We start from the raw sequence: 141,154 nt of genomic DNA, 5'->3' as shown, positions 1-141,154 counted from the left end.
GGTTCAGTTCCCAGCACCCAATATCGTCTTCCAAGCCTGCTAAGACTGATCCTTGAACATAGAGCCAGAGGTAAGCCCCCAAACAAAGTCTCAAATTGACATTAAAATGAATTGAGAGATTGGGGAGATGGCTCAAAGGGCCGTCATGCATGCTTCCCATTCATTCTCCAGTACTGCATGGACCCCCTGAGCCTGGCTAGTTGTGACTCCCTCAAGAAAAAATAAAGGGCAACTTTGAATCTTATAATGTGGTACTGGTTATATACTCACAATCACAATGGTGAACATTTGAGCTGCAGAACTCACCTATCCTTTAGTTCAACGTTTGCATCCTAAAATATTTCCTCAGTGCTTTCCCCATTCTCCCCACTAACTACCACCCTACTTTCTTCTGGCAGGTGGTCACATTTTTGCCTCCACCTGGAAGTACTTCCCTCTCTGTCTGCCCTCACGGCCAGATGCCATCCACAAGGTCCTCATTGTCCTGTGGCAAGGACTTCTCTTTCTCCACCTGTGACGGGGCTGTGCCCAAAGAAATCCAGTGGAAGTTGACAAGGACTGTACGTTGGATAGACAGGCGAAAGCTCTGACTGCCTCCTGCATCTGAAGAGAGAGTCTCTCTGGGTTCCCCCGCTTTCCCCCACCCCCTGCCGAATGTGGGTCCCTTGCAGTGAGTGGGGAACTTCCGTGTGTCTGAGCCACTCCTTTTTAATCCATTCATCAGTTGACAGACGCCTTTGCCACGTCTTGGGTATTGTGAAACTATTGTGAAATTTGGTACAATAAGAAATGGAGTGCAGATAAAAGACCACCCCCAAAACAGTACTGTACACAAAGTAAGTCCTCTTTCTTGATTTTCTTGGATTGGATTTCTTAAAATTTCAGGGTTTTCTTCTTTGTCTGTTTAATACTTGGCACAATACCATGTTGGGATATTCAAATGCTGTTTTATGAATAACATTTGAAATATTTATTATATATTAATGTCATTCAAGGGAACTAAAGATAATACACTTTCCTGACAAAATGTTTAACTTTATTAACACAGAAGAAATATAAATTAAAATAATGGGATACTATCTTTATCCTTTTAATTTGCAAATAGTCTTAAATGAGAGTATAAGCATGGGTTATTTTTATATTCAGAAGGAAAAAAGGTGATTTCCATTTCTAAAGTGTTTCATAATACCTGCTTGACAAAGGGTTGGAGAAATAGGTTCTGCCTGTATACTGCTAATAAGATTGTCAACTGGGGGCTAGCGACCTTTCTTTGCATGCAGGAGGTCTGGGTATCTTTCTGAAAAAGCATTTTCCCTGACACTGCCAAGAAAGGCCTCTGAACATAGCCATGTATGGCCCAAACCTCTAAATAATAGGGAGAGGGGATAAATTGGGGGGGGGGGGGGGAAGTCCATGGAAAATTTAAATAAATACTCAAAACTTTGAAAAACATAATAGCCCTATGATATGACTTCTCCACTTGCAGAAATGCATACTGAGAAAACAGTACTGCCGGGCCCCAAAGATGGTGCAAAGAGCTGTAGCACCGTGCTGTACATGCCAGGCCCTGAGTTTGTCTCATGGCCTCTTCTCAGCACTACCAGACTGGCCTGGCTGACCACTAGCATTTTGGGGCCAGAGTAAAGTAAAAGTCAAAACTGGGGCCAGAGCAATAGCAAACTGGGGCCTTGTAAGTGGCCAACCCAAGTTCAATTCCCAGCATCCAACATGGTTCCCCAAGCACCTCCAGGAGTGCAGAGCCAGGAGTAAGCCCTGAGCATCGCTGGGTGTGACCCAAAAAGAAAAATAAAAGGTAAAGGTAAAGGCCCTCCCGTTGATCGTCGATTTGCTCGAGCGGGCCCAGTAACGTCTCCATTGGAGACTTAGTTGTTACTGTGTCTGGCATATCGAATACTCTCGGTAGCTTGCCGGGCTCTCTGAGAGGGGCGGAGGAATCGAACTCGGGTCGGCCATGTTGGCCGCGTGTAAGGCGAACGCCCTACCCGCTGTGCTATCGCTCCAGCCCCAAAAGAAAAATAAATAAATAAAAAGTCAAAAATTCTAATTTTGTTGGGTCCAAGCATTGGCCTGTCTGGCCACTAGTGGCATTGGCCACTAGTTGTGGCTGCCAGAACTAGAACACTGCTCCTGTTGCTGGTGCTTCACTGTCGGTTCCCATCTTCTTTCTCTCACTCTGCCAAATTCATTTTTTTTTTCTTTTTGGGTCACACCCGGCTTTTTGCAGAGGTTACTCCTGGCTCATGCACTCAGGAATTACTCCCGGCAGTGCTCAGGGGACATTATGGGATACTGGGAATTGAACCTGGGTCAGCCCTGTGCAAGGCAAACGCCCTACCTGCTGTGCTATTGCTCCAGCCCCTCTGCCAAATTCTTGAACTAATTCCAGTCAGGCTTTGGTTGCCCATAAACTCAATAAAAAACTGATCTTGTTGAAGCCTTTCACATTGCTAAAATCCCTAGCCAAAACCCCATTTTTGGGCCAGAGATATAGTGTAGCGAGTACGGAATTTGCCTTGTACACTGTGAACCCAAGTTTGAGCCCCAGCACCCCATAGGGTCCCCCAAGCCTGCCAGGAGTGGTCCCTAAGTGCAGAATCAGGACTTAGTCCTGAGCACTGCTGGGTGTGGTCCCAAAACAAAGAAAAATAACCAAAAAAAAAAAACCTCTTTTGTTTGTTTGTTTGGGGCTACACATTGTGGTGCTTAGGGAACACTCTTAAGTACCTGGCTCTGCATTCAGGGATCACCCTTGGTTGGGCTCCTATGAGGTGCCAGTGATCGAACCAGAGTGGTCCACATGCAAGGCAAGTGCCCTCCCCTCCCCACTGTAACTATCACTCCAACCCCTTCTTTCATTTTATTTGACCTGGCAGCAGTTTGACGGCTGATCTCCTCTTGTTCCTTCCGGTGCTTCCTTACTTTGTCTTCAGGACACTGCATTCTCCTGACCCTAGCTCTCTTCCTGCCACATGTTTCTTCACCATATTCTTTACTGGAGCCACAGACCGGTTCTTGGATGCTTGTCCTTGGCTCTACTCAACTCAGCTCCTCAGAGATCTCACCCACTCTCAGGCTTCTCAGTAACCACCTGTGTGCTGGTCGCTCTCCGATGTCAGTCTCCAGGCCAGCTCTGCTCCACACACTTCTGTAATACACTGCCAGACTTCAGTCTCCGTGTGACAGTCAAGGCAGCTTCTTAAAGAGTCTGTACAAAATAGCTCCTGATTTCCCCCTTATAACTGATTTTTTCCATTACTCCTCATCATTCCAGTTGCTCAGACTAAAAACCATAATGGTGTCATTGACTTCTATCTCTGTCTCTGTCTCTGTCTCTGTCTCTCTCTCTCTCTCTCTTTCTCTCTCTCGCCATTTTTGGGCCCCACCTGGTGATGCTCAGAGGTTGCTCCTGGCTCTGCACTCAGGAATCATTCCTAGCAGTGCGGAGGGCACTATATGGAATGCCAGAGATGAAACCCGGGCTGGAAATGTGCAAAGCAAGTGCCTTACCCACTGCACTATCTTTTTGGCCCCTCTCTTAGGCATTCTTGATATGTAATATCACATGCTGTGCAAGCAAATAGTGATGACTCAGTATCTGCTGACATCACCAAATGATCACCCCAGTAAGTAATTAACACTTGTCATCCTACAGTACCTTTTTGAGAATTTTAAAAAATTAATTAAAAAAATTATGATATATAAAGTGTTCATTATACAGTTGTTTCAAGTGTTTAGTATTCCGGCATCACCAGTGTGACCTTCCCTCCACCAACATCCCCAGTTTCCTTCCCAATCCCAACCTACCCTCCTTAGGCACATAGCAAATTTACTTTTTATTACTTTTCCAACAAAAGGCTAAGAAATGGCAAATAGAATGATCAGAAAATAAGTCAGTAAAAGTGGATTTGTGACTACTATATGATTTTGACTTATGTAAATAAGAAAATTAAAACTAGTACAATATAATAAGATGTTTATTCTCATATACACATGTATGTTTTCAACTCTGGAATATAATACATTAAATTTTATTTTATACTAGGATTTTATTATGGTAATAATCATGTCTCACCTGTCATTAATAAAACTTTTAAAGCAATTCTGTCAATATATTTTGGGGTTTACATGGAATAGATAAGGCCACATATGTAAATTTCTCCTTGCACTTTATCTAAACACTGTGATTTACAAAGTTGTTCATGATGATTTGTTACAGACATTCAATATTCCAAGACCAATCCCACCATAATTACACCTTCCCTTCACCATTGTCTCCAATTTTCCCAACCACCTTTAAGCCTGCCCCCACAGCAGGGCCTCAATGATTTATTCGATATAAATTAAAAATTGCTTGTTATCAATAATTTTCCAACAAAATGATCAAAAAATGTTTCCTTAGAAGAAAATTAGTGTAAATTGTTGTATCTCACCGCGAAAACATTAAGACCTTGTGTAAAATGTTGTTACAGGTCAAGACTTCTGTGTTTGTGTTTTGTTAATCGAGATTAGTTGCCTTCTACATTACATCCCATCCAATCTGGTATTCTACTGCAAGTTTATCAGTGCTATAGGGTTTGAGATGTCACAAGGCATTCAGGGATGCATGCTCCAGGAAGTCCAGAACTTTTTAACAGGGTAGTACATCTGGAGTTAAATTTTTAACTGGGTACCCCAGACTACTCAGACATGTGCAGGTGTCCAGAAAATTTTTCTGTGACTTGTTGATCTCTTTTGAGGTTTATTTATGAGTATCTGGAGCATGGCCAGTAAATAAACTCACATGGCCCCAGAAGTGGTCGTAGGCATGATTGCAGGGGCTTCCAGAGTGCAGGGAGATGTGGGGAGGTAGCCCATCCCGACTCCACCAAAGCCTGGAGATTTCAGTCACAAAACCCGCATACCTGCATTTTAAAGCAGATTAATTTTGCTCCTGAAACAGTGGAGTCCTGGCAGTGATTTTGGAGTGTGAAAGCAAAAGCTGCCAGGACTCTATTTGGGTGGGCCTGCCCAGATAGAGCCCCAAAGGTGGTTCATGGGCAATTGGTGAGCACTTTTAAGGTTTTTTTTAATGCATTTGCTTTGTTTTTTACTTATTTATTTATTTTCCTTTTTGGGTCACACCCAGCGATGCTCAGGGGTTCCTCCTGACTCTGCACTCAGGAATTACTCCTGGCGCTGCTCAGGGGACCATATGGGATGCCAGGGATTGAACTGGGGTTGGACATGTGCGAGGCAAATGCCTTACCCACTGTACTATCGCTCAGGCTTGAACTTTTAAGTTTTGCAAATTTCAAATATACATATATATAGACATATATACATATATATATATTTAGTCATGATGATAATACCAAATTCTGCATGCATAAATTATTTCTTAAATGGAAGCTTGCACCTTTCAACCTCCTTTAACCATTTTGCCCTCACCTTTGCCTCTGGCAATCACTGATCTATTCTCTGTATCTATGAGGTGTTTTTGTTTTGCTTTGTTTTGTTTTTAATTGATTCCTCAGCGCTGGAGCAATAGTACAGTGGAAGGACATTTGCCTTGCATGCTGCCGACCTGCGTTAAATTCCCAGCATCCACCAGGATTGCTGGGTGTGACCCAAAAAGAAAAAAAAAATGATTCTACATAGTATTGAGGTCATATAATGTTTGACTTTGTTTGTCTGACTTAGTAGGATGTCGTCCGGGTGTATCCATGGTATAGCAATTGGTAGTCTTTTGTTTCTTTTTATGACTGAAAGATATACTCCACTGCATACAGCTTTGAGAGAGCTGGGAAAAATTAGGCCTTCAGACTCAGATCAGGACTTTCTCTCCTCTGTTATTTTCTCGTTGGTGCAGTGAGGTTTAGGGGAGATGTCTAGAAAGTCAGGTAAGAGCTGTGTCTTCCCCTCAGTGTTTCAGGGTCTCAAATCGTTCTTCTCTAGGGAGATGAGGCTGTTACCACTCACCAAGACCACCAGTAATGGCACCTCAGGAAATGTGACCCTCAGACTGCTGAAGGACTCTGTCCCTGGCCAGTGGCCATGGAGCTCAATGCTGACATGCCTGGGTGTTCGAGTACTTTGAAGAGGAGAAGCTGGGCACACAAACCAAATGAAAATGGAGATGACAGACACAGAAGGAGACAGATTCAAGAAAACACAGTTCCTCTAAAGTACATAGAATGTTACCAATGTGCATTTTGCTCATCATATGTCAAATAAAAATTTTAAAATGCCATTTTTCTTTCTTTTTTTTCTTTTGCCTTTTTGGATCACACCCGGCACTGCTCAGGGGTTGCTCCTAGCTCTGCACTCAGGAATTACTCCTGGCAGTGCTCGGGGAACCATATGGGATGTCGGGGATCAAACCCAGGTCGGCCACATGCAAAACAAATGCCCTACCTGCTGTACTATTGCACCAGCTTCCCCAAAAGGATGCCATTTCTGCCCATCAAATTGCCAGGGGAAAAAAATTGCAGACAACTATTGTTTTGTGAGATCTGCGGAGACCTCACCGGCACCCTCAGATGTTGCCACTATGATTCCAAATCCTTCTAGAGGCCAGGAGATGGTGCATTAGCTAAAACACCGACCTTGCAAACTTAAGGTTATGGATTCAATGCCTGGTGCTGCCGCATGTACCAAGCATATTTGTAATTGGCCACTGTGCTATCTGCGGTTCCCAAGTACTGGGAGCAATCACCAGCAAGGCTGCAGACTGGTGAGTACATGGACCAGTAGATGTGGCCCCCAGCAAGAACCAAAACTGAAAGAATGTGCACACGCCCTGACCAGTGGTGCCACCCTCTGTGAACTCATGGGCACGCAAGTGTAGCTTGGTGAGCATCGCAATCTGGTGTGAGACCTCTGGCAAGCACCACAACCAATCACTAGTGACCCAGTCAGGGGCAGCAGCAGTGAGCAGTGAGTGAAGGGAAGGGAGGAAGCACCGCCTTATTTCACACACACTCATTTGCATTTAAGTGGGCGTGATCATCTTTGAGATTTATCCTGAAGATCTAGCCACATGTTAGCTACAGATGTCTGCTGGAGATTGAAAAACATTATCACATGTTTTACGACTCTTTCCATTAAGAGATGAGTCTGTTTCCTGCACTCCTAGAATCTGGAATGGCCCAGAGGCATGCTTTGAGCAGATAAGAGGTAGCAGAAAAAGAAGGGGGGAAAAAAGAGAGAGATGTAGCAGAATGCCTTCAAAGCCCAACTTCAAGAGGCCCGTGGCTGTCGCTCTCCTGCTCCTGGAATTCTGCCCTGGGACCAGTTGGTGATTAGAGGCTGGAAAAGCCCCAAAGAGGCTGTTCGCAAAGGCAGAGGAATAGTGAAGAAACAGTTGCTGGGGGCTGGCAGTGCAGGAGAAAATACTGATCGGGCTGGAGAAAGGACAGCTTGAATTATGTATGTAGAGATGGAAGAACTGGCAAGCCTTTGGCTGTGGAAACTTGACAGAGAGACGAGGGACCCCATCCACTTTAAAAATCTATCATTAAGGACATCTCCAGACAGAATGTGGAACATACCGTTTGGCTTCTCCTGGCTGTGTGTGCTAACGTACAGGAAGCGAGAGAGGAGCAGAAGGAACTGCTCATCTCGGGAGCAGAATCTAGGAGATGCATGCATACCAGCTCTGGATATGCTGCCCTGGAAAACACACTGCCTCTTATCTCCAGTTCCCCAACCAGGGAGGCCGTGTCAAAGGAGTCGGAGGCCAGAAATGTAGTCAAGGGCAGAGTGGGAATCCCTGGGACAACCCCTGCTGATTTCAGGCGATGCCTGTGGGACTCCCTCAGCTGATCTTTGTCACCCGGTGAGTGCTTCCTGGATGTGGCCTCAGAGGCGTCAGAGCATTGCTCAGGGCCCCTGAGTGTCTTGGTGTCTCTGACACCTGTCACCACAGGTTCCCTGGCTGGGGCCCTTCTGGGGGCACTTCAGTCCCAAGCAGAGTCATTGTTAATCAGTGCAACACGAGACCGTTGCCTGGGGCAGGCACAGCTCTGCTAGGTGAGGCACAGCACTGCACCGTGTTTCTCCTATCACACAGAGGTACAGGGAGGTCTTTGGGGGTGTGGGGGTGGACACAGCCAGTACCCCCTTAAGGCAGTGGCTCCAGGGACAGAAGAGATAGCTCAAAGGTTTGTGTTCAGGTTCAGTTATTGATCCTCACCACCTCAGGGTCCGTATGCCCCATCACCACCACTGCAGGAATATCCTCTGAGCACCTTCGGGTGTGACCTAAGGAGCAAGGGCTCTTGCCTTGCAGGCAGTTGAACTGAGCTTAATCCCTGGCACTCAGGAGTGATTCCCGAGTGCAGAGTCAGGAGTAAGCCCTGAGATGGGTTTGCGCCCAAAACAAACAGGTATTGTCACTGTCACTGTCCTCCCGTTGTTCATCGATTTTCTTGAGCGGGCCCAGTAACATCTCCATTGGAGACTTTGTTGTTACTGTGTTTGGCATATCGAATACGTCACGGGGAGCTTGCCAGGCTCTGCCGTGCGGGCGAGATACTCTCGGTAGCTTGCCGGGCTCTCCGAGAGGGGCGGAGGAATCGAACTCGGGTCCACCATGTTGGCTGCGTGCAAGGCAAACACCCTGCAACTATAGCAAACTAACAAGGAACGTCTGTTGCAATCCATGCCTTGGGAATGTGAAGGTTCTGACTGGGGGAAGGTGGGGGATAGGGGGTCCCTGAACAAGAGCAGTCTGGGCTGCTGGAGAACAAGGCTGCTGCCAGGATTCCAGAAAGTTCTGTCTCCAGTCCTTAAACTAGTAATGGAAATTGCGTTTATATTTTTATTTTATGTTTGAAAATTGACTTTTTAAATAAGTGATTGAAAAAGACAATACAATGTGCAACTATTTGTAAGCTATAAAGATGGCCAACATGGCCGACCCGAGTTCGATTCCTCCGCCCCTCTCGGAGAGCCCGGCAAGCTACCGAGAGTATTCGATATGCCAGACACAGTAACAACAAAGTCTCCAGTGGAGACGTTACTGGGCCCGCTCGAGCAAATCGACGATCAACGGGAGGGCCTTTACCTTACCTTAAAGATGGTAAAAAACACATAAGAACACGGGGCCAGAGATAAGAGGACAGGATGAAGGTGATGGCTTTGCATCCTAGCAACACAGGTTTGAATCCCCAAGCACAGCCAGGGGTCGCTCCTGAGCACAGAGGCAGGAATGCCCCCCATACACTGTCAGGCGCAGACCCCAAATCCAAATAGTATTCATAATCATTATTATTCCTGCACCATTAGATAGCTCATAGAATTGCAGCACATTTTTTGGGTGAAGGCACCCAGGATCAATATTTTACCTGTACTTTATGTACAGATACAACTAAAATTTACATGTTTTCTTTTCAGTGTGTGGAGATTTACATAAGGGTTTCCTAGTACTAATGGGGCTGTTACCTTTGCATCGCAAATTAGTTCCTGCTAACCCAGCAACTACATTCCTTTGTGAAAAAAGTTTCCAAGCATGACCTGGTAATTGTTTTAATGGATTTTCAATGAAGGGTAAAATACTTACTTCCTGCAGGCATTCCATAAATGTGTTTTGACTGACAGTTAACAACTTACATAGAGAAAACTCACCAAACATGTGCTTTTCTTTAATGGCTGTGGGGGCTACACCCAGCAGGGCTGGGTGCAGGGGGCGGGCAGTGCCAGGGATCGAACCGAGGGCCTTGAACAGGGCCAGGTGAGCCCCATTCCTGGCCCCAAATAAGTAAAATTTAAATTATTTTATATAACCCTGCCCTCTAGTGTGGATATCTATGCACAATTATTTGATTATGGGTTTGAGGGCCTCACGTGGTGGTGCTTAGGGATCATTCCTACCTCTGTGCTCAAAAGTGACCCTTAGCAGTGCTCAGAGGACCATATGTGGTGTTGGGGGTTTGAGCCAAGGTTGTTCTCATGCAAGCACCTTACCACCTCTACCGCCTCTCCAGTCTTTATCCATACCCATTTACAGTGCACACGCGGGTATGCCCAGGGCCCACAATTGTCCCCTAGAACAATCCCGCGCTGGGGAGTGTGCGTCAATCTCAGACCACCTCTGCCCACCCCATAACGAGGGAGGAGGCCTCAGGCTGACCAGGGAGAGGAGGAATGAACCCCACAGGCTAGTGGGGCACTGCCCTGCCTCCACCTCCGTTAGGGGACCTGGCAGTGGTGTTGATTATGTCCGGTTTCCGAGGAAGGGCAGAGCTGTGACCTTGGCATTGTGGTGGGTGCCTCTGTTCTCACCACCTGCTGCCAAGCCCTGAGAGGAGGAGGCCTTCCAAAGCCCAGCTTCCCAAGAGTCCTTCCCCAGACCATCACTGAGCCCTCCCGTCCATCCATACATTCTTTTTTTCTCTTTTTTTCTTTTTTGGGTCACACCCGGCGATACACAGGGGTTACTCCTGGCTCTGCACTCAGGAGTTACTCCTGGCGGTGCTCAGGGCACCATATGGGATGCTGGGAATCGAACCCGGGTCAGCCTCGAGCAAGGCAAACGCCCTGCCCGTGCAATCTCTCCAGCCCCCATCCATACATTCTTGCTGCTTATTGGATGCATTTGCTCCATGATGAGCTTCACCCAATCAAGATCCTTTGGAGAAGAGAGAGTTGGCATGCCCATTGGATTGCAAGTTGGGATTGCCTCTCTAGAAGTTTCCAACAGATCCTGGAAGTCAACCGCCTTAAATCACCTGCTGGGGAGGAGAGGAGGAAAAGGCCCTGCACTGGGCTGTGTTTATGCAGTGCTACACACCTATGGTCTGGAGTTATGTTCGTTGCACTTTTCTTACTGAAGTACCCGTTTTCTTATTTTTTAATTTTTATTTTTTAAATAATGTAGGAGTACTGATATTTATTCAGCCATTGATTAAGCTGATTGAAATAGGCCTGAACACCACATTACTTTTTTTTTTCTTTTTGGGTCACACCCGGCAATGCACAGGAGTTACTCCTGGCTCTGCGCTCAGGAATTACCCCTGGCGGTGCTCAGGGGGCCATATGGGATGCTGGGAATCGAACCCGGGTTGGCCACATGCAAGGCAAATGCCCTACCCGCTGTGCTATTGCTCCAGCCCCACTTTTTTTTAAACTTTTTAAATTGGATATCCGTGGGGCCGGAGCAATAGCACAGCGGATAGGGCGTTTGCCTTGCACGTGGCCAACCCGGGTTCGATTCCCAGCATCCCATATGGTCCCCTGAGCACCGCCAGGGGTAATTCCTGAGTGCATGAACCAGACTCCTGTGCATTGCTTGGTGTGACCCAAAAAAGCAATAAATAAATAAATAAATAAATAAATAAAATTGGATATCTGTGAGATAGACCTTTACAAAGCTGTTCATAATTGGGTTTGTCATATAGTGATCCAGAACCCATCCCTCCACCAGTGAACATTTTTCACCACCAATGTCTCCATTTTCCCACTACCATCCCCCAACTCCCCACCCTCTACCCCCAGCCTTCCTCTATGAGAGGCACTTTCCTTCTTGCTCTCTCTCTCTCCTTTTCCTTTTATGCATTATGGTTTGCAAAACAGTAGCCTGTTTTCTTATGGCTACAAGAGGAGGTGCCTCTTACCCAAGAGGAAAAGCTAGGAAGTTTCAGTGAGTTAATTCTCACTGATGAGGAAGCTCCGGGGACCACTTGGGCACATTGTCAGCAACTGCAGAAGTAACTGCCCTCTGTGCCTGGATGCCTCAGTGCTTCCAGGTTCTGAGGAGGACTTAGCGCTTTAGTCCTGGCTCTGGCGGGAAAGCAGGCGTTCTTATTAAGAACTGAATTCTAGGCACCAGAGACATACCACAAGAGTGAAGGTGCTTGGTGTGCACACAGCCCAGCCTGGTTTGATCCCCAGCACCCATACAGTTCTACCAAATCCTGCGGGCAGTGACTCCTGAGCACAGTGCTAGGGATAGCCCCTGAGCATGGAGTGGAGGACAGCGGAGTTGAGTTATCTTTAAAGAGGCAAGGTCTGCCACCTGGTGGACAGAAGTAAAATGTCACTCACCCTATCTCCCTCGATCTCTAAGGCACACCCCCATCCCCACACCCCCCCTCCACTTCTTTTCCTTTTGATCTTTTTGTTTGTTTGGTTGCTTGGTTTGGTTTTTGGGTCACACCCAACAGAACTCAGGGTTCGCTCTTGGAGCGCTGGGGGACCCTACGGGGGCTGGACGGCACCTGGGGCAGCTGAGTGCAAGGCAAATGCCCTGTCCCGCTGATTTCTCTCATCAGACCTCCATCCTCATTTTTCAAATCTGATCTTTGCCAACCCATCCTCGGCCTCTAACTTGGATCTTCCTTACATGCCACCAGCCAGTGATAGCTAAGACAACGATATCTCGAGAAGTTTCCAGCAGATCCTGGAAGTCACCTTTGAGCGTTTCAGAACTGCAGCGAGATGGAAGGCGAGGCCAGGTCTTGTTAAGGTCCCCCAGGAAGAGGGAGAACACGTTCAGTCTTCATGTGGATACGCACCCAGGGAGTCTGAGCGCCCAAACTCCAGGTACCCTTCCCCTTAGTGACACAGTAAGCTGCCAACAGCCACGTTTGTCCTCCCACCCTCCCTGCTTCCCTGCAAGATGGCAGGGAGCACAGAACCGTAGGAGTCCGTTAGTGCAGGGTCCAGGAAAACACACACACACACACACACACCAGTCATTCTGAACAAGCCCTCAGTCCCTGGAGATTGATCAGTCTGTCCCTGCGGGGGTCGGGCCACCCCGCAGGGCTCGCACTTCAGTTGTTCTTCCTCTTCCTTTTCAGCTCAGCTCCCAAACCGTGTTACCCAACCTGAGCGCGGCATTGCCTGGGGAACGATTAGAAAATGCAGAGTCCCAGGCCCAGCTGTATCAGAGACCAGAGAGCGTCGGCCACTGCCCGGAGACGCGGCGCCCGCTCAAGTCTAGAAACCCGCGGAGGTCGGGGGGGGAGGGGATGTGGCGGTGGCAGCGGCCCCCTATAAGCCAGCTAGGTGGAGGCAGGGATTGCTGCAGGAGGCGGCACGGGCCAGCGCGGGGGATGGAGGGGCAGCACAGAAGTCAGGCACCGACGAGGCTTTGCCCGCTTCTCCTGGGGCCAGCACCCCGTGCACCCCCGCCACCAGGTGGGTCGAGGTACCCAGGTGCTGCCCGGAAAGAGGGAGCCCGCAAAGTCCGGGGCCTGGCACCTCCACCCCGCACAAGCTCTGCGCCAATTTTCTGTGGTCGCAGCTTCCCTCCAGCACACGCCGCGGTGGGGCTGCGGATCGGCACGGTGGCCCCGCGCGCTCCCGGCTCTGCGGCGCACACGGAGTTGAAACGCACAGCCGGGGAACTGGGGGAATCCGACCGCAGCGGGGTGGAACCTGGGGTGCCCTGCCCACCCTCCCCCTTCGCCCCCACCCCGCAAGTGGGTGTTTAGGGAGCGGGAGCGAGCAGATGCGGCTTCTCTCTCCCTCGGTGCGCGTCTCTCCCGGTCCCCCGCTTGGCGGGTTGGGGTCTCTGGCTTGCGCCCGCCTCTCCCGGCCGCCCCCACCCCCGACACGTGCGCACACAAAGAGCGGCGGGCGCGCGGGGCCGGGTGGGCGCGCGCGAGGTGCAGGGCGCAGGGGCCCGGAGGCGGGGCGCGCGGCCCGCGGGGAGCGGGGCTGTCAGGCCGCATCTGCTCCAAATTTATGGCTCCTCCCCGGCCGCCGGCGGCCTCTCCACGGCCTCTTTACCAAGTGCAGCCCCAGCTGAGACCCCTCCCGCGGGGAGACCGCGGACACATCCGCGCGGCCCCGGGCTGGGGGCGGGGAGCAGGTGTGGGACGCGCGCGGTCACCCTCCAGCGCACGCCGGAGCCCCCCGCGTCACCCCGCGCGCACACAATAGCGGCTCATTACCCGCACGGGCTGATGAGGAAGGAGGCGGGGGCGCCGGGCCGTGTGGGGTGACCGCGGCCGGAGCACCTCTGGGGTCCCGCCCCCGCCAGACCCCCAGCGCGGGCGGCGACCTGGGCCCCAGACTGGGGGGAGGGGGGAAGGGGGAGGAGGTGGCGCTGGGGAACAATCAGAGGCCCGCGGGGGTCGGGAGGGGCCGCACGCACCTCCGGAGGGGTCCTTTAGGGGTGGACTGATTGTCTATTGTCCGCCGCTCCCGGGAACGTCCGGAGCAGCCCGCGCCCATGCAGACTGGGAGCCGGGGAAGCTGAGAGCAGCTTCTGGTAGGGGGGATGGAGTGCGAGTGCCCGTGCAGGGACGCGGAGGCGTCGCCCGCCCACTGCCCCCACGTCTACCTGCCCTTACGGGGCCTGCCGCGCGTCCACCCTCCATCCCGCGCCCCACATGCTTCTCCAACATCCCCAGCGCTGCCTCCCTCTTCTCCGACATGAGCTGGTGCCCGGATGTCACGGGCAGTGATTCCCGCTTCTGAGTTTTCTATTTCCCCCCCCTTTCTTGGCGTTGAGGGCCATTGTCCAGGTCCTGGGCTGCTCGGGTGAAAGGTAGAAGAAAGCGCAGGACTGAACTTGGTTAAGGAACTGAATGGGGCGGGTCAGGGTCGGGGCTCTCAGCCAGACGCCCGCCAGGATCCTACGGGTCCTTTTTAGCCCCGGGGATTCTGGCGTCCAGGTTTGTTCTCCTCCAGGCAATGTTATCACCTTCCCTGGGAGGTGGGCACCCAGGTGGGGCCTAGAAGAAGCTCAGGGACATCTATTAGGGCATCTTCAAAGGGCACCACGGTGGTGGGCCATGATTTGAGGGCCCCTGATTGCTAGACAGAAGAGGGTGTCTATGGACACCCCTGGACCCTAGAACTGTTGAAACATTCTGTGCTGGGCACAACAGACTGTAATGAGGGAGAGTGACAGATGGATGACCTCCCTTCCCCCAATCCATGAACCTCTGTGCACCCCTGGTCAAAGGCACTCTGCCTTCACCTCCTCCCACACCCCCTTCCTGATTCTGAGGCAAATCTCAGAAGTGATTTTGCTTCTCTAAAACTTCAATGTCATCCTGAAAGGGAAAGACTCATCCGATAAGACAATAACGTCATCATCAGATGGAGAAAGTCAAATAAATAACCCATTTTCAACCTTCCCAGTCCTCTCATCTGTTGTTGTTGAAATTGGGGTCCAAATGAGTCTTACAGTGCAAAGTTTCTTTTAACCTGATCATCATTCCCCCACAGCCCCCAGCCCCCCATCTCTTTCTTTTATCCCCCGCAATTTATTTGTTGGAGCAACTGGGTCATTTATTCTGTAGACTTTCCGCAGTCTGGGTTTTGGGAATGGATCCCCATGGCATCATTGAACACCTACCTCAGCCCTCATATTTCCTGTAAATTGGTTGTTAGCTCTAGAGGCTTGATCAATTAATGCTTGGTTGGCTTTTGCGAGATCACTTCATAAGCAATGTTCTCTAATCGGATGGGACATCACTCGGTGTTGCTGTATGTCAGCTTACCTGTTTGGCAGTGGTTGTCCCGGTCACCAGCCATGACCACTGACAGCCCCGTTATTCATCAGGGATTGTCAAACTGCGACATTCTGATTCTGTGATTGCATCTTCATTCATCAGCTGGCCAACGTCATCCCATGCTCATTTCTTTAGAGCAGAGCCTGGCTAGGAAAAGAGGCCAACAGGGCCATTCTTTCCCGTCTCTCCTTACTTTTCACTAGCGTGCCTCGATTCCTTGGCATCTGCTGCAGCTGATTTTGAAATTAGGAGTGAGAGGAGAAGCACCGAGCCCCTGCTTCCCCCTCTAGGCACCCGGGTGACCCCACATTCCTCTTCAGCAGGGCCAGAGAATTTGGGATGAAGATTCCTGCTTCTTCCCCCTCTGGGGTCACTTACCTGGTGCTGGTCTGCTTCAGCCTGTTTCCTCCTTGGCCCCGCTGGTGTTAGCCATGAACCAGACCCAACCTGTGTTGAGGCTACAAGTGAGAAGCAATTCCTCCCTGGGCCCTTGATGAGTGGCCCAGCTGCCTACAGACAATGCCTTAGCATCCACGTGGACCTGGATGGAGACTTTGGACCACCCTAAGATAACCTTCCTCCCCCAACCCCCCAGACATCCTTTGCAGAAGCAGCTTGGGAATGTTTCAAAACTCTCTCACTGTTACCTTCCACACCCAGTCAGTCACCCCATCTGCTAATTAGCCTCCCTTCTCCCATTGTTCCCCCCCCCCAACTCCCCTGCCCAGCTCATCCTCCTCACTGGATTACAGGCTTTCCAAAACGCATAACCCCACTCCAGCCCCCTATTTATTTATTTATTTATTTATTTTGCTTTTTGGGTCACACCCGGCAAGGCGCAGGGGTTACTCCTGGCTCTACACTCAGGAATTACTCCTGGCTCTGTACTCAGGAATTACTCCTGGCGGTGCTCAGGGGACCACATGGGATGCTGGGAATCGAACCCGGGTTGGCCACGTGCAAGGCAAACGCCCTATCCGCTGTGCTATTGCTCCAGCCCCCAGCCCTCATTTAAAAATCTGCCAGTCAGGCTTCACTGCCTTGAGGTGACACCTTAAGTCCAACTTTTGTGCAGGAGAAACCGCAGCCCCCATGGGACTTCTTCCTGTCTGCCACCTGGCTCGATTTTGCCTGTGCCCTGGATTCTGTCCTCTTCCCTTGCTCTCTCTGCTCCCCTAAGCACCTCACCCCATCGTGCTCCCCAAATGTGGTGTCAACCCCGATTCCAGTCTCTAGAGGTTTACTGTGACTGCCCCCTGCACCCTTCTCTGGCGTCCTGTGCTGGCTTTAAGATGAGCACCTGCCCTCGTGGGTTTAGACTTGGCGGCGGCGGGTCCCCCACACCCTTCTGCCTGCAGCATCCCTGGAACTGAGTTCTGCACACGGGGGGGGCGGGTAGTGGTCTGCAAGGGTAGAGCAGAAATGGAGGGGAACATTTTTGTTTGGTTTTTTTTTGGGAGCCACGACCGGTGGTGCTCGGGGATCATGCCTGACCGTGCTTGTTGGGGGACCATATGGGGTTCCAGGGATGGAACCTGGCCCAGCTATATGCAAGGCAAGCCCCCTACCCACTGCTTTACCTTTCAAGACTGAGTAGGCCTGAGCAGGGGCCTGTGTGTGTGTGTGTGTGTGTGTGTGTGTGTGTGTGTGTGTGTGTCTTTTTTGGGTCACACCCAGTGATGCTCAGGGCTTATTCCTGACTCTGCACTCAGAAGTTACTCCTGTCAGTGCTCAGGGGAACATATGGGATGCCAGGGATCTAACCCAGGCTAGCCAAGCACAAGGAAAACCCCCTCACTGCTGGACTATTGCTGTCACCCCATATGGGGGCCTTTTTAGACCAAGAAGTTTCCCGTTTGCGTGTAGGCAGAGAACTTGCTGCAGCCCTTGGTCCACGGCCAACTCAGTGACGTGGAGGTGGTGTCCTGGGAGCCAGCCTGGAGGCTCTGGGTCTCCTGCCTTGCCTGATCATCCTGGTCCTGCCTGCCTGGGCCGTCTATGGCCATGGTTGCATGTGTGTATATGTGTGTGCATGCCTGAGCACGCATAGTGCACATGTGCTCACATGCTTGTGCACATGTATGCGCTTGTGGGTGTTTGCTGTGAGCCATACCCACCTCCTCCCGCTGGGAGGATAATTAAAGCGCCAAACGGCAGAGCGGGCGGCCAGCGTTCCCGGGGGCACATTTCATCGGGGCTGATTAATGAGGCCGGGGAGTTAATGAGGAGAAAGCCAAACGGAGGGAGCTGAGCAGAGAGCGTGTCCCCGGGGCCCTGAGGGGCCGTCCGAAGGCATCTCCCGCCCGCGCCCAGCAGACGGTCAGTGCGGCCCACATGGTGCCCAGGAGTCGGGCAGGGGCCCACAGTGCTCAGCAGAGAAAGAAGTTGCTTATGCCACTGGAGCCCAGACCCCCGAGACCACCCTCCTTCGTTCTGCCTGGAGGCACGTGGGCAGGCGTCCCAGACCACCTGCAGATTTCCCCTCCCGGCCCGTCTCGGAACCAGACCCTCGGTTTCTGCTCAGTGAAATGGGACCACACTCCCCGCCACGTCCACCAAGGACTTGGTGTGTGCCAGGCAGGAGGCGTGGTGCCCCTCTCAGCTTCTCCTAGGACTCGGGGCGGCCTGGGGTAAGAGGCAGCCCTGAAGCAGAGCTGGGCCTGAACACACAAGAAGATGATCTGGTCACACTGGCACAAGGATGGGACATGGCCGGGGTCGAGGGCTAGGCCAGTTGTGAAAAAGGAGTCTCTGTTTTGTTTCCACCCTGGCTCTGACCCAGGGTGGAGATGGCGGGAAAGTGGAGCCCTGAGCAGGGGGGAGAGGGCAGGGAATGTGGTGGCCTTCTTCTGACCAGTGTGGGGAGCAGAGCAGGTGGTCTGCCTGCCCCCCGCTAGCCTCTCCTCGAGGCACCTGTCTCCACCATCAGGCCAAGGACACACCTCATGGTCCCCACAGTGGGACAGAAGCGCACCCTCAGGTTGGAAGACCTGGGGCCGAGTTTGGATTCCCCACACCCTTGTGCCGACAGGAGGCTGCCTTCACTCGACCAGCTGAACCCAGGAGCTGGCATGGGAGCCCGGGAGGCTGCTCAAGCTGCCCCTGCCTCCTGGGGAGAGAACTGTCAGGTGTATCTCACCAGACACTGCAGAGGACAGGCACCGAGCTGTCCTGTGATGACTTCCGGTTCTGCTTGTGTTTGTGGCAGGAAGGGGAGCCCAGGTCACCTCCAGGATTTTGCTCCAAGGGCTTCTTTTCTTTTCTTTTCTTTTCTTTTCTTTTCTTTTCTTTTGAGGGGGGTCACACCCAGCTTTGCACAGAGGTTACTTCTGGCTCTGCACTCAGGAATTACTCCTGGTGGTGCTCAGGGGACCATATGGGATGCTGGGAATCGAACCTGGGGCAACCAAATGCAAAGCAAAGCCCTACCCACTGAGCTATCGCTCTGGCCTCCAACTCCAAGGGCTTCTGCCAGGGCCAGATGGCAGGCAGCCTGGGTGTCCCCTGGACAATGCCTCTCTTACCCCCCCCCCCCCAGTAATCTGGCCTGGGCATCTACAACTCCCCCTTATTGATCTCCAGACTAGAGTGATTTGAGCCCAGAAGCCAATCAGCTCCTGCAACATCTTGATGGGTTTGAAATGAGCCAATTTCCTCGGGATGAGTTCCTGCTGCTGAATCAGGGAAATTGAGGCTGGCCAGGGCAAAGGAAAAAATTGGTCTGCCTGCTCTTGTCAGACCCCTCCACCTTCCCCACCGTGTCTACTCCCAGCCTTCGCTAACACCCCCCACCCCGCCCCCCCAGCCCCCCTCTCTGTGGGAGCCGCCAGCTCTGGCAAAAGAGGGAGCATCAATAATTTTCTCCAAAGGAGCTTGTGTCGGAGAAACCAATATTTAACATCCCCATTTACATTGAAAGCGTGATTCTGATTATGAGATGGTAATGAGGGGATTAGATCGAGGAGAGCGCCCCCCCTGCCTGCCACCCCCTCCCACTCTTCCCTCCATCACCCTGCACCCCAGCTTATTCCTGGAGGAGGCGTGGGGGAGGGTCGGGGCGTCCCCACTGGGAGAGCTTCAGAAATGCCAGAGCAGGGCAGGGGTCCGTCAAGACCCCATCTGAGAGCCCCTCATTCATGTCTGGAATCAATTAGCCTCAGAGGGGCGAGTTGCAAGACCCCGCGCTCTGGGGGGGGGCCTTTTATGCTGCTCCCCGCGGCTGGCGGCTGGCAGAGGCCGGCAGGTCTGCTGTTTCTGCGAGGAGTTTCTTGCGCCCTGCAGAAGTAGAGAATGACACTGGGAGAACTTTGCAGGGCTCCGGCCTAAGCTCCAACTGGCCTCCTGGATCTCTCTGGAACCCCCTGCCCCTTCTCCTTGTGCCCCAAACCCTCGCAGTTATCACGAGCTCTTCCGGTGGGGCAAGGAGGGGGGGCAGAGGAGGGAACCCAAGGGGGTCACCCATCCCCAGGCCCCTTTTGTTGGTGGACAATTGCTCCGGACTGGATAATTCAGTGTGTGATTGTGGTCACGCCCCTCCTTTTGTGCCCCTTTCAGAGCCAATCTCCCAGGCCCAGATGGGTTAATCCATAATGCAGACGAGCAAGTAATTGGCTGTCAGCCGACCCCCTGCACCCCCTCCCCTATTAGTGCCACTGCCCTAATGAAGCCCAGCTTGGAGAGCGCCCTTCTCAATGAGGGGCCAGCCCCGACCCAGCCAGCCACACATGCGGCTCCGCGGCTCTGCCTGCAGCCCGGCTCCCTTCAGGGAACCCCAGCCTGGCCTCCCCGGGGTGACCCAGCTGCCAGGGCTGCAGAGGCCCGGGGGGAGGCCATGATGAATGGGAAGGAGTTAGTTAATAGAGCCCCCAAACACATGGGCCCTGCCTCCACATCAGCCCTCCCCAGCCCACCCCCCTCTCCCCCCCCCCCCACACACACTTAGAGCAGTCCTAGTCTATTGAAACAGCCTCATGGAACGTTCCCTACACCCACCTCCAACCTCAGCTGTGCTGAGATAAGTCCGAGGAGGGGGTTCGGAAACCGGACATTGGGGGACTGTCCATGTCGCTGCTGTCTGGCCCCTGCCAGCTTCTGCCAACTAAAGCCTGGGCCAGAGGCTGGGCCCTGCCTGGACCCTTGGACTCTGTCTCTGGTTCTGGATCTTACTTCCCCTCCTTCCCATGGCCCACCTGGGCCTGTGGTCACTGGCAGAACTGGAAAGGAGCCCCAGAGATGAGGTGGCACTGATTATGGTCCCACCGTCATCTCCTCAACATCGGATTCCCACTTCCCCCCTGAGGAGGTCTGTTTAAAACGTGGCAGAGAGAGCTGCGGAGGGACGCCACACTGGCTCCTGGCACTTGCTCTCTGTCCTGGCCGCCTCGCCCTGGCTTTGCCAACTCCCTTCCAAACCAGTAGGTGAAAGGCGGCGGCTTCCTGTCCCTGAGGGCCAGAGCTCAGCCCAGGACAGTATTCCCCCTAAGCTACTGTCTCACGCCTCAGCATCGTTTTCTCGTCCCCACTAAGAAGTTTTTAAATGAGTGAAACACAGGAGTATTGTGTGTACCCCCTCACACCCAGTTCAATTTTTCTTATATTTTGGTTCATTTTTTTATCTCCATTTTAAAATTTACGTTTAGGTTCAGTTCCCTTGTGGAATATTTGCTGAATGTCTTTTATGGGCCAGGCATAAAGTAGCCCTTTTGGTGTTTGGGCCACACCAAGTGACGCTCAGGGGTTACGACTGGCTCTGTACTTAGGGGACGCTCCTGATGACTCCTGGCTCAGGGAACCTTAAGGGGTGCTGGAGATCGAAACCGCGTCAGCTGCATGTAAGGCAAGCATCCTGCCCGCACTACTGTCGCTTCGGTCCTCAAATGGCCATCCTCCTCCTGCCCGAATCCATTCTTCTCCTCCCTCCCCTCTTGCTCTCCTAACCCAAGTCAGAGTCAGTATATTGGAGTAGCTGAGCCTTCTCACCATGGCCTGGTGGGAAGTCTCACACGTAGAAATCAGCTATTGGGCCCTTATAGGGAGATCACCCCTTGCGGTGCTCAGGGGACCACGCAGTGGCAAGGATTGAACCCAGGCCTCCTGCATGCAAACCATCACTCAGCCCTTTGAGCTAAGTCCCAGGGCCCCTGGGGCCCTCCCAAGGCTGGAGAGACCCAAGCCCATGGGGAGGCAAAGGGCGTGTGTTGCACCCACTGGGCACAGGGGCTGGAGGCTAATGACCCTCAAAAAAGTCCCATTTCTGATGAGACGAAGAAAGAGTGCTGAGTGTGTGTGTGTGTGTGGGGGGTATCATTCAGAGGTCGCTTCTAGGAAATGTTAAATATTTATGAGCTGTGCAATCAAGACTTAGGAGGTGCGGCTTTAAAAAGAAATCGGCAGTGGGATGGGGGCAGGGCAGATGGAAGGGAAGGGGGGGACTTGGACAAGAGGGGTGAGGAGGTTCCTGTGAGCTAGAGAAAGGCTCCCCCCCACACCCCAAGCTGCTCCTGGAGCTCATTGTAGAACCAGAGATTAAGGTCACAACAACAAAGCAGACTCCCAAGCTCATACTGGGCAGCCCCAGATCTGGGGGACACCTTCAGTCCAAGAACCTGACCTTCGGAATGAGTCTAGTCCTCATGGAACGGAGAGCCCGTTTACTGGGGGAGGGAAGGTCTCCTGGGCTGGTGTCAAAGATCAACACTGTGTCCGCGTGGACCCAGGTGATCTGTGCACACAGGAAGCACCCAGAGATGCAGAGCACAGGGTCCACGGTGCGTGGGGAGTCCGGGTGGAGGAGTGGTGCTGTGCAGATATGTGCTTACCGCAAAGGCATCACCTCCGATGCAAATAGTAAGAGGCAAGGGAATATTCCTCTGTAATTGAAAAATGTGACATTCTCTGTTGGATGCAGGGGATTTAAATATCTTAATTGGTCTCTTCCTTTGTGGATTTGATGCTCACCTACAGTGAGAGCAAGAGAGGAGAAGGAGAGGGAGGGAGGAAGGGAGAGAGAGAGAGAGAGAGAGAGGAGGGGAGAAGTGACAGAAGTGACAGTGGCTGGGACAGAGTATGTTTCTGAATTCCCTGAGACAGAAAAATGGCAGTAAAGACAAGATGGAGATGAGCAGTACAGAGAGCCGAGGACTGTCAGAGGTCCTGCTCATGCTGAGGGTGCCGGGACTAAAGGATCTAGGAAGGATAAACAGGCTGGGAGGGCCAGAAGGCAGTAAGTCACTTGCTACCCTGTGGCTGACCTGGGTCTGTTTGGTTTGTGATCCCTTCTATGGTCCCCTGAGCACTGCCACACATGATCCCTGAGGGAAGCAAGGAAGAAGCCGGGAGCAGAGGTCTTGCCTCCTAGCGGTGGCCGAGGAGTGTGGCGCTGTGAAGCTGGGAGAGGCAGCCTTCCTTCCCACTGCCGCATGCCCCGCTGTGGGGTCTAAGCCACAGGAACTGGGGAGCCATTGGAATGTTTGACTTTTGCTTATAGGTTTGGGGCCACACCTGGCAACGCTCAGTAGGGACCTCTGGCTGTGTTCAGGGAAGGTGCATGGCTGGGGATATGGACTGGGGGTCCGCGGGGTGCAAGGCAAAGCCCCTCCACCCTTGGACCATCCCTCTAGTCCCGCCATTTGAGTTGTTATGGAGGTGGGTGGGTGGCATGGTGAGGGTCGAACCGCAGAGGCAAGTGTGTGTGGCTCGGTCTGGGCACTCCGGTGCTTTGCCCGTAGGCACTGAGCAAGGATATGGCAGAAAGATGAGTGAAGGGGATGCTGGAGTCTGGTGGGAGACAGAGATGGGGCGTTTGTTCATTGGCAACGGTCCGGACAGGGGGAGAAGATTGGGAGAATCTAAAGCAAAGCTGTGGCAGTGGAGTGGGCAGAAGGGACGTGCTGATGAAACGCTGCTAGAAACCCACCAGAGGGGTGAGCTCGGCGTGGGGTCAGGGCAGAGGGAGGGACGGAGAAGTTAGAATCCGGAGAAAATGGCCCTGTTCATAACACACACGGGCGTGGGTAGACAGGGAACACTTGCACGCTATTATAACCACTCAGAATGGGACCCTAAATGACAAGAGAGTCTTCACAGACATTGTGAGGTCTCACAGGGTGAGCGACCCGAAGCCCGAGACTGGTGTCCTTATTAAAAGACACACATGCACATGCATACACATATGTGTGCGTGCACAGTGGGAGGCACAGTGTGTGGGCAGAGACACACCCAGGCAGAGGGATGCTGAGGGTGGCCAGCAGCTGCCCAGAGATGGAGGAGGGACTGTGCCCTGATGGTGACAGCATCCCCCAGCCCTGGGCCCCCAGCCCCTGCCCCCTGAGGAGTCTCTTGCTCCTGGGCAGGGGGAGGTGGGCAGGGATGGGAAGGCAGTGGGCAGGCCCCTGGCAGCCCTCAGGTCTCACCTGTGGGGCAGCAGAAACGAGCTTTGGGAAAGGGCCGGAGTGGCCAGATGACAGGCAAGGTACTTACTGGCTTTGCATTCACTGACCAGGGTTCGATGCCCGGCACCTCATATGGTTCCCCAAGCCCCACCAGGAGTGGTCCCTGAGCACAGAGCCAGGAGTAAAGTCTGAGCACGGCCAAGTGTGTGCCCTCCCTCCCCAAACCAACCAAACAGAAAAAGCAAAGGAAGTAGAGATGTGTTGTCCCTTAGCCTGTCCCAGCTTGAGGCCACCCGAGTGTCTGGGATTTGCAGACTCACTGTGCTGCAGAGTCTGGGGGGTCTTTTCTGGGCAGGGGCTCTGTGGAGGTTGAGGCGGTGAACCCTGCTCCTGCCATCCACTTCCCAGGGGCCTCTCTTCGCTCTCTCTTTGCCATGCTACCTCCTGCTCGGCCCTCTGGCCCCTGCTGGTCACTTCCCCCTCTGAAGCCAGCAGCCCTGCTGGGCCATTCACTCACAGGCAGAGACTCCGTGGGGGTGGGGTGGGGCAGATGTTAGTCTCTGGTCCCTACCCACCACCAAAGCGTACACATATGTTCAGTGTGTCTCAGTGCCCTGGGAAAGAGTCCAAGACCATGTAATGGACTGGGTGGGTGCACGTGTGCGTGCGTGCGTGCGTGCGTGTGTGTGTGTGTGTGTGTGTGTGTGTGTGTGTGCCAGGGAGAGGCAGTGACGTGATCACTGGGAAATGGGGTTGTCCTCCAGGCCCTCCCGGGCAATTACATGCCAGCAGCTTCATCTACTACCAGCTGGCATGCGGCGGGCGTTGGACCACCAAGAGCCCTCCCACACAGGCCCTCATTTGCCCCTGGAAATTCCCAGCCTCTTTCTCTGCTCTGTGTGCTGGCACCAGGCCAAAGACATTGGCCCGGGGTAGCTATTTTCTCCTTCAACACACATCCACAGCCCAGTGTTAACGGGAGGGGTGGAGAGTTTCTTTAGCAGCATTTCCCCATCAGGGATGTGTGTGTGTGTGTGTGTGTGTGTGTGTGTGTGTGTGTGTGTGTGTGTGGTATGGCCCTCTATGGGGTTCAACATATTCTGGCGGGGCCACAATTGAAAATCTTGTAAGGGGGCTGGTGGAACAAGGCTAGGGGGCTGATTGGTAGGATGGTGGGCGGTGAGGAAACAAGGTGGGGAGGGGGTTGGGTTGGGAAACTTGGAGAAACACTGTTTTAGTGGTATGGCTCTTCTGAAACAGCTCCGGGGGGGATTCTCTGCCCCTCAGCCTCAGTTCCCTCCTTTGTAAGCAGCTCCCCCTCACACCACCTGGGGAAGGAAGGTCCTTGCTCTCCTCCAGCTCAGCCCTGCCCAGGTCCTCTCCACGCAGGTTGTTTCCTACACATAGACACAGACACAGACACACACACCCCCTCCGCGCAAGCTGTTCCCTGTCCACACACCACTGAGGATCAGATGGTGCCATTCAAGCCAGGCAGACCCACCCAGTACCTCCCTGCCTGCTCTCCCCTTCTGACCTTGCCCACTTAGAAGTGCAGACTGCGTACCCCACTGGGATGCGGGAGTGGAAGTGTCGGTGACCCTCTCTCTGCAGGGACCCCAGAGGAGTGGGGGCACTCCCCTGCGGGGGGTGCTTTCTCAGTGTGACCTCTACACAGCCTGAAACGGAAATGGAGCTGACACCGGAGAGTGACCTGCACCTCCCTCTGGGCAATTTGCAGGTGTGAAGGGACAGGGAGGTGAGGGCAATTGGAGGAAGAGGGTCTTGAGGGGTTGTGAAATGCTGACCTGGCAGCAAAGATAGATAAAACCAGGCAGGGCCCTGGGGTCTCCAGTGCTCTAGGAGCATGGGTAGGTGGGAGTGGGACACGCTTCGGGGGAGGTGTTTGTTTTCCAACACACCCGGATGCAGATGCAGGACTGTCTCCTACCCTCCCTTTTTACCAACTCAGAACTCCCTATAGTTCTGAGAAACAGCCAGATCTCCATTGAAGTGCATTGGAGCCCGGAGACAGGAAGGAGCAGAGAGCACTGGAAGGGGGCAGTGAAAGGGGTGCCAGTGGGCAGCGGGGAGGCGCCCCCCCCTCTGGTTGTCCAGCTCCAGACCCCAAGATGAAAGGATTAGGAAGCAGCCTGGCCCCCGGGCTGAGCTGCCTCTGCCGCTCAGGGAACCTGAGCAAATACACCCTGATCCCCACATAAAGGGCCAATTAACTGCGCTGGCCCCGGGAACAAATCCGCTAACAGGGTGACAAGCCCCCAGACGCGGGCAGGCCCTGTGTTTGCGGAGCAGCGACAGGGACAAAGCAGGGGATTAGCTCTGGAGGAACCCGCAGTCGTGGGGAGGGGCTGTCTGGCGGCCCACCCAGTGACAGTGGTGCCAGGATGATGGGCATTTATGTCCTGGGATGGGGGGGGGGCGGTGGCAGTGACTGGTGCGATGGAACCCCGTGGCCCCCTAAGTCAGAGGCTGGGCAGAGGGCTCCGGAAGTAGACATCTGAAGTCAGGCTCTTCCTAACAGGTGGGGCACCTTACACCAGGACTGAGCTCCCTTCTGGGGTCTGTCCCTGGGGAGGCAGAAGGGAGCATGTCCTGACACTCCCTTCCCTCCCCCGCCCCCCATGCAGCCTGGCCTGGCATCCGGTACTGACTGCGGCTCCTCCTCTCCCTCCTCATCTGTGGGTGCTGGTGCCGGCCAGCATGTGACTGATGGTGCTGAAAGAACAGCTCCCCGGAGCTAGTTTTCCTTAAGGGTTTCCCAGAGCTGACTTGAGGGGCTAGAAAACTACTCTTTCCTTCCAGGCCCCTAGGAGAGGTGGGTGCGTGGCAGACGCTCTCTTCCTCCCCCACAAAGTCTGACTCACTGGCCTGCTGCCTGCCTAGCTTTGGACTCCACCATCCTGCATCCACTGCTGACCCTACTAGCTTCCCCCTGACCCCCGCCCCGCAGAGCAGCCTCCGGCCACACATACACACCAGGTGGTGTCAGAGCCGGGAGCACCCACCACAGGGCGTATAGCTCTTCCCCAGGGTCCAGAGACTCCCGCCTGAGCTGGCGAGGGGGCTGTGTGGAGGGGCGGGGACCAGGGTTCGGGGAGTTTTGTGGCGAGTTTCAACTGGAAAGAACCAGGGAAAGTCGGCAACAGGAAGACCTGGTGGCACTGCAGAGAAACAAGAAAAAGCTCTTGTTCTTCTCCTCTCTGTGTCTCTATGTCCCTTTCTCTCTTTCCTCTGTCTCTTTGTCTCTGTCTCTCTCTGTCCAGAACCCCTGGGGTTCTCCTTCCCTCTTCCTCCAAAGATCAAGCAACGTAATGGATCACATCAGAGCAGAGCAGTGCAAATACTTCGAGAGGCCAGGGTACTTGGAGCTTTCCCTGAGGGCCCTGCGGCCCCTGCCGGCGCGACTTCATACCTCTGGGCTCTAAACAGAGACTCTGGGGGCCAAGACCTGCCCCTCACCCTGGTCCGGGGTGTGGGGGTGACCCCACGAAAATGGTGGAGCTCACCCTGGAACTCTTTCCTCACCGGGGCCGCGTCCAAGCCCTGCAGTCTGTGCAGGCGCTAGAGAGGTAGCGCTTGTGCTTGTTCGGACTTTGTCTCCCAAAGAGCCTGCGCGTATTTGCTCAGGTTGCCTGAGTGGCAGTGGCAACTCAGAGGGAGAGGGAGAGGGGGGAGGGAGAGAAAGGAGAGAGAGGAAAGAGAGGAGAGGAAGAGAGAGAGAGAGAAAGAGAGGGAGGGAGATAGTGAGCGGGAGAGAGAAAGGGAGAGAGAGGAAAGGGAGAGAGTGAGAGAGAAGCAGAGAGAAAGGAGAGAGAGAGGAGAGAGGAAAGAGGAGAGAGAGGAGAGGAAGGGAGGGAGAGAGAGGGAGAAAGAGAGAGGGAGGGAGAGACAGAGAGGGAGAGAGGGGGAGAGGGGGAGAGAGGAGGGAGAGAGAGAAGAAAGGGAGGAAGGAAGAGAGAGGGAGGGAGGGAGTGAGAGCAGAAAGAGAGAGGGAGGGAGAAAGGGAGGGAGAGAGAAAGGGAGCGAGAGGAGAGGGAGGGAGGGAGGAGAGAGAGAGGAAGGGAAGGAGAAAGAGAGGAAGAGGGAGAGGGAAAGGGGAGAGAGAGAGAAAGAGAGAGAGGAGAGAGAGAGAAAGAGAGAGAGAGAGGAGAGAGAGAGAGAAAGAGAGAGAGAGAAAGAGAGAGAGAAAGAGAGAGAGAGAGAGAGAGAGAGAGAGAGAGAGAGAGAGAGAGAGAGAGAGAGAGAGAGAGAGATTTCTGTTGGGCGCCGGTCCGGGGAGAGGGGACAGCGCCTGGTCTCGCACGCCGCTTGGGGGCTTTGAGAAACTCCTGCGGAGCGCGGGGCGGGGACTCCAGCGCCCAGTGGCCGTCGGGGCTGGAGGGTGGAGGGAGGCGAATTAATCCGGTAATTACGCCTTGATCGGCGCGGCACCTGCTTTCGGCGCGGCGCTCCCGAGGGAGCCGGGCCCGGCGGCGGCGTTGGCGGCGGGCAGCGGAGGCACGCGCGGGAGCGGCACCATAGCGGCACCGTGGCTGCGCCGGGGCGCACAGGCTGCCGAGGGGCTCCCGGCTCCCGGCCCGCGGGTCCCCGACCCCGGGGCTGGGCCCCGAGCCCCAAGCCTCGGGGCCGGGCGGGGGCCGCAATGCTGCGCTACCTGCTCAAGACGCTGCTGCAGATGAACTTGTTCGCCGACTCCCTGGCCGGCGACGTCTCCAACTCGAGCGAGCTGCTCTTCGGCCTCAACACCTCCGTGGCGGCGCTCAACAGCAGCTTCCCGACCCCCGGAGACCCTCCCCTCAACGGTGAGACCCTGACCCGCCTGCACATGGGGGTGGGGGGGGGGGTGTCCAGGACCGGGACGGGGAACCGAGGCCAGAGCGCTCCGGCCACCGGCAGGCGCCCAGGTCCCGAGCCTGCCGCACCTCCCAGCGCCTCCTTGGAGAAACGAGGGCTTCGAGCCCCGGGGTGGGGGTCATCGGAGGAGAGAGGGCTGCGGAGTTCCTTGCACCCCACCTCTGCCCCCGAATCCCCCCCACACACGCACACACACGCACACACATCTACCCCCAGGCTGCCGGCGGGAAAGTCGGGGCTAAGGAGGGAGAGGAGGGGGCGGCGGCCGGCGGGTCTGTGACCCACCGGGAAGTAGGTCCCCCCATTCGGGACTTTCCCCCCAAGTTTTCCAAGTTTTCCAAGAACTCACTTAGGACTGACGCGAGGAGGGGTCGAAGGTGTTTGCTACTAGAAAGGCGGGTAAGGGCGCCGATCGTTTCGGGGAAACGTAAAAGTTTGAGGCTCTGAGATCCTACTCGGGCCCCGGGGCAGGGCTGCGACGGGCGGGCAGCGCCGGCGGCGGGGTCGTTACCGCTAATTACGGTGATTAATAAATGACGGCGACAGCGCGCGGGGCCCCAGTGCGGCGGGGAGGCGGAGACGCGCGTCTCCCGGAGCCCGGCGAGTGCCCGGGCGCGCCCCCTGCCGGCGGCGGCGGGACTGCAGCCCTCCCGGGCGCGGGCGCGGGAAGGGCCCCCCCACCCCCCTCCCGCCTCGCCACGCCTCCCCAGCCAGGCCCGTGGGCCTCCACCCACCAGTGAGCGCAACGCAGCCCGTGACACGAAGCCGGAGAGGAAGACGGCCCGGACAATGCGTTGCGTTTGTGCGGGGTGCTCCAGGTGCCGGGGTGGGGCCCTAGAGCCCCATTAGCACGGTCATTAGCTATTCATTAGCTGCTGTCCAAGTATCTCCTGAGACCAGGCATGACGGAAGAAATTCCGGGGAAAGGGCGCCTGCAGCTGCGTCTGCAGGAATTAGGGGTGTGATATGTGTGGAGGAAGGGGGTGTGTGTGAGCTGTCTTCTGTCATCTCCCGACCCTCCTGCAAGCTCCAGAGCTTTGGCACGGGGCCCCACCAGGCCTGCAGCTAAGTCTCTGCTTCCCCAGAGCTGGGTCCGGCTTCCACCACACCTGCCTCGATGACAGTTAACAGAAAGCATTGGTGGTCACATTTTGCCACCAGGGAAACAAATTCCAGAGAGATGATGAGTTCTAAAAGCAGCCTAAGCATGGCAGTAACAGACACGTCTGCTTCCCTAAAGGGGCAGTTTCGGAGGAAGAGTTCCAGGAAAACTGGGGCCTGATAGAATCTGACTCAGGTGGCAGTGTGAGGGAGAGCCTGAAGAAATGATGGGATAACCCTTCTTTCCGCATATGCTTTGCATAGATCCACTAGGGATGCCAGAGCATAACTCCGACTCTATAGTCCACGGGCCTGAGTGTGGGGATCACCTGGGCAGACAGCTCTGAATGAAAAGGCAATAGAGGACTCTTCCCTGCTGGCTCTCTGCCTTTGTGGGCTAAAAACAGACCGGTAGAATAATCCACGGAAAAGAAAAGGAGTATCACTCACCTATTCACCAGTCACTGGGGTTTTCCTGGCAGATAAAGGGTTATCTTTGCCCTGTGAGGTTTGGCTGGCGCCAGGTCAAGAGCCCCATCTGGTCCCAGCCTCAGTGAGGCTGGTATCTTTCCTTTCCTACTGGTGTCCTGGGGTCCTTCCGGTGAGGGACTGTGAAGCACCTGGGATTCCTCTTAAACTTGGCAGCAGATGCCAGGCGTCCAGGCGCCTGTGTCAGGGTATCTCTGTTCTGGCCAGGACCGTGGGGGCATTGTCCAGAAGATGCTGGACCTCATCAGAGCGAAGCGGAAGTGAGGGGACCTTTTCCTGTCTGGAGGTTCCATCTCATCCCCTGGGTCTGACCGCTCCGTGCCCCGTCCCCCACCCCCACTTAGGCTCAAAGGTGGGGCCAGAGGACGCGGTGCCCCGCATCGTGGAGCAGCCGCCGGACCTGCTGGTGTCGCGGGGCGAGCCGGCCACGCTGCCCTGCCGCGCCGAAGGCCGGCCGCGGCCGCGCATCGAGTGGTACAAGAACGGGGCGCGCGTGGCCACGGTGCGGGACGACCCGCGCGCGCACCGTCTGCTGCTGCCCAGCGGCGCCCTCTTCTTCCCGCGCATCGTGCACGGCCGCCGCGCGCGGCCCGACGAGGGCGTCTACACGTGCGTGGCGCGCAACTACCTAGGAGCCGCGGCCAGCAGGAACGCCTCGCTGGAAGTGGCCGGTGAGAGCCCCGGGGACGCGGGGACGCCCCCTGCAGACCCCGCCCCAGTCTCACCCAGTCCGCTGGGATCTTCCTTCCCGTCCCAAACTGCTCCGGGTGTGGTGCCCCTGTTCTGTCCAGGCTCCATTTCTCCCCTCCCGCGTCTCTTCCTCTCCCCAGTCCTCCGCGATGATTTCCGGCAGACTCCAGGGAACGTGGTGGTGGCCGTCGGGGAGCCCGCGGTCATGGAATGCGTGCCCCCCCGCGGCCACCCGGAGCCTTCGGTGTCCTGGAAGAAGGACCGGACGCGACTCAAGGAGGAGGAGGGAAGGATCACGGTGGGCGCCCGCGCGGGTCCCCGCCTAGAGGGCCTCAAGGGGGCGGCCTGGAGCTGAGCATGTCTCCCAGACCAGATGGGGCAGTGGCCTGCGATAGAGCAGGGTGGTCAGCACCGAGCCTGGACGGGCTGGGGTGGGATGCAGTGTGCCAACGGAGTCCCACCTCGGCCAAATCTCCCTGGGGGTTTCCCCGTTTGAGAAATGGCTGGGGTCTCCCTGGTTCCCCTCACTGACCCGTGTGTGAGGCCAGAGAATCAGACAAACGCCCTGGCTGGGTCCGAGAAGCTGAGCCGGTCGCTGCTCTGCAGATCCGTGCCGGGAAGCTGATGATGAGCCACACGTTCAAGAGCGACGCGGGCACTTATGTGTGCGTGGCCTCCAACATGGCTGGAGAGCGCGAGAGTGGGCCTGCGGAGCTTCTGGTACTGGGTAGGCACCTGGAGATTCGGGGGTGACGGGGTGCACAGTCTGTGCATCCCCCCAGCCCTGACCCTTCACTCTCGGCCTCTCCCTAGAGCGCCCCTCTTTCCTGCGGCGGCCAGTGAACAAGGTGGTCCTGGCTGACGCCCCTGTGGATTTCTCATGTGAGGTTCAGGGGGACCCTCTACCTCGTCTCCACTGGCGCAAGGAGGATGGGGAACTGCCCCCAGGCAGGTGAGACACCCACCCCCATCCTGCCCTGGGGGTTTGCCCTGCAAGGGCATGGTAGGTTTAATCCCTGGCCCCCCATATGGTCTCTCAAGCTTTGGCAGGAATGAACCTTGAGTGCAGAGCCAGGAGGACCCCCAGAGCACCACCAGGTGTATACTGTGTCCCCCGTGCCCCCCAAAGGATGCTCTGCCTACTCGCAATTCCCTCGCTGGCATGAGGCCCTATCTCTGCCCTCTGCAGGGCCACCTGCATTCGTGGCTCCAGGGGGTGGGGGGGACAAGCTATGATCCCCATAAGGCCACTGTGAATTCCTGGGGTCGAGAGCAGGGGTTCTGTCGCTGTGCCAACCCATCCTGGGGGTGGGGAGTGGTGCAGGTATGAGATTGGGAGCGACCACAGCCTCCGGATTGGGCGTGTGCATGCGGAGGATGAGGGCACCTACACCTGTGTGGCGGAGAACAGTGTGGGCCGCGCCGAGGCGTCTGGCTCACTCACTGTGCACGGTGAGGACTGGCCCAGGGCAGCGGAGGAGGGTCCAGACTGAGGGGGGCTTTTGAGGGTGGGGGGGGACACTTGAGCCTTCAGGACTGAGGGAACAGGCAAGGTTGCCATGGGTGGGACGCAGCAGGCTCAGGGCGTCCCTCTGGCATCCCCCTCCCTGTTTAAAGCCTCACTCTCTGCTCCTCCATTCCCCTCCCCTTCACAGTGCCGCCCCAGCTGGTGACACAGCCCCAGGACCAGAGGGCGGCCCCCGGAGAGAGTGTGGCTTTCCAGTGCAAGACCAAAGGAAATCCCCCGCCCGCCATCTTCTGGCAGAAGGAAGGGAGTCAGGTGGGCGGCCAAGCTCAAGGGCACCCCCCCCGGCACCCTGAATCCTGCTCTCTGGTCTTCTCTTTTCCTGGGGGGTCCTCCCAGGAGCCCTCGAAATGTGTTTAGGAGGATCAGAGAAGAGCGTGAAATTTAAGAGGACTGGCTTGATATTAAGGCGGTTGGAAATTGCCCCGGAGTGGTAGCAATGGGAAGAATCTTCCTATTTGAGGGATGGAACAAATGCCTCTGATTTCATTCATTTCTCTCCTGCCCATGCTTTTGGGTCTCTGATTAACACCAGGCCTTGGCAGTGCAGGCCTGGCCCGGGGCTGCCCGGAGTTGGCCCTCACCCCCTCCTCTTTCAAGAGACAGCCACCAGGGGGAGCTCACGGCCACCCGACAGCAACTTCCAAACTGTTCTCTGAATTTACAGCCTGAGGTCTTCGAGGGAAGGCCGGGCACTGGCCTCACCCCTGGTCCCTCATTCCAAACCCACGGCCAAAGTTTCCAACATCTTCTCTGGGGGCTGGGACTCACAGACATTCAATTCTTAGATGAGCCAATGCTCTCACAGGGCTTAAGTTTACGCAGCCCCCCCGTGCTGTATGGTCTCCCCAGGAGAGACCCCTGATCCCAGAGCTGAGAGTAGCTTAGGGTCCCTACCGGGGATAAACCCAGCTCCCACCCCTCAAAAACAACAAAAAGTCTAAGCAGTAGAGGGAAGGAGTAAATGTTGGTCATTTATTTCTCATGGAAAAATGTTAACCCGCAAAAGTCAAAGTCCACACCATCAGTCAAAGTACTTGAAGATTTTCAAGTGATTAAGTGTAACCCCGACTCACAGATATCCTCCCTGTCATCTTTGGGGAATCAGGGGTGGACGGGGAAGAGCAGCAGGCTCAGTTTCTCTCCTCCCATGAGCCCTCTTGTGCCACTCTGCATGGGCTCAGGTGGGACTGGCCGGGGTCCGAGGGAACCCCTGGGCTCTGGGTTGTATGGGAACGGGGGCGCTCTTGGCCCTGTGCCAGCTCACCCCTCGGGGCTCCCATCCCAGGTCCTGCTCTTCCCCAGTCAGTCACTGCAGCCCACAGGGCGTTTCTCTGTGTCGCCGGGGGGCCAGCTTAACATCACCGGGGTGCAGAGCGGGGACGCTGGCTACTACGTGTGCCAGGCAGTCAGCGTGGCTGGCAGCATCCTGGCCAAGGCCCTGCTGGAGGTGAAAAGAGGTGTGTGTCTGCGAGAGGCCAGAGGGGCACCCACCAGCTGCTGGCCTGCAGGGTGGGCGGGTGGAGAGGAGTAGGGTAAGACAATGGAACCCACACTCTTCTCTCCCCCAGCCTCCTCCGAGGCACTGCCCCCTGTTATCCTCCAGGGACCAGCCAACCAGACACTGGCCCTGGGGTCCCCCGTGTGGCTGCCCTGCAGAGTCAGTGGGAGCCCCCCGCCCCGTGTCCACTGGAAGAAGGATGGCCAGTGGCTGCAGGAGGACCTCCCCCGGCTCCGTCCACTGGCCAACGGTACCCTGTACATCACCAGCGTGCAGGTGCGTCTCCCCCGAGACCTTCAGGACTCAGAGACCTGGAGCCACAGGCCCAGCACTGAGAAGCAGTGGGGTCACCCCCCCACCCTGCCGTCTCCCCAGGGCTGGCTCTGTCCCCTTCAAGGCTCTGTTCCCTCAACCTGCTATGTGCCACCATGTTCTCACCCCACCTTGCCCCTCCCCTCCTCTCCTGTCCAGGAGCTGGACTTGGGGCTCTACAGCTGCGTGGCTCAGAGTCCTGCAGGCGAGGCCTCGTGGAGCAGCTGGCTGCGGCGCCGCCGTGAGTCGTGCATGTGTCCTTCGTCCTACCTTCACTTTTTTCTAAACCAGCTTCAAGAGGCCAATGTCCAGGGTCATCTCTGGCCTGGCTGGAGGGGGTGCAGCTGTGAACCTGGGGGGTGCAGATGAGGGTGGCTTTGTCCCCCTTAGTACCCTCTGCACCCTCACCGCCCCTCTGGGGCCACCTTTTTCCACCCTTCTCACTAAAGACAATCTCCCCACTGCAGAGGACTGGGGAGCATCCCCAGAGCCCCCTGCCGAAGTCAGCACTCCACCTGGGCCTCCCTCGAAACCCGTGGTCACCGAGGTCACCAAGAACAGCGTTACGCTGACCTGGAAGCCCAGTGAGGAGGCTGGGCCTCGAGTGTCCTCCTATGTGGTCGAGGCCTTCAGGTGCCATGCGGGGCCTTGGGCACAGACCTAGGGAAGCGGGTGGGGGGGCACAGAGGTCTGAGAGAGGCCAGAGGGCACAGACTCGGGGCACTGTCACCTTCCCTTGCAGCCAGGCTGTGGGTAGCGCGTGGCGCACGGTGGCCGATGGGGTACAGCTGGAGACGCACACAGTGGGGGGCCTGCAGCCCGACACCACCTACCTCTTCCTGGTGCGAGCCGCGGGCGCCTGGGGCCTCAGTGAACCCAGCCCCGTCTCTGAGCCTGTCCACACCCCAGGTGAGGAACCGTCCCCACTCTTGGCTGTGTCTGGGGCATAGAGCTGGAGAGGAGAGGGGAGGAGAGGAGGGGGGAGGGAAAGAGGGAGGAGGGTGGAGGGAAAGACAGGGAGCAGAGGGGAGGGTGGAAGAGGAGAAGGGAGAAGAGGGGAGGGGAGGATGGGAGAGCAGAAGGGAGGATGGAGACCAGAGGAGAGGAGGAGGAGGGAAAGGAGGAGAGGGAAGAGGAAGGTAGAGAAGGGGAAAGAATGAAGGAGAGGGAAGGGTAGAGTGGGGCAGGGTTCAGTCATCTGGACCCTTGGGGGACAGGGAGGATTGGGGGACAGAAGGGGTCCTCACTGGGACTTGTGCGTGGGGGACTCCTCAGGCTCACTGACCCCTCCCAGTTCACCCTGGACCTGCTCTTGAGTTTGGCACTGCCTGTGGGGGTCACTGCGGCTGCCCCCCGCTGAACAGTTCTCTCTCTATCCTAGCCAGCAACCCCACACGGCCAGCGGATGACCCATGGCGAGGCCAGCGGGGACTGGCCGAAGTGACCGTGCGTGTGCAGGAGGCCACGGTCCTGGGACCCGGGACCCTGCAGGTGGCATGGACTGTGAGTGTGGCAAAGGGCCAAGGCTGGGGTGGGAGTGCCAGGGGCAGGCGGCAGGGCTGGCCTGGACCTGTCCTGCGTCCATAGGTGGAAGGGCCCATGCAGCTGGTGCGTGGCTTCCGCGTGTCCTGGAGGGCATTGGGCTCCGGATGGACAGTGCAGGACCTGGCCGCACCAGGCCCCCAGACCACGGTGCTGAGGGGGCTCCCCGCAGGTGCCCAAATCCAGGTCAAGGTGCAAGCCCAAGGCCAGGAGGGACTGGGCACTGAGAGCCCTGTGGTGACCAGGAGTCTCCCGGAGGAGGGTGAGAGGCCGGGGCTGGTGGGGTGGAGGGTTGGGGTGGCAGGAGGGGGTGGTGGTGACTGTGCCCTTCTCCACTCTGCCCAGCCCCCAGTGGTCCCCCCCAGGGAGTGGCCGTGGCCTTGGGGGGTGACGGAAACGGCAGCATCACCGTGACCTGGGAACCACCACTCCCTGCCCAGCAGAATGGGGTCATCAGAGAGTACCAGGTAAGGGTGGGGACTGTGGGGTGGGCACCCAGGGTGGTCTGGGGTTGCACTTGTGACCCGAACCCCTGCCTCCCGGCAGATCTGGTGTCTGGGCAATGACAGCGGCGCCCACATCAACCGCTCTGTGGCCGGCTGGGCCCGCTCTGCGGTGCTGCGGGGCCTGCGGCCAGGCCTGCTCTACTGGACCCGGGTAGCGGCGGCCACCAGCGCGGGCGTGGGCGTGGCCAGCGCCCCGGTGCGGGTGCAGCTGCGTGAGTGGGGGCGTGGGGGGTGCTGCGAGCCGTGGGGGCGGGGGGAGGTCCAGAACCGGCCCCTCCCAGCTGCCCGGCCCTCATCTCTCCCATCCCCACAGCGTCCCCCGCCCGCGTCCGAGGAGCCCGGGCTGGAGGCCGGGCCCGGGCTGGCCGAGCGCCTGGCGCGGGTGTTGCGGGCACCAGCCTTCCTGGCGGGCGGCGGCGCGGCGTGCGGGGCGCTACTGCTCGGGCTCTGCGCTGCGCTGTACCGGCGCCGGCAACAGCGCAAGGAGCTCAGCCACTACACGGGTGAGAGCGGGCGCGGGGGAGGGTGCGCGGGGTCTGGGGCGCGGTGCTCGGGGGTGCAGGGCGCGGGGTGCAGGCCACGGGGCGCGGGGTGCAGGGGTGGGTTACAGGGTGCGAGGCGCCGGGTGCGCGTTAGGGGTGTGGGAGTGCGGGGTGCGGCGTGCGGGTTGTGGGACTTGGGGTGCGGGCTGCAGGGCGTGAGGTGCGGTTGCAGGGTGCAGGTTGTGGGTTGCGGGATGTCGGGCGCAGGGTGCGGGCTGCAGGGTGCAGGTTGTGGGTTGCGGATGTCGGGCGCAGGGTGCGGGCTGCAGGGCGCGGGGTGCGGATTGACGGGCGCGGGATGCAGGGTACTGGATGCAAGGTGCAGGGTGCGGGTGAGAGGGGACAGAGGGGCGCCTCAGGAGCCGAGCTGTGCCTTCCTCTCGGGCCTCAGGGCTCGTGTGGAGGTTGGGGGAGCCGTGCTGTGGGCAGCGGGGTGCCGCCCGAGTCCCAGCGGTAACTGGGGTGCGGGTCCAGTGCAAGGTGGTCCCAAGCCCCCCTCAGAGCGGCGCAGGTCTGGGTGTGCAGGTAAAAATCCCAACCCCTCCTGGAGCTTGAGGAGACTCTGATCCCGGAGGCTCCCCCACCCCAGCCTCCCGGGTCACTCGCCGCGGGGGGTACCTGACGCCCCCATTCCGCGTCTCTTCCCCCCCCCCGCCCCCCGTGCCTCCCGGAAGCCTCCTTCGCCTACACGCCTGCAGGTGAGCCAGCGCTGAGCCCCGGGGACTGCACCCCCGCTTGGGGGGCCTGTCTCACTGCGTCTCCCCCTTCCCAGTGTCCTTCCCCCACTCCGACGGCCTCTCCGCAGCCAGCGGCAGGTAACGCTCCTGACCCACGGACCCCCGAGCCGCGCCCCCCAGTGCCGGGCCCGCGCCCCCATCCGCACCCTGCCCTGTGCCCCCCGCAGGCCGCCCGCCGGCCTCGGCGCCCCCTACCCGTGGCTGGCGGACTCCTGGCCCCACCCGTCCCGGAGCCCCTCGGCCCAGGACCCCAGGGGCAGCTGCTGCCCGGGGGGCCGTCCTGAGCCGGATGACAGATACTACAATGGTGAGGACCCCCGGGACCCCCACCCGTGCCCCCTCTCTCCACCACGCATCTCTCCCGGGGCTCTCGCCCGCTACTCTTCCCTAAGGGCTGGGGGGGCCGGGGGTCCAGGGGCTGGGGGAGGGGGGGTCCTTCTCCCTTGGCCCCGCCTTCCTGCCTCTGCTCCCGCCTCCGCTCTCTCCCCAGAGGCGGGAATTTCCCTGTACCTGGCTCAGACGGCGCGGGGTGCAGCGCCCCCTGCCGAGGCTCCGGGGTACAGCGGCGTGGACCCCGCCGGGGAGGAGCTGCAGACGTTCCACGCGGGCTTCCCGCAGCACCCCTCGGCGGGCTCGGGCTCCTGGAACCCCTACGCGCCCCCAGAGTGGAGCGAGGGGGACGGCGGTACGGTTCCATGCCCGCGCCCGCGTTCCCGCCCTGGAGCTCCCGCCCCCTCCCCTCCCGGCCTGGCCTGTCCCCTGTCCCCCTCGGCCCTTATCTGGGGTCCCCCACCCCGTCCTCAGGAGCCAGGGCGGGCAAGGCGAAGCTCCTGGGGAAGCCGGTGCCCATGCCCGCCCTCAGTTGGCCGGAAGCCCTGCCCCCGCCACCCCTGTCCAGCGAGCTGAGCGGCCTGGAAGGGCCTGAACAGGAGCTGGAGGGCAGGTAAGCACCCCACATCCCCCAGGAGGGGAAGGGGCGCCGCGAATAGGGGCAGCTCCGAGGTCCCTCTGCACCGCCTCTGTCCCCAGCTCACAGCCAGATGAGTGGTGCCCACCGGTGGCCGGGAGGAGCCAGCTGGCAGGGCCTCGGTCAGCAGGCTCGGCCCCTGCATCCCCTACCCCATCCTACGGGCAGCTGTCCACTGCCCCCCTGACGCCCTCCCCGCCTGCCCTGCCCCCGCCGCCCCCTGACCTGCCGCGCCTGCCACAGGGGTCCAGGTAGGACCCCCCCCAGCCCTGCCTCTGTGCAGAGTGATGGGAGGGAGGTCTGGGGACTGTTCTGGGCATGGGGGTGGGGGGAGTTAACAGGAGCTGGAAGGGAGGGTCTTAGGACTGTCGGGGGCATCAGGGAGGGTGACAGGAGCTGGGAGGGAGGGAGGGTCTGGGGACTGTCCAGTTCTTGAGAGGTTTTTTTTTGGGGGGGGGAAGCAGGCCAGGGTTGCCCTCTTGCCCCCCACCCGCTCCCCAGCCTGCTGGCTCAGCTCTTGTCCATCTGAGCACCAGGCTGAGCGGAGTCCACATCTACTTTGTGACAACGTGTGTGGTTGCAGGAAGGTGCCCCTGGGGCCCAGCTCTCCCCTCAGCGTGTCTCAGCCTGCGCTGGGTAGCCACGAAGGCAGACAGGGGCCTCTGGGCGCTGGCCTGGCCCCCTCCCCACCCCTCAGTCCGGGCCTGACCCCTATTATGTCAGGTGAGTCTGTGGAGCCTCAGCCTACCCCTCTCCACCCCCCCCCCCCAGAGCTGGTCTTGCTTCAGCTGCCCCTGAGACACCCCTTCTGGCCTCTGCCCCAGGGAGGAGCCGGCAGGGGCCGGGGGAGCAGGCGCCCCGTGGCCGGGCCCGGAAGAAAGCCAAGGCTCTTCCCTGCAGGCGGGAGCAGAGCCCCGGGGGTAAGCCGGGCAGGCAGGGGAGGGGGCTGCAGGGCTGGGGGAGACGGACCCCTGAAGCAGGCCTCTCCCCAGACCTGCCGCCACCCCCCTTTGCCGCCGCCGGGGGAGGAGTCGCACTGGGGCCCGGGGCTGAGGGCCGTGGGCAGCATGTCCTCCTTGGAGCGGGTGCACGGCGGGGAGAGGAGGCCGGCTCCAGCGGCACCCCTAGGGGCACAGAGGGGCCCCCACCTGGACGGTAAGGGGGGGTTGCTGCAGGAGCATGTGGGTCTGGAGGCTCTGGGCCCAGCTGGTGTCACTCAAGGCCCAGGTGGCTTTAATGCCAGGCCAGTGAAGGCCCCAGGCGTGGCCTTTTTGGGGACTGTGGCAGAGGGTGGATGGGGCTGGGTGTCTCAGAGCACCCGTGTCTGGACGCCCCGTAGTGCCCATCTAGGGCTGGGCTGGGGGGTTACCCCTGACTCTGTCCCGCTGCAGATGAGGCCTGGGCCCCCTACAGCCGACCTGGCTTCCTGGCACGGGGCCCCAGCACCAGCTCCACGGCGGGCAGCAACTCGTCCAGGGGCTCCAGCGGTTCTCGGGGCTCCCGGGGTCCCGGCCGCAGCCGCAGCCGCAGCCAGAGCCACCGCCCAGGACAGAAGCGCCGAGAGGTGGGGCCCAGGGGGCTCAGAAGTGGGGGGGTGCGGTGAGGGAGGATGGGCGAGAAGGTAGGAAGGGACTTGGGGATGTCAAGGGAGGCGGCCCAGTGGGTGAGGGGAGGGGTGGGCTGGAAGAAGGGACACGCGTGTGGACAAGCTGGCGGCCTCAGGGAGCTGACTGGAAGAGGCTGCTTGGCCCCTTGGCCCAGACCCAGCCCTGCCAACCTGACCCTCTCTCTCCCTAGAACCCGAGATGACCCCGGAGAGAGTCTGGGGTGTGCTGAGGGAGTGTCCTCACCCTGCACCCCCTCCTGGGAATGAGGAGCGAGCGGAAAGGCAGTGACACTCGGGCACCCCGTGAATGAACAACGGAGGCCTTGGACCCAGGACCCCGTGCTCCCCTTCCCTCTGCCTGACTCGGTGACGAGGCCAATAAAGTGTCCATTCCAGCCCGGGGTCTGACATCTGCCTGGGCAGGGGTGTAGGTCCGGGCTGCAGTCGCTCCGGCCCCCTCTCCCCCACTGTCAGGTGCATGGCCAGAAGCTGCCTGGTGCCACCCCCAGCTCTGACCACACATGACCTCCCCCAGACCCCCCATATCCCTGTGGGCCGCTGCCCCTCATGAAAGCCATCGTGTTTCCAAACTCAAAAAAAATGACCTGATGGCGGGGGAGCCCCTGGCTGAGGGGGACCCGGGTCTTGTAGGCGCCCGGGCTCCCTTCACATCCGGCCAGGGCGCGGTGTGTGAGCTGCAGGGCTCAGGGGGCCGCCCCTGCTCTCACTGGCCACTGCACCACCAGCCCTCAGCCAACGCCCCGGAGGGCCGGCTTTGACCTACGTGAGGCCCCCCTTTCTCCTGTCGGGTGACCATGACCGGGGCTGGAAGGTTTTCAAAAGGAATTTTACCAGGAAGTTGAAAGAAAAACAAAATCCAAAAAAGGCCAAGCGAGCAGACAGGAAGGGAAGCGTCCGTGCATAGAGCTGATTCCTCTCCAGGCTGGGGTCTGAGGGTCAATCTGGAAACGCCCAGACCTCCCCGCACCACCCACCGCCTGAGGTTCAGGGATTCATCGCCCCTGCTCCCCCAGAACTGCTTTCCAGAGGGCCTGGGTCACGCTCAGGAGCCCCGATGTCCTGCCCAGAAGGGGAGGCGTGCCCACCCCGGCCCCCCAGAAGCCCAAAGGACCAGCTGCTGCTGTCTCCCAGGTGCCGCCCCACAGGCGCTAGAAGAACCACGCAAGACTCAGCCGGTTCCGAGCATCTTTCCGAAGCGCAGGGCCAGCGGGAGGGGCTGTTTCCCACATCCCACCCTCCCTCGGTCCGCCCAGAGCCTCGTGTCCAGAAGGTCCCCATTCCTCGTTGGTCTTCCTCTCTTGCTTTCACGGGCCACTGGGGAAAAGGTGGAGTCGGACCCTCCCTGGGAAGGTGCAGGGAGGCTGGGAGGAAGGTTCTAGATGTTCCATGCCCCACAGCCCTCGACCAGCGTCCGTGTTGCTCTCCAGAGAGCTCTGGCCTCACTTCCTGTGGTCCGAGTGGGTGAGAAATGAGGTGGGGGTCAGGGGGGCTGCTCCAGAGGCAGAGGCCTGGGCCTCCAGGGGATGGGGGATGCAGAAAAGCCGGGGTGGGGAGGAGGTGGGTAGAACTCAGGCCCCCAGGCTCCCCCAGGTTCCCCGGTTGTTGGTCTGGAGCTTCTTTCGGCTTCCGGTCTCTTTCACAGTGTGGGAGAAGGCTCCCGGAGGCCCCGAAGGTGAACCCTGACCTTGGAGGCAAGCCCCATTGTGGCAGCCCAGGCTGAGTCTCTCGCTGTCTCAGGGACACTTCAGGGGGAGTCTGCAGGGGGAGTTGGACGAGAGTGGGTCACCCCCTGCTGCCCCCTCTCCTGCAGGCCTGTCCTCCCCTCCTGCCAATGGGTCCTCCCGGCTACTCACCAGAGGCCTTGCGTGCTGGGCGGCGGCGTTGACTTCTCCGCGTGGGGAGCGGCCCGTCGGGGGGCCAGGGGGGCAGCACCCCCACCAGCGGCTGCATGTGGCTGCTGTCCAGGCCCTCCAGCCAGTCTGTCCTCCACTCCCACAGGGACAGGGAGAGAGCGTCCCGGGGAGACGGGGGTGACGAGTTATCTGTTGGGGAGAGCAGAGCTGTCTGGTGGCCCGAGCTTCACCCCTGCGCTGGTTTCCAGCAGAAGCTCAGGGCCCAGGGGCTGGAGCAATAGCCCAGCGGGGAGGGCATTTGCCTTGCACGCGGCCAACCCGGGTTTGATCCCCAGCATCCCATATGGTCCCCCGAGCACCACCAAGAGTAATTTCTGAATACAGAGCCAGGAGCAACCCCTGAGCATCACTGGGTGTGACCCAAAAAGAAAAAAAAAAAGAAGAAGCAGCTCAGGGCCCTCACCAGAGCCTCTGCCTGGAGCCGCCAATGCCGGCCAGTCTCTGGGTGCTCAGGCCGGGAACTGAGGCTGCCCTACTGGCTCCTGGACACCCGCCTTACTGGGGTCACCTCCATCCCAGATGAGCCAGGGAGGTTGGGGGGCAAAGGGCAGACGGGGGGGGTGTCTGAGACAGAGTGGGGACAGCAAAGGCCAGAGGCCGCTCTCGAGGCAGCTCAGGAACGGGACTGGAGAGGCAGGAAGGGACACATTTCCTAGACTGTCCTGCTTCTCAGGGCTGACCCCAGCAAGTCACTGACCCTAAGTGACTCCCGCTGCCTCCCCTGGAAAAGAAAAGGAAGGAACATTTCTGGTAAATACGGAATGGGGGGAGGAAGAGCATGGGGACACTCCGGTCCCCCCCGTGTGACCCCACAGGGAACCAGCAAAATAGGCCTCGTGGTCGGGGCTGCAGCAGGGTTCCCGTGGGAAGGTAAGGAGTAGGACAGGGCAGCACGCATACCCGTAAAGACGCAGTCTGTCTCCTTGGGCTCCAAGCCCAGGCCAAAGCTGTCCACGGCCACGGCTAGAGCCCGGGCGAAGTGGGTGTCAGCCAGGAAGGAGCCGTCGGAGGAGCTGACGAGGCTGGCCCTGGCACTGGGGGCGTTGTCCTCGGACGCTGAGCCCCAGCCGTTGGCCAAGGAGCCCTCACTGGGGGTGGGGGTGGGGCAGGGCCGAGGGGGGCACAGCAAGCTGGCCCCCTCCGACCCTACCCCTGCTCCCGCCCGGCCCATGTCAGCCAGGCCTGAGGCGGGGGGCACGCTGATGTAGCCGTAGGTGACCGGCGGGGAGGGAGGCCTGGGTCTAGGCGATACGCTGTTCCTGGAAAGAGGGGCAAGGGAGGCAGGGCAGAACATTCTAGAATGTGGGGAGGGAGGCACAAGGAAGGGCTGCTCACCTGGGGGTCTCCTCGCCCTCACTGAGCTCCAGACACAGGGCCACCTCCTCTGGGGTCAGCACGCTGTCCTGGTCGTCCTCCAGTGAAGAGAGGGAAGAGCTGGACAGGCGGCTGGAGGCTGGGCTGGGCCCCGAGAGGGAGGAGGCCGGGGGGCTGGAGGGGCTGGGGGGACCCGAAGGGATCAGGCCAGGGTGGGGGGCTGCCGACAGGGGCAGGTGGGAGGGAGGCTGGGGCTCCAGTGGGTGCCTGTGGGGGGTGAGATGGTGCAGGAAAGTTAGTGTAGTTCCGAGGTACTGTCACCTCCTCCCCAGCCCCTGTCCCATCCCCAGAAACTCCCCCCGCCCGGACCCCATGCTCCAGATCCCCCCTGCCTCTTACCTGGGCTGAGCTCCCTGAGCGGGGGCTCCCTGAAGCGAGAGAGGTGTCGGGGGGAGAGGGCGCGTGGCCAGCTCGTTGGAGCTGCTGCGGAGCTGTGGGCCCAGCGCCCGCCAGGCCACCAGCGCTCGGGGAACGGGACCTGGGCATGAGAAGGAGAGAAGAATGCTGTCCCCACACGCGACCAGGGGCTCCGGCCTGCCACCACTACCTCTCCCTCCAGGGTCCCTCCTCACCTGGACTCTGGGAGAGGTTCCTGGTGCCTCCACTCCCCGGCTCCCACGCCCACAGCTCCACTGGGCGGCTGCCACGAAGCAGCGGAGAGCTGTTGGCCTGATGCAGCTCTAGAAAGGGAAGTCACTACTGGGGGGCACGCCAGGGCGGGCTTCTGACCCCCAACTGCGAGCTCTGCCTTGTCACCAGCTAAGCAGCAGTAGGAAAGCGCTGCTACTCCCGCGTCCACCCAGCCAGACATGTTCGGTGGAAGGAGCTAAGCCAAGTGGGGACCCCACTGAGGGGCCCATGAAGTGACGCAAGTGCACAGGCCTTGCATGTGCCAGGCCCTGGGGTGATCCCCAGCATGGCCTGGCACAGCTGGCTGTAGTCCTGGAGGCCCCTGGTGTGACCATGCAAAGCAAGAGCGGGGCAAGGAGAGGTGAGGAGAGGCGGGCCGCCTTCTGCTTGCTGACTGCCTTGGGAGCGGGTGGCCAGCCCCGCGGAGAATGAAAGTTTGGGGCAGTTCCAGGCCAGGTTCCAACTTTCCATTCCTGGGCAGCTACATGCAGGCATGGCCCCTCCCCACTTTCTATTACGTTCATAGACCCTCCCCGGCCTTACCCTGCTTCTTCTTGGCCTTCCAAACCTCCGTGGGGGCCAGGGACAGGCGCGGGGAAGCGAGGCCCCTGCGGCTGCAGAGGCTGTCGGAACTGGGCCAGGGGCTAGAGAGTCGGGCCCGCTGGGGTGGGAGACGCCGGACGGCGGGGGTCTGGGGGCTTGGCCGGGCTGGGGGGCTGGAGGGCACCTCAGCGATGAGAGAGCCATAAAAAGTGCTGGTGTCGGGAAGCAAAGGCACTCCGGGGCTCCGCGGGTCCCAGGAGATCACTGAGAACAGGAGGAGGTCACCGGTGGGTGCACGGATCCTCCCCAGCCCTCGACCCGCCTCGGCCCCACTGGACATGCTCACAGGAATGACGCCCGTCCAGAGCATCCCGAGGGTCCATTCCCAGCCGGCTGCTGAGGCTGCTGGTGCTGCTCAGGTCCCGAGAGCCAGACGTGGAACGCCACGTGTCCGCCAGCCACGGAGAGTCGCTGTGGTCCATCCTGGAGCAATGGGGCAGGGCCGGTGAGGCCGGTGGAACTCTGATTGGCTAAAACCTCCAGTAGGGACTCTGATTGGCTAATTCCTCCAGCTCGCACGAACGCTGATTGGCTAAGACTTCCAGCCTGCAAGGACTCTTATTGGCTAACACCTCCAATAGGAATGCTGATTGGCTAAAACCTCCAATAGTGACTCAGATTGGCTAAAACCTCTAGCTCACAGGGATGCTGGTTGGCTAAGCCCTCCAGCATTCAGGGAAGCGGGAAAAGTTAAAAAGCCTAGGATGGTGGTGGCAGTATGTGGCTTCGCAGCCTATTACCCACTCCTTAAGCTCTACCGCCCCAGACTCTGTGTCCCGCTTGAATCCTGGCACCCAGGAAAGGCAGCGGAGGCTCAGAGCACTGCCCGGAGCCAGTTTCAGAGTTCCCAAGTCCTGTAGCCTCTCTGTGCGGAGCGTGCATGCCCCAGGACCTCCCCCTGGGAAGTGACCGCTGGCTTCCAGGTGAGGACGCTGCTGTGACAAGAACAGAGTCCTGGCTGAGCTGGGCTGCCACACCGCTGCCCGGGGGCGTCTGAACCAGGCTGGCTGCCTGCATGATATCCCAGAATAGGACCAATAGTCTCTAGTACCGCAGAGTCCCCCACAAACGGCGAGGAGGCCCCAATTAAAAGAAAAATAATCCTCCTTTTCGGGGGAGTCATTTACTGAAATATTTGCAGAAGAGAAAGGAATAGGGATCAGACTCGAGCACCTTCTGCCTGAAAACCTCTCATTACTGCTTGCTTACCGAAATGGGGACCAGGGGTCTGGCACTGCCCATAGGCCCTTGGTCTGGCTTCCAGTGCTCTCCTGACCCTGTGCTCTGGCCTCTCTAACCCCTGTGCCCCCAAACTAGAACAAATGCTTGTCTTTCTCTGGGAACCTAGTGGGTCTTTCCTGGCTATTCTCTTTTTTTGTTTTGTTTTATTCTTTTTTGGGGGGGGGATCACACCCAGCCAATGCTCAGGGGTTACTCCTGGCTCTGCACTCAGGAAACACTCCTGGCAGTGCTTGGGGGACCATATGGGATGCTGGGAATCAAACCCGGGTCAGCCGCGTGCAAGGCAAACGCCCTACCTGCTGTGCTATTACTCCAGCCCCGTCCTCGCTGTTCTCTTTGCTCCTCTGTTTCTTGTTATCAGGCCAAGGTAAAGTCTTACTTCCCCGTGTCCCTGTTCTAGCCCCCCCACACCTCCAGTTATTTTGCACACATTTCTGGGCTGCATTCATGTGCCAGTGTGGCTGTCTCTGCTGAGACTGAGAATTCTGACTGTTGGAACGAAGTTCATGCAGACAGGTATCAGAATGAATAGAGGTAGGGGCCCATGGAGCCTGAGACATTTGGGGACAAAGCAGACAGAGCCAGGAGGTGGCTGGAAGAGAAAGTCAGAAACACGACCCTGGTGTGTGGGAACATAGGTCCAGATTGAGGATTGGATGGCCAAAAGGGAGCCCAAAGACCCAGCTGTGGCCAGCACATATAGGTGGTCAGGAGACTCCTGTTCACGGGTTGGGAAAGGTCCCACTGGCAGAGACTAAGGGAGGTGCTTCCTTCTGCTTGTCTCCTGAACGTAGACTCCTTCACCCTGGGCAGCTGTCCCTGCCAACTCGCCAGCAACGGGAATCACCATGGGAAGGATCCCTCCTATGGGGCAGAACACCCTCTGCTGGAAATCTGGGTGACTCCAGGCAGGGCAATGAGCATTGCAGAGTAGACCCAGGGGAGCCTGGTGGGACCAGCGGCAACAGGGAGGGCCTGCCCTGAGTTGGGAGCGGTATGTATGATGGTGATGGGGTCGTTGGGGGTCAGGGAGATCCAGGTGGGGGCCCAGCAGTGCACGGGCCCTGTTCCCTCACCTGTGCTTTAGAATGGCGTCCTCACTCGTGTATCTGTACAGACCTGCAGAGGGCAGGAGGAAGGCCACAGCTGGAGGCCTGTCTCTGGCCCCGCCATGGGCTTTCAGGCCTGGGTCCCTGGGAACGCTCCCCCCTCACCTGGGCCCAGGTGCATCCCAGCTCGGCGCCGGCGGTGGACACACACAGCAGTGCCCAGCAGCAGTAACCAGAGCCCTACGGCTCCGCTGGCGATGACCTCAGGCCGGGCCAGGGCGGCCTTCAGCTGCTTCAGTGTCCACGGCGCCCTGCTCCCTGGCTCTCGGGCCGCTTGCTCCACGGGCTGCTCTATATGGGATAGGAGCTCAGTCTGGGGGAGGCCAGCGGGGATGATGGGCTGGGGCTTGGGGGCGGGGGACCTCACCTAGTAAGAGGCAGACAGGTGTGCTGGGCTCCCCAGCCCCGGCTCCCGTCATGGCGGCTACCTGCACGCAGTAGGAGCCTGGCATCCGCGTGGCCATCTCCAGCTGAGTCTGCTCACCCGCCACTGTCCAGTTGACGGAGGGCACAGAGGCATTTCCCAGGCTCCAGACCTGAGGCAGAGCAGAGATGGGCAGCCCCAGGACCCTACACCTGTTCCCTGGCACACCTCCACTTTCTGTTACCCTATAAGGCAGAGACACTTCTCTCCAGGTTGAGGAAGAGGCACATATAACAGTCTAGGAGACGGGAGGATGGGGAGACGGGAGGATGGAGAGACTGGAGGATGGGGAAACGGGAGGGTGGGGAGACGGGAGGGTGGGGAGATGGTAGCGTGGAGAGACCGGAGGAAGGGAAGGTGGGAAGATAGAGAGACAGCAGACCTGGGGAGAGAGGAGACCTGGGGAGACGAGAGGCTGGGGAGACATGAGATCTGGGGAGACGTGAGGATGGAGAGATGGGAGGATGGGGAGACTGGAGACCCAGGGAGACTGGAGACCGGGGGAGACGCGAGGCCCAGGGTGCTCAGGCCACAGAGGCTTTGGGGATTCAGAGGAGTGTGAAGATCAGGGTTGGTCCCCCACTATCCTCCATGAATTTTGATGTGTTAAGTACAGGAAGGACCCCAGATGCGCTTTTCTAGCAGGTTATTGGGGCCCTGCTCATCCTGATTCCCTCCTGCCAGGGCCTCAGCCTCACTGCCCAGTCTGAACAGGGGACGCAGGCCGTGTGCTCGCAGAGGCCAGGGTCTGGCAGTGCAAGCATCAACCACGGAAGTTTCCTTTGTGCCCAGAGCGAGGGTCTCTGGGGAGGCCAGTCCTAGGGTGTTGGGTGAGTTGGCCTGGGGGGTACCTGGTAGCCACGGATGATGCCGTTGTGGTGCTCAGCTGGCGGTGGGGCCCAGCTCACGAGGACGCTGCCATTGTTAGCCTTGAGGGTCACCCCCTGAGGCGGGGCACTGGGCACTGGAGAGGTGGGGACAGAGGGGAGGAGTGGAGGGAGAGGACTCAGGGGGCAGAGCTAAACTCAGGGATGTGGCCCAACCCCCCAGATGGCTGTGGGGTCTCGCGGGGTCCCCCGGGCCCCCACAACTGGTACTGACCTTGCTCAGGCAGCCTCAGGAGCAGCACGTTGCTGTCGGGGCCGTAGGCGCGGCCAGAGGACGGTCTCACTTTGAGCTCATAGTCCTGGCCCCAGCGAAGGCTGCCCAACTCGGCGCTCTGCTGACCGGCCAGCGGGGCCTCGGCCCACGGCGCTCCCTGGGCCCTGAACAGAGCTGTGTAGGACTCAGCTGGGGCAGCCGGGCCGCTCACCTGGAGGGGGTGGGCGTGGGCTCAGGGTCAGTGTCCCGCCTTTCTGGGCTTTGCCTCCCCCGGAGCACCGGCCTCACCTTCCAGCGGAGCCACACGGCAGGCCTGGATGAGCGGCCCCTGGCGGGCCCCGGGTTCAGAAGGGTCGCATTCTCCAGCTGAATGCGCACAGCCAGGAGCCTCAGGGGTTCCTTGGAGTCAGGGGGCTCTGTTGGGGTGCAAAGGGCTGGGCTGAGGCCTCCAGGCCAGGGAGCAGGAACCGGTCAGAGCTGTCAGCCTTGGAGGACCCCCAACTCCCAAATACCAGGGTGGAGTGGAGGCATCTCCCCCAGACGGCCCCCCACTCCCACAGCCGCCCTTACCCTGCACGGACACCCTGGCGGCTCGGCTCTCCCTGCGACCCGCCCTGTTGGCGGCCACGCACATGTAGGTGCCTGCGTCGCTCTTCTCGGCTCGCATCACCAGCAGGGAGCCTCGGACCATCTGTCAGGGAGGGCACCAGTGACCTCTTCAGGTGGGGGGCTAAGGCGGGGAGGGGAGCTTCGCCACCCACTCTGCTCACTCACCTTGTGCCTCCCGGGCTGCAGGGCCAGGGGCTTCCCGTCCTTCCACCACGAGACACTGGGCTCGGGGCGGCCCAAGGGCGGCCCGCACTCCAGAGTCACCTGCTCGCCCACTGTGGCCACCGTGTCCCGGGGCTGCACCCGGAAATCCTCCCGAAGGACTGTGGGGAAGGGAGGGGGCAGGAGAGCCGAGCCCAGGGGACCCATGGGTGTCTGAGCACACATTCCCCTCAGCCTACCTGGGCCCCCTCTGCCCCCTGCCTCCCCACCCCCCAGTCTCCCAGAGACACCCACCCAGTGCCTGTCCCCATCTCCCCAGCCTCACCAGCCACAGACAGCCGTGCACCCCGACTGACGGCTGTGCCCAGCCGGTTGCTGGCCTCACAGGTGTAGACCCCCAGCTCCTGTCCCTGGGCAGGGGCTGGCAGCAGCAGGAGGGTCCCGTCAGGCAGGAGGTGGTAGGGGTCCGTGGGAGTCATGCTCAGGGGCTGCCCGTTCAGCATCCAGCGGATGGTGGGAGGCGGCTGTCCTGAGGCTCGGCAGCTCATCCTGGCAGGCCCCTGGCCCTGCAGCAGCTGGTCCTCGGGGTGGACAGTGATCCGTGGTGGGGAGTCCTGAGCCAGGCCTCCTGGGAAGGGAGGGGCGTAGAATCAGTCTGGGTACTGACAGACCCCTGGTCCCTGCACACTCATCAGAGGAGGACCTGCAAAACTGGATGTCTGCCCCTCCATCTTGTGCGTAAGCACGTCACCAGCACCAGCATCACCATCACCACCACCATCACCTCTACCACCTCCACTACCACTTCTACCACCACCACAATCACCATCACCCCTATCACCTCCACCAACACCATCACTATCACCTCCACCACCACCATTACCTCCTTCATCACCACTTCCACCATCACCACCTTCACCTCCATCATCACCATCTCCACCATCACCACCTCCTCCCTCACCACCCTCACCACCTCCACCTCCACCATCACCTCCACCTTCACCTCCATCATCATCTCCTCCACCATCATCACCACCATCACTATTACCTCCACCACCGCCACCACCTCCACCCCCCCACCATCACCACCTTCACCTCCATCATCACCATCTTCACCATCACCACCTCCACCATCACGATTACCTCCACCTCCACCATCACCTCCACCTTCACCATCACCTCTACCATCACCAGCTCCACCAACACCACCTCCAAAATCACCATCACCTCCACCTCCGCCACCTCCACCATCACCATCATCATCACCTTCACCTCCACCATCACCATCGCCTCCATTACTACCACCTCTACCATCACCACCTCCACCATCACCACCACTACTTCCACTATCACTACCGCCATCACCACCTCCACCATCATTGCCTCTACCACGATTAGCATCACCACCTCCACTATCACTCTCCATCTCTACCATCACTGCTTCTACCTCTACCTTTATCACCATCACCAGCTCCACCATCACCCTCTCCACCTCCTCCACCATCATCACCTCCACCATGATCACCTCTTCCTCTGACAAAACCATCACCACCTCTACCACCACCTCCTTCACCATTGCCATCCCCATCTTCACCTCTGGGACCCCTCCAGCAAAAGAAAACTAAGAAGCAAGGGGCCCTTCTCCCTGGCCAGGGCACTGGGGGTGGGGGTGGGACCCAGACCTGGGGGAGGGAGGCCGCACTTACCTGGGCTGAGCAGAAGCAGAAGCGACAGGACACACCGGGCCCCGAGGAGGCCCGCTCGCACGGAGCCCATGGCCGTGCCGGCCAGGTCCTTGTCCCCAGCACTTTGTCCTGGAATTGTGAGCTCAGAGCGGAGGGAAGGAGGGGCGGGGCGCCAGTTGTTTGTGGCCGAGGCTGCCCCAGGAGGGAAGCAGCTCTGAGGAAACCGATGCTTCCTGCCTAGCCCTCCTGCCTTGGAGGACTGGGAGGAGACCCGAGGAGAGACTCTGACCTTGACCCGGCACCTGACCCCCTCGCCATGGACCTTGAGAGCCGGTCAGGGCTTCCTTGCAGCTCGTGTTCCCAAGGAACCCCCCACCCCCGTCTTCATCCTTGGTGCCCAATCCTCCTGGGATTCAGCCTCCGCCCCTTGCTTCCAAGTGGCCCTCGCTGGAGCGGAAGCAGAGGGGGAGCAGGAGGGGCTTGGCTTCCTTGGGACAGACAGGCGGGGAGGGCATGGACAGAGGGGTGAAGGCCCCGGGGGCCTCCTCGTGGGTCCCTTGGCGTGGTGTCCACTCTCTTGCCTAGTGTGCTGCTGTGTCCTCCGGCCCGGGCATGAAATGAGTCTTCCCAGGCCGGAGCCCCTGGTTTGCAGGTTTGCAGCCGGCCACTCTCTAGAGGCCCAGTCCCTGTTTACAAGGCTCTTCCTTCCACACCTGGAATCTCAGCCATTTCCTGGACTTGTTCCCGGAAGGCCAGAGCTGGCTGCTGGGGTCTCGGAGGAAGAGTGTGTGGCCTTTGTTCCCCATGGTGCCTGACCGGCTCCTCTGCTGGGCCAGCACCAGCTCAGCACTGCCCCCGCCCCCTGCACTGCCACAGCTGCATGCAGGGTGGGGGGAAAAGGTCCTGCCCGCAGCCCTCTCCCCTCAGATGCACCCCAAAGAAGCTGATCAGAGCAGGAGACTGCCGGAGTCTCTGGGCTTTCCTGTGGGGAAAAGAGGAGATGAACTGGAAGGCGAGGGATCAGGTGGGGCTGAGCGATGTGACAGTGGGGAGGGCGTTTGCCTTGCATGTGACTGATCCTATTCTATTCCCAGCATCCCAAAGGGTCCCCTAAGAGGGCCAGGAGTGATTCCTGAGTACAGAGCCAGGAGTAGTCCCTGAGCATTGCTGGGTGTGGTCCGGAAACAAAACAAAACAAAACATAAAGGCCAGGAGGAGGCCGGCATTTCCCACATGGAGGGTCTTCAGGCAGAGAAAGAGTCCCCTGCAATTTCCCAGGCATCTAGACGGGGCAGAGGTCACGGGGTCAGTGGGACATGCGGACATTGATGTCTGCTGGACCCGAGACAAGATAGGACGGGGGTGTTGAAGGGGTTTCTCGGTTCAGAGTCTCTGGGCCCGCATCACACCCCGACTCCTGCCCTGGCTTGGCTGTCCATGCCGTGTGTGTGTGTGTGTGTGTGTGTGTGTTTTATTTATTTTTTGTCCATGCCCTTTGTCATCTCTGCTACATCCACCTTGAATTCAGAGCGCTGATGGTTCTCCACTAATGTCTGATACGAGTGTGCTTTCGTTCAGGTCTCTGTGATCAGAAAGATGCCTAAAGAACGGACGAGAAGGCCAGTCTCCAAGGAGGCCCCTCCTCAGCTGAGGAGCTAAGTAGGCCTGTCTGAATGGAGCCCCGAGGGACAGCATGTGTGTTGCTCTCTTGAACCTGGCCTCGAGCTGGCCATGAACTCTGGGTTGAGTGTGAAGAGCTGAAGGGCTGGGGGGATGCTTCCCCCAGGCTGTCGCTGTCACACAGGCCTTTCCTCTCCCCGCTCAGCCCGATCCTCTGGGGGCCCTGGCCCGCCTCACTTCCTGCGCTGGTTGTCTGGTGGCTTCCTTCCCACTCCCGAAGGCTGAGCATCTCATGAGTCACAGGCTCGTGTTGGTCACTCAGTGGAGTTGCCTTCACTGTTTATTTCCAAGAAGTCGTGCTTAGGGGCCCCGGGGCTCAGTCACCCACCACCCCAACCTGGGCTTCTGAGGTTCTGACACGCCTTAGTTGCGAGTTAAGAGGAGACCAGGAGGGGGCATAGGGATCCTTCAGAAGCCTCACCCCAGGTTCTTGTTTTCCCACCTCAGTCTTTGCTGGCTTCCTGCCCTGAGTGCTCTGAGTCCCACTGACTGGCCAAGAGGTGGGATAAGAGGCAGGAGTTCATGTGGGCTTGAAGCCAGTCATACTTGGGTCAGGGGGGGTGTCCCGGCGACCACCTCTAGACCCAAATTTCCTGGGGGTAAGGATTTCCTTCAACCTCCATTTTAAAATTTGTTTTTGTTTTGGGGTCACCTAGCTATACTCTGTACTCCTGGCTCTGTGCTCAGGGATCACTCCTGGTGGCTCAGGAGACCAAATGGGGTCCCAGTCAGCATGTGCAAGGTCAAGTCTCAACTGCTGTGCTATCGCTCTGGCCCCTCCTTCATCCTGCTTCACCTTTAATGTCACTTCCTCTCCCAGAAGTTCTCTCAGATCTGCGCTGGGCCCTGGGCTCTGATTCCCCTGAAGGCTGGAGTGTCCAGGACCAACATGACAGCCCCCTCTGGTGGAAAGGGTGTCTTCCCTCCGCCCCTTAGTTTAGTGAGTGGATTTTTCTCATACAGAAGTTCCAGGCTGTTTTCAAGACACCTCAGTGCTGAGTCCCAGTTGCTCACGGGGCCTGGCCCAGGCTCCAGACACCCGCCTCTGGCTGTGGTTCTGCGGATGTGGATGTGCTTATGTCTGTGTTCCTCAGGGACACGTTTGCTGGCGGGAACATGGCACAGTCACACTTCATGTGATTTATTTCCCGTCAGTCCCTGGGGCTGACCCATCCGTGAATAACTGCTGGGTGAATGAATGACAGTGCACCTGAGAGAATGAGGGGAAGGAGTGTGTGTGGGAGCATACACTTCGGGTGTGTTTACCAGGAGGGTGGAAGATGGTGAAGGTGATGGAGAAGGAAGAGGAGGTCAGATCTGTTTTTCAGCTGTTTGTTTTGTTCTCTTGACTGATGTTGAATCAAGCTGTCATTTCATTTCATCAAAAGTTTATTGAGCACCCAGGATGCACTAGGCACTCCGCCGGATGCCAGTACCACAAAGATGAAGAGCAACACGAAAACCAACCCCACCAAAATCCACTTCCGTTCTGGCCCCCGAGGGTGAAGGCAGATTTGGCGTAAGCCTGGAAGCCGCCCTGCAGGTGGGGGGTCAGGCCCAGGGGCTGGAGCGTGGCCTGCTCCCCTCTCACTCCAGGCTGACCCCAAGTTCCCCACTTTCTCTATATGCCCAGTCTGCCTTCTGAAGGCCCTGGGGAAGGCTAATCAGGGATCTACTCCAGGGAGAATGAGAAGTGCCCCAGGACAGTCAGGGTGGGGTGGGTGGGGGACACACTGGGACAGGGAGAGGCAGCTAGAAACGTGGGTGTCAGGGGCTGCCAAGGTACTGACTCCAGCAGGCAGGCTGTGGGGAATAGCTCTGTGGAGTGGAGGTGGGCGGGGGCTGTCAGAGCTGGGGCTCAGGAGGTGGGGGTGAGGCCAGGGATGCCCGGACCCCAGGAAACATCAGGGACTAGAGCAGACTCCACCCAGGGTCTCCTCTTGCAGCTTTGGGGTGACCCCTGTCGTCAGCCTCCCAGCCTTTGATGTGTGTGATTATAGGACCGCAAGCCCACAGACCCCTGGAGCCTGAGCATTGGGAAGCAGGGCCGGTGGAGGGGGCTACAGGGGGAGGCTGGATGTGTCCTCCAGACATGCTGGGAGGGGGGAAGCTCCGCTGGGGTTCCCGGGATCAGTGATTGTTTGAAAGCCTCGGCAAGTCAGCTAGGAAAAGGCAGTGGTGTGTGTGTGTGTGTGTGTGTGTGTGTGTGTGTGTGTGTGTGTGTGAGAGAGAGAGAGAGAGAGAGAGAGAGAGAGAGAGAGAGAGAGAGAGAGTGCATCAGCATGTCCCTCCTAGGGTCTTGCTTGGGGGGGGCGTTGGTGGAGGCTCCCCATGTCTAGGACCAGAGTTCAATCAATTTAGAAATGAGGTTGCAGTGGGTGGAGTGGGTGAGGGCAGGCTGCCAAGAACGCGCCCGTTAGTTGTTGGGGGACTGGGCAAGGGTGGCAGGGAGGTGGGGGGCAGCATGAGCTCCCGGCAGGCCGCAGGGGCATCATGGGGAGTTAGGTTACTCATGTTAGTTTCCCACGCCCTGGGGGGCTGGGGCTGGAGCTGGGGAAGTGACCGGTCATCTAGCTGGTCCTAAGAGGGCGCCACCCAGACCCCTGAGAAACCCAGGGAGTGGGCCCCAGCACACCCGGGTCGGGCTCCCACCAGAAGCTCCCCCCGGGGCCGCCGGGTCCCCCTGGAGTGCCAGCCCCGCGGCCCCCACACTCCTCCCCCGGGGCCTCGTTGCTACGGCCGGCCGTGGCCGCCGCTGCTGCGGGCCGAGGGCGGGTCCGGGGCGGCTCAGGCGCTGATCTCCACGGCGCCGCCCTCGTCTTGCTCGCGGATCAGGTGCACGCCCGCAGTCCGCAGTGCCCGCGAGCGGCCGGGCGAGCTGGGTGTGCGGGGCGGCGACGTGTGCGTCCGGCCGGCGGCGGGAGAGCGCGCGGGCGAGCGCGGGTAGCGGCGGGCCGAGCGCATGGGCAGGGCGGGCGAGCGGCCGGGGACAGCAGCGGACACCGAGTAGCCCGGCGGCCCGGACTCCGGGGCGCGGGGCTCCGGGGAGGCGCTGTCCTCCAGCTCCGCGGTGTCCTGCAAGGACACGGGCCACCGGGTTCATGGTCACCGCCCGGCTGGGGCACGTGGAAGAGTGGGGTGACTCCCCCGACTCCCCTAACGAGGGTCCTGTCCAAATTGAGGGATCCCAGGGAGGGATGTAGAGACACTCAGTGCTTGGGGCTAGCACCTCCAGGAGTGACCCCAGAGCTGAGCAGGAAGTAGCATCCCAGTTCCTTGGGGTGCACCCTGCCCCCAATAAATAGATGAGTAAATAGTTTGCTTTTGGTGTGTCAGCCCCTCCCTGCCAGTCTGCTCCTCTCCAGAGGGGCTGACAGATATTTCTCTGGGGTGTTGAGCACCATGAAGGGAGAGGTCAGTATGGGTCACTCGCAGGGGCAAGCTTCTGTGTGTGTAGGGGTTCCCGGGTGACTCACCTTATCCTTCAGGATGTACAGAGCCAGGGGGTTCTTCCGCTCCTGCTCGGTGCTTCGGGGCAGGCTGTCTGCTGCACAGGGAAAGAGAGGCAGCGGCTGGCCCAGGGCCACAGCTGTCCCACCAGCACCCGAGACCTCGCTGCCTGAGTCAGGTCCCCACCATGACCCCTGCCAAAGGCCGGGGGCTCCCGGGAATCCTACCTTGACCGCACCTCTCTCTGCTCTGCAGTCTGCGGGCAGTTGGTGGCGGAAGAGGCCCAGCCGAGCTGGTGTCCTTGTTGCCCAAGTCTGCCTTCTCCCAGCAACCCACGGGTCTGAGTGGCGTCGGGACTGGCGAGTGGGCAGCTGGCAGCTCACCTTCCACCTTCAGGCGCTCATCGTTTTGGTCCATGTACTCCAGGGAGCTTTGCTGCTCCAGCTTCCTCTTCTTCCTGCAAAGTCCACCAGCCCCGTGAACAGCCTGGACAGGTGACACCAGGGGGTCTGGGCATGGGGACACAGGATCGGATGATGATCTGGGGTTGCAGGAAGGCAAGCAGGGATGGGAGAAGGCCAGGAGTATGGGGACAGGTTTCATTTCGGCATGCACTGGGATCCGTCTGCATCTCAGGTCGCAAACTATAGAATGTCGTACTTAAGTGGCAAGCTGAGCCTGGAACGGTTAATAACTGCTCGCTGGGAAGTCGATACAGAAAGTGGGGCCCCGCATGCCAGGCACAGAGCGCCAGGGCAGACGGGAGGATAGAAGGCGAAGGAGGCTGAACTGGGGCAAAGGATGTGGAACCAGAGAGTCACCTAGACTTTTTGGAGGGTTTCCAGCAGGCACAGACTGTCACCAAGGTCACCAGGAGGAAAATGCCGCCGGTGGACAGGATAATGTAGAGGGAACTTCTTCCTGGGGACAGGGAGGGAGATGGGTGAGTTCAAAGGAGGACCAGGCATGTGAAGGAGTTTTCTGCAAAGGCAGGGCGAGAAACGGGGTCCCAGGCAGCAGGGCCTCCATTCTGGAGCTTCCCCATGGGCTTGACTCACGGTACACAGTGATCTTAACAGGCAGGCTGCGGCCCTCGCTGATGGGGTTCTCCACCACACAGCTGTACAGGTCATCGTCGTCCATGAGCACGCGCGTGATGGTGAGCACCTTCTGGTCGGGGGACAGGAGCATCCTTGAGTCATTGAGGAGGGGCTTGCCGTCCTTCAGCCAGGTGTAGCTGGGTTTGGTGCCGTTCTCGTGCGAGCAGTTCAGGGTGAAGGCCTCGCTGAGCTCCAGCACCGTGGTCGAAGCCACTACCACCTGCGGCCTGGAAATGGGCACTGAGTGCCAGAGTGGGGAGCCTGTGAGGGCTGAGCCCAGAGTGTCCCCCTGCCCCTGCTCAGGGCCTGCTCTCATCAATCATCCCGTCAGGAGAAGGCCCTTTAGGGCTCAGCAGCCCAGTGCTTTCCTGCCTTCCATCCGTCCATCCACCCATCCAAGAACCAACCCTTCCTTCCTTCCTTCATTCCTTCCTTCCTCTCATTCATTTACCAGCTATTTATTGAGCAAGTAGTTAGCAGAGAGGCACAATGCTGAACTAGACAGTCATGATCCCTATCCTCAGGGGACCCGCCTTTGCCCCCTTTCCTTCTTCTGAAATACCTCCCTGGGATGTCTAGGACAGACCCAGCCAGGAATGCAGTTTGGCCAGGCGAAGCCTAGAGCCAATGATCTGGGTTCGAATACCAGTTTCCTCTAACTGGTTGACCTCAGAAATTTACTTGGCTTCCTGGGACCTCAGTCTCCTTGTCTGAAAATGATGCCTGGGGTAGGAATGACCCCTTGAGCCTCGTGATCATTAAAGGAGTTGACATGTGCCAGAGCGGACCGAGTGCGGAAAGGTCTGACCATGTCTGCCCAGCCCATTCCGGCAGCACCGTTACCGTCCACTGTGAGGTTGATGGTCTTCTCGCCAGTGAAGGTGTCATCGGTGATGGAGATCTCCACCTCATAGGTGCCCTCGTCAGCCAGCTGCAGGTCGCTGAGCAGCAGGGAGCCGTTGTCGAAGAGGCGGATGCGGTCCCGGTAGTCGGGCCGCAGGGTGCCGATGACCTCCGTGCCGATGGACTGCACCACGGTCACTGGCTTGTCGCGCTTCAGCTGCCACTTCACCACGGGCTTGTCACTGCTGGTGCTGCTATAGTGCACGGAGAGCAGGGCCGATCTCCCCACCGTGCCATGGATCAGGCGCACCGGGCTGGTGATGTTCACACCCTCCAGCGGCTCTGTGGAGGGGCCGGAGGGCACGGCGGGTGTCAGGCTCCAGTCTGGGGAACTCTGTCCTCTCGGCACTTCTGTCCCTCTCCCACCTGCCCCCTCGTACCTTGGCCCCTCTCCTGCCCGGCCCTTGTCTCCATCACCTGCCTGTGGACTGAGCATCCAACAGCTCCCTCACTCTCAGGGTCTTACTGACCAACTACCAATCACCTCAGCCCATGGAACCAGAACTGCTGCATGTTTTTGGTTCCTTGGGATGTGTGCATACAGAGAAATACCCTGACACCCCCTACTCTTCCCCCCGCAGTAGACAGCAGGGTGAATTTTCCAGGTGTGTATGTTTGTTTGTTTTCTTTTTTTGGCAGGGGTATATACTCTTGATTCTGTGCTCAGGGATCTCTTACTGGCAGTGCTCAGGGGACCATATGGGATGCCGGGGAGTGAACCTCCTATTGGCTGCATGCAAGGCAAACACCCTCCCTGCTGAACTGTTGCTCTGGTCCCAGTCAGGTGTTCTGGACTGTGGCTGGGGTGCATGTGGGCGAGGGGTGGAGAAACGTGGGAACAGAGGCAGAAAGAAGGGCGTGTGTCCAGGGCAGATCCGGGCTGTGGAAGCTTAGGGATCCATGGGCAGCTGGACCCCTTTCCATCCCAGGGGCCTCCCCATCCTTCTCCTGCCCAGTGCAAAAGGTCCTGTAAGATGGTCCTGGAAGCACCCCTGAACTAGATGGGCGAGCAGAGTTGGATCAGCCTTCTAGGGAAGCTCCCCCTCACTAACTGGCGGTGTGGACTTGTCCACATCCTCGTGTGAGCCGTAGTTTCCTCACCGAGGAGACAGGCCATGAGCAGCGAGAAGAGCAAACGCTGTGGTGCCAGACACAAGAGCCCCGCGAGCATGGGGGTTCGCAAATCCAATGACCATGAGCACCGGCATTCAGGGGGCTCATTTCCTCCTCCAGGGAGGCTGGACAGCTACACCCCAGCTCCTAAGGGGAAATAGTAGCGTCCTCTGTCCTCCCACACTCCGATGTCCACTACCCCATGTCTACTCCCTCCCACCCCATAGGAGGTCCCAGGAGGCCTTTGTATGATGTCTTTCCCCTCCAATTTGCTCCTTCTGTCCCTTTAAAGATGACCCTTTCGAGAGAGCCACAGAGACGCTGCCACTCCTGGTGGGCACGGGCAAGCTTGTTCTCTTCCGGACGGAGCCCTTGTGCTTGTGAAGGTGAGTGTGACTGGGGGTCGCCGAGATGTGTGTGCATGTGTGAATGGACAGTCTTTCTCAGAGAGTGACGAAGAGGACATGTTGCTGGGCAAACGCTGTCTCCCAAAATGCCAGCCCAAACTTGAGCTGGTGTTAGGTTCGGTGATGCTTCCCCAAGGGACATGGAGGCCTGGGATGGGGGCCAGGGCAGGACACAGGGGCAAGGGAATGGCTGACAGTTCCCATCCACGGTGGAAATAAAAGGCTCGAACCATTCAACCTTGAGTCCCTCTGCCATCCTTCCTCGACTCTGAGGCATCGTTGTGCCCCCAGCGGAGGCAAACCAAAGGACACTGCTCCGACAGCAAGCTGACCCTGTCAACCTCATGTGGGGTCAGGGGGACAGCTTCTGGGCAAGTAGGATTTTTCAGTAGGGCCCACCAGGCCGTCCCAGTGTTGGTGGGGTCAATGTGATGCAGGGGTCATGCTGGGCCTAACCTCAGGCCCCTTAGGTCATCTCCCTGGTCCTCACAGAGACTTCTGTCCAGCTTGGGATGTCCAGCCTTCAAGTAGAGGGTGATTTCTGGGAGTTGGAGCATTTGCCCAGCAACATATCCTCTTTGTCACTCTCTGAAAAAGACTGTCCATTCACACATGCACACACATCCCGGCAACCCCCAGTCACACTCACCTTCATGGGCACACTGTATGCAGTGGGCTGGTCTTGCATGCAGCCAACCTGGGTTTGATCCTTGGCATCCCATATAGTCCCCAGAGCTCCACCAGGAGTGATTACTGAATGCAAAGCCAGCAGTAACCCCTGAGAAATGCCAGGTGTGGCCCCACAACAACAACAATACAATAATAATAAAGCATAGGTGGGGTCCTGCCGATGGCCCTGCCCTTCCTGGAGTCTCTCCAGAAATGCACCCTCTTGTTTTCTGGCTCCTTACGGAGAATGTTGACCAGTGTTTGCCTTAAAGTTTCCTTTTGGGGCTGGAGAGATAGCACAGTGGGTAGGGCGTTTGCCTTGCACGCGGCCGACCCGGGTTCGATTCCCAGAATCCCATGTGGTCCCCTGAGCACCGCCAGGAGTAACTCCTGAGTGCAGAGCCAGGAGTAACCCCTGTGCATTGCCGGGTGTGACCCAAAAAAGCAAAAACAAAAAATAAACAAAAAACAAAAAAGTTTCCTTTCAAAGGTGTCTGATGTGGTGTTCGGTGAGTTCCCTAGATTTCGGGTCCACTGTCCCTCCTCCCTGCCACCAGAACTGCTGTCCTGTCTGTCCTTCCTGGCGGCAAGCCCATCTGTCCCGTGGGTACTGCCCACAGAGGAAGCCCCTGTCCGGGCTCTCTCCAACTCTCAGTTTCCTTTTTGAGGTGTGGCCGCCAGAAGCGCCTGGCACTCAGGCCAGGGATGTGAGCACGCGATCTGGCATTCTGCCTTGGTTCAAAGCCCCCTTCCTCCTGCGACTAGTGAGACTCGGAACCCTCCCCCGCCCAGTTCTGTACATGGGACAGCTGGGACTGTCCGCACACTTAGCGGGCCCTACCAGGACCTCCAGGGTGGTGACATCATCTTAAGTATAATCCCACAGGAATGTCAGAGAAAAGCAGGAAACTGAAGTTGTGAAGAAGCCCTGGGAATCCAGGAAGGGGGTGTGGCGGCAGCTTTTTTTTCTTTATAAATGTGTAAGAGGGTTGCCGTGGGGTCCTGCACGCAAGGCTCTGTCTGAGTCGGTTTTACTGGTGCACTCCGCCATGGAGATGGGGCCATTGTTAATTCGCAGTTCTCCCAAGCTGACTTATAAATATAACACAATATGACTCAGAGCCCGACCAGACTTCTCTGTGCTGTTGGCCCAGGATACAGAGTCCAAAACCAGATTCCTGTGACTTCCCCACCAGTGCCACGCTGACACCCTTCCATCAGAGTGGAGGATTTCTCTTCAAGTAATGTGCTGGTCAGTGGAAGAAAATAGTGAATTTGGAGGATAAGTACAGAGGGCAGGTACAAGTGCCTTGAATGCAACTGACCTGGATTGATCCCCAGCACCCTAGATGATCCCTGAGTCCTGCCAGGAATGATACCTGAGCACAGAACCAGGAGTAAGCCCTGAGCACCACCATATGTGGCCCCCCAAAAAAGGAATTAGTGAATTTTACCCTTGCCTCACACTTTACATAAATACCAATTCTAGGTAGATTATAGATCTAAAGATGAATGTTAAAACAAAAACGTTTAGGGAACCTGAGAGATAGGACAGCGGGTAAAGTGCTTGCCCTGTACACAGCCCACCCAGATTCAACCCCCAGAACCCCGTATGTTCCACTGAGTGCTGCCAGGAGTGATCCCTGAGTGCAGAGCTGGGAGTAACCCCTGCTACATGTGGCCAAAAAAAATCTAAACAGAAAGCAAGCAAAACAATAACCTTTAAACAACAAAATGTAAGGGGATGATTCCATTACATATCCATTGTGAGGGCAAATGAAATTTCTAGGATAACAGAGTGCTGGGTGTAAGAGAAAATAGCATGTCAACACAATTAAGTGAGTACTTCTGTTCATGGGGAGACACCCTCAGAGAGGCAGAAAGGTGGGAGATAGCCCAGTGGGAGGCACAAGCCAAGCCCGTGTGCACGTGTCCGCATTCAATTAATCGGGTACCTTGTGGTCCCTAAACATCACTGGCCTGCCACGCTAGCCAGGCTCTGCCTGGAGTCCCCCTGACCCCTCACTTAATGCCTTATCCACTGTACTATCACTCCAGCCCCTAGCACTGCTGGGTGGAGACCCTATTAGCAATGAGAAGGGAACTGGAGAAATGGGTCAGTGCACTGGGTGTACTCTGCATGCAGGAGACCACCTGGTCCCACAGATCTCCAGGAGTCACTCCCAGCACTGTGAGCATAGGACCAAACAAATCGAACAAAACACAGAGAGAAAGATACTGTAAATAAGAGAGACATGGGGCTGGAGTAATAGTACAGTGGATAAGGCATTTGCCTTGCACACACTAACCCAGGTTCAATTCCTGGCATCCCACATGGTCTCCCAAACTCAATAGAACACCAGGAGTGATCTCTGAGCAGAGAACCTGGAGTAAGTCCTGAGCACCACCAGGTGTGCCCCCTGCCCCAGAGAGAAAGAGAGACAGAGACAGATAGAGAGGAGAGAGAGGGAGAGAGAGGAGAGAGAGAGAGGAGAAAGGAGAGAAAGTGTGTGTGATATTCAGAGAAGCCACTTAGAATTTTAGGTCGCAGCACATTACCTGAGACTCAGTCAGAAGAAATAATAGACAAACTCTATACTTCAATACACAAAATTGAGGCTCTATATTTACAGAATTCATAACCAATACTTGCTAAATGTGCTCAGACCCCAAAAGTCATTAAGTTTAAGCTGAACCTGAAGATTTTACACTTTACTTAATCTTTGCATTTTCTGCTTCCAACAATGTTTGATTTGTTTTGTTTGAAAGGTCACAATATTTCACATTAGTGATTTTTAAAACTCCTCCATTTGGTAATTCTCTACTTCAAGCAGGTATAAGGAAGCATTTACTTGGTAGCCTCAGTTTCTTCAAGAATCATATTTGTTCCCAGGACACCCTACTCGTGGTTCTAGGCCAACTGGCCTGAGGCTGTGCTCAGTCCTTCATGCTGGAATTTCTGAGTCATTCTGCTATGCTCGAGGGTCTCCAGGAAGCACCTCATGAGGCTTGGGGTACTCTAACCCCTAGACTACCAGGCCCCCAGAGGGCTTCCATGTGTCCGTTTGCACATTGCTGATAAGACTGGATGATACATTGTTTCAGAAAGACTTTCATTGACTAATACCTGCTGTTTCTCTTACATTCAACACTTTTAATGTTTTTATGTTTGAAACAGTTTTAATGTTTATGGAGCTATTTACAGCTGTTAACCAAGACTTTTTTTGTTTGTTTGTTTGTTTGTTTGGGGGGGTCATACACACTGTGCCCAGAGCTTACTCTTGTTTCTGTGCTCAGAGATCACTCCACATGGGCTAGGGGACCCTATGTGGTGTTGGGGAATCGAAACTGGCTTGGCTGTGTGCAAGGTAAGTGCTCTACCCACCATTTTCTCTCTTGCTTTAACCATGACATTAAAACAAAAAAAGGTGGTGAGTGTGTGTGTGTGTGTGTGTGTGTGTGTGTGTGTGTGTGTGTAGCTCCAGGTAACCCTGGCCCAGGCTGGTGGGGCTCTACTGGCTTGATCCTTGGGTAAAGCCCTGAATGGGAGGGTCTAGGACCTCAGTAGATCTGGGACTGCTTTAGAGTAGAGCAGTTTAGATCTACGACGGTCAGTGCCAGAACAATAACTTTTGGAATTTGTTTGTCACACAAGCTGGCATTTCCAAACTAATATACTAGGGATGGCAGAAATTCCTCCTAGAATCTCAGCTCTTTATTTCTCTAAGTTCACAGAGGTCAAACCTAGGTCATGACCAATCACTTATGAACGTTGCTTCTAGGTAGAATTAGTTTTTGCTCGATGTATTAAGTCACGTTTCTGTCCACAGAAGCGGCTTTGCCATCTTTTGATTTATGCCTGACCACTGGACTGAGGAGCTTATCCTGGGGTCGATTTCCTTACCATCTGATGGCCCAAAAGAATGCGGGATGGCTTGGAATAGTCTATGGCATGTCCACATTCTCTTCCCAGTTCTCCGTCCGCATACTTTTCACTCCTGATTTCCTCAGCTTGTCATTCCCCACTGTTGACACCCTATTGACACTGGACTTGGCTGCATCTGATATTTTCTCTGGGAAACTCCTACCTCCCTTTGACTTCCTGGTACCCTGCCTCTGGTCCTGTCTGTTATGGGTTTCCTCAGTGGGTCGTCCCCTCTATGCTTCCTTATAAATCTTGGGGTTCTCTGATGTTCCAGGTCAGCCCATTATTTCCCTTCCCGCTTGGTGTTGTCTGTCCTCACAGAAGTCTCATGTGGGACCACAAGCTTCCGCTTGTCCCTCCACAACCCCGACCACCATCCTTCAACTGCGGGGTGCTGAACAATGCCCCCGCTGATGTTTCTCAGACATGTCAACCATGGCATTCCTCACTCCAGAAACCTCCCTCTCCAGCTTGCTGACTTTCCTCCCAGATATACTGTCCATGTGCCTCATTCCCTTGCTCTTTATTCTACTCCCAGCCCTTGTTCTTTTTCTTCTTTTTTCTTTTTGCTTTTGGGCTACATCCGGCAATGCTCAAGATTTACTCCTGGCTCTGTGCTCAGGGATCACTCCTGGTAGGGCTCAGGGGACCAGATAGGGTGCTGGGGCTCAACCCCCAGTGGGCCGTGTACAAGGCCAATTCCCTCCCCGCTGGACTATCACTTCGGACCCTGATTCCTATTCTTTCCCTCCTGGCTATGGCAATAGCCCAGTTAGGGGCATCTGGCACTCCTCCCAGCCCAGACCCTTGGTCTGTCAGACCTTGTTAGACAATGAGGTCATTGAAGATGTGCTAAGTTGAGGTCAGCTAGACTTGTACGGGTGCCTCATCCAGCATGGCCAGCAGCCTTACTGAAAGGGGAATTTAGACACAGACGCACACATGGGAGGACAGCATGTGAGCACTGAAGTCATGCTGCTGGGAGCCAAGGGTGCACCCAAGCTGCAGAGAGGCCCTGAACGAAGTCTCCCAGAGCCTCCACAGGCATCACGAACCTTGCCAACGCCTTGACCCCAACTTTCAGCTTGCAGAAAAAAGTTAATAGTTAATAGTTAATAGTAAATAGTTCTTTTCATTGGTTTGTTTGAGGGCCATACCTGGCTGCGCTTGGGGCTTACTCCTGGCTCTGTGCTCAGGCATCACTCCTGGCAGTGCTCAGTGGACCATATGCGAAACCATATGGAATACCAGGGAACGAACCCAGGTGGGCCGTGTGGAAGGCAAATGTCCTACCTGCTGTCCTTTCCTTCCCCCTTCCTCCCCAAATAGCTCATAAGTCAGTCACCCAGTCTGTGGGTCTTTGGTACAGCAGACCCAGAAAAGCGCACCGGGTTCCCTTCCTTAGCTGCGTTCCCTCCGCTTCTGGTGTCTTGCATAGTGAGCAATCTGACCTACAGCCTGGTCCTGCTGTCCCCCGGCGCCTCCCATGTGGGCAGGTTCTCTTCCAGGTCTCCCAGTGTGCTTCCCAAGGTTCTCACCTCGCTGTTTTCACACGCTCCCTCCAGCAGCGAACTGCTGGGCTTTCGAAGAATCAGTCACTACACACTGTCAGCACTCTGTCCATTCCGTCCCTATTGTCCTCATCCTTATCCTTTAGGATTTAGTGCGGACGTTTCCAGAAAACCCCTAATACTCCCAACTGGCATCTCCTGCTCCCTGGCTGTCTCTGTCTCAATGTATTTAATCATCAGATCAGTTCCCAAGGCTTGGTAGGGGTAGGCAGTAGGCAGTAGGTGTGTTTGGGGTGAAGGATGGGTCGGTTAGTATTATTATCCCAAACCAGGAGGCTTACTATCACCAAAGTTTCTTTCTCTCCTTTGTTGATCTACTCTCAGAGAAGCCAGGCTGGGGGCAGGGGAGGCACAAAACCAAGATTGCTCCCACCTCTCCCAGCCCCACCGTAATCCCTTGGAAAGAATGCTGAATTGGCCCACGCCAGCAAAACGTCCCATAAGAAATGGCTCATTCCTCTCCTCTAATGTACTGAATGTCGTGGGAGCTCCAGAGTCATGCAGGCTTTTGGGGGAGGGGGCAGTGGCCAGCAGGAGGCCCACAGAATGAAGAAATACATTCAACACTAATGCCTGAATTCAGAGATGCTTCCCACGGCCGCGAGCGCTCTCCCCTCCTCCCGCCCCCAAAGACATTCTGGCCCTGAGCTCTCCCCTCCCTCCTCTCTGGAAGCCTGAGGGTCCTTTTCCAGACCCTCTCTGGGCCCCTGGGTCTCCTACCTGTCTGGATGAGAAGAAGGTACACAAAAGGAGCGAGGCGCAGGACAATGAAGGCTCCGCACGGGGCTCCCCTTTCTCTCTTCATTTTGGGTGGCGTTCTCCAGCTCTGGTGCAGACAATTAGCATGATTTCTCCACTCTGGGCACGTCCCTTTGTACCACTCAGAGTTTCTCTGCCCGAACACAGCCCTGCCAACTTCCCTCTGAATACACAGAGCCCTGTGTGTTGCTGGACTGGCTCTTTCTTCTCTTTCAGACCTGGCATTTTCGCGTTTCAAAGCCCCACATCCCCAGTTCAGAAGGGGGAATCTGCTTAGAAGATCATCTCCAGTGTGGTTCCAGTCCGAGGGGGCCTGGCAACTCGTTGTTGGCCTCCACTAACCCCCACTAGCAGGGGACGTGAAGGTCTGTGCTCAAGGAGGGGACAGGCTAGGACACCCACGAGCCCCAACCTTGTGTCCTAATCTCTCCTGTTTCCCCTCCTTGTCCCTGCACTCCTTGTCCCCGTGCCAGCAGTTGCTCTCCAGTGAGCTCAGGCAGGGAGGGAGAAGGGCTGGGGTGCAGCTCAACGGTACAGCACTGGTCTTGCTGACGTGAGGCTCTGGGTTTGATCCCCAGTACACACACCCCCATCCCCAAATAAATACAATTAAAGGCCCCCAAAGGCATTCTGGCCCTGGGAGCTACCAGAGGGTTGGGGGAGAAAGGCAGGCCCTTATATACACGAAACCTTTCAGTATCTGTATTGCAAACCATAATGCCCAAAGGGGGATATGGGGAGAGAGAGAGAGAGAGAGAGAGAGGGAGAGAGAGAGAGAGAGAAGTGCATGGGGGTGAGGTGAGGTGATGGGAGGAAATTGGGGACACTGGTGCTGGAAAATATACACTGGTGGGGAGAAATGGGTGTTGGAAAAATGTATGACTGAAACCTAATCATGAACAGCTTTGTAAGGGTCTATCTCACAGTGATTTAATAAAGAAAGAAAGAAAAAGAAACAAAGAAAGAAATGGCTGCCTCCTGCCAATTTTCTACAACTGGGCTTCTTAAACTTTTTACAAACAAGACCCCTGTCCATCTGAAAAAATGGAATTAACTTCAGGTGTATAAAACAGTTATATAAATCAATAACAGATAATAAATCATTTATGCCAAAACAAATTATTGCCACTCCATCCCCAGATTTAGTTATGTAAGCCCCTTGCCCCAGAACAGGGTTATGACTCATAGTTTGGGAAAGTAGGCTTGAGACCTAGTCAGAGCAAGGTCTGATGGTGAGCTCTGTGACAGGGTGAAGCACCCTCACCACACTTATGTTTCTGCACTCCACCTGCGACCGCATGCCCGGTTTCTCTCAGGGCTGCTGGCAATGCACCTTACTGTCTCATCTTAAGATAGGCTCACCAACTATCTGGCTCCACAATCTGCTGAATGGGAGAGCAATGACTCCCCACAGGCGTATTGGTTTGGAAGATGTGAAGTGATGCAAAAGGGCCACCTTGGAGCTAATGAGGATGACACCCCAGTCAAAGGGCAAAGGAGCGGGGACATTTACCCACTAACCGCCATCAGGGAAGGCTAAGCTGTTTCTCAGGAGTTTGGGGACTTAGCAGCCTACCATGGGCATCTGTGCCTTGTGGAGATCGCTGACAAGCACTCCGAATCCATTTGCTCATTTAACTCTCTGAATCCCCCACTCTAGGCAGAAATGATAGTGCTATTTTACAAACAAGAAAACCTACAATCCCGAGAAGATAAGAAGCAGTTAGGGTCACTGAGCTGCAAAGTGGCAGGGCGTTGACGAGAAACAGAGGGTGATCACCCTCAGTGCTCAGTGAGAGTGATCGGCCCTCACTGGTAAGTAGGAAGGCTCCAGCCCCCGGGCCTGTCTCCCCTCTCTCCCTCAGCACCTCCTCTCTTTAAGCTCCAGGAGGCTCTTGTTCCCATTGCTCATGCCCCTTTACCACTGAAGTTATTTTTGGTCCTTTACTTCCTAAGGCTACTTGTGACTGCTTGCCAAAGTTGGCCCTACCCTTCATTCCACTTGCCAGGGCAGAGCCAGGACTCCGGAGGCTGCCACCGGCCAGGGAGCCACAGAGCATTGCCAGGGAAACCAGGAATTTGTATGAGGCTTTGTGCTGAGAGGCGGCAGGGCCGAGCTGCTCCAGCAACCACGGGACTAGAGACAGGCTAGCTAGCTCCCTGAAACAAACAAGCTCTGTGTGGGCCTGGGCTGAGGAATGGCCCTCCCCAAGGACATTTTCCCCCTCCCCTTTCTTTGTGAAGTTCTCCCGAGTAGTCCTACTGTGGCTTACGCCTGAGAAACATCCCTGAGAAGGTGGGTGTGGACCATGGCCTCCCACGCTTCCCCTGGGCTGTCCTGGACGTTGGCAGGTTCTGTGGTGTGAGGGGTCCGTCTCTCAGAGAAGCCTCCCACAGCGGTAAGGAGTCTTCCCAAAGCATGAGTCTGGTTGGGAGGAGTGTGTGATCTGGGGGTTCTGGTACATTTTGGTAAGGGGGAGAGTGTTCCCGTTTTCATTCTGGAAGATGGAAAAAACATCCGAGCCTTTTATGCTGCAAGTAAATATTTGGTTTCTGAACAGAATTCCTGCCCCCCTGAGGAACTGAGCGGAACTCAGGCGCGTGTCCATGGTTGCCGAACGTGCCCTATTCAGCCCCTCTCCAGAAGGACAAAGGAGAGAGATTAATTGGCACCAAAGTGTTGGAAAGAACCAGCATGTGCTGACCTATTTAAGATGGATCGAGGACATTCTAGAGAGAGTCTCTAGAGCTCAGTTCTTGTAAAGCTTCAGTGCTGAAGTCAAAACAGGATGAAGGATCCCGGGGGCCACCCTCGACATGTAAGAGTCTTGTTTTTTCTTCTCCTAGGTGCTCAGATGCTGTTCTCTAAGCATCAGCCACATTTGCTAGCCTGTAAACTAACTCGAGGTGGTTCCAGCTGGGTTCTTTCAGGAACAGACTGAAAAGTTTCCCTAGGAATCTTAGGTGACCCCTGGGTTTCCTGATTTGCTACAGGGCATCAGCCTCTACTGGGCTGGCGAGTAGGGATCGAAGTGCAAACAAACTCAGGGATCCTCTAACAATCACTTCTGTGTGCAGTGGAATGCTGCCAGGGACCCAATGGTGGCCGAGAATCCCTTGGCCACAGAGAGGGATTCTCCAGCTCTGATGCAGAGAGCTCTGGAGAGAGACCTCAAGATTCCGGGGCCAGCAACACTCATTCTAAGCTTCTGAAGAAGGTGGTTATTTCTAAGCCAATAGGACCCTTGCTAAGAAAGGAACCTTGGGCCATACAGAAGACAGGCCATCATGGAAACGTGTAAAGGGGGAGCAGGCTTGAGATGTGAGCATCGGGTATAGGGAAAGTGGACTCACAGACAACCACTGGCACTGCTGTTAGTGGAGGCCTGGAGGTAGAAGGTAGAGGCAACGAGCTACCTACTAACACTTCTTCCCAGCTCCATGCACCCCCCCACCCTGTTGTGCAAATCAACCTTCCTCTCACCCTCTTAAGTGAGTTTTCTATTCCTTTCCTGGCTGTGAGGAGTTGGAGGATTGCTTTCTTGCTACCTTTCTTTCTCAGCCTCACTCCTCGCTCTGAGTCAAATGTTTCTAGTTTTGCCTGCTTTGCCACTTGTACTCCTATGTGTGCACCAACCTCTAGGTCTTTTCCTGGCATTCTGTGTAGTTTTTGCTTCTGGCCCCTCCCAAAGCTATTTTTTTTTAAGTTAAAATTTTTATTTTGTACTGAACATAGTAATAATGCCTAATAATTTTCCTTTTTATACTCTGTGATATAAAACTAAACATTATAGGCCCATGAATATTACAAAATGGCACAAAAAACTACAAATGAATATGACTAATATGACTAGGTCAAAAATCTCAAATTGAGGGTCATCAAGCAGTATGCATCATCACATTAAAATAATAGACTAAGTGGGTTTTAGTATTTTATTTTATTTTGTTTTGGGGCCACACCAGGCATTGTTCAGAAGTGCTCAGATGAGCATCACTCCTGGCAGTGCTCAGGGGACCATATTAGATGCTGCCAAAGCTATTCTTGTTATCCATCCTGGTGATGTCAATAACCTCAGGAATGACCAGCCAATAATTTGACCCCTCATTTTTCTGGCCTCATCTTCTCTAGTGATTTTATCCTTAACCTATCTCAGAATTCCTCCCTTGAGGGTACCAGAGAAGCTGACAGCCCCAGAATCTGCTCTGCCCACATTGTTTAAAGTATCTCACTTTCAGATCACCATCTTCTCTTATCATACATTCCTCCCCCCCATCTTTGTGCCACAACCAGTGATGCTCAGGGGCTTCCTCCCCTGGTTCTGCACTCCCCTGGCAGTGCTCAGGGAAACATATCGGATGCCGTAAATCAAACCCTTGTTGGCCATATACCAGGCAAATGCCCTCCACACTATACTATCACTCTGCCCTGTCTCTATTTTTTGGGTCATACCTGGAGATGCTTACTCCTGACTGTGCTCAAGGATTACTCCTGGTGAGGTTCAGGGACAATATATGATGCTGGGGATTGAATATGGGTCATTATCTTGTAAGGCAGGCATTCTGCCCACTATACAATCTCGCCATCCTCTAAAATTATTTCTTAAGAAACTCTCTCCCCAACCCTTCCTTTGTTGGTGCAATGTCTGGGGCTCACACACCTGGTTGTGAATCTCACAGGCACTTGGTTGTAGAGCATTAGAAACTTGTGGTGCCAGGGATCCCATTGGCAGTGGTGCTGGGATTGTCCTTGTCATGTGGGGCTGTGCTGGGCATCAAACTCATGGCCTCTGCCATTGAGCCACATTCCTGGGCCTTTAAATTCAGTATTTTTTTCTAACAAAACTTAGGGTTCCCACTGGAACCTTCAATCTCTCTGCCTTTTTGCAGTGAATCCAGTGCGTCAGACATGCAGGGTGGGTATTCTACCTGGCCCTACATTCCTGCCCTTTTGGGACCTACAATCTCTTGCAAAGTTCCTTAGCTCCCAGCAGCTCACTTTTCTCATATGACCTGTTTTAAATTCTAGGGCCCGAAGTTTTATTGCTTCCCTGCACTAATATTCAACTCCTTGTCCCTTTCCTGCCGAACGGCATTTTGGCACACGTTCAACCTCGGTTGAAATTCAAATCCTCCCTTTCATGTCCGTTTGTTACCACACCGCTGAAGAAAAGCACTAAACCACACTGGCCAGTCTTCCTTTAAATAACTGCACCCTCATGCGGGTTCCTTGAGGCTGCCTGGCAACTGTCCTGGTCTCTTGTTCACACGTTTCCTCTCCAGGACAGCGATCTCATGCCTTAACCTTCCTTCCTCAAGCTGCAAACATCCTTCCTTCTGTTCCTTGGCGGTCTTTCTTGCTGCTTAACAGATGGCGTCCAATTTCGGCATCTTAGCACGACAATCCCCCCATGCCCGTTTCTGGCTGAGGGGCCTGGCTCAGGGTCTCTCAAGAGATAGCGGATTGTAGGCCAAGGCTGTTGTCTCTGAAAACGTGACTGGAGCGCAGGAGCCCGCTTCAAGTTCCCTCTCAGGGCGTCCGAGTCCGCCCTGTGGCCCCTTTCATAGGGTGGCTCGGGCTTTCCCAGAGCACGTGACGCGGCGAGGGAGAGAAAGGCAGAGCGGGCGCGGGAACAGAGCACACTTTTTGTACGTGGCCTGTTTCACGTCGCTACGTTCTGTGGGCACCAAAGACCAACCGCCCTGCGGTGCGTGAGGGGGCAGCAACCCCGGGTCCGGGAAGCCCCAGAACTCGAGGGCGCCGCGCGAGCGGGCGCCTCGCAGTCCCGCCGAACAGGAAGCGGAAGTGACGCACCCGAGGCCGAAGCCCCGCCCCCACGCCTCCCCGCCGACTGGAGGCGCGGCCAGCCCGGAAGGGGCGGGCCCGGGGCGGGGCGGCGCGGCCCGCCCGAAAGTGGCGGTTTACGGCTAGCGGTTGCCCCGGCGCCTGAGTCGCTGGAGTCCGTCTGTGTCCGGCGCTGGAGCGGCCGGGTGCGTCCCTTCAGGAGCGCGGTCTCGGTGGGGGAGCCCAGAGAGGGGCAGTTAGCGGGCTCGGGCGAGCTCCCCGCCACCCCGCGCCTCAGCGCCTCAGCGCCTCACCCCCGCGCCCCGTCGCCCACCTCAGACGGGCGGTGTCTCTCCCGCCGGCTCCCAGCCCGGAGCCTTCCAGAAGGCGCCCCGCGAGCCCGGGCTTCGCTCCCCCCGGGGCCGCCCGCCGCTCGCCCCCGACCCCGACTCCCGCCCGGGCCGTGGACTGGACGGCGCTCCGAGGAGGAAGGGGGCGAGTCACAAGTCTTGCTTTCTCTCCCAGGCAGGACTCCCCGATGCCCGGGAACATGGGTCCCCTCAAGCAGCCTCGGGGCAGCGCGAGGCCGCCCTTGGCCCTGAACCCCCTGAAGAGCCAGAAGGTGCTGGCGGTGCTGGCCGAGCGCAACCAGACGGTGATGCCCGTCGGGGCTTGGGTGGAGCCGGCCCTGCCCGACCGGTCGGAAGTCCCCGCGCATGTGAGTCCGCCGCACCCCCAGTCGCACCCCCAGGCCTCACAGGAACTCGCCCGTCTGAAGCAACCGTGACACTGACGTGCAGGCCCGCCGCACACGTGGTTGGCGGCCTGAAGCGTTGTCAGCCCCGGGGGCTGGAGCAGGAGCACAGCCGTCGGGTCGGGCCCTTGCCTCACACGAAGCCCACCCAGGTTCCATCCCCAGTCCCGTCTAGGGTGGCCTGGGCACCGCCCCGCCAGGCGTGATCCCTGCCCTCAGAGACAAGAACGGTCTCTGAGCATCGCAGGGCATTTCCCCCTCTCAATACATTTGGGTCAGTTTTATCTATATGACTCAATTGACTAAACAATCATTTTTCCTCGATGCCTTTTTTTTTCTTTTGCCTTAGTTGGTAGTGGGATGGGGGGCGTAGGAGGCCCTAGGGACCCTACCCCGTGCTTCTCAGCCTGGGTTCAGTGCCAGGGCCAGGGCCGAGGCAGGGATGCTGCTCGGGCCCTGTAGTGCTTCCGGCCCAGCCCAGGGCTGCACCTCCCTCCCCGCCCAATACTTGGGGGCCATGTGTTATGTATGTGGGGAGTGGGATTGAATCCAGGCAGGCCCCATGCAGGCATGTGCCATAACCCCTGTACTATTTGCCTGGCCCCCACTCTGCACTTCTCATAAGCGACCACCCACCCAGAAGCAGTGTGGTACTGTGTTCTCCCGGGCTGCACCTGGGGTTGCTAGGGGACGGGTAGTGCAGTGTATGGAGCCGGCTTTGGGTCTGACCTGCTGCTGCTGCAGCCCGGTCCTCCCCAAACTCTCCATTGCTTGTTCTTTCTGGCACAGGCCCCAGGTGATGTCTGTTTTTCACACTCCCAGCCAGGAAATGGGGATGTGGTGCTAACCCTTAGCCATTGTTTGGTTGATTCATGGTTGCGGTAAGTTTTGTAATAAAACTTTAGTAAGATTCAGATAAAGAATAAAGGAGGAAGAGATGAATTCTGAGCAGGTTTTAACTATTAATTCGACAAGGGCATGTTTTGTTCATTTTGTTCTACACACAGTAAGGCTTTTGTTCTACACACAGTAGGGCTTTTGTTTCACACGTAGTAGGTTTTCTATTTTGGCTGAGCTCCGGGATTACTCCTGGAGTAACTGCATAGGAGACAATATGCGGTGCTGGGGATTGAACCCACATGTGCTGCATGCAAGACAAGTGTCCTACCCTCTGTACTGTCTTTCCAGCAGCCAGGAAACACCTTTTGAGTTGTGTTCTAAATTAAGAAGGGTGGTGATAATTGGTCAAGAGGGAGGAGCATTTCAGATAAATGGAAGTTTTGGCAGTGTACAAGGGCAGTTTTGGAAGATTTTTGTTAGTTCATTCAACTCTAGCTTCTTCATCCGTTCTGTCGGGGGTAACTAAATGTGGATATTGTTTTGAATATTTTTTTATGATTTATCAGTAAATGTATACCTGTTTTATATACCGGTATACTTGGCTCTCATAAAAATGTCTTCGGTAAGACGATTTAGTGAATGGGAAAATTTGAAGGCACTCCAACTAAACAAGTGGCTGCTGGCTAGTTTTTATTGCCCCCCTCACAATTTGGTATTTCTAGTAAGTTGTCTATATACTGAATTTTCCTGTTGGAGCATGTACTCCTGAACTCACAGGGGAGAAAAAATTACATTCCTATATGTATCTTAGTGCCTAATAAGGTAAAGGTAAAGGCCCTCCCGTTGTTTGTCGATTTGCTCGAGCGGGCCCAGTAACGTCTCCATTGGAGACTTTGTTGTTACTGTGTCTGGCGTATCGAATATGTCATGGGGAGCTTGCCAGGCTCTGCCGTGTGGGCGAGATACTCTCGGTAGCTTGCCGGGCTCTCTGAGAGGGACGGAGGAATCGAACTCGGGTCGGCCATGTTGGCTGCGTGCAAGGCAAATGCCTTACCACTGTGCTATCGTTCCAGCCCTAATAAATGTAGGTAAATATTTGTAGAATACACAGAATATGGGCTGTAGCGATAGCACAGCGGTAGGGCGTTCGCCTTACAAGCGGCCAACATGGCCGACCCGAGTTCGATTCCTCCGCCCCTCTCGGAGAGCCCGGCAAGCTACCGAGAGTATTCGATATGCCAGACACAGTAACAACAAAGTCTCCAATGGAGACGTTACTGGGCCCGCTCGAGCAAATCGACGATCAACGGGAGGGCCTTTACCTTTTACCTTTACACAGAATATGGGCTGTAGCGATAGCACAGCGGTAGGGCGTTCGCCTTACAAGCGGCCAACATGGCCGACCCGAGTTCGTTTCCTCTGCCCCTCTCGGAGAGCCCGGTAAGCTATCGAGAGTATTCGATATGCCAAACACAGTGCTGGAGCGATAGCACAGCGGGTAGGGCGTTCGCCTTACAAGCGGCCAACATGGCCGACCCGAGTTCGATTCCTCCGCCCCTCTCGGAGAGCCCGGCAAGCTACCGAGAGTATTCGATATGCCAGACACAGTAACAACAAAGTCTCCAGTGGAGACATTACTGGGCCCGCTCGAGCAAATCGACGATCAACGGGAGGGCCTTTACTTTTACTTTACTAGTAACAACAAAGTCTCCAATGGAGACGTAACTGGGCCCGCTTGAGCAAATCGACGATCAACGGGAGGGCCTTTACCTATTTACCTTTACCTTTACACAGAATATGATACGGCCTTCTCACTGTAAAGATGCCGAGCTGACCAAGAGTTGAAAAGTATCAGGGATGTTTCCTTAGTGGTGCTTGATCCCAGAAGAAGGCATACATATTTAGACTAAATATTAAGTAGTGCAGTATCACATTCATTTTATTTTTGTATGTTGTGCATATTTATTCATTGATTCCTACTCTGCCTATTTCCAGAAAGGATTTTTAAGAACCTTAGTAGTATATGAGTGCTAAGATTGTGGCTCTTAATCAAAGAAGGAAGATGGATTGATGTGACAGGAAAATTTAGTGAAGAATTTAGGTAAATTTTAAAAGATAAGGAGATAATGGTAAGGAGTGTGGGGAGAATAGGAAGTAAGCAAGGTATAATCGGGATGCCAGTGGGCATTATAGAGTGAAGTAGCCAGTTTAGGTGATGGTGGTTGATAGGATTATGGGAAATATACACACATATATTATACATATTGGAGGGTGGCATTGTTTTGGCCACAACTGACTGTGTTCAAGATTTATCCCTGAATCTGTGCTAATGGGTCATTTTTCATGGTTCCGGGGATCGAACTAGATCAGCTGAGTGTGAAACTAGCACCTTACCTATTACATTAGTTCTCTAGCCCATAACTGAAGTATATTTTTAGAATTGTATCTTGACTGCTTTGTGTTTAGGAGTTAATAGGGGTCTCTGCAGTGGTTCTCAGGGACCCAAAGGCCACTCCCAGTTTTATCAGATCCAACTGTGGTTGTGGTGGTTTGATGCTCTGGAATGCTAGTGCTGGGGGATGTATCAGGTCCATATCTACAGCACATAGGGGACCATATGATGCTGGGAATTGAACTTGATACTTCCTGAGTGCAAGGTGTGAGCCCTACAGCTTTGAGCTACCTCCCTGGCCTGCTCTGTGCTTGTAAGAGAGTACTGATACACAGCACTTCTGACAAGCTTATTTTATGTCTTTTTTCTTTAAAGGTTTCAGCATATAGGATCGAAGAAGAACTAAAGGAACAACTAAGAAAAAAACAAGAAGCCTTAAAGCATTTTCAGAGACAAGTCAAACATCGAGTAAATCAGCAAATTAAGCTGAGAAAAAAGCAGCAGCTTCAGAAGTTTTATGAAGCAGTAAGTTCAACAGTGAGCCTGCAGGAAGATTGAAGGAGAACTGTGTGTGTTCTGAGAAGCTATTTTGCATAGTGGAATCCATTTCCTTTGATTCTGTGCTTTGTGAAATTTGGAATGCTAGTGAAGGTAGAGATAGGTAGTAGGTAAGCAAACCTATTATGTGTTACCTATTAACCTATTAACTTATTAGAGACCCCTATTAACTCCTAAGCACAAAGCAGTCAGGGTGCGATTCTAATAGGTTAATAGGTAATAGGTTTGTAGATAGAGAAACCAAATTTTATTCCTGTCTAGTTCTGACTCCTGCTGTTTGCTTTTACTAAGTAGTTAAAAACAATATTGGCTTTAGATTCAGACTAAAGTTGAGTTCTGGCTTTGTCACATGCCAGTCATGTGACCTGGAACAAAAGTTAATTACTTCTATTAACCTCTGTTGATGCCTTTTCTTCATCTGTATATTGGAGAATCTGACACATCTCCTAGGCTTGTTATGAGAATTTGATAACAAATTATTGGCAGATGACTAGCTGCCTGGTAAGTGTTACTTTCTTTGCTAGCTAAAGTGTCCCTACTTCTCCTCCTACCCCTTTGGGATGTATTCATTTTGTTGTAAAATTAAATTCTGACATGTTTTTGAAATTGACGTAAAGGTCCATTATCACATTTATTAAGTTTTAGGGTGTGCCACTGAAAGTTGACATGTTCATACAGTCAGTAAGTTTGCCACAGAAAGTCCATTTCTGTTAGAGGTGGTCTATGGTTGTGTTGATTGGAGTGGAATCTTCTGGAAGGATTTCACTCTTTTTGTGTGTGTGTGTGTGTGTGTAGGCAGAAAAAGAAGGCTTCGTAGCCACGCATTCTTCAGAACCGGCCCTCTTGACTCCTAGAAGCAGCAACATTTTCCCAAGCAATTTGAATGCTGCCAGGGGGAGTGAGAATAGACTAGAAGACAGAGAGACTCAAAATGGATCATTCCAACAACAAGCCCAGGCTGTAAGTACATGTTCAGTTTGGTTTGTGTCCAAACTAAAATATGATGTCTAAGGCTCAGTGTAGAACATGGGAGTGATCACTTTCAACTTCACTGTTTTTTTAGCCTCTTCTTTGTGGGGCCTCCTAAGAGTTGCTCAGAGACCTGGAGGCTACTCCCAGAGATTCTCAGCCAGGTGGCTAGTGGTTCAACCAAGGACCCGAGGATGTGGTGCTGTCTGGGCCCTGCAGTGCCAGGGACCTCCAGGCCATCCTGGAGGAGGGTGTCAGGGCCACATGCACTGACACACTGCCAGCACTGCTGGGCCTTCCGTTTACTACTGGGTGATACCAGGAGAGGGCGGTGTGGTTCCAGGGATTGAACCAGCATCTAGCATGTTCCTTAACCCTTAAGATACACTATCTTCCTAGCTTCGATTAGCTCTGTTTTAATCTTTGTGTAGTAGGGACTAGTGGAATGATGTTGATTTTACCTCGGGAAGCGATTTGGGTCACATCTGGAGATGCTTAGGGGCTACTCCTGGCCTTGTGCTCAGGGTTCACACTGGGTGGTATTCAGGACCAGGCAGTACTGGGGATTAAACTAGAATACGCAGTATGCATGGCATGTGCCTTTAGCCTTACACTGTCTCTCTGGCCCTGGTGTTTGTTTATTTTTTAAAATTTTAAATTTAATTTTACTTTTATAAAGTTGTTCACAATTTTTTACATTTAATATTTCAACACCAATCCCATCACCATTACACCTACCCGCCACCATGTTTTGAATGTTTTCACCCTGATCCCCAAACCCTTCCCCCAAAGCAGGACCTAAATAATTTATTTTGTGTTACTTGTTATGAATAATCCGCTAAAAATGATCCAAAAAAGTTTCCTTAGAGATAAGTATGTGAAGATTATTGTATCTCACCCTGGAGCCAATAAGCCCTTGTCTAAGAGATAACCAACATATAGAATGTCTTGGCTGTGCATTCCAGGAATTCTAAAATTTGGATGGTGATTTTGGGGTCCAGAGGTCTCTCTGCAGAGTATTGTTCTGTGTTGTTCTCTTCCAAGAGTTTTATTTGTGACTCTCTGGATCATGGCCATTAATGAGCCTATATGGTGCAAGAGGTAGTTCCTGGCCGTGACTGCCAGTCTACCTACCAGAAGCACAGGGAGATAAGGGGGGAGGTCACACATTCCCGACTACATGCGAGCCTGGAGATTTCAATCACTAGTCCTGAAGATGTGGGTATTTCAGCAGATTCACTCATGAATGAGACTGACTGAGCCTGTGGAGAGCGGCCGTGAGCATGGCGGCACTTGAGTTCTGGAGGTTTTCAGCTGCTAGGGCTCTGTTGAGGTGGGAAGAAGACCTCACTTGACCGCCTCTGGTGGCCCCAATGAGACAGCCTGGCACAGGGTCTGGAGGCATCTCTATGGCATATCCCTCTGGTGTTTATTTTTATGTATGCATTTTAAGTTTGTACTCATTTATTTTTGTAAGACACTTTAGAATTGTCTAAAGAAAGGTGCCAAAGTACAAGTTCAAAGTAAGAGTTTTAGGGGCCAGGACAATAGTATAGAGGGTAAGGTGCTTGCCTTCTATGTGAAAGACCTGGTTACCTCGTTTGGTTCCTCAAGCACCGGCAGGAGTGATCCTTGAGTGTAGAGCCAGGAGTAAGCCCTGAATACTTACGGGTTTGCCCCCTCCCCTTACCCCTATCACCTCCACCTCACCACACACAAAACCAATCCAGAAGGGGTTGGAGAGATAGTACAGCAGATAGGGCACCTGCCTTCCATGCAACCAACCTGAATTTGATTGTTGGCACCTCATATGGTCCTTGGAGCACCACCAGGAGTAATTCCTGAGTGCATATCTATGAGTGACCCCCCCAAGTATCGATGGACGTGGCCCTAACTAAAAAAAAGAAGTTTTATGTCAAAGAATGTTTTCTCATAGGAATATGGACAGAAGTGATTCCTGACTTATATTGCAGAGATTCAGGCATATTATTCATTGTTTTTGTCTGCTTCCCCCAGTCTTTTATATTCTATCATTATATTAATAGATTATAAACCTAGTAACAATATAGTGAACTCTCAATATCTTCAGAATTATTTTGGAAAATGTACATTTAGCAGTTCATTTTCCATAGCTAATATTGATGTTAGTTAGCCACTTACTCCAGTCACTTAACACCATCCAGGCAGCTCCCTTCTTGGTGTACTGAGCTGTACTGTTCATTTGAGACCAGACTCTTCAGCTCTGCTCTAGGTGTGATCTTATCACTTCAAACAGTTTTGGGTTGACCAGAGAGATAGGACAGGGGTGAAGGTGCTTGTCTTGTATGTGGCTGACCTGGATGCAGTCCCTGCTACTGCATATGTCCCTGAGCACCCCTGAGCACAGAGCTGGGAGTAATCCCTGAGCATAGCTGACTATGGCCCAAATACAAACAAATTCTTAGACATAGTAAGAAGAGAGCAGTAATGTGGAAAATCAAGCTCTGTAGCACTGTCCTCCCATTGTTCATCGATTTGCTCCAGCAGGCACCAGTAACGTCTCTATTGTGACACTTGTTGTTACTATTTTTGACATATCGAATACGCCACGGGTAGCTTGCCAGGCTCTGCTGTGCGGGTGGGACACCCTCGGTAGCTTGCCGGGCTCTCCAAGAGGAATGGAGGAATTGAACCCGGATCGGCAGCATGCAAGGCAAACGCCCTACCCAATATGTGAAAATTAAAAGTTGTATAATTGCCTAAGTAATGTTCTGGGTTATAAGTGTGAAGTAAATCTGATTGTACCATGTAGTATCAATAGGGAAACTTTTAGAAGCTCATTCAACTTCTTAAAAACTTTTCCTTTGTCCCTTGCTATGACCTTTTTTGTCATTGTGTGATTTGTATTGTTTTTATGATTATTTTTGTTTTTCTTTTTAATACTGTGAACTATTTGTTCAGAAAACAATGAACCACATAGTGCATTATACAAGGGCTAGAATACTGATTAAGAGAGATGCAGTTCAGGGGCCCGAGCAATAGTACAGTGGGTAGGGAGCTGACCCTTGCTTGATCCTGGTTCCCCATATGGTCCCCCGAACACTGCCAGGAGTGATCGTTGAGTGCAAAGCCCTGAGCACTGTCAGGTACAGCTAAAAAAAAAATACAACGAAATTCGTTCATATAATATGCTTAAATCCCACAGTGATGAGACTTTTCCTTATTGTCTCGTATATGAGTTTAGAACTTCAATGCACAGATATTTGTATGTATTGTTTGTAAACACTCTAAGGATACTACTTAAATGTTAGTTAGGTTGTTCCATGGTTTTATATTTTCAAATAGAGATCCTAAATATAAAGCTTATGGATCCCCCAATGTATTATAGAGGTATTGGCTCTATTTTGGAGTTCAAAAATTTAAATTCCAAGAAAATAGGAAGAATTCATGAAAGTAGTGAAAGTAGTCTATATTTTGAATTGGTAAGCTACATTTCATTGGTAAATTTAAGAGACTTTTGAGATGGAACCTGTTAAAAACCTAAGGTAAAAGGTAAAGGCCCTCCCGTTGATCATCGATTTGCTCGAGCGGGCCCAGTAACGTCTCCATTGGAGACTTTATTGTTACTGTGTTTGGCATATCGAATATGTCACGGGGAGTTTGCCAGGCTCTGCCGTGCGGGCGAGATACTCTCGGTAGCTTGCCCGGCTCTCCGAGAGGGGCGGAGGAATCGAACTCTGGTCAGCCATGTTGGCTGCGTGCAAGGCAAACGCCCTACCGCTGTGCTATCGCTCCAGCCCGTGTTAAAGACCTAGAATGTGTAATGAGCTTGCTAAGTTTCGAAATAAGTGAAAGAACTTCTTTAATTGGTAATTTATAGAGCAGAGTAACAGAAACCAATGTTAGAAAAATAGGAGAAAACCAGGTTGTGAAAGCTTTGTTTTATTTTGAAAATGTTTGGATCTTCCATGCAGTGCACAGTGGTTCTGGGGGCCACTGCTTGTAATTCTCAGTCACCTGGGCTGGTGGTGGGTTAGTATGAGGGCCTGGCCATATGCCTGCCACTGGGGCCACCCTAGCAGTTCTTGGGGCCTCCAGGCCCACAGCCAGTGACATTTGGGGCTCTATGTGATGCTGGGGATTGATTTGGGGTCACATGCATGCAAGACATGCACCTCAACCCTTTTACTATTTTCCTGACTCCTAAAAGCCTTTAAGGCTTTAATTATTTTAATTATTATTATAATTATTAATATTATTTTAATTATTTTTGGAAATTTGGGGTGGCCACACTTGACTGTGCTCAGGCACCTCTTTTGGCAGGGTTTGGGGGACTGTATGAGGTGCCAGGGATTGAACCTGGGATGGCTGTGTACAAAGCAAGCATGCTACCCTCTGCTCTATTGCTTAACATCTATTTTTTTTTATGTTACCAAGAGTATCTCGCCTGCACGGCAAAGCCTGGCAAGCTACCCGTGACGTATTTGATATGCCAAAAACAGTAACAAGAAGTCTCACAATGTTACTGGGCCCACTTGAGCAAATCGATGAACAACAGGAGGACAGTGACAGTGATATTAACTTTATTATAGGTTTTTCTACCCTGATTTTTTATTGGGAGGGGGTTAATTGAATTTTTTTTAAGTTGAATCACTGTGAGATAGTGTTTTTGTTTTTGGGCCATACTGAGTGGTGCTTGGGACTTACTCCTAACTCTGCTTAGGGATCACTCCTGGCAGATCTGAAGGAACATATGTGGTTTTGGTGCTCAAACTTGACTTGGGCACGTGCGAGGCAAGCTCCTAACCCATTGTATTCTCTGGCCTCTGATTTTCAATTTTTTTTTTTTTGGTCACACCCGGCAATGCGCAGGGGTTACCTCCTGACTTTACACTCAGGAATTACTCCTAGCAGTGCTCGGGGGACCATATGGGATGCTGGGAATCAAACCCAGGTCGGCCGTGTGCAAGGCAAAAGCCCTACCCGCTGTACTATCTCCCCTGATTTTAAATTTTTTAATTTTTTTTTTTTTTAGTTTTGAGTTACACCCGGCGATGCTCAGGAGTTACTCCTGGTTTTGCACTCAGGAATCACTCCTGGCAGTGCTCGGGGGACCATATGGGATGCTGGGAATCAAACCCGGGTCAGCCGCATGCAAGGCAAATGCCCTACCCGCTGTGCTATTGCTCCAGCCCCATGATTTTTAATTTTTTGACGTCTCAAACAGTGTTCTGGATGTCTGGGGTCTACTCTCAGAGGTACTCAGCCTCACTGTGGCCCTGACAGTTCAATGCTTGAGCATGGAAGTGGATGCTGCTTGGATCCATTGGTGCTGGGGGCCACCAGGACTAAACTTAGAACTGGGTCCAAGTGCCGTGGGGGATTGAACTTGGGACCTGCAGTGCGCGATCCAGCCCTTAGAGCTATCTTCCATGCCTCTACCCCAATTTCTCTTAAAAGAACTACTGAAAAATGACTTAAAATACTTGGTGCCTGAATACCTATGCCATGTGGGTACTTTTTATTTATTTATTCACTTATTTATTTGCTTTTTGGGTCACACCCAGTGATGCTCAGTGGTTACTCCTGACTCTGCACGCAGGAATTACTCCTGGCGATGCTTGGGGGACCATATGGGATGCTGGGAATCGAACCCAGGTCAGTTGCATGCAAGGCAAATGCCCTACCCACTGAGCTATTACTCCAGCCCCCAATGTGGGTACTTTTTAATCTGAACTTTTTCTATTGCATTTTTCATCCACTAGATGTCAGTAAGAACTAGACAGTTACGACTTCCTGCCCTAGCTCCCTGGTTTGTCTAGAATGATTAAAGTTAAGTGTCATTAGTTTTCTGAATGTTGATGGGCTTTTCGATTGTTTTTGGTGCGCAAATTATACTCCTGAATAAGTGCTCCAGTGTATTCTTCATCATACTCCCAGATAACTGGCACACTGGTCTTCTAGTATCTTTATGTTCACTTCCTGCCCAACTTCTTCCCCTGAATCTATTCCAGTTTTTTATAAATATAAGGAATTTCTTTTAGTTAGGTTTGCTTTTTGTGTGTGTGTGTGTTAGGTTCTAGTTTATAGCTTGGTTGTATAGTTTTTAACCCTTTAAAAGTCTAACACATTTAAAGGTCAATATATTATCATTTTTTATTAGCAGTATTATGTTTTGGGGACTTACCCAATGGTGCGCAGGCTTACTACTGGCTCTGTGCTCTGAGATCAGAGCAGGCTTGGCGGGCCATATGTGGTGACAGAGATTGAACCCATCATTTTCAAATAAACTATGTTGTACTGGAATAGCATTACACTTTTGGTAGATTTTTTTTCTACTTAATTTTTCCTTACAAAAAAAATTTAAATGTTCATTTTGTTTTGTTAACTGTATCCTGGGCTACTCCTGGATTGCTCTTGATTCTGTGCTCGGGGATTGATCAGGGGACTCTATAGTACTGGGGGTTGAGCCTGGACTTCCTGCGTGCAAGGCCAGTGCCTTTCCATTGAGCCACATCCTAGCCTTTGGATAGACGTTTTAGGGTGTAGGGATAGGGTCGGGGTTGATTCATACTTGGCTGTGCTTAGCTCTTACTCTTGGTTTCTCCTCAGGCATCACTCCAGGAAGTGCTCAGGGAACCTTATGTGGTGCCAGGGATCAAACCTGGATCTGCCATATGCTAGGCAAGTGACTTACCCACTGTACTATCTCTTTGGGCCTTGTATAGATTTTTTGGATTAATACCTATTAAAATAAGCATTAGGAGCTGGAGATATAGCTCAAGTAGTGAAGTCTATGCCTTGAATGTGTGAGGCCTTGAACCTGCCCACCACACCAATACAAATGGGTATAGCTAGCTACACCCAATCGTAGTAAAAATGGGCACTGGGCCTTGAATTTGGTCGAGTTGGTAAAAACTCTGTAAATGTTAGGTCTCATTTATATTATTTTCCCTAGAGTTTCTCTCAGGGCTGGAGCGGATAGGGCATTTGCCTTGCACGCAGCTGACCTGGGTTCAATTCCTCCGTCCCTCTCGGAGAGCCCTGCAGGCTACCGAGAGTATACCACCTGCACAGCAGAGCCTGCCCATGGTGTATTTGAAATGCCAAAAACAGTAGCAACAAGTCTCACAATGGAGATGTTACCGGGGCCCGCTGGAGCAAATCAATGAACAACAGGATGACAGTGCTACTTTAAAAAAAGTACATGAGGGGGCTGGAGCAATAGCACAGCGGGTAGGGCATTTGCCTTGCACGTGGCCGACCCAGCATCCCATATGTTCTCCTGAGCACCGCCAGGAGTAATTCCTGAGTGCATGATCCAGGAGTAGCCCCTATGTATCACCAGGTATGACCCAAAAAACAAAAAAAGTACATGAATAAATTACAAGGAACTGAAGAAAATAAACAATGAATGATGAATAGTGTCAGAGTAGATCTTCATCAAATTTTATCTTGCATGAAGATTTGGATTTGAAGATTTAAAATGTCAAAATTTGTTTATGTAGTAATTTATCAGTCAAAACTCTCTTTGTTTGTGGTTACAATGGCGAGGTTTTTAAATATAATTATACATATTGCATTTCTTTTTGTTTTGTTGTTTTTAGACCACAACCAGCTTTGCTCGGGGCTGACATGTGACTCTGCCAGCCCTGTTGATTCTTGAGCACCACCTGGGGTGCTGGAGAGTAACCCTGGACAGACCACGAACCTGCCAGGGCCTTCCCTGCTGTACTGTCTGTGCTCCTTGAATGATTGTTTCTTTCAGGGAATCTTTAGGTCTTGTATTGCACTAAGAGAAATGCATTTACATGCCTAATGTTTTATGGATGATTTATAACATCCTCTTATTTGTAAATTTTTTTCTTTTTTGCTTTTTGGGTCACACTGGGCAATGCACAGGGGTTACTCCTGGCTCATGCATTCAGGAATTACTCCTGGCGATGCTCAGGGGACCATATGGGATGCTGGGAATCGAACCTGGGTCATCTACATGCAAGGCAACCGCCCTACCCGCTGTGCTATCGTTCCAGCCCCTTATTTGTAAATTTTTAATATTAACTGTGGTCCTTGTATTAGTTTTCCATGATACTTACCTCAAACTTAATTGTCTAAAATGACAAGTTTATTCTTCCAACAGTTTTTTGGTGGCCAGAGGTCCAAAAACAGTTCACTGAAACAAAACCAGGATCCTAGCAGTGGTGATCTTCACAGACTCTGGAACTGGATTGTTCCTTGATTGTACTACTTTCATGTTTTACTTGTGTTCCTTTACTTGAGGCTGCATTGTGGTGTTCTGGATATTGAATCTCCCTTTGCCTGCCTCTCTCTTTCTCTTTCCCTCCTACTCCTTTCTCTCCTCTCTCTCCCTCTCTCCCTCTCTCTCTCCTTTTTTGGGGTCACACCCGGCAATGCTCAGGAGTTACTCCGGACTCTGAACTCAGGAATTACTCCTGGCAGTGCACAGGGGACCCTATGGGATGCTGGGGATTGAAGGGGGTCGGCCACATTCAAAGAAAATACCCTGCCCACTGCAATCTTTTTATTTTATTATTGATTTTTTTGTGGGTCACACCCAGCAATGCTGAGGCATTACTCCTGGCTCTGCACTCAGGAATTACTCCTTGCAGTGCTTGGGAGATCACATGGGATGCCAGGGATTGAACCTGGGTCAGCCACATGCAAGGCAAGCACCCTACCCGCTTTATTATCGCTCCAGCCCCTCTCCCCCGCCCACTGCACTATCTCTCTGGCCCTCCATTTACCTCTCTTACAGGAACACTAGTGATTACTCCTTGCAGTGCTTGGGAGATCACATGGGATGCCAGGGATTGAACCTGGGTCAGCCACATGCAAGGCAAGCACCCTACCCGCTTTATTATCGCTCCAGCCCCTCTCCCCCGCCCACTGCACTATCTCTCTGGCCCTCCATTTACCTCTCTTACAGGAACACTAGTGATGGTATGTGGCGCCCATCTCGATAATCCAAGATTTCTCTTTGTCTCAAGATCCTTAGCTTAATTGTCCTTGTAAAAGACCTCTTTACAAATCAGGTGGCATTTATAGGTTTCTGTGATTAGAACCTGATATCTTTTGGTGACTGTTACATTTTGGTCCCCAGAGGAGGTAGTTTGAAACAGAACTTTTAGTTGAAGGCTGATAGTAATGTCAGAGAAACAAAATAAGTCTAATGAACATCTCAACTTGAAGTGTCCTATATAAGACCAGATGAAATATACTATTTTTCCCCCCCAGTTTTTTTTTTGTTTGTTTTGTTTTTGGTTACACCCAGTTGTACTTAAGGCTTAATCCTGGCTCTGTGTTCAGGAATCACACGTGGAGGGACTTAGGGTACTTTATGGGTACAGGATTGAATTGGGTTGGCCACATACAAGGCAAGCACCTTACTCTCTGCACTATTGCTCCAGCTTCCTGAAGCATTATTGAAGGGGCTAAGAATAATCCTTTTCACTGATAGAAATTTGGGCTTGATGGAAAATGAATAGTATGTATTCTTACTCTAAATCTGTACAAAAGACCTTTTGAATCTTGTTATATAGTACAGAGTAGTAATGTCTGCCATATTTAGCAGTGAATTAAAGCAGGTGTTTTTGTGGTTTTGTGTTTTTTCGTAAAACCTCTGCCCCATGTATATCCCTTTTTTTCATTGAGATAAACTGAATTTCAACCCATTAGCTACTCAGCAACTAAAGAAATTTGTTTGTTTGTTTTGGGGTCATACCAGGATGCTCAGTGCTTTCTCCTGGCTCTGCACTCAGGAATCATTCCTGGTGGGGCTGAGGCGACCAAATGGGGTGCTCGGAATCAAACCCAGATTAACCGTGGGTAAGGCAAATGCCCTGTCCACTATGTTATCTCTCTGACCCTGCACAATAATTTCTAAGTGTATTAGTTGAAATTTTCATGTTCTAATATTTTTGTTTATATGTGAACTTAAAACATGCATTATTATCAAGCAATCCTTAAGTTATGAGACGCAATCTCTTAGAATAATGAAAATCATGCAAAAATTCTATCAGCAGATCAAATCTCCTTTGCAAGTAATCCTCCTGTCTTAGGTCTGGCAGTTTTTAATAATAGGGGCCTATTTTCCTGTTGGAGCACTTAGTGAATGTGGCATTAAGACCTTAACCTGTTTTGTTTGCTTTCTTTCTCTTCCCTGGCAGCTCTGTCAGACCATGAAGAAGGCACGTCACCAGCTGGCGTCCTTGAAAACCGTGAGTCACAAGGACGCACCTCTGCTCCCTGGGGGCCTGAGAACAAGCTCTCCCACCAGAGAGGTGAAAAAAAACTTCTCGTTTCTTTGAAAATAGTATAATTTCTATAGGAATACAGGGGGATGTTTTTCACATCTCAACATTATTTAGAACTATATAAAAATCTTAAGTATTCGTAGTAAGTAATAACTAAAAAAAAATGATGATAGCCCCATATATATCACAGAGTATTTGAAAACAAAGAATAGTGTTAGCAATACAAAGTTAAGTAGAAAAAAAAAGGGCACAAAATTACACACAGAATTATTTCAACTGGAAAAAAGAGTTTATCTGGTATGCGAGGTCCTGGATTTGATCCCTGGCATTCCCACCCCCCGGCCCCTACCAAAGAAATAATCCATTCCACAGTCACTAGCCATTTTTCTAAACATAGGATTTTAGTGGTAAAAGATCCTCAAGGAGCTTCTGTGCACTGAGAGAAGCATATGAGAAGCCAACAAATAAAGATTATAATTGAAAATGAGAAGATGATAAGTCCAATTTAAAAAATAATGAAGACCTAGAACACTTCCAGGAAGACAGCCCAAAAAGATGGGACAGGTCTTACATAGGTGGGACTCCAAGTCTGGTCCTTGTAACCTTATCCTTTCTCATTCCATAGCACCACAGGGCATTGCCAGGCCCAGGCACTGACCAGCACACCTGGGGCCCTGCCAGGCTCCCCGCCACCTCCCCCCCCCCCCCCCATTCCTGGGAAGACTTCTAAAGAAGAAAAGTGAAAGATATGGGGAGGCAAGTCTGGAGAGAGATGAACCAAGAGGCTAATGCTGATTGTTTGGGGTTCAGGCATGATTACAGATGATTTTTATTTCTTTCTCTTTGTTTTCTTTAAAAAGCCTTTGTTTTTATTTTTGTTTGGGGGCCATATCCATGATCAGGGGTTATGCATTGCTCTGCACTCAGGAATTACTCCTGGTGGTACTTGGGGGACCATATGAAATGCGGGGGATCGAACCCAGGTGGGCCTCATGAAAGACACGCACCCTACCTGCTGTACTATCTCTCTGGCCCCTGAAAAGTTTTTCATGATGTATATCTTTTACTTTTGCCAGTGCCATTAATTTTTTTAAAGAATTAAATTTTTCTGACTCAAATATAATATTGGTTTAACAGAATGTAAATGTAGAGCTCATCACAAAATGATAGGCAAGACCATATATGTAAAATAACGTGTTTTGATACTTTTCTAATAACAGGTTTTATGCATATGGGTGTTAAACCCATGTATTGCCCTGTATTTACTTAATCTTGGCATTTGGTGTGCAGCTTCTGGAAAATGGACTGTTAGATCTTTTTACTTTACCTTTTCTTTTGCTGTCATCAACTCTGTCTCTTACTCAGCTCTTTTCCAGAGTCACTTTTTTTTAATAGGGACAAATCCTGGTGACACTTATCCTGGTGAAGCTTAGGGGCCACCACAATATAAGTGGCAGTGCTGGAGAAGGGACAAGCAGGATCTGGACCCAACTCAGCTCACATGTGCCAACACCTGCTCTGTCACCTGCGTTACCTCCCTGCTCCCCTAAGTCACTTTTTGATTGGTATTTTATTTTACATTTTGCTCTATCCTACGCAAATATAGGTTCTAATTTTGTATTTTTCCCGAAGCTGCTCATCATATCTATCAAAACCCTCTTGACTTGTTTGCAATTGGTAGGACCGTAAATGCTGCGTCTCCCTGGTCTCCAGTGATAATTGAGACATTTTCAGTGAAATATAAAAAGAAATGGCCCTGGGCATGCATCCCATTTGGTGTGCTGTCCTAGATGCATGCATTGTGCTCACCTTTTCCCAGCCTTGACAGCATTGTAGGGACAGTCAAGGTCAGAGTTCCTTTAATACCCGAGTCCTTCTCAATGCTTGGCTTCTTTATAATTTGTATTCCTACCATGAGTTTGCCTGTCTTTTAGTTTGGGCCAATGAATGAGGTGATTTGACCTCACCTAATGAAGCAGGGGGGAAATGGTTGGTTATCAGGTCCAAGAGACATATTTTCTATTGTGAGAGCATGCTCAAAACTTACAGTGAATGTTTTGAGTGCGAGTCACAAATCTGACTGAAATAATTATCCTGCAGAGGGGAGGAGGATTAAGACTGAGATAACATCCTCGTATAAACCAGTTTTATACGTCAAAGGTGCCATTTAAGTGTAATTCATTATTATGAAATGATGATGAATTCAGGCTGACTGGTTGCTTGCAAAGAATGCATGTGTGATTTTCAGGTGAAACATCACGCTATACAATTAAAAATAATCTAAGGAATTAGTGAACTTTTAAAATCACATCAAGTATGTATGCTTTCTCTCAGGTCCTAGGAGTTATAAATGGAAATCTGCTCACTAGTGAGAGGGTTAAACAATCTATTCCCAGCTGGACTTGGGTTTCATTTCCGTGTTAGATATAGCTTAGTAGACATTAGACTTTCCTTGTTAGACATTAGAATCTGACTGTGGTTGTTTTTGTTCCAGATTTGGAGCTACAAGAAGAAGATAGATTTGCTTGTGTGCTGATAGGGCCGGGGCAAAATCAGAAACCTTCTGAAAATTATTGTTGGTTAGAATAGGGTCATGTGTGTCATTTATAAAATTAATATACCCAGGACCAGAGAGATAGCTCAGTGGATTGGGCATGTGTCTTGTATGTGTAGAACCTCGGTTCAGTTCCCAGCATCACATATTGCCCTGAATACTGTCAGGAGTGATACCCATGTACAGAGCTGGGAGCCCCTGAGCACCACTGAGTGTGGCCCCTGGAGAAGGAAAATATATGAAGTCTCCACCAGCGTGTTTCACTCCATATGTTGTTGTCTGAGTGATTTATTTATACATTTGGAACAGAAATAACTTGTTTTCTTTGATTCTATATTAGACTATCATAACCTGTTAAGATCACACCAAACCAATTTAGTTTAAGGGCTTTTGCATTTTCTGAACCATTTTTATTTGTACTGAATTTTTTTCCCCCATAAGGCATTTGGGGCTGGAGCGACAGCACAGCGGGTAGGGCGTTTGCCTTGCACACAGCCAACATGGCCGACCCGAGTTCGAATCCTCCACCCCTCTCAGAGAGCCCAGCAAGCTACCCAGAATATCTCGCCCGCAGGGCAAAGCCTGGCAAGCTACCCGTGATGTACTCGATATGCCAAACACAGTAACAACAAAGTCTCACAATGGAGACCTTATTGGGCCCGCTCAAGAAAATCGATGAACAACGGGAGGACAGTGACAGTGACAAGGCATTTAGGAAAGTCTGTGAAGGTCTTTTCTGTTTACATTTTGGGCCACTCTTGAAGAGTGGTTGAGGGAGGCCCTGTGGTGCTCAGGCTGGAACCTGGGTCTCTGCACACAAACATAGGCTCCAGCCCTAGGAGCTGTCTCCCTGACCTGTTATCAAAACTTTTTGACTATTTCACGTAGCCAGAACTTTATGGAAAATCTGGAAGAAAATGTGGTGAGTAAAAAGAAGAGTAATGCCTGTTAGAATTATCCACAGCTAATGAAAGAACGATGGGTTTAAGGATTAAGTTGTAGTGTCCACTGTTGTTTTTTAAAGTAGTTAAAATGTATTTTGTGTGCTGAGAGTTTTTTTTTTCCAGTTTCATTGGGATGTGACTCATATGCCTCACAGCTCACCCATTTAAAAGTCTGCAGTGCATTCATTGGCTTTGGTGCACACAGCACTGGTCACTGTCACCACAGTCTAATCTTCTTCATCCCTAGAAGAAACTTGTCACTCCTGGTCCCTTTCATATTAGCTGTCACACCCTAGTCTCTTTGTCTCCACCCACTAGTACTGAACAAACACTAATGTAGTTTTAGTCTCTGTCAACTTGCTTATTCTGGATTTTTCACTGAAATTGAATCAAAGAGTGTGGAGCCTTGTGTGACTTTCACTTTGCTCAATGTTTTTTTACTTCACTTGCATGCGTGCATGTGTTTTAGACTTCATCCTTTTTGTTGTTTAATGCCTTGATCGATCACATAAGGTATGTCCATGTTCTTGTTGTTGGACACTGGATTTGATGAATAATTCATCTGTTTTTCCCCCACAATTTGATATGAACATTTCCCAAGTAGTGGAATTTCTGGGTTATATGATAATTCTGTGCTTACTATTTTGAGGAACTGCTGAGCTGTTTTCCATCAGCAGTGTCTGAGGGTTTTGCATCCTCCCCCAAACTGATGTTCGTCCTTCCCATAATAGCCATGCTCAGTGAGTGTGAGGTGGTCACTCATTGTACTTTTGTCTTGTGCTTCCCTGATGACCAATGATCCTGAGTCTCTACGTGTTTATTGCTCACTTAGGTGTCTCTTGTACAGAGAATGTCTATTCAAATGCAGGGCCTGTTTTTAAGATGGGGTTATTTGGCTTATTTGGCTTTTTAATTTCATTTGTAAAAACTCTTTTATATCTGAATACAAGTCCCTTATCAGATACTTGATTTTCAGATATTTTTTCCTGTTCTATGGCTTGTCATTTGACTTTCTGTTTTTCATTTTGCAGAGCCAGGAGTGATCCCTGAGTATGGAGAGGGGTTTTGAGTTACACTCTGCTCAGGGATCACTCCTGACTGTGGTTCAAACCATTTAGGGTGTCAAGGATTGAACCGGGGGTGGGGGTGGGGTTGTCCATGTGCAAGGAAATATGTGCCTTAACCCTGTACTCTTCAGCCCCAACATGCCCCATCATTTTACTTAATGTTCTTATACTGTTGCTGTGGGGCCACTCCTGACAGTGCTGAGGGCCACAGGGCCACGGGTGGTGTACCTAGTGATATGGAGATGTGCACATATGCAGTGCTGGGGATTGAATTCAGGTCCTCATACCTGTAAGATATGTATCTGCTTGAACTGCACCCCAGCCTGAAGCACACAGATTTTAATTCTTGGTATATTCATCTTTTATTGTTTGTTTGTTTTGAGGGGCAAAATAAGCTTTCTTAGCACTCAACAGGCCAATGGGTAGTTGACAAATCAGTGATTAGATGTTGGGCAGGCTGCAGGGGGCATGTGGGCAGGCTAGCCGGAAGAGAGCAGGATCTGGCATCCCCTCTTCTGGGGCCTCAGTCTCTGGCTCAGAATTTGATGTCCACCACATGGAAGCTGGCCTACTGCATCAGGCATCCAGGCAGACCCAAGACTGGCCTTCTGTTACATGATCTCTGTGAGTGCAGAAGTAAGTGCTGTCAGGAAGTTTATGCATTCATTTCCAGACTGAGGAAATGTGCGTGTTCCTGGCCACCTCTATGGAGATCTCATCCTGACCTTCAGACTGGTTTTGGGACCTCACCTGTCAATGCTCAGGGATCACTCCTGGCTCTGCATTCTAGGATCACTCCTGTGGAGCTCAGGAGACCTTAGGGGTGCTTGGGGATCAAACCTGGGTTGGCCGCATTCAAGGCAAACACCCTCCCTGCTGTACTGTTGTTCTGGCCCCTGTAGACTGCAGCAGCTTATTAAGGAGTTAGCCCCATCCACATCTAGTTCAGCACCTGGCCCCAATGGGCCTTAGTCGGCTCTGCATGCAGTGGCTATGTGTTCTGAATTCCTCATTGGACAGGATGCCTAGCTGCTCTTCAGGGGTGTTCCCACCATATGCAAGATGAAATGCAGCTGTTGTTCCCCTGTGGGCAGAGGGGCCAGCCTGGAGCCTACTGTCGGCCTGAATGTGTTTGGTAGCTCCAAATGTCATTGACAGCTGTTGGTTGATTGTCCTCATCTGATCTCTGGCCACCTGGTGGTGTTCATACTAACAACTGTTCATAGTCTATGTGCTTTTGTAAAACTGAAGTCTCTTTTCTAGGAGAGTTGACCTGGAGAATCACTGACCTTGGACACCTTAGATAGGACAGGTTGTGACCCAGCCTGCTGACCCCGCTCCACCACCACGAACTCATTCCCACTGTTTTTATTTTGTTTTGTTTTTTGCCTGTGCTTTTGGCGTATCATTGAAAAGCCTGTTTATCTTTTCTTGTGGTGCAGCATCAAATGAACCACTTGTTAAGGTCATGAATAATTCCTTTTATGTGTTCTTTTAAAAATTTTATAGTTTTAGCTCTTACATTTAGGTCTGTGATTCATTTTGAGTTATTTTTTAACATTTTTAGAGGAAGCATTCTAACTGAAATCTTTTTTTTATTCTAAAACCATGTTGGGAAGATGAGTTTTGTGCCACTAAATTGCCTCAGCTGAAAATTAGTTGACTGCAGCATAAACATTGTTATCATTATTTTTATTATCTGATATCCATGAGCACGGGATAGCTGTTTATTTTATAATTTATTTTCTTTCTATAAAGTTTCAGAACTTTCAGTCAAATACTTCTTGTAATGTCCTCTTTTATGATCTTTGACTATATCAACCTACTAAAATATAATACTGTTGTTCTGAAGCCTAGATTATTATTGCAATCATATTGTTTCTATCTATATTAGATACATTTGTTTTTTCTTCTTTTTGTTTGTTTGTTCTTTAGGAAACTAACTCTAAAGAATTTTCATCTGTTTTCATCGACATCGATGAGAAAGGCAAAGAGAATTTGATTGGGGGGGACCAGCAGGGCCTCCTTTCTGAGGAGGGGAACATCCCTGTGGTCAGAGTGCAGGTACAGTGAAGGGAAAGGGGGGTAGTATAACTGACATTAAACTAATTGCAATTTGGACTAGAGAGGCTTGATCGTTCATTTACTCATTTAGGATAGCAGGTTAGTGTCCTGTTTAGGAAAGACTGATTATACATTTTACCCTAGTAATTTGTTTGGCCTGCCATTTTTTGGTGGGGGTGCTGCTAAGCAGTGCTGGGTGACCTGGAGGCCACTTCCGAAAACACTCACATAGGCTGTACAGACCTGATGGTTCATTGCTGAGGCCCAGTTAGGTTGGGACATCTGGTGTCTGGGGGGCTACAAGTGCTCAGTATTGTCTTGATTTTTTATTTTTTTATTTTTTGCTTTTTGGGTCACATGTGGTGATGCACAGGGGTTACTCCTGGCACTGCACTCAGGAATTACTCCTGGCATTGCTCGGGGGATTATATGGGATGCTGGGAATTGAACCCGGGTCAGCCATGTGCAAGGCAAATGCCCCACCCGCTGTGTTATCGCTCCAGCCCCTGTCTTGGGACTCTTGTGAGAAAACTAGACTGTCACTCCTATCTGACATTATGTGTTTGATGTTTGTGTTCACTTTTAGAAAGTACAACTCAGAAATTCAGTATTTGATGTTATGGACAAAGAAAAGATAGAGCAGTTTCGCCTCCTGGATCTTCAGAATATTTCAGAAGGTTATCTGTTGGAAACTAAGGATGTTTGGACAGAAATCCAGACCACCGAGCCTGATATCCATGCTGCCAAACCTGCAGCACTGGCTGCTGAGACAGAAACTGAGGAAATTATGTTAGAAAACCAGAGCATTGAGCTAGCAGACAGGAGAGCTGGGCTGGAAGGCAGGATTTTCCTGTCTCCAAAGCAGCATGTTCTGTCTAAAGATCTGGGTGTTTTACCCAAAGGCCATGGGAATGAGGACCAGGACTTTCTACTTAGAGAGGGCTTTTTATCCAAAGACCAGCATCTTACACACAAATTTGAGGACCAGGATTTTCTGCCTAAAGTTCAGGCTTTCTTACCCAAAGGCCAACATATTCCTCAGAAATCTGAGCACCAGGCCCTTCTACCTACAGATCAGGATTTTCTACTCAGTGGCCAGAGTCTTCCTCAGAAATCTGAGCACCAGGATCTTCTACCTAAAGATCAGGGTGTTCTACTCAGTAGCCAGACTCTTCCTCATGAGTATGAGGACCAGGCTCTTCTACCTAAAGATAAGGATTTTCTACTCAGTGGCCAGAATCTTCCTCATGAGTATGAGGACCAGGATTCTCCACTTAAAGACCAAAATTTTCGATTTGACAACCTTCATTTTTCTCACAAGAGTGAGAAACAGGATTTTCCACCCAAATACCAGGATATTCTACCCAAAGGCCAGAGGATTTCTAAAAATAATGAGGGTCAGGATTTTCTACCCAAAGGCCACAGTATTCCTCATAAATATGAGGACTCGGATTTACCACCCAAAGGCCAGAATGTTCCTTACAAATATGAGGACCAGAATTTTCTACCCAAAGGCCAGAATGTTCCTCACAAATATGAGGACCAGGATTTCAAAGACCAGGATTTTCTACCTAAAGGCCAGAATATTTCTCATAAGTATGAGGACCAGGATTTTCTACCCAAAGGCCAGAGTGCTCCCCATACATGTAAGGACCAGGATTTTCTATTCAGTGGTCAGAGTATTTCTCAGAAGTATAAGAACCAGGATTTTTCACCCAAAGACCAGGATTTTCTTCCCAAAGGCCAGAGAATTTCTAGCAAATATAAGGACCAGCATTTTCTACCAAAAGGCCAGAAGGTTCCTCACACATATGAGGACCAGGATTTTCTACCCAGTGGCCAGAGTATTTCTCACAAGTATAAGGACCGGGATTTTCCACCCAAAGACCAAGATTTTCTACACAAAGGCCAGAATGTTCCTCACAAATATGAGAACCAGGATTTTCTACCTAGTGGCCAGAGTATTTCTCACAAGTATAAGGACCAGGATTTTCTTCCCAAAGGCCAGAGGATTTCTCACAAATATATGGACCAGGATTTTCTACTCAAAGGCCAGCATGATCGTCACAAATATGAGGACCAGGATTTTTCACTTAAAGACAAGGGTTTTGTGCCCAAAGGCCAGAATATTCCACACAAATATAAAGACCAGGATTTTCTATGTAAAAACCAAGATTTTCTATTTGAAGACCCATGTTTTCCTCACAAACGTGAGAGACAGGATTTCCAACCTACAGACCAGGATTCTTTGCCCAAAGGGCAAAGATATGTGGACATGGGTTTTCTACCCAAAGATCAGCATATTCTTTCCTTAGATCAGAATATGCTAAGCAAGTATCAGGACCAGGGGTTTCTATCCAAGAATCAGAATATTATGCTCAACTTTCTGGATCAAGGTTCTCTACTTGAAGACCAGGAGATTCTATGCAAACAGGACCAGGATTTTCTCCACAGTGAGCAGAATAGTCCTTCCAAGTATCAGAACCAGGATTTTGTATCTAAAGAGCAGAATACTTTATCCACCTATCAGGAGCAGGATGTTTTACCCAAGAGCCACCAGGACTTTTTACCTATATATCAGGTAAAATAAAATTAAAAGACATAGTAAGAATTAAGCTACTTAAGATTTGGAGTAGGATTTGAAGGACTATGTATTATAGTTGATTTGGAGTATCCATAGTTGGCAAATCATTTTAAAGCCTCAGTAATATATTTTCCCTGTCTGAATAACTCACTTTTTTATTTTAATTATCTTCTTTAGGAAAAGTATTTTAAGCAGCCATCATCTGCCTTGGCTTCTGGAAGATGGTTAAAAGAGTGGCCACCAATCGTCCAGCAGCACCTTCCACCCAGGCTTCAAGGCCAGCCCAGTGCCAGAGATCAGTTAGACCAAAAGGAAGAAGAAAAGGATCAGCAGGAAGTAAATTACTTAGATTCGTACCTGGGCTTTTCTTATGTTGTTAATTTTTCTTCATAAGATGTCCAGTTATATTCTGACTTCTCTTACCTTCAAAACTCTGGCTACAGCCTAGAGTAATGTCTAACCTTTTTAATTGAACAGTTAATGTTTTGTGCTTGCTCTTTTTCAGACAGCATGTGTAAGGCAGCCAGCGCCAATCTTGATAGGTAGGCGAGGAAGAGAGGCTCTTCCTTTGGATGCCCATCAGGATTTCCCACATGGTCATGGAGATGAGGCTTTCACCAGGGACAAGGTAGGCCAGAAAGAGGAGAGAGAAGTGCAGGAACAGAAATGTTTATGATTTGACTTGGAACTTATAAGTACTTCCTTACCTAGACTTCAGAGCTGCTGAAGTATGGTTTTTACTAAAGTATTATTCCATAATATCACACTGTATTCTGTGTTTGAAAATAGCATAAGGCTCTCAATAAAGCCTAAAATACTGCTGTCATCTTAGTCCTGCTGGACAATTTATAGTTCTTGTTTTTCTCTTGTAGAAAGTACGCTTCAAGGAACCACAGAGAGGCTTTTCCCCATCTAATTATCAGTATCTCTCTCCTCAGCACCAGAACCTTGCCTTCTTCAGAGATCAGGTAGGACAAAATAAATAGCAAATGAAATAACTGGATTTTGTACATTCTTAGTAACTGGTAATGTGAAATACAGAATCAGGTGCAGAACACTTCAACCTAGTTGGCTCTATCAGTTAAGTCATTTCTGTCATTCTGATGGCAGATAAATCACTTTCATATTCTTACTGTGTAACCAAACTCTTCAAATTTTCTAAGATTATGCCACACCTGTGTGGGAGCACACAGTCATACCATCAGCACACTGTCGCCGGATGAACAATGGAGAAGAGATTTGTCGACTATTCTTTTACACAGGGTTTGGGAATAAATATCACGGTCTGCAAAGCTGAGCTAAATGTGTAACGGTTCGATTCAAATCAGAATGTATCCGAACAAGGATCCCCACCTGGCTCATTTTCCTGGGAGTTCTCACTGAAGTCAGCAGTATTCTGATTTGCATGTAGTCTGGTTAGACCATTGGTTTTCTGTTTTTTGTTGCTTCTTTATAACACAGTTCTCAAACAACTATTACCTCTTATGAGAGATAAGAGAAGAGGACTTGCTGCTGGAAGTCATCAGTATGTTAGATCTGAAATCCAGAGAGTAAACCTCTAGAAAATGGGCAGAGCAAACATAGCAGGATTATGTTTTCAAGTAGTAACAGGAATTTGATTGCGGAGTACTTGGCCTGGCACTGGTCCAACTGGATGTGTGTGGGTAACGCAGAATCAGAGTTAAGTTATTTTAAAATATGCTGAATCTAAAGAAGTCTATCTCTCATTTGGTTTAAACAAGAGACATAATAATATATATAATATTGATGAATTCATAGTGAATTCTTAGATGCAAAGCCTTGAACTTAGTAAATTTTATAATTATGAAAGTGATTCTATTCTTTGTCAGCTGAAGTAGACCAAAACCAGGCAGGCAGGCAGCTTGCACACCATTTCTGATGGGAACAAAAAAAGCTGTTTGTGGGATCAGCACCTTTCTCACGTCACCACTCCACATCTGTTTCTGGGTTCGCAGGGATGGTCAAGCAGGAAAAACTATGGAATTGGTGCAAACTGGTTTTACCTTGGGACAATACTACCAAAAGTATGAAAATATTCCTCTGATGTTGCCTTACTATCCTCCAAGTGTGTGACTAATGCGGGAGGCTTCAATTTGGCCCCTGGTACCTCATGTTCCTTGAGCACTAATTACCAGGAGCGATCCCAGCATCAGGCATTATTCCATACAAACAAAAACACAAAAATATATTGCATGGCTAAATAAATTGCATAGAACCAAAACAAAAATTCTAAATAATATGATTTTTAAAGTATTCTTAATTTATGGGTTTTTGTTTTGTTTTGTTTTTGTTTTGGGGGGGTCACACCTAGCGGTGCTCAGGGGTTACTCCTGGCTTTGCACTCAGGAATTACTCCTGGTGGTGCTCAGAGGACCATATGGAATGCTGGGATTTGAACCCGGGTCGGCCGTGTGCAAGGCAAACGCCCTACCTGCTGTGCTATCACTCTAGCCGCAGTATTCTCAAATTATGAAGCCACACGATATGTATCTTAATATTACTTACAATGCTTTTTCTACTTTGAGATTTGGAAATTTTATACTGGATGCATACACACATAGCCCTCTCTATACTATGTGATTTTCCCTTTGTATCATTTGGAGATTGTTGCTTCAAGTTTCCAATTCTGTCAGGAACCCATCATCTCTGCTTTAACCGTTGGTTTTTTTGTTGTTTCTTTAGGACACACATATCAAGAAACCTTCAAGTACTGAGAGATGGGCTGTTGAAAGAGGGCCATCTGGAAGGCTAGGAGCACGTTTGGGCCAATATTCAAGAACTTGGCACACACTAATAGTAGGTAGAGACATTTATAGTAAGGAGTAAGGGCCAGAGAAATGACTCAGTTGCCTGGCTTTGCACATCAGGAACACAGGGCTGCATGGGGATAGCTTCTGAGATAATAGTAGAGACACAACATCCTCTTGTTCTGTGGTAGAACAGACACTGGGATCTAGTCTATGCTTCAAGCCTCACCCATGGAGGGTTTCTGTTGCCCTAGTGTGCTGCTTCTCTGCTGGGACCATTGATGTTCTGTGTATACATTGCCGTTAGCACCTGTACCACGATATGACAGTGAGAGATAGAAAAAAGAGTTATTTCTAGATTACTGAAAATGTGCTTAACATAAAATCCTGGATCTAGTCAGTGACAGTGTAAGACAGCGGGAGAATATGTATAAGAAGAAGTAAATCAGGCCGGAGCAATAGTATAGCGGGTAGGTAGGGTGTTTGCCATGCACACGGCCGACCCGGGTTCGATCCCCTCTATCCCCAAGCACCACCAGAAGTAATTCCTGAGTGCAGAGCCAGGAGTAACCCCAGAGTATCGCTGGGTGTGACCCAAAAATAGAAAAAAAATAAACCCCAAGAAGAAGTAAATCACCCCTGAGAGTGAGCAAAGCTTCTGAGGGCTGATATCTTTGACTGACACTGTCCATAACGTCAGATTATATTGTTAAATATGTAACCATTGTCCAAATGATCTTAGAACTTTTTATTCATTCTCTCATTTAATTCTTGGCTTCATACTATATATAAAACAAGATAGTGCTATTCATGTTTCATCAATGAAAGAACATGCTTTTCTAAGTATAGTTATGGTCTATGATTGTGACAAGAAGTAAAATGACTACTTTTATGCCACAGTGTGTCAGTTATTTTGCCCTGTTTATTAATTTTATTTATTTTTGGGGGGCCACACCTGGCAATGCTTAGGTATTACTCCTGACTCTGCACTCAGCAATTATACCTGGAGGTGCTTGGGAGACTGTATGGGATGCCAGGGATTGAACCTGGGTCAGCTGCATGCAAAGCAAGCACCCTACTCGCTATACAAGGCCCTTATTTTTCATTATATAAAGTGAAGCAAAGTCATTTTTATTGAACAAAACTTGCTCAGAAATATTTGAGAGGAGAGAAATAAGGATATATGTGTTCAAGAGAGAACACAGGCTCCTCCAGAATGGAAATAGGCAAACGGTATCAGAAAAACAAGTGAGGTATGTATTCACAAGAGACCACGGGCATGAAGAGCAAGCCCATCTGCCCTGTTAAATGATCCCAGAGCTATCACTGTAGCCAGTATCTTTTTTAATTTTTTATTTTATTGAATCACCGTGAGATAGAGCATTACAAAGCTATTCATGACTGGGTTTCAGTCATACAGTGTTCCAGCACCCATCCATCCACCAGTGTAATTTCCCAGCACCACTGGCCCCACTTTCTCTCCCACCTCTCCAAGCCACCCCCACCCCCACCTGTCTCTGTGGCAGGCATCTCTCTTTTCTCTCTCTTTCTTTCTCTTTCTCTTATTTTAAGTAGCCAGCATCTTTAAACTACCACTCACACAATTGGGTAAATGTTTTTTTGTGTGTGTCTCCTCTTCTCCCTCCTCCTCTTCTCCCCTCCCTGTTCTTGGCTACTCCTGGCCAAGTACTCAGAGAACCATACATGATACCCAGATTGAACCTGGGTTGGCTGCATGCAAAGCCAGTTTCTTACCACTGTACTCTCTCTCCGGCCCCTGCTTTTGTATCTTATAGAACTTACAACCCACAAAGCAACCATCTGTTGGGACAGCTGAAAGATGGAAAGAGGGCTTGCTTCCAGATGGCTCTGAGCATCTTCCACCAAAGATACAGAAAGGAACTTCCCGAAGAACACAGGTAGAGCATGCATACAATCCAAGTAGTAGTATTTGGCAAAGAAAAAGCAGATTCTTACATTGTAGTATTTTCAGTCAATCCCAACCCAGTATTACTCTAGGGCTCTCATTAAAATCTAGAATGTCATAGGGGACTCTTGTTGCTTATTGGGAAAACTCTGGTTTTTTTTTCTGTGTTTTTTTTTTAAAAAGGTATATTTCTGTTGGTCTTTGTCTCTTGAAAGAAGAAACCAGTAGTTTTTGAGCGTGAGGGAGCATAGGTTTTGGGCCCCATGTCCAATCTGAATATAAATCTCTGTGGAGATTCAGAGACATTTCCATGAATAAGTTGGTTGAGTTTAAGAAATAGAATCACCAAGAAATAGAGTTTGTGCTCCAGCTTATTGTTATATTGCCTTAATTTGGGTAAGCTCAATTAGTATCTAGGGTTTTTTTTTTTTTTTTTTTTTTTTGCTTTTTGGGTCACACCCGGTGATTCTCAGGGGTTACTCCTGGCTTTGCACTCAGGAATTACTCCTGGTGGTGCTCGGGGGACCATATGAGATGCTGGAAATCAAATCTGGCTTGGCTGCGTGCAAGGCAAACACCCTACCCACTGTACTATCGTTCCAGCCCCCTCTGTAGGGGTTTCTAAGAAGATAAAATACCCTCTCCTACCAAGATTTCTCCCTGGCTTAACTGGGGTCTGGTTTATTCCAGGAGCATTTTACCTGTTGGGCTGATTTCTAGATTTATGGCTGGGAAGGAGGACCAAAGACTTGGGGTGCATGCTTCACCTGTGGGAACCCTGATCCCTGGCACTGGCCCCACGGGCACTGTTGGGAGCGACCTCTGAATATCATGATATTGCCCACCCCTGCACCCAAAACACAACCTCAGGCGAGCATTTGGTGGGCATTTGAAAGAGAAAAATCTCTATGATTATAATTAGAGCAAAACAAATACCAGAAAGAGGAGGAGGCCTGAAGGCAGGAAGCAGGATTTGGGCTGAGGTTTATTAGGCACTAACTTGTAGCTTTGCCGTGATGCTTGTTTGGGAGTGTAAGGTTGTGGTATTGTCATGTTTCACTCTTGTTGTTTCTGTGTGTCCTGAGCTGTTGAGGCTCCTTCCAGCCTTCAATCTCTTTGAGGTGTGTTTTTGACACTTGGATATATCCCTCTTTTCTTTACAGAATGAAAGCCTTCTTGTTCCCTACCTTTCGCCTACATCATTCTGTCAACTTAGAAAAAGTGCCTTCGACCACCTTATCAAGCAGAGGTCTCTCCTCTTCTCTTTCTTCCCCACCTTGTTCATTTCCTTCTCACTACACAGTCTTGGAATGATTTCTTTGTTTTCTGGGAATCTGTAACCCTCGTGGAGGGAGAACTACACACCTATTTTGGTTCCCAGGGCGTAAACAGCACAGGGCCTCATACCTGGGAGTCTCTTGCTAAATATCTTTTGAATGAATGAATCACTCAGAGCATTTGCCGAGACCCCTATTAGATACTAGCTCTTAGTTATGTCTTAAATATCACAGATGCAGCTTGAACAACACACAGAACTCCAATTTGATAGGAAACTGACACATAGCAGATTGTTACAAAGCAATGCAAGTCACTGGTAAGGATGCACAGGACGCTGACCGAGCATAGAGGATGGGCACCTGCCCTCACTGTAGTCTGTACAGCCTCGCTGGACTGAGCTGCTTATCATCTCCTGACGTGTCAGCACTGAGAATCTTCAGTCAGTTCTTCCTCTTATAAAAGAAATGACCTCCAAATCATCCAGCCTGTGAGGAAAACACATTCCAAGTACAGATTTAGGCCATGTTCTTTTTCCCTGGCTCCAGTTGACCATAGCTGCCGCTTAGTAGCAGCATCATTTTTCTGAGTCTTGTCAGTTTCCTCTGCCATGGCCTCCCTGCTCATTCTAACCCACCCACACTCTGTAACCCCCTGCCGAGGTCCCATTTTTTTCTTGGACTCTGTCATGAAAAGGGAAGCTTTCCTGCAGTCACGAGCTCAGCCACGGACTGTGCTGCCATTTTTTTTTATTATTATTAGTAAAACACCATGAGGTACAGTTGTAGATTTACAATTTTCTGTGCTTGGGTTTCGATTATACAATGATCAAATACCCATCCCTCCACCAGTGCCCATTTTCCACCACCATGGATAATATCCCTCCCACCCCCATTCCCCCATCCCACCCTGCCTCTGTGGCAGGGCAATCCCTTGTGTTCTCTCTCTCCTTTTGGGTGTTGTGGTCTGCAAAAGAGGCATTGAGTGGCAAACATGTTCAGTCCATAGTCTACTTTCGACATGCATCTCCCCTCCTGGGAGGATCCTCCAAACAGCCTTTATTTGGTGCTCCCTTCTCTATCTGAGCTGCCCTTTCCCCTAGAATGCCCGGCTGGCCTCTAAGCTATGGAGTAATCCTCCTGGTGCTGATCTCAGCTATTCTTGGGTATTAATCTCATATTTTGTTACTTTATATCCCCCAGATGAATGCAATCTTTCTATGTCTATCCCTCTCTTTCTGACTCATTTCACTTAGCATGATACTTTCCATGTTGTACCACTTGTATGTAAATTTCACGACTTCATCTTTTCTAACAGCTACATAGTACTCCATTGTGTACATGTACCAAAGTTTCTTTAACCGGTCATCTCTTCTTGGGCATTCAGGTTTCTTCCAGTTTCTGGCTATTGTAAAGAGTGCTGCAATGAACAAACAAGTGCAGATGTCACTTCGACTATACATTTTTGCCTCTCTGGGATATATTCCCAGGAGTGGTATTGCTGGGTCAAATGGGAGCTCAATTTCTAATTTTTTGAGAATCGTCCATACTGTTTTCCAGAAGGGCTGAACCAGTCGATATTCCCACCAACAGTGAAGGAGGGTCCCTTTCTCGCCACATCCGCGCCAGCATCGGTTGCTTTTGTTCTTTTGAATATGGGCCAGTCTCTGAGGTGTGAGATGGTATGTCATTGTGGTTTTGATCTGCATCTCCCTGATGATTAATGATGTAGAGCATTTTCTCATGTGCTTTTTTGCCATTCGGATTTCTTCTTTGAGAAAGTTTCTGTTCATTTCATTGCCCCATTTTGTGATGGGGTTGGATGTTTTCTTCTTGTGGAAGTGCTGCCATTCTTATATGCTCCTTCTCTCGGGGAAACTTCTCTCTCTGCACCCATGTTGTGTTTTTTCCTTGTCACCTTCTCTTCTGTTCCCATTTCGGGTGCTGTGTTATGAGACTGGTTCCTGAGAAAGGTCGCCTTTGTTCTAGGAGGTCGCCGCCTAGTTCACTTGAGTCTTAGATTCCATCTCCCCTTTGCGGTAGTGGCCTTGGTGGCAGTTGAGCCCCAGATCCCTCACTCTGCTTCTTGAGCTCTGCGCTGTGCCTGCCCCTCTCATGGCTGTTTCTGGGATTTGTGCCAGTTTATCTGCAGAGTTATAGGAGCCTCTTGGGGAGTTGGCTCCTCTTAAAGATGCCCGTGCCCTTTTCTCTCCAGATCCCTGGGGCTGCATTTTTTACTTGTTGGTGAGAAAAGGGGACCCACAGTGGCTTACTCCTTTAGTAGTGTTGGAAGTCAGGATTTTATTACTGTTTCGAAAGCAATGTAGCACTGTCCTCCCATTGTTCATCAATTTGCTCGAGTGGGCACCAGTAAAGTCTCCATTGTGAAACTTCTTGCTACTGTTTTTGGCATATCGAATATATCACGGGTAGCTTGCCAGGCTTTACTGTGTGGGTGGGGTACTCTTGGTAGCTTGCCAGTCTCCGAGAGGGACAAAGGAATAGAACCTGGGTCGGCTGCGTGCAAGGCAAATGCCCTACCCGCTGTGCTATCACTCCAGCCTGTCTTGAAAGCAGAAAATATAATTTCATTTTTAGAGTAGCAAAAGTAATCAAAAAAGAAAACCCTCAAAAATTCCAGAGACATGGATCAGCCCAGCGGTTCCTGAAGCAGGTGACCCCACCCCTTGAGGAGGGTCACTGGAATGATGGTGATGGGTGGGGGAGTCAGGGAGGAACACTTGGGGGTGCTGTGCTTCCTGTTGGTTTGTCTGAAGGTAGATTTCCATTGTCGAGTTTGCTGTGTAAATTTTTTTTTCTGAAAAGGGCAGATAGATTGGGGAACCTGAGATTCAGCCTTTTTTGAGGGCTGTGGAGTTAAATCCGGTTATGCTTAGGTTCTCTGCTAAGGGATCATTCCTGGAAGGCTTAGGGGACCATATGGGATGCTGGGGAATCAAACCCAGGTCGGCCATGTGCAAAGCAAGAGCCCTATTTGCTATACGATCTCTACAGCCCCCAGGTTTAGCTTTTTGCTGTGTTACACTTTCAGATTTTTATCTAACGCAAATAAATGACCTAACAATATCCTAATAAAGGTTTGTTCTCAGTTCTCATTATTCCTGGGATTTCTGCAGGCGTGGTATTAGCTAATATCAAATTACTGCTTTTAGGGGGTGAAATTTCTATGAGACCCTTTACATAAACCATAACCATGTTTTAATGTATTTCTGTTAAAGGAGGTCTTATATTTCAAGTATCAATATTTTAATTCATATTTGTTTATTTAATTGCAATATTAATGCATTTTTAATTTGTTGATTAACTTTTGACAATTTTGTCCCTGTAACTGAACTTTCTAATAGGTTTATGAAGATGGTCAGTCAGGACTGAACTCAGAATTTCAAACTTCTCTGGCATTTCAGTCTGGAGTAGATCAAGAAGACAAGAAAGAGGTGTGTAATGATAATGCTTTGGATATCACTTATCCTATAGTAGCAGGAAGGGAAATTTGAAACCTGTTATATTCTAGCACATTAAGAACTGGTACCACAGATTTTATAGATAGAGGCAATGAATTTGCTTGAGTTATTATAATATGTTGAGTATCTTTTCTAAGTGTCTAGGATTTAATTTTTTGTTTTTGTTTTTGTGTTTTTTTAATGTGAAATCAAAGATCTGATATTAGTAATTTTCTCTAGAGAGTGTATATTTTCCCATAACATAGTTTAAAAAAGAGTTTTAATTTATGCCTTTTGTTTGTTTGTTTTGGTGCTCAGGGCTTACTCCTTGCTCTGCGCTCAGGGACCACACCTGGCGGGGCTTGGGGAACCATGTGGGGTGCCGGCTATCAAACCTGGGTCAGCCGTGTACAAGGCAAGTGCCTTACCCTCTGTATTATCTCTCTGGCCCTTCATTTGTGGCTTAAAAAAGAACTATAAAATCTGAATTTAGTTTAAATTAATAGTTTTCAGTTTGGACCATGGAACAGAATCAGAGGTGGAAATGTTTTCAAAATGCGGATGTCTGGATACAAATGAAATACACTGAGTTAGCATTTGAAAAAGGTCGATTTGGAGCTTCAGTTTTTTAAAATATACAGCCATTTGTGACATGATGAATAATTTTTATCAAAAAGGCAAAAGTTAGTCAGTGGCAAAGTCGTGTCTGCCAGTGCCAGTGGTATGACTCCAGAGAGGAAGCAGGTCAAACACACGGGGAGAGCACCACTGGGTTTTGTTTCTGCCCTTTTAAAAGTAGGAGGCCCCACATTTCTCCACCAGATTAGGCTAGTGTAGTGTGGTTTTAGTTTGAAATAAAGTGGCTGTTGGTCTGTTTTAAAATACCTCTCACATTCTCTGTTTCTCAACCTCTTTGGCACTGACTACTTGAGAATACAGGGAAAATATACATAAGTAAGTATATGTTTATGATACCAAGTGTAATCATTTCCTCAAATATGTTGGCAAGGGATAATTCCAAGGGCAAACTAACAGTATTTCTTTCTCTGGTTTGTCAGCAGCATCTACTAGTTATATGCTTGGAAAGGTGAATTGTTACTGTATGTGAGATCCTGAGTCACTTAAACAGAAGGAAGGAAACTAAGGATTAATTTCCATGCAGCTTCTGTATCATATAGTTTTTTTGTCAGTGGTACAAGAATATTTTCCTTGCATGAAAAGTTCTCTGAGAGCAGAATTTTAACTATTTTAACTTCTTTCCTTTAGCGTCAAAAGCAGTTCCTGAGATTTAGACGGCTTTTTATGGATATTGAAAGGGAACAAGTAAAGGAACAACAGAGGCAAAAAGAACTTAAGAAGAAAGTTGAAAAGTAAGTTCTTTTGATCTTCACTGAGAGCCTTCATCTGTTAAGATGATTTTGGAAACTTAGAAATAATCAGGCATTGGTTTTGCTTTTTCTAACTATAGTTGAAAACAATTTATTTTTCTAATGTGGTAGGATATTACAAGTTGGTAAAGAGGTATTTTTTGGTGGGGGCAAGGCCTCCTAAGCGATACGCAGAGGGCCCTGTGTCCATTCCTGGTGATTCTAGGTCTGTGGGTTCAGTGGTACAATGTACTTGTACTTGTAAGTGAGGCCCTTCAGACCCTGCAGTGCCAGAGATTACCCAGGCCACCCCAGCAGTACCGAGGGCCTTCAGATCCATACTGGTGAGGCTTGAAGGACCATGTGGTGCCATGAATTGAACCAGGGTTATCTGCATACCAGCCAAGCACCTTAACCCCTGCACTAGCTTTCTCACCCCAAGTGATTTTTATTAATTATACAGGGTTATTTTTGACAAATAGGCAAATTTAACAGTTATAGATTTACAGTAAAGCAGAAACCTGTGGAAAATTCCCATTTTTCTCCCTCCCGTACACATGAACTATCTCTGCCACTATCATCCTGTGCCACAGTGATGCGACATTGTTATAACTGATAACCCATGTTGGCACATCATTATCACTGTAAGTTCATAGTTGATGTATGTCATGGGTCACTCTTTTTTTCTTTCTTTCTTTTATGGACACATCTGGTGGTGCTCAGTGAATACTCCTGACTCTGCTCAGGGATTACATGTAGTGGGGCTCTGGGGACCCTGTGGGGTGCAGTGGATGGAACCCAGGTCAGCTGTGTGAAAGAGCAGAGTCCTACCTGCTGTCCTGTCATTCCAGCCCCCTAGGGTTCATTTTTGATATTGTTCATTTATAAGTTTGGACAAATGTATAATGACATATCCACCATTATAGTTTTCCTGGGCTGAAGTGGTAGCACTGCGGGTAGGGCGTTTGCCTTGCACGCAGCCAGCCCGGCCGAGCCAAGTTCGATTCCTCCACCCCTATTGGAGAACCTGGCAAGCTACCGAGAGTATCTCGCCCTCACAGAAGAGCCTAGCAAGCTACCCATGACGTATTCGATATGCCAAACACAGTAACAAGTCTCACAATGTTACTGGGCCCGCTCGAGCAAATCGATGAACAACAGGAGGACAGTGACAGTGACATAGTTTTCCTGCTCTGAAAATTCTTTGTTTTTTTCTGTGTACTCCATTCCTCTTCCAGCCCCATAGATCACTCATCTCTTTACTGTCTTTATTGGTTTCAAGGTTTCAGAATGTCATCCAATAACTTTCTTGTAGATTTTTCATATTAGACTACTTTACTTAGTTAAAGTTCCTATAGTGCCCTTTTAAACTTGATAACTTTTTTTTAGTATGCTAAATAGTAATTCCTTTGTTTAGATGTACCACAGTTTATCCATTCACGTTGGTGGTTTTCAAGCTTGGCGGTTATGAATAAAATTGCTATAAACAGCCATGTGCCGGCATTGTGAGGACATTTTCCATTTCTTTGTGCAAATATCAAGGAACACTTACTGAATCATCTAGTATGAGTGTGTTTAATTTTATAAGAATGCTAAATACATCGAAAATGGTCATACTGCTTTATATAGCACTAGCAGTGAATGGACATTTTTATTGTTCTTTATCCTCACTGGTGTTTGATGTTGTCAAGTGTTTGGGATTTTGGTAATTCTGTTAGATGTATATCTCATTGTTTTAATTGCAATTCCCTAATTACATATGATGTGCAGTTCCCTAATTTCATATGCTTATTTACCATCTGTACATCGTCTTTGGTGAGATGTCTATTCAGATATTTGCAACTTTCTAAGTCGGTAATAGAATTAAGTAGATAAATACTTGTGAAATGCTTAGCTGGCATTTAGGAAAATCATAGTAAATCTTGCCAATTACTACCATGATTATAGTGATGGTGATGATAGTGATGGTTATTAATAGAGTGAACGCCAAGAGTTCAGGGAAAATAAGAAAGAGGAAGTAACAATATTTATAATGTTACCCACCCTCCCTGCTGAATATGAGTCCTCAGTTTGCTGTCTTTGGGCATTTGTTTTTCCCCATTCTGTTTCTTCATATCCCACATTGGGGAGAGATCATTCTGTGAATTGTTTAGTGCTTCATACAGTTAAAAACAACCTATAAGAGAATGGGCACTGGTAGAGGGATGGGTACTCCATCATTGTATAACTGAAACCCAAGCACAAAAATTTATAAGTCTACAACTGTACCTCATGGCGTTTCACTAATAAAAATTTAAAAACAAACAAAACAAAATCTATAAGGAAACCTGAAGGGGCTGGAGTGACAGTATAGCGGGTAGGGCATTTGTCTTGCACGCAGCCAACCTGGGTTCAATCCCCAGCATCCCATATGTTTCCCTAAGCACTGCCAGGAGTAATTCCTGAGTGCAGAGCCAGGAGTGACCCCTGTGCATCACCGGGTGTGACCCAAAAAAGCAAAATAAATAAAACCTGAAGAAAAGTGAAAATACATTCATAAAAACACTGAATAGTGATAATATATTCTTTTCAAGTACTCATTGCACATATACTAAAAGTGATTATATTCTGGGATATTTTCAGAGTAAATTCTCTGACTGTGGTAATGTTAAGTTAGAGATCTATATATGCAATGCATTTCTAAAGAATGTTGGGGAGCAGGATAGTACAGAGGGAAGGCATTTTTCCCTTTCATGGGGCCGATCCCAATTCAATCCCTGGCACCCCATGTGGTACCCATACCCCACCAACAGTGATCCCTGAATATAAAGCCAGGGGTAATCTCTGAACAGTGCTGGTGTGTCCCCCAAACGAAACATAAACAAAAATTTTAGGCCCAAGGTAACATTACAGTGGAAATTAGATAACATTTAGAGGATAATATTAAGATAAAAACATGTTAAAACTTATCAGATACAACTAAAACAATGTTTAGTGGGAAAGCTAGACCCTTAGTTATAATTATTAAAAAGTTAAAAGGCTAATAGTCAGTGTTTCAATTTTCCATTTTAGAAGATAGGAAAACAGTCCACAGAACAAACCAAACCAAACATCTTGTAAGGAACAGAAATGGTGAAACAGAGAACAAGTGGAGAAATTCAACCGAGCTAAAAAATTGGTTCTTAAAAATTTTGGTTTTTCCAGGGTCATACCACTTTTTACTAACTAAAAAAAAAAAGAGAAAAAATAAATGTACTAAGACTCGAAATGACAAGGAGTCAATATGACAAGGAGTCAGAGCTTACAGACATTGAGTGATAAGAGGCTTCAAGCCCATGTTCTCCCTTGGATACATATCTTGTAGGCTTGTCTCCATATTTCTTTGCTTGCTTGCTTCCACTCTGGAGAAACCCATATTCTCATATTCTCTCTTTCACTCTTCCCATCTCATTCTGAGTGAGTTCCATTAAATAAAAAACTACCCCCACTCAAAAAAAATGAATCAATCAGTCAATGAAAAGAGGATTTGTGGCAGGCAGAGAGAATGTGCCGGGGTTAAGGCACAATGTGCTGGCCTTGCACCAGACTAACCCTGATTTGGCTCCCGGTGCTGCAGATGGTTCCCTGAGCACTGCAGAAATGAACCCTGGTGGAAGCCCTGAGCACAGCTACATATACTCACCTCCAAAATAACAGCAACAATAGAAAGGATTTGTGACAGAATTTTTGTGAAATAGATTAACTCTTTAAATAAAGAAAGAAATGGATTCTAGAAGGAGTAGAGGCCTGGGGCAGTAGCATATTCGATATACCAAAAACAGTATCAAGTCTCCCAATGGAGACCTGTGCCTGCTTGAGCAAATTGATGAACAGCGGGATGATAGTGCTACAGTGCAGTGCTACAGTTTATCACTTATGGAGTTATGCTTTATGTAATGCTTCATAAAGCTCTCCAGAAAGTATCCTCTAGCATGGGAAATAGGGACGACTTCCCCATCCAAGATGCAAAGTCTGAGGGGCTGGAGCCATAGCACAGCAGGTAGGGCGTTTGCCTTGCATGCAGCCAACATGGCCGACCCGGCCGACCCGGGTTTGATTCCCAGCATCCCATATGGACCCCCGAGCATCGCCAGGAGTAATTTCTGAGTGCATGAGCATCGCAGGGTGTGACCCAAAAAGAAAAAAAAAAGATGCATAGTCTGAGACTGGCCAGTCCAGAGGCTGGTGACAGATTCATTTCTCTCATTAAGGGAAATGTAAAAATCCCAAGTGTGGAATGCCCCAGAGGCCTTTGAAAGGAATATGGCTGTGGGCCTATTCCTGGAGCCTCTGTCTGGGCCTGTACTCCAGCCCAAGGATAGCTTTTTAAAATACTTCTGGACTTCTCCCAACTCTTTGACTCAATGGGAGTAAAACTTTCTCATAACAGTGTTGATGCTGGGGAAAGGATAACAAAAAAAGAAAAAAAAGTTGTCTTTCCCCTTTTCTATTTGAACTGTACAATAAACTCTAACCTCTTAGAAAGAAAAGAAATTGTCTTTGGATAGTATAAATAATTTTATGTTTTGTTTTTGAGCTATACCCAGTGGTACTTGGGGGTTACTCCTGGCTCTGTACTCAGGGATCTTTCCTGCTGGTGCTCAGAACACCATATGGGGTGCCGGAGATAGAAGCCAGTTTGCCCCCTGCAAGACAAGCACCTTGCTCACTGAACCATCACTCTAGCCTCAGTAGAATCAGAAATATTTTTTCTATTATTTCTGCATTTAAAAAAATGTACTCAGTATGTTTTTATATTTGCCTTTGGGGACAGTATCTCCACCATATGAGCCTCTTGCTACCCAAATATCCTGTTTATTTTGCTGTGACTTCTGAGCTTTTCATGTTGTATCGAATTGGTGAGAATGGTTTTCCTGAAAGGTACTTTATAGAACCTTTGGTTCCTTTGTGTATATTTTTACTCTCACATGCTATTTCTCTCCCACGAGATAGGTTATATTACTGTTTACCTAAAAGCAAGTTGATGAAACTCTGTGTGTGTGTGTGTGTGTGTGTGTGTGTGTGTGTGTGTGTATGCGTGCTCACATAGAGGAAGTTTGAGAAAATCTTTGTGAAATACTCCAGTATAGACTGTTTAGGCAGGATTCTATTGAAATACTTCAAGGATATTTTCTAAACTTTCATTATTATATAAATTCAAAAGTTGATTAGAGAGCCCGGCAAGCTACCAAGAGTATCCCACCTGCACAGCAGAGCCTAGCAAGCTCCCCGTGGCTTATTTGATATGCCAAAAACAATAACAATAACAGGCCTCACTCCCCTGACCCTGAAAGAGCCTCTAGTATGGCAGCATTGGGAAAGACGAGTAAGGAGAGGCTGCTAAAATCTCCGGGCTGGGACGAATGGAGACGTTACTGGCGCTCGCTCTAGTAAATCAAGAAACAATGGGATGACAGTGATACAGTGATACAACAGTTGATCATTTCAGAATCTGAGGAAATTGGCGCTCGGGTAGTTCATTATTTGGGGAGAAGGTGCTCAGGGCTTGCTTCTAACTGTACTCAAGGATCTCATCTGAGGCTCAGGGTATCTTATGGATGCTGGGGATTGAACCTAGGTTGGCCTGTGCAAGGCAGCACCCTACCTGCTGACTATCTCTCTGGTACATAACCTAAATCTTACAACATACCTTCCACGTGGCAGAAACAGAGGGGAATTCTTTTCAACTCTATTGCAAACCTTCTTTGAAAGCTTTTCTGTTAAGGCTTTTGTTTTATTGCTGCTTTCTTACCGGATAATCTTTTTGTTATTGTTGAATTTATACTCTTGACCTAAGGGGAAAAATTATTGAGGACTCTTGTCTTAACAGATGACTTCTAAAATTTAAATCTCATGAGAGTTTTAAATGATTAAAAAAAATTTTTATACAAAGTTGGAAGAAAAATGCATAGCATTTCGCCATTCAGAGATAAATACTATCACTCTTTTTACTGTATGTATTTTAAAATATATTTGTTTCAAAGTTTAAAATATAGTAACTGCAAGTATACTTGTAACTTTAATATGGAAGATGATTAAAAGTGGAATTGAAGAAGATGGAAAAAAATTTTTTTCCTTGTTAAGGAAACTAAATCATTTATGCCTTCCTGCTTAGATTTTATGATTTCACTTAAAGACAAAAACATTTTATCAGCATTCAAAAATAAACATACATCTGCTTTCTAAGGGCTGGAGCGATAGCACAACAGGTAGGGGTTTGCCTTGCACGCGGCTGACCAGGCTGACCCGTGTTCGATTTCTCCGCCCCTCTCGGAGAGCCCGGCAAGCTACCGAGAGTATTTCACCCGCACAGCAAAGCCTGACAAGCTACCTGTGACCCTGTGACGTATTTGATATGCCAAACACAATAACAACAAGTCTCGCAATGGAGACGTTACTGGGCCCGGGCCCGCTCAAGCAAATCGATGAACAACGGGAGGACAGTGCTACAGTGCTGCTTTCTAAACATGAATTGATGAAAACTGCTTTTCCTTATCCTGTTGTGCTAAGAATCAAATGTTACATTTTTATTCATTAAGCAGCTATTGACATTTCTGTTATTTGGTTCACATATGATGCTAGGCCTAAAGGAGGGTGAAAAACTCATGAATGTGATCCCATTCTTTAAGGGTTCAGCTAGATAGATTTCACTGACTAATGAGGCAATGGATACATGAATGCACAATTATAAGACCTTATATTAAGTATTACAAGAAAGTAAAGCATAAGGGCTAGAGCAATAGCACAGTGGGTAGGGCTTTTGCCTTGCACACGGCCGGCCCGGGTTCGATTCCCAGCATCCCATATGGTCCCCCGAGCACCACCAAGAGTGATTCCTGAGTGCAAAGCCAGGAGTAACCCCTGAGCATCTCTGGGTGTGACCCAAAAAAGCAAAAGCAAAAAAAAAAAAAACAAGAAAATAAAGCATATGGACAGAGCATGAGATTTGTGTTCCAAGTCCCAGCTCTGCCACTACCAGCTTGGTGATTTGGGGACCTTACCTGTATGAACATACTGGACTGGGTTTTGAAGGGTTAGAAGCTGCATGAATCAGGTGGGGATTGGGTTGGAGTTGGAGGTGAAAGGAAGAACATTGTGAAAGCAGTGACTGAGCGTGGAACAGGATTCAGTGTTTGGTTTCGAGCCATGGGAATGGTGAGGGGTAAGTGTTAAGAAGAGAAGGGAGCACCAAATAAAGGGTGTTGGGAAGATCCGTCCAGGATGAGAGATGCATGCTGAAAGTAGATTATAGACTGAACATGATTGCCACTCAATTCCTCTTTTGCAAACCACAGCACCCAAAAGGAAAGAGAGAACAAAAGGGAATGCCCTGCCACAGAGGCAGGGTAGGATGGGGGGATGGGGGGTGGGAGAGATACTGGGATTAGTGGTGGTGGAGAATGGGCACTGGTGGAGGGATGGGTACTTGATCATTGTATAACTGAAACCCAAGCACAAAAATTTGTAAGTCTACAACTGTACCTCATGGTGTTTCACTAATACAAATTAAAAAAAAAAAGAACTAAGGAAAATTAAGATCATAAAGAACTTTCTTTGTCTATCCATGAGTAGAAATTTGGATTTTCCCTCCTGAACATAGGAGTTATTTTGAGGTGTTATGAAGAATAAGTAAGAGAAATAAAAGCCTAGACTCTCGATTGTAAAAAAACTAAAGAGGTAAAATTATCTTCAGACGATCAACTGTTAGCTTTTATTGGGTCAGCCCTTGACGTAAATTGTCACATTACTTGATCAATATATGACCCTGTAGGGGAGTAATAGCTACCATCCATGGAGTGTGTACAATGTGCCTTCTAGAAGCTTGAATGTTTTAGTGTCATTGTACATAATTTTCTCATTTCAGTAACCTTTTGAGGTGATTTTAATTGTTATTTCATTTTCTACGTGAGAAATGAGCTGTAGAGAAGTTAAGTAATTTGCCTATGATTAAGATCACATTTAGCAAGTGGCAGATCTGGGATTCAGCACCAGATTTATCAGGCTTCTTCACTTAACCTCTTTGAAGTCTGTAGAGTGGTCCTTCATCTGTGCTAGAGCCAGGGAGGCAATGAAGAGAAAGCATATTTAAACTTAGGAGAGAAAACTGATAAGATATATATAGGGGTGACACTGAATGGTGTTAGGGCTTCGAGGGCCACTCCCATCAGTGCTTGTCTATTAGTGCAGGTCTGATGGCTCAGGACATCACTGGTACTGCAGTGCTGGGACCCCAGCGCCACACTGGGCATGCTGGTAGGGGTGGAAGCATGCAGTGCTGGCCATCAAGCTCGGAGCCTCTGTCATTTGTTTGTTTGGTTTTTTTTTTTTTTGGTTTTGATGTTTGGGCGACAACTGGTGGTGCTGAGGGCTTACTCCCAGCTTTGCATGCACGAGTCACTCCTGATGGGGCAAGCGCCCTACCCACAGCAGGGCCTCCTGTATACTAGGCTTGGTAGCTTGAGCCATAGCCCTCAACCCCAGAACTGATAAGTTTTTGCCTGAGGAGAGTTCAGGGTTGTTTCATTCTAGACTCTATGTCTAGACTTTATGGCTCATCCTTACTCTGTGGGTAAGAATGCTATAAAACTGATTTGCCACAAAGGAGGTAGAGGTGGAGAGAATCAGTTCATTTGAGGTAGATTGAGCTTTGAAGTGCTTTCAGGAAGTCAGAGTAGAGAGTGCATTAGGAAATGTTATTTTTGTAAAGACTTCAAAAATTATTAAGGAAGAATACTGTAGTAATCAGGAAGTTGGGAGACGGAAAGGTTGAACAGAAAAAAACAGAATCAGCAGGCAAAGATTCCGACTATGATACATTAGACCTCAATCCTGTTATAGCAAAGAGGAAGATTCCTTCCATATCCCTGAGAATTTTTTTTCTTGTAGGGCACTTCTTTGAGCCCTGAAATAAACCCTCCCTTTTTTCCATTTTTTATAATTTTATTTGTTGAATCACCATGAGAGCAATTACAACGCTTTCGGGTTTAAGTCTCGGTCATACAATGAAACACCCATACCTTCACCAGTGCCCATTTTCCACCACCAAAAACTCCAGTAGACCCCCATCCCACACCCTCCCCCTACCTGTGGGGCAGATGATTTCCACATTATTCTCTCTCTACTTCGATTAGATTCAGTATTTTGACACCAGACCCACCATTATTACTTGGGATTTTACCCCAACACTCAGATCTGCCGAAAAGGCAACAGTAGACAATTTGTTTTCTATTTCTGGTTATGAATAACATGATGTCATGTGGCTGCAGTAGTGGCCGCACGATTTTGGAATTCCGAAGTTTTAACAATTAAATCTGGAGGGATTTCTGCCAAAACCTGCTGGGTTCCGAGATTTGTTCCTGAGTCTCTGAGATCATGGCTGTTAAGCAGCTTGATCAGGAGCCAGAAAGGGTGGCAACTCAGGGTCTCGTTGGGACGGGGAGGAAAGGGCCGGCTCCACCCCCATCCCATGAGGCCCTGCGTTAAACCCACTTCTTAATCTTAGAGGCAACATGACTTTTATTTCAAAGTGTTGATGTTGGAATATGTCTATGATTTCTCAACAAGAAAACCCATAGAGGGACTGGAAAGTGCTGCTTTGCATGCTTCCCACCCACGTTTGATCCCCAGAACTGCAAACCCTGCCAGGAGTGAATCCCTAAGCCCAGAGCCAGGACTAAGCCATGAGTGTAGCTGGGTGTGGCCCAAAGCCTACCTCCCCCTCCAAAAGAAAACCCAGAGAGTTTAAAAAAAAAAAGATAGCCTTTATTTTGGGTTCTAAATCTTAACTTTCGTTCATCTTTGTAAAGGATTGGTGGTATGTCTTATGTGGAAGATGACTTAATTTTTGAGTTGGAATGATAAAAATAAATACTGCATTTTGCTTGTGATAACTTATTTTTAGTAATGTGTGAATTGAGGTATATTTGCATCAAAATGTAAATACCAATGTCAACTTTTATTTGGTTGTACAATTACCATTGTAGCAGTTTTCCTGATTTGTAATGTTTTATATGCTCACCTCTTTTACCAGAGTCTGATGCCAGTTTCAGAAAACCTTTTGGCATAACCATAGTTACAGCACCATAGCACTGTCTTCCTGTTGTTCATCACCTTGCTTGAGTGGGCATCAGTAACGTCTCACAACAAATTGTGAGACTTCTTGTTACTGTTTTTGGCATATCGAATACATCACGGGTAGCTTGCCAGGCTTTGCTGTGCAGGCGAGATACTCTTGGTAGCTTGCCGGGCTCTCTGAGAGGGGCAGAGGAATCGAACCCTGGTCGGCCATGTTGGCCTTACCCGTTGTGCTATTGATCTAGCCCAGAGTTATATACAACTATAATTATATTCATGTCAGTGCTTTGGGAATAAAAATAATATGTTTATTTTAGACCTAATTCAGTTTCTATTGTGTGTCAATTAAAGACACTGAGGAAGAAAATCAAAATTTGATTATAAAATAATTCTTTATTCTATATGTAAACTCTTTGAGGAGAGCCCACATTTGATGGTGCTCAGGGCTTAGGCCTGGCTCTGTGCTCAGGAATCTCTTGTAGACTCAGGGGACCATATAGGGTGCCAAGGATCAGACCTGGATCGACTGCATGCAAAGCAAGCTCCCTGCCTGCTCTAGTATTTCTCCAGACCCTCAACACTTAAAATTCTCCTATCTCTGTGACACTGTTTGGCAGCACCGCTTAATCCAATAGTTGAACCAAAACTGTAGATTCCTTTTTCCCCAAAAATGTCTCATAAACTACTCAGACTTAATTGTCAAATTGTCAGACAGTTAAGTGGATTTGGGCCTCAGGGGAACAGTCAAGGTCATGGCCTGCTTGCAGTTACTGGGGGAAGGCACACAGAAAGGAATGGACACTGCTTCTGTTGGTGTGCTCTGACTTTTGGAGGAGAACCACAACTTTTTTTTGGTCGGGGGGGAGTGTAGGGGGAGTTTTGGGCTGCATCTGGCAGTGCTTAGGGCTTCTTCCTGACTTGGTGCTGAGGGATCACACTTGGTAGGGCTCAGTGGAAAATATTGCTTGACCGGGAATAGAACTGGAGTGCAAGTCAGTTGTCTAAGCCCTTGTATGATATCTCTAGCCCCCACAGACTATTGCATCGAAGTGTTTTGCCCTCGTGGATTATTCATGACAGTGCTTTGGGAATAAAAATAATATGTTTATTTTAGACTGTCCCATGGGCACAGTGTTGCTTCCATTGAGACGAATGTGTCAGAGTAAGAGGCCTGTAATCTTAGAGAAAGCTGTTTTGGTGGAATGGTTAATAGGGTTTAAGGTACGTTGGCATGGATGAAGAGTAATAAACAGAGATAGAGTTAACTGGCAGGAGAGGAGTAGGAAGGTCAGGAAGTGAAGAGACTGATTCTACCGTATCTAGTATTTGTCATATTCCCACATCCTTAATTCCAGCCATTGGGAAAATATTGCTGACATATTTCCTTAGCTTAATATTTGCTGATATTAGAGAAGAATTGATCTGGAAAATTATATTAATCTAAGCTTTTTTGTTGTTATTCAATTGGCTTTGTTTAAATTTCAATATTGAAAATAAACCAGATTATTTATAGAAAATGGTTTTCCAGATTTTTTTTCTTCACAAGGTGAGCAGACAGACAGATGTAATTGTCTTTAAAAAACTTTACTGGTTCTCTTTGGAATAACATCTTGTGTTTGTAGATCCCTAGCCAAGAAAACCTATGATCTTAGGCCTGTCTTTAAACTTTCTTGCCATTCAGTGTTTTGCTCAATTCACACATTTTATTAATTTATATATTATATATTTGGGGCAGTCTTCTGCCCCCGTGCCTGGCTGTTCCTCGCCGGGACCCATTGGAGGGGAGCGGGTTGAGCTTTCCTCCCTGCCCCGACCAGGGCTCCGGCAGCCGAAGACCTCCAGGACCAGCCACCACCATGCTGAGACCACGCTCCGCACACCTGAAGGTACCGGCAGAGGGACAAATTCACGTGGGTTCCGGGGCCGAGATCTCCCAGCCTACTCGGATTGGAGTCGAGCATCCTCCACCCAGATCCTCCAAATTCCAGTAGGCGAGGATCACACCCACCACCTGGCCCCCTGGCGCTGTGTAATCCCATCAACGGCCAAGACTCAGAGACTATAAAATCCAGCTCCCAGAACCGCACGGTCGCATTCGCGGCCGCGAGACATCTTATCAGGACATCTTTTTATGACATCTTATTATCTCATTCCTACTTTGGACAAACTTGCAGGCTATCGAATGTAGCCTGCCCACAGGGCAGAGTCTGGCAAACTCCCCGTGGCGTACCAAATATGCCAAATACCAGTAACAATGATGGGTCTCATTCTCCGAAAGAGCCTTGAATATAATCTCAGGGTTAGGATGAAAGAGACGTTACTGGGGCCTGCTCGAGGCAATCGACGAATAACAGGATGATGAAATGAAAATGAAATGAAAAATATATTTGGGGAATCCATACCTAGCATTGTCCAATACTTACTCCTGGCTCTGTGCTCAGGGATTACTCTGGACAGGCTTGGGGGACTTCAGAGATGTGGAGATTGAACTTGGGTCGGACATGTTGTACGATTGTTCTGCCCCCTCACTTGCTTTATGAAAGCAAGGTGAAATATAGTTTAAGGTCAGCTGTAACATGTGTACTGCCAGCTTTGGCTTTACCCATGTTACCTTTCTCACATCTTTAGTGCACCATCTTATCTGTCTTAGTGATACGGGCATAAGAATATATCTGTGCCTGAGTTTTACTGGTGAGATTTCACACCTCAGCCCTTACTACAGTCTGCCATGAAAGCCCCATTCAACTGCTGCTCTCTTTGAGGGATTCTCAGTTTGAACTTGGTTGTAGCTTGGGGGAAGAATGGCAAATACGGCAGAGCACTTGTAAGAAAATCCTTGTTTAAAAAGTGGCATTGCCACTCTTCTAGAAGAGGCCAGTGATGAGCTGCCAGAATCTGGACAGACCAAGTTCTGCTCTCAGCACAGCTGTCACGCGTCTTGGACTTTTCCAAAGCCCTATCTTTCGGCCTCTGCAGAATGACTTTCTGACTTTAAACATATACCTGTGTCAGTCTAACTGAGAGGAAGGTAATGATTCCCGGGAGTCAGAGCTTGGCATAGAACAGAAGCCCAGAGTTTTCAGCCGTCATGCGTTATTGTGTTGAATTTGCCTCATGCTACTATTCAGAAAACAATAGTTCTTTTGTTCCAAAGTAATTTTAGTAACTGACATTATCAGCATGTTTTAAAGTTCTAGTCTTGAATCAGTTCCATTTTTTAAATGAAAGGTCTTCACTCACGTTTTTTGTTGTTTCTTTGAGCTCCTTATGCATCCTCAGCAATTCCATTCTAAATTCCTTATCAGAGAGGTTATGTAACTCATTCTTACGGGTTGGGTCATCTGGGCTAGTGTCTTCACTCACTAAGCTGCTGGGTTTCGGAGTTGCTTTCCCTTTGTGACCTTTGCAGTTTGGAGTTGTTTCTTGTGTGTTGTTGTGTGCTTAGAAACCTACAGTTAAGGTGTCTTTTTATATGTTTATGGAGAGGTGAAGAAATGTGCAGCTGTGAGTGAACACTCCTGACCTGGAGGGAAGGACAGTGGCAGTCCTGAGCTCTCTCTGGAGTCCTGGTAGGACACAGCCTTTCTCTAGCTCTCGGGCTCCTTGGCCTTGACTCACATTTTCTGATTAAATTGTGCATGTTAAAAGTAGCTGTTATTGCACCCAAAAGGAGAGAGAGAACAAGGGGGAATGTCCTGCCACAGAGGCAGGGTGGGATGGGGGGAATGGGGGGAGTGAGGGATACTGGGATCAGTGGTGGTGAAGAATGGGCACTGGTGGAGGGATGGGCATTCGATCATTGTATAACTGAAACCCAAGCACAAAAATTTGTAAATCTACAACTGTACCTCATGGTGTTTCACTAATAAAAATCTAAATAAAAAGGTAGCTGTTATTTAGGCTGTTTACCCTAAATGCACAGCGGGTAGGGCGTTTACCTTGCATGCGGCTGACCCGGGTTGGATTCCCAGCATCCTATATGGTCCCCCGAGCACCGTCAGGTAATTCCTGAGTGCAGAGCCAGGAGTAACCCCTGTGCATCACCAGGTATGACCCAAAAAGCAAAAAAAAAAAAAAAGTAGCTGTTATTTTCACACACACACACACACACACACACACATACATATGCTCACACCCATGCACACACACACATGCACATGCTTGCACACACACATTTGAACACACCCTCGCTTAAACTGCAACCGCAGTGAAGATTGTGAACATAGCGATTCTTCCCCCAAAGGTTTCTCAGTTTTCTTGTCCCCTTAATAGCTTTTTCCCTACCACTCCCTCTCCCCTTCTCCAGTCACTCCTGCTTTGCTTTCTGTCACTGTAGGTTACTTTGTACTTTCAGGAATCATACAGCACCTACTCAGGCACTCAGTTCCTTTATCTCAGTATAAATATTTTTGAGGTTCATCCTTCATGTTTGTATTGTGAAGAAATTTTCTTGATTATTATCACAGATATGTGGTCATCAGTAGCTTAGCGGATTTTTCGTCATCAGCTTGGTTAGTGATGGGTGACATAAGACAGTGACTCCTGCCATCCTTTCTGTCTAGCCTAGGTGTGTGGTCGGCTCTTCTATCTAAGCTTGTGTCATTGTGTTCTGTGATGTTTACAAGATGATGAATTCGTCTGAAGACACATTTCTCAGGCTATCTCTGTTGTTAAGTGATGTATGACTGACAACAGTTTGTCTGACCATTCATTTGGACTATTTTCTTTCATTGGCTATTATAAATAAAACTTGTGAACATTCATATATAAGCCTCTATATAGAAATTGTTACCTTTTCTTTTGAGTAAATACCAGGGTGATATGGTAGGTATATATATATCATTTATTAAAGCAACTGAAACTTTGCCAAAGTAGTTATACCATTTTATTTATTTATTTATTTTTGCTTTTTGGGTGATGCTCAGAGGTTACTCCTGACTCTGCACTCAGGAATTACTCCTGGTGGTCTTGGTCTTGGGGGAACATATGGGATACCAGGGCTTGAACCCAGGTCGGCCACGTGCAAGGCAAATGCCCTACCTACTATACTATCACTCTGGCCCCCCATTTTATATTTACACCAGCAATATAGAGCATTTAAGTTCTGTGTATCCTCATCAGTCCTTGATATGGCCAATCTGTTATGTTAACCATTTGAGAAGGTATGTCGGTGTCTCATTGTGGTTTTAGAGTGCATTTCCTGAATGACGAAAGATGTTGAATTTTTAAAATGCTTATTTCCAATCTCTGTGTCATTTTGGTGACGCATCTAGGGGTAACCATAAAATAATACAAGGCCATAAAATATATAAAAGGTAACCTAGGGGATATGTTCCATGTTTTGGGGTTCTCAACATCAGAAGGAAGGAAAATAAAAGCAAAAGTATATAATTGGGGTTGTGTGTGTTTCTTACTAAATTCTCTTTAGCAGAATCTGATAAATTTCATTCAGTTCAAAATGCTTTCTGACTTTTCCTCTTTTTTATTTTTTTCTTTTTGTGGGCGGCACACTCAGCGTTGTTCAGGGGTTTCTCCTGGCTCTGCACTCAGGAATCACCCTGGCAGTGCTTGGGGGACCATATGGAATTCTGGGATCGAACTGGGTCAGTCATGTACAAGGCAAATGCCTGCCTTGCTGTACTATCACTCTGGCCCCTCCTTTTTTTCATTTTAGATCATGGATTCTTTAGATATATATTATTTAATTTTCAAACATTGCACAGTTTTCAAGGATCTTTCTGTTAATGATTTCTAATTTAATTTTGTTGAGGTCAGAGAATAGTATGCTATTTTAATCCTTTTCAGTTTATTAACATTTGTTTTATGACCCAGAATGTGTTATCTTGATAAATGTACAAAGCTCAATAACCTTGCAATAGATAAATGTATATTTTGTTGTTCTATAAATGTATAAATGTATATCCCTCCTTCCTCTAAACTCTGTGAGGTGTTCTATAAAAATGCCTATTAAGTCAAGTTGGTTGATGTTGGCTAAGTTTACAGTATCTTTGCCATTTTTATTTAGGGTTGAGATCTCGGCTCATAACTGGATGCCTGTATCTCTGGTAGCTCACAAATCTGCTTCATCGATTTTGTTTTTAATTTATTATTATTACTTTTTTAAATTTTGAGGTGTCATGCCCAAATTACTCCTGACTCTGCTGAGGGATCATTCCTGGGAGGCTTAGGGAACCATCTGGGATACCAGGGATCAAACTGGGTCAGCTGCATACGAAGTAATTGCCGTACTTACTTACTGTACTATTGCTCTAGGTCCCACAAGAAAACTCTTATTAATAGCAGCTATTGGCCAGTTCCATTTTCGAAGCTGTAAATCAGGTGGTGGGGTTTTGAGGCTGTGCTACAGATGATAATTGGTTTCCTTATTTCTGTGAATTTTGTGAGTTAGGTGATCTAGAAGCTAATTCTGAGTATTGATTTTTATGTAATTCCTCACTGTTATGGTTTTATTCTCAGAATTAAGAAAAAGAAAGAGCAGCAGCGTCATGCAGAAGAGCAGCAGATAATAATGAATTTGCAGGAGGAGCCTTACTCAGGGGAGGAGATAGTTCCCGATGACCAGCTACGACTCGAGAAAAGAGAAGAATCCAGAGAAAGAAAGCAGAGAGAAAAGGAACATCAGAGGTGCTCTGACAGTCTGGCCCGCAGCAACAATAGGGAAGGATGTCCTTGTTCTCCTTGAGGGAGAGTTGGCGCTGTAGACTTGTACTTTTCTGCGTTTTGGGGTGCCAGGGCTCATCAGATCTCTTGACCGTGTGGTGCCTCTCAGGAACCGCAGTCCTCACAGTGCGGCTTACTCGAGGGGGCACCGGGGCCCAGAGAAGGTCTGACCCATTAATGCTGGCTGTGGGGTAAGGGACACGTGATCTTCTCTTCTGGACAGCTCACATGGTCTGCTCACACTGTATTTTTTAGGTATCTAGAAGCTCTAAGAATCCAGATCCAGGAGAAACTGCAGCTGAATAATATCATCTTGCCTGCGCTGTGCTGTTGTGGCCCCGAGTTCTGGGACGCGCATCCTGATACCTGCGCCAATAACTGCATCTTCTACAAAAATCACAGAGGCAAGTTTTCGTTTGTTTGTTTATTTGTTTAGAGGGAAGTTTTTAAAAGGAGACTGTTAACATGAAAGCAGAAATTAACATTTATTGAGTGCTTATTTATACCAAAGAGTAGTACAGCTCTTTTGTTTGTTTTGGGGGGTGGGCACACCTGTCTGTGCTCAGGCTCCTGGCTCTGTACTTTGGGATCACTTCTGGCAGGGCTCAGGAGACCATATGGGGTGCCTGGGATCAAATCCAGGTCAGCCAGGTGCAAGGCAAACACCTTTCCTGCTGTTCTATTACTCTGGCCCCTATTACGACTCTTTTACAAAGCAATTCTGAATTGATCAAAATAATTCAGGAGTATTTATTTCTCTTCGAGCTTATACGTTGTCTTCCTGTCTCCATTTATTTAGGGAAAATATTTCCAGTCTCACAGTAGAGATACCGGGGTTCCAGATCCTCTTAAAAATGCAGAAATATGTCTTTGTGTCTTTGGGATCATGCAAGTTGGGCCTCTGCTCACTTGTGTTCCTGTTAGCAAGTACTCGAATGTCCTCTAACACACAGACTTACTATCATCAGACAGACTTTAGTTCTGCCACGAGAAGCTGAGGAAAATAAAGCCAAGAATATCATCATCTTCAGGAATCCCAGCTTGAGATGGCCAACTAGCTGACCATCTTTCCTACTGAGACTAATTTTTCTATTTCTTGTCCATGTTTAAGTATGTTTATTTCTTGGCCTGGGGATGTAGCTCAGTGGGAAAGTATTTGCCTCATATGTATAAGGCCTTGGATTCAATCTCATCACCACACACACACAAAAGCAGTATATTGATTTACCAAGTATAGACATTGAATAAGCTTCATGGTCACACTAAAAATACTGCCAGCATTTGTATTTTTGAGTCTCATCTGTGTGTAATAAATTTCTTGTCAGTTCTTTGAATTAAAATGATGAAAAAAGAAAAAAACCCAATCAGATCAGCAAATTTGGTCCTGCTCTCCTGTTCTGAATTCCCTAGGGCCGCCTTTAGAAAGCCAGTGGCATAGCATATTTTACTGTGCTTTCTCTGGCCCTGCTTATGTCCTGCTTCGCGAACTTGCTGTTCCCAGAACTTGTCACTTTTTGTTGGTTGGTTTTACACCCCACACCCAGAAGTATTCATGGGTCTCTTCTGGGTCTGTGTTTGGAGGTCAGTTGTGACAGTGCATGGGGAACCAGAGCCATTCTCCAGCCTTTGAGCTCTCCGTCTGGCCACTGCATGTCACACTTTCTTGTCTTTTGTACCACATACACTTAATTCTCAGCCTAAAATATCTGCTTTCCTATCATTCCTTCAAGATCATCTTGAATATTTCCATTTTTTGACATCCTTTTTATAATCTCATCCTAAATAGTTTTATATTCATTCCAGACTTTATTCTCTGAGGACATTTCGTATGTGCCTCTGGCTTGGAAGTATTACACTGCAGTTTAATTATTTTTGTGTTCATTCTTTCATTTTCTTTTCTGTTCTCAAAGAGTGCTTAGCAGATGGCTAAGTGCTCAGTAAATATGTATTCAATAGATGGCTACAGTAGGAAGGAGTGCTAATAGGCAAGAGATTGGGAGAGTTGTTTGGAATCCAGCTTGGCTCATCACTGTGCAAACCTTTATTTGCAGCATATACCCGCGCACTGCATTCTGTCATCAATTCCTGTGATATCCCTGAAGGACACTCAGGTCTTCGCAAGGCCATCCATAATTATGTTTTTGCATACAAACAGACTTTGAAAATTTGTAATGAGAACCTGAAATCAAGTGTTAATATTTCAAACTTCACTTAAAATCAACCCTGAGAGATTATGTCGAAGAAGCCTTGAAGTGTATAAATGTAGACTTGGAAAGGACTGACCCATGTAATGGCGGTCTCTCCAAGCCTGTGGTCACTGTTGTTTCAGGCTCCACCTCGGGGCCAGGAGTGAGAGCTTCTCTCTGAACTTTTCTCGGCTGTGAGCATCATGGGAGTATCTGGGGAGAGAGCTCAGAAGCGTGCTGTACTCGAAGCACATGCTCTGCTCGTGCTGTGCCCGAAGCGTGCCCGCCTCTCAGTCCAGAGAGTTTCCTCTTCACTCTGCTCAGATTGGAAGAGATCATAAGAAATCTTCAGATGATCCCATTCACGGTTTTTCTAGAATGAGACCTTTGCATCTGGACAAGATGAAAAATATCTATGAAGTTGAAAAGATAATAATGAAATTTTAGTTGGTGACCATCTGGATTGTGGTCAGCTTTTTGCCTTGTGTATAATGATTAGTGATGAGGAGAATCTGATGAACTTTTTCTTCACATTTTTTCTTTAAAAAATTATGGCCACTTTTCTCATGCAGCAATATTGGACATAGAACATTTTACTTTATATATATTTATTATATTAAAAAAACTGTTTTTGAACATTTTCTGTGTGAAATAATTGTATGGCATTTCAAAAATTGAATCTTAAAGTCAGTCAACTTACATTTTATTTCCTTATTTTTTAAAAAATCTGAATGAATAAATGAAATATATTTATTATAACTAGTATGAATTTGTTATTTTTTATTGTCTGACACAAAATATTTATTTTCTGACACAAAATATGAAAAATTGTAGTATGAATTAAAACCACATAAGTTTCCTCCCTACTTTCTCTGCCTTTCAGTGTTAAGGAAGCACTGAGTTTGTCTAAGAAAACTTTTAAACTTTTGCCAGCTTATTGAAGACAAGTCAGTGGGGATGGGGAGTGAGACAAGTCAGTGGAGATGGGGAGTGGAGTTCCAGGACTGGAGTTCATGCTTCCAATAGGTGATCCCCAGGTCAGAGTCCCAGCACCACATGGTTCCCTGAGCATTTCCAGGAGGAATCTGACCACTGAGCTAGGAGTATCCCACATGCAACACTGGATGTGTCATAGAAGCCCCTCTTAAAAAAAAAAAAGTTAAGAAAATTACCTGTGTGCTGAGATTGACTGGTTATTTAATCAGATTATTTATCTAATTCAAAGTATAGTAACTATATGTAATTTAGTCTTTAAATGATGTGCTTTTTAATAGCTTTGTTGATACAAGATTCATATTTCATTGCACTTCGCCCATTTGAAATGTACAGTTCAATGGTTTTTACTGTAAACTAGAGCTGTACAACCATCGCTACTGCCACATTTGGAACACACATCCATCACTGAAAGAAGATGTCCCATGGTCCAGCCATCCTACTTCTGGATCTGTTTCTAAAGGGATGGAAAGCAGGATATCAAAAGGTATTTGTACATGCATATTTGTATGAGTATCTTGTCTCATCAGCAGTGAAGGGGTAAATAAAATGTTATATATACAATATGGAATATTGTTCAGCCTTAAGGTAGAGCCAGAGCACTAGTACAGAGGGTAGGTTACGCGCCTTGCAAGAAGCAGATCCAGTTTCTGTCCCTGGAATCCCATACCATCCCCCTGACCACACCAGGCGTGATCTCTGAACACAGAGCCAGAAGTAAGCCCTGAGCACTGCCAGGTGTGACCCAGGTGTGACAAAATTTTTAAAAAAAGGAAGAAAGAAAATAAATTGTGTCACAAAAAGACAAATGGTCTATGATTCCATTCATTTGAGAGTCTTAGGTTGAATTTATGCAGACAGAAAGTACAGTGGTGCTTACTAATAGTAGGTCCAGAAAGTTGGGAGAAAGAGTGAGATTCTTTAATGGATACAGTTTAGTTTCACCAGTTAAAATTTCTAGAGCTCTGGGTTTTTCTGTTTGTTTGTTTTGTTTTTTGCTTTATGGGTCACACCCAGCATTGCACAGGGTTCGCTCCTGGCTCTGCACTCAGGAATTACTCCTGGCAGTGCTTGGGGTACCATATGGGATACCAGGAATTGAACCCAGGTCAGCCGTGTGCAAGACGAACTCCCTACCCATTGTGCTATCACTCCAGCCCCTAGAGCTCTGCTTTATAACAACATATTTAGCACAACTGAACTTTGAATTTTAAGATGGTTTCAGTGTCTTTTTTTACATTTATAACTTTAAAAAAAAACCTTCATTTTTATTCCAACCCCTTGCCCCCAATCCCAACATAGTCCTGGGAAATCACCTACTTTCTTTCAGCCTCTAAATATATTTAATTGTCCTGGACTTTTTATAAAGTTGGAATCATCTAACATATGGCTCTTGTGATGAGGTGTTTATTTAGCACAATGTTTTAAAGATTTATCCATATTAGAACATGTATCAGTACATTGTTACTTTCTACTGCCAAATAACATTCCACTGTAGTGCATGCAGATCTTTTTATTTATTCATTCGTCAGTTGATGAACATTTGGGCTGTTTCTGCTTCTTGACCATTAAGGCTAATATTTCTCTGAACAGTAATGTACAAGTTTTCCTTTTCTTTATGACATAGAAAGGATTATTGGAAAGTAAAAGGGAAAGAAAGAAAATCCCCAGCCAGGGAGGAACAAAATATGGGACTAAGTTCTGTTTACAGGTTTTTTTGTGGACATGTTTTCATTCCTGAGGAGTGAATTTGCTAGACTATTATGCAGCTTTCTGTTGAACTTTCAGAGGAACTGTAGGTTGTTCCCCAACATCATTTTACTTTCCCATCAGTGATGTGTGAGAGTTCATGATTCTTCATGTCCTTATTAATACTTGGATTTATCTATCTTTTTGATTATTTCCATCTTACTGGTCACAAAGTGCTATTTTATTGTGACTACAATATGCATTTGATGACTAGACATGTATCTTGGGAGACTGGATGCAATACTGGGGTTTGACTTGGAGGCTGTCACGTACCAGGCAAGCGCCTTTAAACCCTGTACTATCTTTCCAGCCCACTTAGGCTATTTTAAGTAGAATTGTTTCTAACTTTATTTTCAGATCGTTCATCACACATGTGTAGAAATAGTATTGATTTTGTATATTGCTTAACTCATTTCTTTGGGAGTGGGTGCTTGGTCCACACCTGGCGTTGCTCATGGCTTACTCCTGGCTCTGTGCTCAGGGATCACTTTTTGGTAGGCTCAGGAGACCATATGTGGTGCTGGGGATTGAACCTGGATTCACTGTTGTGCAAGGCAAGTGCCCTACCTGCTGTAAATTGCTCCAGTCCTGAACTTATTATTTTAAATCTAAAAAAAAAAAAAGAAATCCTAGGAATTTTAAATGTAAAATATTTTGTTATTTATAAGTAGATTGTTTTACTTCTTCCTTTCCAATCTAGATGCCTTTTATTTGTTTCTTGCCTGACTACCCTGGGTAGAGCACCCAGAAGAACATAGATGAAGTGAACATCCTTATCTCGTTCCTGATCTTACCAGGGAAGTATTTGTCCCTTACCCTGATGATATGTTGTCAACTGTGTGTTTTTCTTGGATGCCTTTATTCGTTTCTGTAAATTCCCTTCTCTTCTAGTTTGTTCCATGTTTTTGTCATTGAAAAATGTCGAATTTTGTCAAATTCTTTAACTATATCTACTTAAGATTATTGTGGTTTTGGTCTTTTATTTTCTCTAAAAATCAACATAGTGGATTTTCAGATGTTAAAGCAACCTTTCATTCCTAGGATTTTATTCATTTTTGTTATTCATTTTTACATCTCTTTGTTCTTATACAAGTTTCACCCCCCACCCTCTTATTTCCCCCCCCTGGTTTGGTTATCTAAAATAGAGTAGCTTGTCTGACTTCAAGATCCAGTAGAATGATGATATGATTTGATCTTACATAGAATCCTGTGTAAGGATTCTATGTAAGGGAACTTACCATTTGCTTCCTCTAGCTTCAGTCTGTGAATCTAGACATACAAAAATGAGTATGTTTTTACGTAGTTTAGTATTGAGTGGATGATGTGTATTGGTTTATTTTGGACCGTTTCTCCTGGCCACCCTGAGTCTTTGGACCCCTCCTCCTGGGAATGTGGTGAATGCGCTTTGGCTTGGGCGAATGTGCTTTGGGAGGAAACTGGGGATGTAAAAGCTCTCCTGGATTTAAAAGTTCGTGGAGACAAGGTTGACACCAAATTCTGCCAATTCTCTACATTGGAACTATTTGGAAGAAGAGCCCTAAAGATAAGAATTAGGCCTACATGAAGATTTTCTACTTCTCGGGGTGGGGATCGGGTTGAATCTGGGCTGGCTGCTTCAAGTAGGGCAGATGGCAGGCGTTTCTAACTGGGAAAGAGAAGAGCAGTCTGGGCGGGACAGCAGCTCCACGGGCTGGAGCACATGCTTTGCCTGGAGGAGGCCTGGGAGTAAGCTCCACGCACAGTGGGAGCGGCCTCTCTCAGAAGAAGAGTACTTTCCTCAACTAGTCTCATTTGGCGGGAGCGGAGAGGGTTGCTGCTCAATGACTCTAAGTGTCCACAGGATCCTCATGAGGTCCAGCAGGGCAGGCCTGATGGTCAATCCAGGCCTGCAGACCAGAGGGCCCAGCAGCAGCACTGGGTGTAGCTTATGGTTCCGAGGTGGAACGCAGGGCGTCAAGCATACAGGAACTCTATGCCCTCCCGCCTTTGACTGCCTCCTGACCCCTGTTCATGGCCTCTCCACAAACTTCCTAGAGGTGTTCCTCACCCAACCTTGGCGATGCTTCTCGTATCTGGGAGGAAACAGCATGAGAGGGAATTCCCCACCTTGGCAACCTGCGGATTGTTTTTCACCCACATCAGCAGCACTTGGTTGTTTCTCCTGTTTGGTGGCTAATCTGGCTTGAGGCGCCATCTCATACCCTCCTGCCCACTTGGGACATCACTGCAGCATTTCTTCACCCTTTCTTCTGCAGCATAAATTTCCCCGGACTGTGAGAGTAGTCCTGCCAGTACATAAACCTGTCATAAACCTGTCATTTCTTTCATCTTGAAAACTGACCAGCTAGGGGAAATAGAAGGGAAGGAAGTGACCTTTCTTTACCCCACACAGCCCCCATATGCCACCTTGTGTGAAAAGCGAAACCCCAGAGTTGTCTGTGCTCCCGCACTCAGGGAATGCGTTCTCATGAGACTTTGTTTTTTGTTTGTTTATTGTTTGTTTTTTTGCCAGCCAAGTGCTCTTCAGAGGTAACAGTGCTGTCAGCATGGCTAAAGTGAGTATCACTCAGGCCCTGTCGTCACCAACAGAGTCCAACAGAGCCCCTCATTTTTGGATGCTTATCATCTGACTTCTACAACACCAAAGCTAAATTGTTGTCCCAGCTTCAACAGGACATTGCTTCTTGTTTTCCTTTGCTCTTTTACCCCATCTCTAATCTTACTTCTTTTTTTTTCCTTTTTGGGTCACACCTGGTGATGCACAGAGGTTACTCCTGGCTCTGCACTCAGGAGTTACTCCTGGCGGTGCTCAGGGGACCATATGGGATGCTGGGAATCGAACCTGGGTTGGCCGCGTGCAAGGCAAACGCCCTACCCGCTGTGCTATCTCTCCAGCCCCTAATCTTACTTTTTTTTCTTTTTGACTTTTGGGTCACACTCAGTAGTGCCCCAGGCTTACTCCTGGCTCTGCACTCAGGGATCACTCCTGGGGGTCCTTCGGGGTGCTGGCAGTTAAACATGGGTCAGCCACATGCAAAGCAAAGGCCCTATCTGCTGTACTATCTCTCCAGCCCTAATCTTTTGTTCATTTTTCCCCCTTTTTTGAGGGGGATGGGGGTCTAAGCAGTGCTCAGGGGCCCAGGGACCATCCTCAGTGATACTCATCAGCTGAGTCAAGATGCATAATTCAAGAATCTGAGGGTGGGATATGCTTGGGTCCCGTGGGGCTGCGGCCACTGAGCTGTCCCCAGCAATGCGTGGGTGCAGGCAGTGCCAGGGATTGCACTTGCTGAGCAAGGAAGCATGTTCCCTGCGCTCCCTCCTGGCCTCTGCTCATCGCTGGGCTCCAGTATTACAGTGTCTCCGCCCCTGGGCTTGTTTTCTACCTACACCTGTACTTTTGACCTCTTTTGGTCTCCTAGCTTTAAATATTACCTAGGTGTTGGTAACTCCCCAATTTATATCTCTTCCTGAATCTCCACACTCTCGCATCCTTGACTGCCTTCCTGCTGTTTCTTCCTCATTAGTTTTCCTCATTTGCCTCTCCACGATCTCCCACACCAGTTAATAGCAGTTCCATGTGTTGAGTGATTGAGGTCAAGAACCTCAGATAAATCATTGACTTATCTTTTTCTCTCTCTTTAATTCTTCACCTTCTCCCTTATCAGCAAATATATCAGCTAACTTCTCACTGTATCTGCAGTTCCTATTACTTCCTACTGTCAGATTCTTGGCAAACCACCATCTCTCATGATTATCTTAACTGTTGCCTGTGTAATCTTTGCCTGCATTTTGTGTATTTGATTCAATAGAGCAAACTTCTCCCCCCCCACCCCCTCAAACACACACCCCATCTCTTTATTGTGATGCACATTCATTCCGGGTTGGTCTGCTTTGGAAATTAGAAGTGCAGCATGTTTCCAATCCCACCCCACCCCAACCCCCGTCTGAGTCCCCTCCATGTCTCTCCTGACTTATGGCTCATCGCCTCCTCGTTGATTTTCTTGTTTCTCTATTTTCTTCTCCATTGTGCTTGACAAAGAGTGATTCTTCCCAAGTGTAAGACCATAGCACTCCTCTGTTCAAAGTCTTAGCTATTCAAGGACTATTTGGCTATTTCATTTTATTTGGGAAAGATGAATTCCTTACAGTGTCATAAATTCTTTATCCCCTTTCTCTCTCTTTGGCTCATTGACCTTGAGCTGGCTTGTGCCTCTCAGGACATTTTTTCATGGTCCTTTCTTTGCTGTTCTCTGCCTGGGGATGCTTCTCCCAGGGCATCTGGCTCACTTCTCCACTTGGTTTTCAAATCTCTCTCAGCAGAAGCCTTTCTCGGCAATCCTGCCTGACCCCTCTGACCCAGGTCTGTCACCTCTCCTGCTCCTGTCTTCTCGGTGCTCAGAGCTGGGCAACACAACATTTGTTCTCTCTCTCCCCAGCATGCACCTCATGAGGACAGGGGATTTTGACTGTTTTTGTCCAGTCCTCTCTCCTAAGTCCTTAATACTGTACCTGGTACATAATAGATTCTCAGTCAATATTTGTTCAATTTGTTCAATTAGGTTTGTCTTCTAAAAAGTCTGAGTTTGGGGGCCAGAGCGATAGTACAGCAGGTAGGGTGTTTGCCTTGCCTGCAGCCGACCTGGGTTCAATCCCCGGCATCGCATCCTGTATGGTCCTGTATGTACCAGAAGAAGTAATTTCTTTTTTTTTCCCTTTATTTTATTTTATTTTTTTTAAAGTTGTAGATTTACAATTTTTTGTGCTTTGGTTTCAATTATACAATGATCAGATACCCATCCCTCCACCAGTGCCCATTTTCCACCACCATGGATAATATCCCTCCCACCCCCATCCCCCCATCCCCCCTGTCTCTGTGGCAGGGCAATCCCCTGTGTTCTCTCTCTCCTTTTGGGTGTTGTGGTCTGCAAAAGAGGCATTGAGTGGCAAACATGTTCAGTCCATAGTCTACTTTCGACATGCATCTCCCCTCCTGGGAGGATCCTCCAAACAGCCTTTATTTGGTGCTCCCTTCTCTATCTGAACTGCCCTTTCCTCTAGGATACCCGGCTGGCCTCTAAGTTATGGAGTAATCCTCCTGGTGCTGATCTCAGCTATTCTTGGGTATTAATCTCATACTTTGTTACTTTATATCCCCCAGATGAATGCAATCTTTCTATGTCTATCCCTCTCTTTCTGACTCATTTCGCTTAGCATGATACTTTCCATGTTGTACCACTTGTATGTAAATTTCATGACTTCATCTTTTCTAACAGCTACATAGTACTCCATTGTGTACATGTACCAAAGTTTCTTTAACCAGTCATCTGTTCTTGGGCACTCAGGTTTCTTCCAGTTTCTGGCTATTGTAAAGAGTGCTGCAATGAACAAACAAGTGCAGATGTCACTTCGACTATACATTTTTGCCTCTCTGGGATATATTCCCAGGAGTGGTATTGCTGGGTCAAATGGGAGCTCAATTTCTAATTTTTTGAGAATCGTCCATACTGTTTTCCAGAAGGGCTGAACCAGTCGACATTCCCACCAACAGTGAAGGAGTGTCCCTTTCTCGCCACATCCACGCCAGCATCGGTTGCTTTTGTTCTTTTGAATGTGGGCCAGTCTCTGAGGTGTGAGATGGTATCTCATTGTGGTTTTGATCTGCATCTCCCTGATGATTAATGATGTAGAGCATTTTCTCATGTGCTTTTTTGCCATTCGGATTTCTTCTTTGAGAAAGTTTCTGTTCATTTCATTGCCCCATTTTTGGATGGGGTTGGATGTTTAGAAGAAGTAATTTCTGAGTGCAGAACTCAGTTTCTGAGTGACCAAATAAAAGAACGCTCCAAAAAAATAATAAATTAAAATTCTGCATTTTTATATGATGGAGTGTTTTACCGACTGTCTTTGATATGTATGCAAAAGTTCTTTAGAAATTACTTTGTTTTTTATTTCCTTTTTTTTTTGCGACTGCGATTTGGAAATCAATGGCTTAACTTCTCTGGGCTTTAGTTTTTTAGTTTAGAAAAATGAGAGGGTTACTACAGGATCTTCATGTCTTTCCTATAGCCCTAACATTCTGTGAATTCGTTCATGCTCTGAGACATTCTAGATTTGATCCTTCTGAGCCCCCTCTCAAGCCCTCTGTGCCATCTGCTGCTCCTGGAAACTCTGGGCGAGGCTGGTCTCACTTCGGAGATCCGTTGGGATCAAGTTCCATCTCCCTGGCTCACACCAGATTACTGTCAGAGGAGTTGCAAGTTCCATAGTTCACAGAAGAACAAGAGGGCAGGACCGGAGGATGTGGGAGCGTGCGGGCAGCTGTCCAGCACAAACCGTGCCGGTAGGGAAGACTCAGCTCTGCTCTTCCCAGAAGGGCACTGTGCTGAGAGAGTGTGGACAGGGTAGAGGCAGCTCCAGCAGTGGGAATGGCAGGGGATGTGTATGTGCCCATTCTGCTGCGAGACCATCAGTGAAAAACCTCCCCGTGGCACGTTTCCTGTGACAGTCCAACGCGCTTTGATCTGTTAGAATCCCGTGTCCTCTCCTTTCATCGATCCAATATACTGCTTAATTGACCGGACCTCGCCCTAACCTCTCGAGGCCTTTTATGATGGGCAGAAGTGAGATTGTCAACAAGTTTATTGATCCGCACTGAGTGCAGAGACTAATAATGACCACTCTTATCCCTTCTGACCATTGAACTTAAGGTAAAGCTGTCACAGGCATTCCTTCTACATTCCATTGTGTAGATTCTGTTCGGGAAAGCAAAAATGCTTCCTTCAGTTTTTCTCTGACTTTGTGACCTTAATTAGCTTTGGATCCTGTTCCAGGCATTTTTCTATGTTTATCCGGGAGAAGAAAAAGGATTTGGGAGATTATGTTGTAGAGGAGGGTTAAAGCAATCTTCTCCCGGATATGAGGGTCTTTAGACTTGGAATGAGTTGAAGTGGCTCTTTAAAACTCTTTTTTGGTGGGGCAATAGCACAGCAGGTAGGGCATTTGCCTTGCATGCAGCTGACCCGGGTTCGATTCCCAGGATCTCACATGGTTCCCTGAGCACCGCCAGGGGTGATTCCTGAGCGCAGAGCCAGGAGTAACCCCTGTGCATTGCCAGGTGTGACTCAAAAAGAAAAAAAAAAAAAAAAAAAAACCTTTTCTTTGGTGCATGCGACTGACCTAGGTTTGATTCCCAGCATCCCATATGGTCCCCCAAGCACCGCCAGTGGTGATTCCTGAGTGCAGAGCCAGGAGTAACCCCTGAGCATCAGCTGCGTGTGACCCAAAAAGAAAAAAAAACTCTTCTTTGGGAGGAAAGTGGTCTAGAGGCCACTCCTGGTAACACTTATTCAATCGGGCCTCGAGCTGTGCTAAGTGCTGGGGACAACCAGGACCACACCCAGGGCACTCAGGACCTTCCAGGGCTACATGTGGCGATGCTCAGTGGACTGTGTGGTTCCAGGGTTTGAATGTCCATCAGTTGCATGGAAAGCATATACCCTAACTCCTATGCCTTTGCCCTGACCCCTGAACCTTTATTGATGTAGAAGTGCATGGTCAGTATTTTTCTCAATGATTGAGTAAATTTGGCGTCATGCCCCATAACTCATCATCCTCTCAGGCCTCAAGACGCAGTCACTTGGGAAGTCACCACTGACTTTATACAGTTCTTGCCTTAGGTTCTCCTGCTCTCACTTGTCTTTTTGAAAGAAATATGGATTGGGGGGGTGCTGCTTAGGGGAATTTGAGGAATTTGAGGCCATTCCTGGGGATTCTCCGCCAATTGGGCTAGATGACTGACTCTTGGCTCTGTAATACTTGGGGCCACATGGCAGTGTCTGGAGTCATCCAGGGCTACACCCAGCACTTCTCAGGGGACCATATGGTGCTGGGAATGGAACCCAGGTCAGGGGCACACATGACATGCTCTAGATCTCCCTGGGCCCAAGAAAGACCAATTAACTAGATGTGAGATTTTCCCCTCAGCAGCTCCCTTAGACGTGCTCTAACCTCGTTCCCACCTGAGAGAGGCACCTCGTTACCAATTTTATAAAGAAGATCTGTGACCTCTAGGGTCTCGGAAAGGTGAGTGGCTCAACAGTGAAAGAACAGGGGCAACAATGGGGGAGAAATACAAAAGAACAAAATGATAATAGAGTAACATGGGGTCCATGGGAATAAATTTCAGTTACATGGTTCAGAGATGAGAAAAAGTGATTTTGGGTTTTTGAGTTTTGTTTGGATTGTTTTGTTTTGTTTTGTTTTGTTTTTTAATGTGCAAGAGTCATAGTCAGTGGGGAACACTGGGCCACAATCAGTGGTGCTCACCTGTGCTCTGTCACATGAGCTCGCTCCCCCGCCCCGAAGTCCTTTCTGTCTTCTCTCAGAATTGAGTCTAGAGATCAAAAAATCACTATTTAATGTCAAGGCTCTTTCTTGCTCTGTCTTCAGAGGCCCTGCTGAAGGGTAGTTTGACCTGCAGTTAAGATCATGGGAATATCTTAAATTCTGATTCTACCATATATACGCTGTGTGAGCCTCTAGGAGGTTACTTAAGCATTTGCAGAATAAACTGATCTCTGAGAGTTGTGGGACTTCAGCGAGACTATGAACTTACTGAGACAGTGCATTTCCTGAGACCATGCATTTACTGTGCCTAGCATTGGGGATGGTTGGAGGCCTTTCTCTGACACTGACACCCCAATCCTGATGTTTCACATAGTGGAGTCAGTAAGGGGACACAGGCCCTGAGACATGCCAGTTGACTTTTCCCATGCCTAAGAGAGAAAAAAATTGTTATTCCTATGTTATGATGACATAGACATTTGATTTGCATCTGATTGTATTCACTGCTCCATCCTACACCAGGCTTCCTTGACACTCAAGCCAAACTCTTTTAGGATGGAGCATCAAGGGAAGAATGGCACATTGTCAGCTAGAGGGGCATGTCATGGAGCCTGTGAATTGGAATACCTTCAGTGCTCAGCCAGAGGGTGAGACGATGCCTCTGTTTCAATCTTTCCTGACTCAGAACTACAGCTACCCTTGGGGCTGGGAGACAGGCCAAGCAGTGGAGCTCATGCCTAGTTTCAAGACTCCCAAGTTTGATCCCTGGCACCACATGGACAGAGAATCTCTGGGGTGTTGTCCTTCTAAAAAACAAACCATAAAAAAAAAAAACTCTGAGTGGCCCACCTTGTCACACACTCAAACTGAGTCAGGGTTTCCCGAGCAGGGAACCAATTTACCCTGTTGCCAAGGTGGGCCTGTGTTTGCCCCAAGGACTTCCGAGCAACACACCTCTTCCTGCCACTCATTAGGGCTTTATAGCCCGCACATAAAACTGCCTTTCAGGGGTCAGGGCCCTGCATGCAGTCTGTTTCCACGAACAGTAAGTCCTTGTTCTTTACCGTCAAAGATAGTGGATGGGGGTTCCGGACACAGCCCACCCTGGGTAGGGGCTTCACCAACTGGGGTGGGGCGAGGGATGATGGAAAGCTTGAGCCAGAGCAGCGTGGGCACAGAGCCAGACACGGGGCCAGGAGCCACGGTACGGTGGGGGTCCTGCATGCTGCTGTGGCCTCTGCTGGCATCTGCACACTCGGGTGCCACGGCGCGGGCTCAAAGACCCGTCCCCTAGGAACACCCTCACAGACCAGCCGTGACCACTGCACACTCAGTGTCTGCCCAGCCACGCATGCGTGTTTCCTGTTAGGTGCTCGGTGCCTAATGCTCTGCGTAGTCATCTCGGTCACTGCTGCTTCATTCTCGCACACTTGCCAGGAGCCGTGCTGGGCAGGACGGTCCATGGAAAGCTCATTGCACCCTTCCAAAATGGGCTTCATCCTCTCACAGGCTTGGGGCACACCACCCCTTCGGACTCTGGGGTACCAACTGGTCACATCTGGGTCCCCTGCTGGGAGAGTTGCTTAGCATGAACCTTTGCCTCGGTTGGCCTTCCAGTCTGTTAAGCCCAGGGCTCGGCGCCACGCCCACCTCCTCTGAAAGCCACCTGATGGCTCCCTCCCGGCGCCCTCACCCCTGCCAAGCAAGCACAGGACTTGTAACTCTGGAGCACAGATCTTTCTTTCCTGCTCTACCTACAGAATCGTTTCTATATGTTAAAAGATAACTTTCAGATAAAAGCAAAATAATGACTCATATGTATTAAAATAAGCACCGGTTGATATTAAAATGAACATATGTTAAAGACTCAGGAGGTAAACACGTTCTCACCTGCTCTTTAAGAAAGTAAGGGGGGGAAATACTGATGTAGCGATAAAGGAGTGTTGAAATAATAGTTTAAATGAAGGCAGAGCTGATCGCTCCCGTGGTTGCTTCTAGTTTGCAGCGTTGTAAATTAGATCGGCTATATTGGTTAGTTTTTTGTTTAGGATTATTATTTCTATGCCTGCCTGCCCACATCTGCGATGTCTCTAGGGCACGGACGCTGTGCGGGCCTTACCAGGTGCCAGGGGGCCAGCACAAAGGATGATGGACCTCTCCTTGCAGTGTCCCCGAAAGTCGGCAGCAACTCCCCAAGTTTCTGGGCATGAGACACTGTATTTAGATTTAGGGACATGAGCTGGAAGCCTTCCGTGGGGTTCTTGAGCCCATCTATCCCACAGATGGGCAAACCTCTGCCCGGCCTCCCCAGAATTATCCACTTCCCTGTCCCCAGTCTTATGTAAGGAAGGGAGCATCATTCCCCACCCCCTGCTCTTCCAAGGCATGTCAGCCTGTACTGGGTGCCAGGGAGCTGAAGCTACTTCTAAGGAGTTTTGTAGAGAAATTCCGTCGTGGGTCCACAGAGGCGAGATCTCAGAGTCTTTTTGTTTAGGCTTTGGATCTCTGGCTGTGACATCCAGGGGCATGAGGAAGGATTTTGGCCACTGGCTGGTTACTTTGTCAATCTTACTAGTAAAACTTTTAATGGCCATCCAACCTTCGACTAAGAAATATCATGGTTCTTCAAGTCCTCGGCATCTGATTTCTAAACCCAGCTCCCAGTTTCCCTTTGCCCGACCTGTTTGCCCTGTTCTTGCTTAACACTGTTGTGCTAACAGCATCTTCCCAGCTGCAGGCAAGAGAGGCCTGCAGGGCCGAGAGCGAGAGTGGCGAGTGGTGAGTGGCAGCACTTGGCTGGGGCAAGGGTGGGGGGGTGTCCATCTCCTCTTTACACCACTGTC

General features: G+C 50.4%; 4 protein-coding genes across 5 annotated transcripts; 2 read left to right on the top strand and 2 right to left on the bottom strand.

The window, feature by feature from the left end:
- The first annotated feature begins 28,456 nt into the window (after positions 1-28,456).
- ROBO3 (roundabout guidance receptor 3) lies at positions 28,457-40,459 on the top strand. The gene is given in 29 exon segments (XM_056115076.1): positions 28,457-28,686; positions 30,673-30,999; positions 31,159-31,316; positions 31,625-31,745; positions 31,832-31,970; positions 32,343-32,470; positions 32,674-32,798; positions 33,832-34,003; positions 34,115-34,320; positions 34,516-34,597; positions 34,824-34,989; positions 35,099-35,265; positions 35,738-35,859; positions 35,944-36,160; positions 36,244-36,365; positions 36,445-36,614; positions 36,720-36,907; positions 37,621-37,644; positions 37,719-37,761; positions 37,851-37,990; positions 38,174-38,368; positions 38,488-38,626; positions 38,713-38,901; positions 39,234-39,355; positions 39,439-39,570; positions 39,643-39,653; positions 39,655-39,805; positions 40,042-40,214; positions 40,448-40,459. Coding segments are annotated over 29 exon segments (4,101 nt in total). The 5' UTR covers positions 28,457-28,526.
- Positions 40,460-41,523: 1,064 nt separating this feature from the next.
- ROBO4 (roundabout guidance receptor 4) lies at positions 41,524-51,465 on the bottom strand. Its single transcript, XM_056115075.1, has 18 exons — positions 51,151-51,465; positions 49,770-50,072; positions 49,448-49,605; positions 49,244-49,364; positions 48,962-49,089; positions 48,674-48,884; positions 48,424-48,536; positions 47,516-47,684; positions 47,254-47,439; positions 47,116-47,158; positions 45,084-45,220; positions 44,738-45,001; positions 44,137-44,244; positions 43,904-44,042; positions 43,526-43,771; positions 43,091-43,449; positions 42,131-42,319; positions 41,524-42,032 (listed from the first exon to the last, which is right to left on the bottom strand). The coding sequence occupies exons 1-18, from the start codon at positions 51,218-51,220 to the stop codon at positions 42,022-42,024; spliced, it is 2,955 nt and encodes a 984-aa protein (XP_055971050.1). The 5' UTR covers positions 51,221-51,465; the 3' UTR covers positions 41,524-42,021.
- A 4,090-nt stretch (positions 51,466-55,555) lies between these two features.
- On the bottom strand, positions 55,556-67,082 carry HEPACAM (hepatic and glial cell adhesion molecule). 2 transcript variants are annotated; one of them, XM_056114987.1, is made up of 7 exons: positions 66,668-67,082; positions 58,203-58,544; positions 57,318-57,599; positions 57,081-57,180; positions 56,487-56,716; positions 56,286-56,353; positions 55,556-55,884 (listed from the first exon to the last, which is right to left on the bottom strand). In XM_056114987.1, exons 1-7 carry the CDS (start codon positions 66,750-66,752, stop codon positions 55,597-55,599), a joined length of 1,395 nt encoding a protein of 464 aa, XP_055970962.1. In that variant the 5' UTR covers positions 66,753-67,082; the 3' UTR covers positions 55,556-55,596. The 2 variants fall into 2 exon arrangements, with proteins under 2 accessions (XP_055970962.1, XP_055970960.1); XM_056114985.1 differs by having other exon boundaries at positions 56,286-56,356; positions 66,668-67,081.
- Positions 67,083-68,985: 1,903 nt separating this feature from the next.
- On the top strand, positions 68,986-127,849 carry CCDC15 (coiled-coil domain containing 15). Its single transcript, XM_056114820.1, has 18 exons — positions 68,986-69,105; positions 69,268-69,525; positions 73,014-73,206; positions 76,850-76,999; positions 77,828-77,992; positions 88,168-88,281; positions 94,755-94,883; positions 95,470-97,464; positions 97,645-97,803; positions 97,973-98,095; positions 98,340-98,435; positions 100,171-100,284; positions 102,032-102,154; positions 106,802-106,891; positions 108,164-108,267; positions 124,834-125,001; positions 125,293-125,441; positions 127,089-127,849. Coding segments are annotated over exons 2-18 (4,038 nt in total). The 5' UTR covers positions 68,986-69,105; positions 69,268-69,523; the 3' UTR covers positions 127,253-127,849.
- Positions 127,850-141,154: the final 13,305 nt, after the last annotated feature.

Source organism: Sorex fumeus, unplaced genomic scaffold (assembly GCF_029834395.1).
Source record: "Sorex fumeus unplaced genomic scaffold, SorFum_2.1 ptg000028l, whole genome shotgun sequence".
In the NCBI taxonomy this organism is placed as follows: Eukaryota; Metazoa; Chordata; class Mammalia; order Eulipotyphla; family Soricidae; genus Sorex; species Sorex fumeus.
Note: the sequence above shows the minus strand (reverse complement) of the source record. Positions and strands in the feature narration are given on the sequence as shown.

Excerpts from the sequence above, each read along its gene's own strand:
- CCDC15 (XM_056114820.1), top strand. Across the intron at positions 98,436-100,170 it reads TTGCCTTCTTCAGAGATCAG|GACACACATATCAAGAAACC; the intron begins GTAGGACAAAAT and ends TTGTTTCTTTAG. Across the intron at positions 125,002-125,292 it reads AGAGAAAAGGAACATCAGAG|GTATCTAGAAGCTCTAAGAA; the intron begins GTGCTCTGACAG and ends TGTATTTTTTAG.
- HEPACAM (XM_056114985.1), bottom strand. The coding sequence starts at position 66,752 with ATGAAGAGAGAAAGGGGAGCCCCGTGCGGAGCCTTCATTGTCCTGCGC. Across the intron at positions 57,600-58,202 it reads CATCAACCTCACAGTGGACG|TGCCCATTTCCAGGCCGCAG; the intron begins GTAACGGTGCTG and ends TCTGGCACTCAG. Across the intron at positions 57,181-57,317 it reads TGTTAAGATCACTGTGTACC|GAAGAAGTTCCCTCTACATT; the intron begins GTGAGTCAAGCC and ends CCCTGTCCCCAG.
- ROBO4 (XM_056115075.1), bottom strand. The coding sequence starts at position 51,220 with ATGGGCTCCGTGCGAGCGGGCCTCCTCGGGGCCCGGTGTGTCCTGTCG. Across the intron at positions 47,685-48,423 it reads GCATCATCCGTGGCTACCAG|GTCTGGAGCCTGGGAAATGC; the intron begins GTACCCCCCAGG and ends GCTCTGCCTCAG. Across the intron at positions 47,440-47,515 it reads ACCTGTCTGCCTCTTACTAG|AGCAGCCCGTGGAGCAAGCG; the intron begins GTGAGGTCCCCC and ends TATCCCATATAG.